Here is a 144179-nt window from a genome sequence, read left to right as displayed (position 1 = left end):
CAGTCCTCCAGCACTTTTTCCTTACACAGTAATTCCTGAGGATTCACCCCATTCTGGAGGATTCTTTGAGGCCACTGATGCCTCTTCTCTGGTTTTCTCTTCCCAAGAGTTGTCAGCAGCAGATACCTCATGAGAAGGTTGGTATTTCCCTCTTCAAAGAGCCAGAGCTTGGACTTGCTCAGCTTTCTTTGCCCCAGCTATCTCTGTACCTCTTGGCCATGTCTTAGGTGCAAGCAGACCTCCACCCATGCAGCCTCTCTGGTTGTACACTCAGGGTTGTACCCCTCATAGCCATCAAGGTTCAAGTCCTGGTTGGTCAGTCTTAGCAGGACTCGCCTTTTCCATAGCGATGACTGTCCCAGAAAAGCAGAACTGCAGCATTGCACATGACAACCATGACATATGAACGCAGCAGGCTGACATCTGAACAACAGCAGCAACGACAAATGTGATAACCTTTCATTTCCCGTCCCATCAGATACAACATAGCAGAATAATCTCATCAGTTGAGGGACAGGAGTTACAGACTTCCCTCTGATATATTATCTCTAGGTCTCTTGCCTCATTTGTTGCAAGTCAATATTTTGCCCACTCGTTGTGGGAGCCTTGCAGAACATGGGCATTTAATTCTGCAACCACTTCCATTGGCATTTCTTTAATAAACTCTCATAATTTATAGACTRTGTTTTACATCATCTCCTCATGCCCCCGGAGTTTGTTCTAGCCAGCTATGAAGAAATGAGATATTGAGTTGTTACTCTTCTTGATTAAGTCAATRAAATCCATTTGTCTTGCTAAGTGAGTGGCTCCGTTTGGCATGTCGCACAATCCCCAGGTCTACAGTTTTGGGGGTGAAAAACAATATCCAAGATGATGATTAATTACCTGAAAATCAGAACTGACCAACCAGTTCTTCAAACCAGCCATGCTTCCCAGTGCCTCTGCCTGTGCTGTATGAAGATGCTGCAGTCAACACGACAGTTACAGCTGCAATTTCAAGGTGATGATCCATAATTATTAGACGATGATTGCTCTGAATGCTAAGGAACATTTTCTTATTTTTAGATGAAGTAAACTTCTTTTTATCAGTGAAAAAATAAAGCATTCACCGTGAAAACTATACAAGGACAGGAAAGTAGTTGGATGAAGCAGCATTTCTGTTTTAACATCTTTCCTAAGGAGCAGCTTGCYTACTGCTCCTTCATCTGAAATGGTTGTGTTCCTCTGCCGCAAAGCAGAGTGGTTTTTCTGTTGTGTTTTCAAGCACTGAGTTTTGGGCAGAGCTTGGTTTGGAAGTGACGGAGCTCTTCAAGCCGTGCTTGARGTGCTTGGGGATCCCACACTGCAGCTACACCTGGCTCCCAGCTCTTCCCACAAGAATTGGATCCAAGCCACAGGGAACGCAAGCTAGGCAAATGATAAAATCCTCTTGTGCAGTCATACTTACTGGCCTGAGTCTTGGTGTCCTGAAAAACAGCTTTAATTTCAGTTAGAAAAGACTTGCAGAAGTAGAAACTCTTCTAAGCTTGGTGGCAGCAACCARCCAGCCACAAAGATGTATTTTTCTGGTATGAACTGCTCTTTGTTCCAMTCATAGTTCAGATCAGAGCTTGTGCAAGTTGGTGGTTTTATCTAATTAGCTGGATAAACCTCGTGGTTCTGTCCGTGAGCTAGTGTAGTGCAAAGGATCCTGTGCAGGATCATGGGACTACGTTACTGCTGTTGAAGGACCACCCAAAGATCTAAGCATTTCTTAACGTTCCCTAATTCTGCTCTTCACAAGGATAAAAAGGCTATTATTAGACCTTAGTAGGAGGTCCCTTTGGTTCACGTGGGAAGTCACCCTTGCCATTGCTTTGCAGCCCTCAAAAACAGAATTCTGGTGACGAGGTGCAAGCAGGGAATGCGACCAGACAGACTCCTCAACACAGGGAAAGTTTCTGAAGACAGAAGCACTGCACCACTTCATTTAACTTGGGAGCATCTCATCTGGTGTAATCTCCTCAACCCCACRGAATCCCAGAATGGTTGRGGTTGGAAGGGACCTCTAGGGATCATCTAGTCCAACCYCSTRCTCCAGCAGGGACACCTAGGGACACCATCCCATCTGGAGGACACTTGTCACAGAGCTGTAATGTTTGCACTGGCAGCATTTGCAGTTGCTGACACACGGAACAGTTCAGCCCCAGGAGCTTCATTCTAATCTCCAAAAACAGAGCCCCCAAGGACCTTCTTGCTTTCACCTTGCGATGCTGAGCGAAGCACCCTTTGGAGTCCACCTCCCTCCCCACCAGAGTGCTGAAATTCATCTGTAAATTGATAAAAAAAACTCAGTCTTTTTGCTCCTGTGAGAGATTTCCCATCAGATTACATTTTTAGAGCTGTGTTGGACTAGCCGCTAGGCCTGCCTGCTTGCCGCATGAACGCTGGAGTATTTAGCAGGTGTTGGATGGAGCAGCAACGGCCGTTAAATTGAGATAATCTTGTGCTTTCCTTGCCTGGGGAAGCTGCMAAAGCCCGAGATGGGGGCAGCGCTGCGGTTAATGCAGCCCACGGTGCCATCCGTATCGTGGCAGGGTCTGGCAGCGTCTACGGGCCGTAGGAGAGAGCGTAAAGCAAATAAAGTAAATTAGGAATGAGGGAAGAAGAGAAATTGGCCCCATTTTACACATGGGAAAGGAAGATATTGGGTTGGACYRTGTAGAGCTCCGGCCAGCTCGGGTCTTGMRCTAGCAAAGAGCCAARCAGCTGCYCATCTTTAATGGYGTTTCCATTAYTTTAGGAGGGAAATGGGAGCTGAACYCAAATTTTCCAGGCCATCCTTCTGCCCCCACCRGCCTCCTTTGCTACYGTGTGGGCAGCCCGTTTGGAGGCAGCCATCAGACCTCTTGGGAGCAAACRGTGCTGATTTCTGAAGGGAGCAARTTGCATTTAGSTCATTATGTATCCTTATTGCTATGGCCTTTTGCTTCCAATTCTGCTTTTATYCATSCTGAAACYGGTGCAATAAGCAGARGTGCAAACAGCTGGACTGCTAAACACGTTTGGGGRATGCTGGAGCGTGAGGGAAAGGGGGGAAATCTGGSGRCTGTCATCACGATGCTCACGTTTCTATAAAGCGATYGATGGAGATTTCTGCAGCGCATCACGATGCAAAATGCCGCCYAATAATCCCGCTCCCAAATTKTCCCAAATTGAGGCATTTGTAAGCCCAGGCAGCTTTGTTTAAATAATGACTTCGCCACGTCGCCTGTCTCATTGATTGGGTTATTTCTGTGTGTCATAGCAAGAAAAATGAATTTGTGTCAGCCCGAATTGYAGGTTTACATATRTTATTTAAGAGCTGCTCTTAACCTCTCCCTCTGTCAATCACTRTCTACTTGGAGCCAAGTCTTTTTTCCTTTATTTTTTTCCAAGTCCAAGTTTACTTTTTTTTTTTTTTYCCTCAAGCAGCAACTTTAAACCAGGTGCTATTTTTGAAGCAATATTAATACTAATWAATAATTAAGGCTGGTAGGAGTGTGTGCAGTYRTGTGCAGCACACCAATAGACCTGGMGCTGTGCACAGAGTTGGAAATAAGGGCTGGGAGAAGCAATTCATTCATTTTTCCACACACACATACGCACAAAAAAAGATAAAATTCAGATTGTGCACAGAGGCATCCAACACGTGAGAGCTGGCTGGGAGCTGGGTGCTTGGGCGAGAGGGACCCACTCCCTCTGCATTCATCTTTTACCTGGTTTAAAATACTCCTTCCAAATGAATTTCCACAGCTAAGGGATCTGGGTGGACCTGCGCTGTTGTTCCTGCACGATTCTCCTTGCAGGTTGGTAGGATGTCCTGGAGGCAGCTCACCGGCTAGTGCAGAGATCTTGCTTTTATGCAATTTCTATCAATACTACAAATCACCAAAAATATCACCAAAGCAAAAAATTGACCATACTGCTTTTATATGCACAAGGTGTAGAGTCAAGATGAGTCTTRACTAGTGAAGATAATCTCTACTGTTACTCAAAAGGGTGAAATTAAGGGATTAGATTTAATTGTATCTGGTAGTTTCAAAGCTCTCAGGAGCTACTGGGGAGAGAGAAAATTCTCAGGGGGCAGTTCAGGAGAATGGGAGAGTTGAGCCTGTCTGTGCTAAGCAAGCCGTGGGATGATTCTCCACTCAGTTGCAAATCCAGCTCATAAAAGTATCAGCTAAACTACCAAAACTAATTCTAGCTTCACTGAATTTCCAATTTTGGAATTCTCAAATTCCAAAACACCACAAGACAGAGTTGAGGTGAAGATTGTCTTCTCCTGCCTGCAACATCAATGTTCCTTGGACCAGCTGGGCTAAAAGGTGGGATGCGTTTTTGAAAGCCACTTGCAAAGGTAACGTAAAAGAATCCTTTAATGTGAGAGCATCCCTGAGCTAGGGGATATCTGTGGCTGGCATGAGTGAACACCTATCTCTCAGCTGTGTTTTTGTTAGAAAAGCTGCATGCAGGATGAGTGAAACGAGCTACAAAGCCAGAGGTGATGCAGCATGAGGACTTTACCACTTCCATAATGGAAATCTTCTCTGAGGCTCTCAGCTGAGCAGAATTAGACTGTTTTGGATAGAGAATACCCTAGAAAAAGGGAAATTTATAAGAATACCTGTGGCAAATCGCTGCCTCTGAGCCACTACTGAACACTTGCCTCTGTCTAGCATTTGGASATACTCCAGTAGYAGATTCTAATTGCAAACATCATAAAAATTCACTTCTTTTGAAAAAAAAGCACATTACGCTTTGCAYAAGAGCAAGGCTCTGCAGGGTGAACCTCCTATCCAAATTCTTTGCTCTTTGCTTTAGTCTTCGTCTAGTTTTGCATTTACATTTGCTTCACTAATGCAAATGAAAATCTTGCATTGGGACATTTTTTGGAGGGCAAAAAGTTTTAAGTTGACTTTCTACTTTGCTTGTCTAGTTTGACCCAAAAAAAAAAAAAAAAAAAAAGGTTGTAATTGAGTTACATTTAAATCTAGCTTTGTTCTGTAACCAAACAGAAAAGGTCAATATTTTGTGAAACAAAGGGAAAAAAAATCTTCATGGAAGAATTTCTCTCTCTCAAAAATGTATTTTAATGGGAAGCCATCCTAGTTAGAGCTGTGACCTGGGAAGACTTGGGGCAACTGGGATTCATCTCCTTTTTCCATCTGTTTTTGTGGTGTAGGACACTTGGGCAAGGACAAATGGTGTTTCTTACAACCTCATTAAATATAGACATATAGATAGGTATATAGATATATAGATAAAAGCAGAGGAGCAGTAAAAGAAGGCTGAGGAATCACATTTTATAACATGGCATTTAAATGACAGCACTAGTGGGAATCTTGCACCCCAGGTAATGCCCCTTTTTTTGTGCCTAGGTCCCCAGGATACAACAGCAATGTTGGGAACGGTTTTTTGCTCCCCTTTTCCCCCRGAACAGTTTGGGGCTCAGTGTCCTAAGCTGAGACCCTGGGAAGAGAGGTTGAAATCTGGTTTCATCTGATCTTRGGAAGTGCCAAAGTTAACAGCTTTCGAAAATAAAACTCAGAAAGGGCTATTATGCAACCTCCATAATTGACATTCTGTCACAGCTCRCGTTTTATTTCTTTTGTTGAAATTCAATATATGGATTTTGATCCGAACCATTTACCAAGCGCTGGTGACTCGCTCCCTTTGGCTGATCGAAGACGAGYGTGYGGGGAGCRATGRGAAGAAGGGCAGTATTTTTATTTATCCACGTTYGTATTATGTGAACCRAAYCGWGTCCTAGGATGACTCCCATCAACTGCTCAGGTAGTGCTTGAAACCCTTCCCRGACTCCAGCCACCCTTATGGGTCACGTACAGTTTTCCAAGGAAASACGAGGCTGAAATGACTTTCATCTTCTGGGGTCATTATTGCATTAGGTGAGAMGAGGGCATTTGATAGATTGAATCTTCCAGGAGGTTTAAATAAGAAGTGGCACATTTTAAATGAGATCTTTGGATGGACTGTACTTGATAATAATTTATTGTCCTTCCTGCGTGTGTGCGAGTTTGAAACAATTGATATTCTCTGTGCACGGCCCTGGCTTCAGCACAAGGGTGCAGACATTTGTCTTGGGCTCCTTCTGACTGCAGGGGATGGAAAGATAAGATATTGTACATTATTTCTTTTTTTGGCTCATACCTCAAAACTGATTATCCAGAYCCAGTTTAGAAACTTTCTTTGACGCCCACTGGAAACTCTCTTGAATTGGCTTGAAGTCATCCCTGTGTGGTAGGAGCCATACTCACGTCTCAGTTAGTTGACATCACTGACATATTTCCTTGGTCTGTATCAACCTTCGTTGCCATCTTTGAACTCCGATCCCTCAGCCAGCTGTACGCTTTGTCCTGTGGAAATTTAGTCATCGAATGTTCCTCATCCGTGTCTGACCCTGACACGCATCTCCGTGCCCTGAATTGTTGACATCAGGTGTCCTTAGGCTGTTGTCAAAAATAAAGATATTTGAGAACCTATGGATAGAAACTTAATATATTTGGAAATAGTAATGATTTGCTCATAGTCGCATTGTATGTTACTGCATTCAAAGTGAATTCCAGAGAATCATTGTTTTGCTTGTAACTGCACTTAGAAATCACTTTAGACTCAAGATCTATCTTGAGTATCTTCTGTTTTCTTTGACCTGCTGTCAGAGGTGTCTTTGAATAACGCAAAGCCAAGTCCCATCTTGGTTCAAAAGCCACAGCAGTTATGGTGGTGGCCCAGGGCATAAAGCAAGAGTTTTATCAAAAGAATGAGTGGGATAGATTGTTCAAGTTGGAAACATGGTGAAAACAGCATAGTTGGCTAACTGGTTGGGTTAGGGCTTGGGATTAAGGGTTTGGGGTGTTTTTGTTGTGATGGTGGTTGGTTGAAGAGCTTTTGAGGATTCTGCAGCAAGATATTACCAACCTTGCGCCTATCAAAGAGCTTTCAAAGCAGACATTGCTAGGTAAGAAAAGGCAAGGGGTCACTTTCTCTGTCTGAAGATCATTGAAGACAGTAGGTTGCCTACAGTGAGCTTGGGATGAGGCCCAGGCAACTCAGAATTAGTTGTAATCCCATGATAATGAACAACCCCAAACATCTCGTCCCTGTTGCTGCCTCTTTGATGAGTCCACTGCTCCCACGCACAGTCCGAGTGTGCTGCGGACTGGCAAACACACAGATGTGCACATTGCCCTCCAGCCTTTGTATTTTCTTCCTTCTTCCTCTTTTCTTGTCTTTTTCTATTCCCAAACATTCAGCAGGATATTGGATTGTCTAATTGCATTCTGTTTTTCACGGACCGCTGTTTGGATTGCAGCAGCACACGGTTCTGTGAGCTCTGTCAATACTGGTATAGTCACAGGAGGCGATCAATAAGAAAAATTAAAAAGGAGTCGTGGTAATTAGGCTAAAGCTGCTGCTTATGAGTTTTCGATAATTACTTCAGCTTCCTCCTTTTCTAGCATCTCAAGAAAATGGGGTCTGATTGAAGGAGTGGATCTTGCTTGACTGAGGACATGTCAAAATTCTGCGGAGCCAAGTGGGAAGTACAATTAGTGCTTTTTGTTTTTGCACATAAAGGGGGCTTTTCAAGGAGGCAGGGAAAGAATAGCCTTGATTGTAGATGGTGCCAGCCAGCAGCTGTGCCATTCTCTCTTACCTGGTTGGCCTCATTGGCAGCTCTGCAACGTTCACTCCCCTGGCAGTGTCCCAAGGGCTCGTGGTGCTCAACAGAGAGGTGAAAGCGTGGAGGAACATGTTGCTCAGTTCCCCTTGACTTGGTTAAGTGCATTTCTTAGAATACTTACGATCCTACGATCATGATCTGAAGTCCATGAAAGATTTAGTAAGTCCTGTTATTTGAGTAGGCTTGAATCCATCGTGGTGGAGGAAGACCTCAGGTCTTAGTCGCTCCGTCAACAGAGGACTTTGAAGAGTGCGGAGGGCATGTAGGGGGCCACATCCCACAGCCAACATGCCCTAGGGAAGGGAAAAATGTGGAGAGCAACCTGTCAAAACCAGCTCCTGCCTTGCTCGGAGAGCCAGCACCAACCTGGGAAGAAAGGAGGACCTCACAGCTTGAAGACCACGACATATCTTAACTTGTCAGGTCTTCCCTACTGCAACTATATTTAAACCTGGTGATGCCTTGTGGTAAAAATGGCACAAATTGAACAAACAGATTGTTTTTGCACCAAGGGAAAGGCCTTGTCACAAGAGAAGTACATCTCAGAGCATCCCATGGATGTGTCCCAAGGAAGATCTGCTTGAGCTTCAGCAAAGTGCAAGAGTGGCCTTTGCATCCGCACTGGTTTGTGCTAAAAGTAGSCAAATAAGGAGCATCTGGGCAAAGTGTGAGAACTGGGRTCCTCCCGRCTGCCGGGCCATCTCTGCAACCACTAAGTAGAGGCTCTTGTTTTCGCTGCTGCACTTCAGTGTGTGAGAAGCGCTTCATCGTCCTTCCCTGGTGAGCGTGGGTACGGTTTCCTGCCTTAAACACCCACATTTGTGGTCACACAGATAAGAGGGGGAAAAAAGTGTCAYTATTTTGGACTGCCTTTGCTCTTTAACAGAAATTGTCTGGTTGCTCCAGGTTCAAATCACGGATCGTGTTCATGAATCTCATTTTCAGAGCAGGTTGTGCTCCAAGAACATCACCACACTGAGGAGAATGGAGCAGGATGGTGTTTTTTTGTAATAGTTGAATTTATCACACTTTCTTTTACCCCTGTTCCCAAAAGTTCTGTTTTTTTTTTTTTTTTTTTTTTTTTTACATGGGAAGTGTTGGAATTAATTTGGAAGTGCTAGTGAGGAATCCTGGTAGACACAGCTGCAAAAGCACTAGGACCTGCAAAAGCCCCCAACGAGCTGTCAGCGCTTGGCTCTCACTGGAAATTGCCCAGATTTTCCTCCCCCCCATCCAAATGCACAGAAGCTTTTTGTCATTTCTCGGGATTCGAGGCAGCTTTTAAAATCTGAGCTTGCCGCGTTCGGGCGCTCTGCTCTCGCTGTGCTGCCATATGGTGGTGACCCAGGCTTTCCTGCTTGCTGTCACTCGTGCGACGCAGAAGAGTCGTGGGGAAGGAGACGAAATCACTGCATTACAATAACTGCATTTCCAAATAGCAGCCCGCTCTCACCCCCCGTGCACTCCCCAAGGCAGAGACCACGAACAGGCTGAACGCTGTAGAGGTGGGATTCAAAAGTCACTCATTTGGAAGATTTTCACCTAACTCCATCCCTCAGTTCCTTGTTTTCTTTTTTTTTCTGGGAGTTATAATAATCAGCCAAAGCCTCTGAGCACGTAGGTGCTTTGCAAAAGTTGACAAATAGATGGATTTTGTGACTGCACCTGCACTAGACAAAAATACTGGGTCAATATTTTGGCCATTGATCTTAGGATCCTAAAAGTTTCTCCCCCTTCCTTTTGAGATCTTCTCATCTTTATTTGCAACAAACCATAAGATGTAAGATTAAAGATCATTCTCTTCTGTAAAAATGTACTTATTGCTGGGCACTTTTGCATGGTTTTTTTTCTGGCTTCTCCAGCATTCCTGCAAGCTGTGATTAACTTTATGACTTCAGCCTTGATGAACTTAATGCGCTCGGGTGGATCTTGGTGAGGGAGAGAAGGGACATTTGTTAGGTCTTGCCGTAGTGCTAGTTACAAGTTAGACCATGGTCCAAAACTGTGCTCTTCCCGTGCAACCAGTGACCAAGAGCTCACCAAAATTGAATCATTACAAAGGGCAGGATGACACTTCGGTCCATTTTGAATTGTCTTTTCTTCATTTTCATTGATATAGCCAATGCACAAAGATGGGAGCAGAAATAAAAAGRTTGTCCAAGCGGGAAGAGCATGATTTGACCCAGGCAAAGGCAAACTGGGGCTTGCTTGGTTTAAAATCATTTGCGAGAAGGAGCCAATTTGAAGATAATCTTTCCACCTATATCAAACTCAAAAAAAAAAAAGATAAAATTTCTTCCTGCTCAGTCAGATAAACAGAGAGCTTTTGCACTGACCATAAAACTTGGTTCTCTGCAAATCTCCGCTGTGCATAATCACATTACCCTGTAGCCATGAACCACAGRGAAGATAAAAGCTCTTGGTTAATGCAGATTAGTTACAGATGTYTCTCAAAAAGGTAAGTTTTAATCCAATAGTTCAGGGGAAAATAGTGTGGTCTGAGTGAGCAGGAGGTCAGGTTAGATGTTTCTCTTGYCTCTTAGAGCSTCAATCTGCAAATTAGGTAAAGGGATGGGCATTTCTGAATGAAACTYAGTTCTGTTGTTGGTGATGGCCAGATATGGGGTGATATCCATGTCCTCTRGCGATATCCTGGATGATATCCCAGCAAGACTAACCCAAGATTCCCAGCATTGAGGGACCCCGGCTGTTTTAAGATGRTAAAACAGGCCAACAGTYATTTTCAACAGCGAGTCTAAGACTTCATTGGGTTGAGTTACCTTGCCTTTGATGGAAGTACCATATTTTAGAAGCTTGTAAGACCACAGCTGTTAGTGGTGACAATTTGCAGGAATCCGCAGTTAATGTTAGGTGTTTTTTAGACTTAATAGAAGCTGAAAAATAGCAAAATGACACAAGTTTTTCTCAGTAAGACTAAAGATGAATCAGAACTGCTTACTTTGTATGCACCAGTTCAGATTTTGCAGGCAATTAAATTCTACCTCGAATTTTACTAAGGTCCTAGAAGTCATTACGTCACTCTCATTTCTCAAAGAAATACCCACTTTCATTTTGTCCTTGAAGTCTTTGAGGTTCCCCAACATTTCCTTGCTTTTYRRACTTGAAACCTAGAATAYRCTCRTGCCACATCCTGCTGGKCAGATTTCAGTAGAAGTGCTCAGTRYAGACATCAGCAAMAAGGTAGTGTATTTTGGGTAGTTATCTACACTGTATATCATGCCTGTGTGGGAGACATCCAAGTGGTGGACATCTCATCCATACAACTAGAGGAACCCAAAGAKCTGTTSATCTCACCAAATGCRRGTGTCTGCTCTTGAGTGAACTCAATTTCTCTTTYGRGTCTATTGACTTTAGYACTTAGGCCATKAGAGGAGTCTGGGTRCTTCATGGGAGACTAAGGTGCCTGAAATAGAACCATGGAGTGCAGCTTGAGGAGCTACAGATAGACTTCTGTATGGGGTGAGCAGATGTGACACAAGACATACAGAAGAGCTACATCCCTCCAGAGTGTGATCTGGAGGCCGGACAGAGATACTTTAGAGCATCTCAAGCAGCTCTGGTCATCCAAGTCCTAGTCCAAGTCCTGAGTAAGCTGAGCTTCTGGCTCTTATGTAGAAACCTACAGTGTCTGTATCTGAAGCTACATTTACTTCTGGTGACAACTTGGTATTTCTGAGCTAAATTCTCAGATACAGAGTTGGAAACAGTTACAGAAGGAGAAAAAAAAACAAGAGATCCTGCTCGTGTGCGTCATTGAAGATCTTCAAGGTTGAACGCAGTAATTCCCTTTGCTTTTGTGACTAAGACTACATCTGGCTTAGCAAGGAATCCATCTCAATTTATATAGATTAGTAGATTAAAGCAGTTGGTGCTAAGAACCCTGCTGCTATTCTGTGTGTGGTTTGAGAGCTTCATTCTGGACTCTGTGTAGTCTGGTCTAGTCCATCAAACCTTCCTACCTCTCGTGCTTTGCAGATATYTGAAGGACCAAGCAGCGATYCAKTCCCTGRYGTTCTCATTAGCTGCACGGATATGYTTTGTGCARATCTTATAATTTARTTTCTTCTAAAAGAGATCTGGCACGTGCACCCCCAAGTAGATCAGCGAGCAGGACCAGTGCCCAAGAAAGGGGGACGCYGGGGGATTCACTTCAAAACCACATAATGCTAATGTAGACCCTGTGTCTGCCTTTCAACATGTGCCTCCTTTTGGAGTGGCTATTGGATGCAAAGCAGGCTTCAAAGCCCACCTCAAGATGCTGCAGTTTCCCTTTGAATTTAGTGGACATASTGAACGGCAGCTTTGTTGTGCTCTTTGCATTAGGCGGGACGGAGACGAGYGCTTTTAAGCTCCTCTCYYGYGACTCCCCTTTGATGTGCAAAGAGGTTCCTGCAAGCCTCGTTCCCTTGTCATATTTACCTGTTCAGACTGGGAAGGCAACTGAACTGCAGCCATGCGTTGGCAGGAACATGCTTTGCAAATTGCCCACAGTGAAGGCTTTTCCTGACATCACACATCACAAAATTTGGGATTTAGGAATGTGCTTCCTGAGGGTGAGCTCCTCCTCCCCGCTGCACAGTCATCCAGGGATGCACACCCTTTCTGCATGGAGGCAAACGAGGAATGATGCTACCGGAAGAGCAGAAAGACAGACATCCTTAGCACTGGGTCTTTAAGCTTCATAGAAAATGTTGAGCAGATGCCATCTCACACATTTCTTTCCTGTTGAGGATCCAGCAATTGCTTCAGAAATAAATGTGCAAAAATAGGTGACATCAGAAAGGTCATAGGTATGTGTGCTAGCATGTCATTGCTTCCTGGTGGGATCTTTTCCCTGTTGAGACCCTCCCAACTATCTAGGGCAGATGTTGGGGGCAGTTATCCTGCCTCAAAATAGCAGGAGAAATATGTGCTGGCCGGGATCCTGCTGTGAAGAAAAGGCCTATCTGAGTTCCTTCACTTGCATTTTCCCACATGTGAACGTCCTCTTGTATCTTTGCCATGTGATATGACACCTTCCACCCAACACTGTTCAGTGGACCCTTCAGAGACCTTCACTTTGCTTGCAAATTAAAGTATGAGAATGTTTTGAAGGTTAATTCGTTCTCCTGCTTTACCAAGCCTCTCCACTGCTGCTCCCATGAAGTATTYTCCTGCTTTTCTCCTTTGCCAACCAAGTGACGTTTATTAGCATTTGCATGGTTGTTGCTTGTAATTTCATTGCTGTTCCTGACGCCTGCACGTTATAATTAAATCATTTCAGATTGTAGTTGCAGKGCGAAACAGYTGCAGCAAATAACAGTGGGAAACATATGYTGGAAATATGCAGCTCCAATTAGCTAAGTATGTGGGATGCAGAGAGGGCGAAGACTCATRGAAACAGGAGGCCTGGAGCAGGTTGCAGCTTCCCTKCCTCTGCTCTCTCCTGGATGGTTAGTTGTGGTCCCCATCAGTTGCAYGAGGAAGGGACCAGCCTGACTCCTCGTGTTACATGTGACATAGCAGCTGCCTCTGGTCTTTTTGGTCCAGGCTGTTAATTCTTCCATCYTCCTGCACAGAAATGCTGGAAATGGGATACAGCCGTTCCCGATCTCTCAGCCAAAGCAACTCTGCGCATCAGTGATGGACACTGGAATTTCCTTGCTCTTGCCATTTCTGTGAAGAGARGGATGGAAGAGGAAGGGTAGTGCATTGCTGCAGGTGCCTGACACGTAGGCTGGTTGCTACCACTTCCATGTCTCAAGAGTGCTCCACTCTATGTTGAGCACTGTATAGGGGACCATGGGCAAGTAGACTTTTGTCAGCTAGAAACAGTGGGAAACTGAGAAGGAAAGCTGGAAAAAGTCATGCCTAGAGCTGCAGGATTGGGTTTAGTTGACCTCAGTGGCCAAGCACATTTCTTAGTCCAGTCGTTTTAGAATGATCCTGAATTATCTTGGATTAACCATGACTGTGACTCAGCTATATGCCTAGTTTCTTCCCTCTCGCCCATGCTGACCTAGATACATAGACTGCATTTGAAAATCTGCTTTTAAGTTAGAAAAAGTTGTACCTGTGACTGTGGAATTGAAACAAACTGAGTTCAATAGCCAAGTGCTGCTCYTAGTTCCTTCCTAAATGTGGCATAGACAAGGTGCTGGCAGAGGCAGGATGGGGTTTCCATGGCCTTGGTGTTTCCTGCCCATTGCATGGCTTTGGGGATGGCAACTTCACTTGCCTTTCATGTCATTTGGGGGCCATTTCAGGGCTGTGTGTTGGAAATGGGTCACCCCAATTTTGGATTTGTTGCTCTCTTGGAAAGGGCATAAACAGGAYTTGCCCTCTGGCACAGTGCAATACTTGCCACTTTCTGATTGTGGATCTTGTATAGCTGCAATATTAGTAGTGAARTAGCCCCCAAATTAGAGTATTTGGGGTTTATCCACCACACTACTATTGCATTTGGTTCATAATGTCTCTTTGCATGCTTCCATGGAAAACTGTTCAAACTGAGGGTTAAAATGCATTGCTGTGGGTTTATGCTATGGTCCTGACTCCAAAACCCCTTTCGGGGGCTTTGATGAAAGGAGAAGAAAGAAGGGAATGGTTTTAGAAAAGCAAGAGGAGGAGAAAAGTCCTGATGTGTGTTAGCTGATCACAGGATGGCTCTGAGCCACACWGGGTGCAGTTGTGAAAAAGGCAAATGCCACCTAGGAAACACTTTCATTAGAAAATKAATGAAGTATTAATTAGACATGTTAACACTGTTACACCAGGCGCATTGGAAACCCTCCCTGCAATAACTGTGACCAGCTCTGATTACCCGTCTTCAAGAAAGGTGCCAAGAGAAGCTCTTAGCAGGAACAGAAGGTGTCTTGGAGAGGAGCAAACTGGAAGAGGGTGGTTTGTTCCTTGTAGCAAAGGCTGGCAATKAGATCCTTGCTGCCCTTAAGCACGTGCCACGAAAGCAGGGAGCAAGGTGGGAGCCCACTGATCGGAGGGGATATATCTATGCTAGTGGGCAGGCAGTGGCTTTCACCTTCTCAGAGATGCACACTGCTGAATGAAGTAGCATGCGTGCTTTTGTGGTGTGCAGGAAGAGCCTCCCTGAGAAGCCTGCGCACTGCTTCAAGGCTAAACATCCCTCTCCCTTGTGCACCCTCGCAATGGAGTGAGGCAAGAGGCASTGCCTTGGCAAGAAGCAGCAAGCATCTGTTCCTGAAAGCAGAGCAAAGAGGAAGGAGTGCACATGTGTGTTGTACAGTGGGCACAAAGGGGAGCCTGTGTGGCAGCAAAAGAGAAGCGTGTGCAGTGGCTTTCCCTTGATGAAGGAGGCAAGCTGTGCCTTTAGCAGAGCGCAAAAGGAGAGAAAGGGAGGAACGTATGCTCTTGGTAAGCAGCTTGCGTGAGCACACTCCACAGGGCAGAAAGGGCTTCAAAGCAATGTCCTGCCTAGTGGAAAGAGAGCATGTAGCTGAGGAGTGCATTGTGAGGAAGCAGCCAATGGCTATGTAGTAAGCACAGCAGAAAGAGTCAATGTGCGTGTAGTGCAGTGTGCTGAAGGAAGGAGTAGAAGGATGCGCAGAGAGCAAGTGAGCACAAGCAGGCCTGAAGGAAGGCCTTGAATGTGCAGAGGGAGGTGGGCGACTTGGTCCTGGCAGCAGCTGAATGAGAGAAGGCACAAGTGCGTGAATGCTGCCCTGTGGCGAAGGCGCCAATGTGTGTGGCTTGTGGTGGTGAGAAGGAGCGAATGTTTGTGGATTGAAGAGAGCACAAGGAGTGAAAGCCACTGCTCAGCACACTGTTGAGGGAGGTCAAACGTGTCATCTTCTGCACTGCATTCTCACTCTACATGCAGTAGCTGCCTATTGGGGAAAGTGCAATCATGTCTCTGTCGTGCACTCTTAAGGCAGCAAGCAGGTGGAGCATGCCGTGAGAAGATGCACTACAGACTCTTTCTTGACATGCAGGTTTCAAGTGCTGTTTGGTGAAGGTGTRGAAAGAAGGCTTGAACATCCATTTGGTATGCACAGGAGAATGGGAGAACTCCGTGCCCTGAGCAGAAGGGAGATCTTAGTTCCTTCTCGCAGCAGCGCTCTCTTTGAACTTTGCCCCTCACACAAGCCATTGCCTACAGCCTCTTGCAGGGATTTGGCAAGTGGCTGCTCTTTTGCGGCTGTGCAGCACCTTGAGGAAGGAAGGAGCTTGTGCGGTGTTTCTCGCGGAGAAGGAGAGAAGGCTTGTGTTGTCAGGAGCGGACAAAGAGCAAAAGGACTCCCTTGGCACACTGCTGAATGAAGTTGCATGCGTGCTTTTGTGGTGTGCAGGAAGAGCCTCCCTGAGAAGCCTGCGCACTGCTTCAAGGCTAAACGTCCCTCTCCCTTGTGCACCCTCGCAATGGAGTGAGGCAAGAGGCACTGCCTTGGCAAGAAGCAGCAAGCATCTGTTCCTGAAAGCAGAGCAAAGAGGAAGGAGTGCACATGTGTGTTGTGCAGTGGGCACAAAGGGGAGCCTGTGTGTCAGCAAAAGAGAAGCGTGTGCAGTGGCTTTCCCTTGATGAAGGAGGCAAGTTGTGCCATTAGCATAGTGCGAAAGTAGAGAAGGGTCGCAACGTATTCTCTTCGTAAGCAGCACACAAGCTTATTTTTCTGCCTCGTGCACAACACACTTGTACTGCTCGGGTTTTTTTTTCCTTTCTGGAATCGGACTTTTGGTGTTTTTCCTCAAAGCACTGCCTCTAGGATCACTCCATTTATAGCGTGCACAAGGCAGATGTTGTTTTATCTTTGGAGCAGTGTGCTGGCTGCTGATGTACTCTCCTTCTGCAGAGTAAAACTGTGCATGCTACCTCTGTCCATGGTTTTCTAAGGGAGTCCTGTTGCTCTTCTCCCTGTGCTCACACAAGAGATATTTTCTCGTTCTGCACAAGAGAATCCACAGACTCTCACTCCTTTTCCAATATGTTGAATGCTCGTATTGAGCAGGCGCTTGTCAAATGCTTGGAGTAGGCTGTAGTTGCCGATCACCTCTCTCGACCTGCTGGAGATGCTTTTCTTAAGGCACCCCAGGATCTCATTGGCTTTCTTGGCCACAAGGGCACACTGTTGTCTCATGGTCATTTTGTCATCCACCATGACACCCAGGTTCCTCTCTGCAGGGCTGCTCTCCAGCAGGTCAGCCCCTAATCTGTACTGGTGTCTGGGGTTATTTCTCCCCACGTGCAGGACCCTGCACTTACCCTTGTTGAACTTCGTGAGATTTCTCACTGTCCGCTTGTCCAGTCTGTCCAGGTCCCTCTGGATGGCAGCACAGCCCTCAGGGCTATCAGCTACTCCTTCCAGTTTGGTATCACCAGCAAACTTGCTGAGGGAGCACTCCAGCCCTTCATCCGGGTCATTAATGAATAAGTTGAACAGGACCAGACTGAGGACTGACCCCTGGGGGACACCGCTAACTATAGGTCTCCAACTAGACTCCGCACCACTGACTACCACTCTCTGCACCCTGCCACTGAGCCAATTCCTAATCCACCTCCCCGTCCACTCATCTATCCCACACCTTTGGAGCTTGCCCAGGAGGATGCTGTAAGGGACAGTGTCAAAAGACTTGCTCAAGTGCACATAGATGACATCCACCACTCTGCCCTTATCTATCCAGCTAGTCACTCCTTCAAAGAAGGTGATCAGGTTAGTCAAGCACAAGTTCCCCGTGGTGAATCCATGCTGCCTACTCCTGAACACCTTCTTCTCCTCCACGTGTCTGGAGACAGCAGCAAGGATGAGCTGTTCCATCACTTTTCCAGGGATGGAGGTGAGGCTCACCGGCCTGTAGTTGCCCGGGTCCTCCTTCTTGCCTTTTTTGAAGACTCCACAACCTCTCTGGGCAGCCTATTCCAGGGCTCTGTCACCCTCACTGTTAAGAAATGTTTCCTTAAGTTCCTCTGGAACTTTTGGTGCCTCAGTTTGTGGTCGTTTCCTCTAGTCCTATCACTGTCCACCACTGAAAAGAGGCCGTCCCTCTTGCCTTTTTGAAGTGCCTTTTGAAGTGCCTCCTTCTTGCCTTTTTTGAAGACCGGCGCGACGTTTGCTTTCTTCCAGTCCTCCGGCACCTCCCTCGTTCTCCAGGACCTTCTGAAGATGATGGCGAGCAGCTTGGCTATGACATCCACCAGTTCCCACAACACTCTGGGATGCATCGCATCAGGGCCCATAGATTTGTGGGTGTCGGGTTTCCTTAAATGCTCTCTGACCCACTCTTCCTCTACCCAGGGCAAGCCTTCCTCTCTCCAGCTCTCTTGCGTCCCTAGGGCCTGGGATTCTAGAGGGCTGTCCCTGACAAACACTGAAGCAAAGGTAGCATTCAGCAGTTCTGCTTTCTCCGTGTTTTTTGTAACGAGGGTACCCACCCCGTTCGCTAGCGGACCCACGTTTTCCCTGACCTTCCTTTTGTTGTTAATATATTTGAAGAAGTTCTTCCTGTTACTCTTAACATCCCTTGCCAGATTTAATTCCAAGTGTGCCTTGGCTTTCCTCGTAGCATCCCTGCATTCCCTGACAGGGTTCCTTTATTCCTCTCAAGGGACCTGTCCTTTCTTACACATTCTGTATACTATTTTCTTCTGTTGGAGTTTTGCCACGAGCTCCATACTCATCCACGCAGGTCTCCTGTCCCCTCTGCCTGACTTCTTATGCACAGAGATGCGCTCTTGCTGGGCATGGAGGAAATGCCACTTGAAAACTAACCAGCTCTCCTGGGCCTGTCTTCCTTCTAGAGCCCTCTCCCATGAGATCTTTCCAAGCAGGTCTCTGAAGAGGCTAAAGTTGGCCCTCCTGAAGTCCAGGGTGGCAAGGCTGCTTTCTGCCCTGCCTCCTCCTTGTTGGATCCTGAACTCCACCAACTCATGATCACTGCAGCCAAGGCTGCCCCCACCTTCCCATCTTCAACCAAGGCCCTCTCTGTTTGTTAATACAAGATCCAATAGCCCACCTCTCCTCGTGGGCTTCTCAAGAACCTGTGTCAAAAAGTTGTCATCGACGCACTGTAGAAAGTTCCCAGGACTGTTTGTGCCCTGCTGTGCTGTCTTTCCAGTTGATGTTGGGGTAGTTGAAGTCCCCCATGAGAACCAGGGCCTGTGATCGTGAGGCAACCTCCAGCTGCCTGTAGAAGGCCTCATCAACCTCCTGCTCCTGGTCAGGTGGCCTGTAGAAGACACCCACCACAGTGTCTCCCACGTTGGCCTGCCCTTTAACCCTTACCCACAAGCTCTCTACCCACTCGTCATCCACTCCCAGGCTGAGCTCCATGCATTCCAGTTGCTCTCTCACATACAGAGCAACTCCACCACCTTGCCTTCCCAACCTCTCCTTCCTAAAGAGCACATAGTCCTCCATGACAGCACTCCAGTTGTTTGAACTATCCCACCATGTTTCTGTGATTCCTATGAGATTGTGGTGCTGGGACCGCACACAGATCTCCAGCTCATCTTGCTTATTCTCCATGCTTCACGCATTGGTGTATAGGCATTTCTGAGAGGTAATTGAGCCTGAACTTTTCCCAGGAGGCGTGAAAGAAGACCCTCTATAATCATGTCCAAGCCATACTTCCCCATCACCGTATGCCTGTTGGATGCCCGAAGAGAAAGGATGTAAAAGATTGAAGAGAAAGGATGCAAAAGTGTGAATAGATGAGTAAAATAGTGTTTTTAATCTTCTGGAGCTTTGTCTAAAAGTCTAGATGAACAAATAATTTGCATTTGTCTCTATAGCTGTGGATAGTGAATATGTAGTTGCCACATATTCATTGCTAGAGAAAAAATTGGGAAACCAATATTTTCTCTAGCAATGCCTCACTTTAAATTACACTAAAGTGTTAGTAGTGAATGATTTTCCATTATTGGGAAGTGTAGGAATAGTCCTAGTCTGAAATATAAGGGAATATTAATGCCGCCATTGAATTACAGTAAAATTAAACTAGGAGAAGATATGGCAGATGGTGAATAGGGAAAGACATGTAAATGCACCTACAGAAATTATTAGATGGATGATGTCACTTTGTTTACTGCCAATCACAAGCAAACAAATATTTAGCTTGGGAACAGTTCTCTAAAAATGTTCAAAATATGTTCAATGCTTCACGCATTGGTGTATAAGCACTCCAAGGAGGTAATCAAGCCTGAACTTTTCCCAGAAAATGAATAATCCTAAAATTCAAAGGAAAACTCCTTTTGGGGCGGTGAAATCCCCTATATCTGGGGATTACTTGCAGGTTGATTTTTAATTGTCATGGGTATAAGTATTTAATGGTAATGGTTGATACATTTTCAGGATGACATAAGGCCTTCCCACTTTGCACCAATATGGTAAAAGAGGTAGCAAAAGTGTTTTTAAAAGAAATTATAGCAAGATTTGGGGTACCAGAAGCGTTCTCTTCTGATTAAGGACCTCATTTTATTACAAGAATCTTACACATTAAATGGAAGATGATTAGTCCCTATGAATTACTTTATAGGAAAACCTACCAGTACCTGAATTCCCAGAAGAAATGTATGTAAAATGTATTGCAGATTTGCAATTGTACTTAGTTTCTTTAGGAAACTGGCAACTCTTCAGTGGCACACAGTCTTGACAGGACAAAACTTTGGTACATCTTTATCAAATAGGAGATTTTGTCTATGTAAAAGCTTGGAATTCAGAACCACTGAACAAAAAGCGGAAAGGACCTTTCCAAGAACTCTTGACGGCCCATATCAAAGTAAAAGTAGAGGATATTGAGCCATGGGTTCATTACAGAAGGATAAACAGTGCACCTTAATATTATTGCCAGCCTACTGGAGTGCTGTAAGTGTCCCTGCAGGGGCAGGGGTTTGGACTAGATGACCTCTAGAGGTCTCTTCCGACCTCAGCCATTCTCTGATTCTGGGACCCCTTGTGTATTAACTACAAACTAGAGACTTAGGAAAGCTGTGAGATGTCAAAAGAGGAACTGACACATTGTTTGGCTTACTAACACTAACAGTATCATCGGGAGTGTGAGATAGACAGACCTGGGTTAAAGGGATTTTTGAATTTAAATCCAATGGCACAGCAGTAGCATGGAAGGATATGAGCAACAGAAATCGTATTAGTATAATTATATTAAGCAGGGGTTTTAAGGGAGTAGAAATGGTTTTGAGATATGGTACCCAGAGGGATCAGGGCTGGAATACTGTTGCGGTGAAGGGTAGGGAATCCTGCCTTTAATTCAGATGAAGGGGTGGACAGTAAGCATCCCTACCATTTGGGAATACATTTTAGAGGGATAAAAGGAGTATGGTGTATAACCTAGCATTGATCTCCAAAAGAATATTATATCTCTATTAGGGTGAGGCAGCCGAAAATTGAGGCTACTTGTATTAAATATGTTTATTGGACTCAGTATGATATAGGAGATCCCTAACATTATGCTCACCACACATTCTGCTGTTTTGGATATAAGGAATGCCACCCTCCAATACTACAGAGAAATCCTTGAAGGGCTTCCTCTTCCTTATGCAAAGAAGAGGACGGGAAACAATAGATTGGAAGCATAATACTGTGATGAGCATAGATCATCAAGTGTTACTTACTGCTTGTCTCCCCACTCCCCATACCATGCTGAGCCTCAGATCCTCTGCCTTGTGGCATAATACCTGTGAGCCTGATAGATCTTTTAAAAATGGGTAATATGACAGGGGCAATACAAAGAACAAATGCAACCTATTACCTGGTAAAAGAGAACAAATGCAGGCAGAAACGAAGTGATATGTTGCAGAATACAACACTAGGAAGGAAAGGAGATAATAGAACCATTTATGGGCATCAGCAGAACTCCTCCTGCCCCAAAGTTTCAAACCTGCTGGATATTCCTTTCTTTGAGTGGGTAGCTGAATATGCAGGTGAACAGGAAGTAGTGGAGCTTCTAACTTAGCGCGTCACTTATAACCATGCTACTCATAGTGCTCATAGTGCTTCACAAATGCCAAAGCAACTATTTTTCTTTTCTTTTTTCTTTTTTTCCTTAGGCAAGGTCACAGAACTTGGGCAAAGAGGCTACAAGGCAATTGGAGGCAAATTGTCCCAGTTAATTGGTGATTCAGAAAGGGAGATAGCCATAAATAGAATTATACCAAACCAGAATGCAACTGCACTCAAGAAATCACATGCAACACCATTCAATCCAAGCGCGAAAATGAGAGCTTACTTAAACGAGATTTTTTTTTCTGTTAAGTAGGCTTTTAAGTTACAAAACAAAATTAAGCTAAGAAACAAAATTCAAGGGTGGGATAAATATAGCATTTTGATGCTTGGTATAGCATGTAAGTCCTCAGAGAGGGTAATGAACCATAGGACAATCATATACCAATGAAGTATACTAGGAACCTTGGCACTACAAATACTATTCCAGTTTGGAAAAAGACAAATAATAAACGCCAATACTGGAGAAGAATTAAGAGAGTCCTTGAGAACAAAGATGATTAACAGGGGACACAATACTTCCATTAAGATAGGATGAAGTCTACAAAGCCTTATAATGCCTGGGATTATGGCTTTGGAAAAAAAGCCTTTTACTTTGGGAGACTTTGGATCTTGTTGAGGCAGGGCAGTCTCCTTTGCTAACCTTTGTAAATAACCAACTCACTAAAGAACTGATACACTTGCAAAACACTTGATAATGGGCCAAACTCACCTGAGGGTATTGGAAGGACCACCTTGCAAGGATCATAGAATCATAGAATGAATCATAGAATGCCGAAGGTTGGAAGGGACCTCAGAGGTCATTGAGTCCAACCCCCCTGCTCACGCAGGGTCACCTAGAGCACGTGGCACAGGGCGGCATCCAAGCGGGTTTGGAAGATCTCCAAAGAAGGAGACTCCACAACCTCTCTGGGCAACCTGTTCCAGTGCTTTGTCACCCTCACAGTGAAAAAATGCTTCCTTAAGTTCCTGTGGAACTTCCGATGCTTCAGTTTGAAGCCATTTCCTCTAGTCCTATCACTGTCCACCACTGAAAAGAGGCCGCCCCCCTCCTCCTCACTGCCTCCCTTGAGGTATTTATACACGCTGATCAGGTCCCCCCTCAGCCTCCTCTTCTCCAGGCTGAACAGRCCCAGCTCTCTCAGCCTTTGCTCATAGGGCARATGTTCCAGGCCCCTGATCATCCTCGTAGCCCTGCGCTGGACTCTCTCCAGCAGCTGCACATCCCTCTTGTACTGGGGAGCCCAGAACCAGACGCAGTACTCCAGATGTGGCCTCACCAGGGCTGAGTAGAGGGGGATGATCACTTCCCTCGACCTGCTGAAGACGCTTTTCTTAATGCATCCCAGGATCCCGTTGGCCTTCTTGGCCACCAGGGCACACTGCTGYCTCATGGTCAACTTGTCGTCCACCATGACACCCAGRTCCCTCTCTGCGGGRCTGCTCTCCAGCAGGTYGACCCCTAATCTGTACTGGTGTCCAGGGTTATTCCTCCCCAAGTGCAGGACCCTGCACTTGCCCCTGTTGAACCTCATGAGGTTTCTCGCCGCCCAGTCCTCCAGTCTGTCCAGGTCCCTCTGGATGGCAGCACAGGCCTCAGGGCTATCAGCTATGACTAAGGATGACTATAGCATGGTCATGTACTCCTTTCCAGTCCCTTACAGTCACTATTCATACGGGTATTGTGAGAGAATTGCTTGAGAAAGGGGAAATTAGAGAGCAACAGTCTAGCAGTGATTAGAGCATTACAGAGGCTTGCTTAAGGTCAAAGATAGTTACCACTTCCAGGATGGTTGGAAGCTACCAGCAAGTAGATTCTAGGAGGTATGGAATCTACTTTTCTAGGATTCCCTCAGTAACACGCAATCTGTCTTCCTAGCACACGCTAGTAAGAGTAAACGAAGACTGCGGTGGAATGGAGACACCATGGCCAAGCTTTGTTGGATTCCTTCCGGAAGTGGTAATCTGATGGTGTCATGCAGCTGAGTGAATGGAGAGTGGAGCAGAGTGAAGACGCAGTGGCCAAACTCTGTTGTACTCCCTGCAGAGGTGGCAAACTTGTAACATGCAGCTGTTAAGCCAGACAGTATGATAAGATATCTGGTGATGGGCCAACAATGGCGACAGATCAGTCCCTCCTGATGGACTTTGCTCAAATGTTTCCTCATTCTAATCTCATTATAATATCAATACACATCCCCATTCCTCAAAATTACCTGCTTCCAAAGAACATCCACTCCTCACTGATTATGCTCTGTAGATTTTTGATTAACTCAAGAAACTTTTTAAATCAATCAATAACAAAAGTAAATATGACTAGAAAATATATAAAAAGTGAACTAAGGAGGGAAATAGGAAGAGAGAAGGAGGAAGAAGGAAGAAGGAAGAAGAAAGAGGGAAGAAGGAAGAAGAGAAATGGAAGACTCTATCATAACTTCTAGATCAGTCGACTGGCTGAATCTTCCTTCCCTCAGGTGAGGACGTTGCCTGAGGAGACTCCTTGAGGTTGAGAGTCCTCTCTCATCTTCTAGGGTGAGTGATGATTGCACATTTGTACACTAGGCACTAGCTGAAATCCCCATGCTGTAGTAGAGAATTTCCTATACTGACATTCTAAATCTGCTTTGTAAATGTTGCATTATAATAAACCATGGTATTCATGAACTTGACTACTTGTTTTGAAGACAGTCATCGGACCTACAGGTGACAGATCGTTCATGAACCTGATACTGCCAGAGTTAGGCCTATACCTGATCATACTATTTGTGAACGCAATTCACTGTTTTGAAGGTCATCAGAGCTACAGTTGACAGACTTTTTATGAATCTGATACTGCCAGAGTCAAGCTTGTAGTTACATTATTTGGTATCCCTATTAAGAGATGAGTCCAGATTCCCCAGTCCCTCTAACCTTTGAGGATCAGCTGGAACGCAAGGGGATTTATCTCTTTGATGATGCCCCAAATTTGCTCACTCCAATCAAACCACAACAGGTCTAAAGGACAGAGTCTAGCAGTGATGAGTTGAGCAGGGATTGGGAATGACACCTGACCAACTCCTCTGGCTAGACCATGAGTATCCTTCCACTACTCTTAACCTAGGATGCTGGGCTAAGGTAACTCCTTACAAGGTTCAGAGTCCTCTGTACATTCAGGTTGTGGAAACCAAAGCATTTTCATTCTCAAAGTATTTTCTTTGCAAATTTAGGAGGTCCTTGTGTGTACAGAATGAGATAACGCTATAGCATGTTAATTGGATTTATTTTACCTTTTTTTGTTTTTCCAGAACAAGCAAGTTGCACTAATTCCTAGTTGCTAATCAGTAAGTCCATCCCTATAACAATTGTGCCAGTGGATGTTTTTATCACGAAGATTTTGCGCTAGTGAATAAAAATCAACTAACTAAAGCACAATGATTGTTGCCCCTCTGATTATTTTACTATATCCTTTAATGAACTAGCATACTTGGCAATGGTGGAGGAAGTCAGAGGTTCTTGCTAAGCTGACCTGAGGCCGACCAAATTGGAACACAAGACAGATCACTGACGTGTATCCATAGGTCATCAGCACACTACAACAGCAACAATAACGACAACACAGGAATAGATAAAATGGGCTAGAGAAACCGGTCACAAGAGTTCTCTGCAAGACTATCAGAGGAAGAAAAAGAGGAGCAGAACTGTCAAAAGAAATGTTAACACAGTGGTCTGAGAAACAGGAGCAGGGTTTGTACAAGCTCCCTTGGTGCTTTGGTTTTGATTACTCTTCTCATAATACTGCTGTCTTAGCTATTACTAGCCAGTGGAAGAAGTTGCTTTCACACAGGCAACCTATGGCACCAAGTCCCAAACTGCAGCAGGCACATACATAGACTCAGGAGACATGCATGCCAATGCAACATACTGGGCTGCTAAATATTGCATGAGTTGGACTGGAACTCACTTCACAGTTTTCTCAAAGTTTGCTTTGTAAATGGACAAAATATAAGGATAAAAAAAGAACACATTAACATAAAACATCAACTGGCAATATATGATCATACTTTCAAAAACGAAACAAAATAAACACGTCATTGAAATACACTAAATATTGTTTTCCTTTAGCCAATTTTCACAGGTGTTGATGGCTGCCTAATTAGTTTGTACATTTGACTCAAGATTTATTCAAAATAAAGCCCACTTCCAACCACCTTTCCTGTTCATATTGTTAAAAATGCCTATAAGATCCACTCAGATTACTTTGCTCTGTGTGACCTGTTCTTTTCACAGCATCTCTCTCCTACCAGCTTCTCCCCCTTCTTCTTGTTTATCTGTTTGTTTCCTAACATTAAGCCCTGGGTCATCACATAGAGACACTGAAGGGAAAATGTTTCCCTTCTTCCTCCTCAAGGACTCTGGATTAATATTTCACAGAATCACAGAATGGTTAAGATTGGAAGGGACCTCTAGAGATCAACCCCCTGCTTGAGCAGGGACACCAAGAGCATGTGGCACAGGGTGGCATCCAGGCAGGGTTTGAAGACCTCCAGAGATGGAGACTCCAAAGCCTCCCTGGGCAGCCTGTTCCAGTGCTCCATCACCCTCACAGTGAAGAAGTTCTAAAGATATTTACATCATATTTGCTAATTAGCCCATTCTTGAAAGAACTTTATGATGATTTCTGTTTACGGTATTCTGGAAAAGTATTGGTTCATCACATACCAAAAAAAAATCTTTCCTGAACAAATTATTTCTGCAAGTAGTATGGGCATAAATAAAGATTAAATTAAGAAAGGATGCCTCAATGCTTCCCTGTACCAATATATCCTGCTCTCTTTCTCGGTATCCTGCCATAAGATAAAAAGTCATTAATGACAGCACAGCAAGCAGTGCTGCAGTAGGCCTGCAGTCATTGGGTTTGCAGAACACTGATGATAGCAAAGAAGCTCTGAGCGATGATCAGAAACAAGTTACTAGAGATCTCGGTTTGGACAGAAAATGGAGTAGCTGTCAAAGTGCTAAGAACTTGGGTTAATAATGGCAAGAAATAGCTTATTTGCAGAGTATACAGTTAAAGAAAAGTACATCAGCCAAATGGCTGCTTCCCAGATGATAAGTAAACCCAGCTCTACTGTGGATTTGTCAGTCCTGAAAGCTACTGTGCATCAGAGAATGTCTTGTGCATTCTCAGAGAAGCTGTACATAAATTCTGGGTTTCTGTGGGGCAGATGCCCAAAGGCAAAGGATGATAAGGCAGGGAACAGACAGTCAGAGTGGGGAAGGACAGCGAAAGCAGGAGTTGCCAGACTATACCTGGACCTTGAGGCAAGGAGCTAAAAAAAGTGGAAAGAAAGCTAGACAAAGTGAGACTGGGAAACATGGTAGAATTACTGAAGGGGGAAAGGTTTGCTTCACCATCAACAGGGGAAGAAAGAGAGATTAGGTGGGTAATAGAATCAGAGGAATGTGGTGATAAAAGATATAGAAGTGTGCTTTAAAAGGCGATCTGGAGGGGTTCATGGGAAGAACAGATTATCTTTAACCTTTGCTTCCAAGACACCCTAGCAGATTGCAACATTTCTCAGGTATTTCAAGAGGTCTTTCTGGGACATATCACAAAGACTTTAAGCCCCCTTTTCCCTCATACTACCCTCTCCCCTCTTGACCCTGAGCTATTTTCAAGTAAATGGAGAAGGAGTTCTGTCCTGGGAGCTCTCACTAACTTCCTACACAGAATTTTTGGAGACAGCCTAAGTCAGTCCATCTCCCTCTCCCAAATCTCCTAATAGCTTTTAATTTCAGTGTTGTGTTTAAAGGAAAAAAATGAGACACAAGTAACCTTATTTAATCTAATTCCAATACTCTTCGCACAGGAGTTCAAATTACAATTCTTTAAACTGCTTTCACACATCAAACCCATACTCCGGTGAAAAGAAGCATGAACTTTTAACTACTGCCTGAACAAAGCCAGCATTGGCTGCAGTGACAACAGTCAGTAGTGCTGGCTTTGTTCAGATGTGTGCTTGACTTGACTTTCTTCTTGCAGCTTGCAAGCCCCCTGCTGCCTCCTTCAGATTTCTGTCAGCTATAAATATGCTCTTTAATCTTTCCTGAATCCTTCCTACATTTTTTTGAAGGAGAGATGAAATTGGATTTTTTTTCCAGCACATTTTAAGGAAACAAGTTTTATGTGATCGGTCTGACAGGCCTGTTAACTTTTGAACCTCTCTGTCATGCTTAAGACAAGGGTATTTCAAATAGAGTTAATTTCCTACAAGCTGGATGGAGAGCATTGGTAAATAAGTCACATCTCACATTTAGAATACAACACAGCCATTCTTCCCTGCCTTCACCTTTGGGTCCAAGTGGGTGACATGAGAGTATGGCACTGAGATATTATGTAAAGATATTATGTAGAGATATTGTGGTTGTGGCAGGGGCAAAATCAGGACCACAATCCATAGAAAAGCAGTCTGAATTTGTTCTAATGCACACAAATCAGCTACAGATCATATGACTGAAGTATGCGTGAGAACCGAGTATGTGTGTCTGTAGCAGAGTTGTGAGCATGTAGTAACAGTGAGGTTACTTTGAGACATCATCTGAGCACCAGTACCATGTTCTTAACTGCAGCACCCTGCCATAGCTTCTTGCCTCCTCCAACACCCAAAAAGGGAGATGGCATCACAGAGCACCACAAACAAAATCCTAATCTCACTGTGAAGCAGGAGGAGTTGAAAAATCACTTGCATGAGTTTTGCTCTCAGTGTGAGGCCTGACAAAGCTTTATATATATATATTCATGCATGCCTAGACTTATATATATCAATTTATTTTCCCTCATGCAGTATACACTGAGCAAAGCAAGATTAACTACTGGTAGGTACTCTAGGTGACCCTGTGTGTGCAGAGGGGTTGGACTAGATGACCTCTGGACGTCCCTTCCAAGCTTAAGCACTCTATGATTCTATGACATAGACATCAAAGTAATGGAAGGAAAGGTTTTTTTTTTTTTTTTCCCCATTCCCCTAGATTGATATAGGCTTCCATGCTTGTGCAAAGCAGGCTGACTTGTTCACCACATTTGTTAATGGGCATAAAAGCTTAAGGCGAGGTGCATGCATCTGCATTCAGCATAGCTCCTGCTCCTTCATTTGCCCAAGTTGTCCCCAAACTCCTGTGCTCACATTCAACCAACTCTTTTCCACTACCATTCTTAATGCGTTGCACCCACTACTGTTTATCTGGATGGCTAGAAAGCAGCACAGAAAAGGGTGATGCTCTTTTCCTCACTCAATTGCCATTCAGACACTCTGCTGAACTGAAAAAGAGAAGGAAGATTAGCATGGAGGCTTTTCCTCAGGAATCACAGTAAGAATTTAGACTGCCCTGGATCACCTCTCTGCTCTATGATGGCTCTTCCTTTGCATTCCTATCTCAGCAGCATACCCAGGTCAAGAAGTCTACAGAAAGGAATACAGAGGAGGTAAAGAGGGACTCTGTTAGAGATCAGCATCTTTTTCTTTTAAACATTAGCCTTCATTGGAACAGCACCTGAGCTGGCATGCTTGCTAGACATTCCTACAGGAGAGGCACTAGTCCTTTTCTTCTTTAGTACTCAGTTGCACCCAGAAATTCTCCAGAAGACAGGCCTAGTCTGCAGTGTTTGCAACTAATGGCCATTAGTGGTGAAATAACTGCAGTCCACAGTGTCAGAAATGTGAGGAAACACAAGGTTTGGCAGCTGCTCAACCCATCTCTACCTCACACAGTGGGGAAGTGAAGAAAAAAAAATCCTGTATCTCAGCTTGCTCATGCTAGAAAGAGTAATAAATTCTCTTCAGAACACTGTGGTTGTCTTCTGTGTTGCACAAAGTCCCCTCCAATAAGTACCTAAACACTTAAAGGGACACAGAAAGAAGAAACATCAGGCTTGTGAATCTTGCTATGGTGAAGGACTAAACACCAGAGAGTTGTTAGGATGGGGGTGAATACATGCATATCAGAACAGCAGAATCAAATATCATGAGGTTTTAATTGAACAGAACTTAATTCTTTGAAGAACATAGGTGACCCAGGACTCCTCAGTCCTGTACCTAATCAGATATGCATCTGTCACAGTGGTGGGGCACAGTAGTTCTGCATTCAGCCTTGTCCAAGTGAGCTCCAATAATGAGGCTAGGACTAGGATACACGGAATTTTGCACAGCTTGCTCTGCATCTGTCCACCCAGATGAAAAATGGGCTAAGAAAGCCTGAGAAAGAAAACTTCCTATTAGAAGTAAGAAAAATCTGAAATTCTTTGCTTAACAAACACTAGGTATAGTGCTGAATATGCATCACACAAAGGGCACCTGCTCCAAACTGCAATATGCCATCCAGTTTCCTGATAACATCAGTTTATTACATGAGAACAACTTCCCTAAATGACTGTTCTGGCACACAGCTATGATTCCCAAACAGCACAGATGGGGCTATGGTAGCTGGATATTTCCCAACAAGCCTGCAGTTTGTTGTTTTTTTCCCTAAGATCTGCAGCAAAAGGTAGTGTTCGTGTTATGCGATGTGACACCTGAGGAAAAACAGCTGGATGACATGCCCAGAACAGCAAAGATTTCACAGCTTTGTCACACTCCCCTGAGCTCTGCTCAGCAAGGCTAGCCTGGGCAGCCTGTTCCATTTCACTCAAAGGCTCTAAACAAATTATACCTGCAGAAATGCATTCACAAACTTCTGAAAAACAAGCTGGTTTGTCTTCAGTCAAATGCTGGTGCAGCAATAGAACATTTGTATTTTATTCCACAGAAACTGAAAAGCAGTGTGTATGTATGGAACAGCTGATATCCAAATATCAAACTACTTATATTGGCTCCCAGGAGGAGCATTTCAGTCTGCATGCCCAAAATTTCCCTTATTACATAAGACTCCTTTTATCTTGTATCCTCAAAGAAAAAAGTTGCAGATAACATTTCAGATTTAAGCAAAAGCAAGCACTCACACACGCTGGGATTCAGCTAGCCGCAGGCATTTGAAAAAGAATTGCACTTTGAAAATTTCAGCCTTAACTTTTTTTTTCAATACGCTCGATGGAGTTCCGCATTTTTCTCTCCCTTTTGGGAAGAGTATAACACTAAAAGCATCTTTAAATTAGACGTTTGTTAACATGCTCACAGTTGCTTATCCTTCTCTGTGATGTCACCATACTGGTTCTTCAGGTTGTGGGAAGAGCCCTTCTCATCTACCTTCCACAGCTAAAAGGGGAAAAGGTACCTCAGCAACAATCTCTGCCATGCCAGATCTAGAAGTTTATATCACTGTTTCTTACCAGAAATCTTAATACTCACCTAGATAGCATGAATTAAGAGTTGACAGTCTGCCTTCTTAATAGAATCGGCAATTCTGCACTGCTAAAGCTTTTAAAGGTAAATATTCTCATTTGAGATATTTTCTTAATTTTTAAAAAGTGTTTATGACCTTTTTGTACCTTCCTAAAGCCCAATATGAAAAAAGGTCACAAGTGCATGACTTGTGAAATGTGAAGAAATTGGAACAAGTTGGTATAAACTGAAAACAGAAACAAGATCTGTTTCTGGACTTCATCCCTCTGTGTCTTACCTTCAGTTTTACCCACAGTGCTCTTGTTGGAGGTTTTATTTTTTAATTTATTATAACCACATAATATTGCAAATGCAAAACAAAACCCAAATAAGGTAACAGACATGCACAGAGCTTCCTTCATGTAACTATAGAAGAGCTGATGATTATGATAGAGGAAACAGAGCTTTCCCATTTCCAAAAATAAGATCAGAACAATCAAAGAATCACAGAATGTTAAAGGTTGGAAGGGACTTCTAGAGATCATCTAGTCCAACCTTCCTGCTCCAGCAGGGACATCCAGAGCACATGGCACAGGGCGGCATCCAGGAGGGTTCTGAAGACCTCCAGAGAAGGAGACTCCACAACCTCCCTCGGCAGCCTGTTCCAGGGCTCTGTCAGGCTCACAGGAAAGAAGTTCCTCCTCACATGGAGATGGAACTGCCTGTGTTTCAACTTGTACCCATTTCCCCTTGTCCTGTCACTGGCCACCACGGAGAAGAGCTTGTTCCCTTCCTCCCTACATTCCCCCTTCATGTACTTATACATGTTAATCAGATCCCCTCTCAGCCTTCTCTTCTCCAAGCTAAACTCACTCAGTCTCTCTTCATACGAGAGATGTTCCAGTCCCTTAATCATAACTCTATTTGCAGTGGATTTTTTAGTTCAGAGTTTTCTAATCAGAAAATTTATAGGAAACTTTGCCATATTTTCTCAAGGAAATATTTTCAAACAGAAATCAATTGCCACTGATATAGCTGTTAAAAGACAACAAGGAAAAGCACAGGCTGAAACTTTTCTGCTTGCTCCTTATTTTCACACTCACTGTGGTCTGTGGCCAGAGTAGAAGGGCATTTCTACTAACACTTAAGAGAGGAAAGAAAAAAAAATAAAAAAGGCAGAAACATAAAAGGCAAAACAGAGTATTATATACACAGACAAAATATAGACTAATTTAAAACAGTTGAACTCATCATGTAGCTGTTTATTTTATGAAAGAAACTATAGCACACAACAAATAGATTCTGATGTCAACTTCAGATAATCACTTTATCATATAAGAAAAAAAATAAGAAATCAATACTCAAGTCTCGATGCAATCCCTGATACATTAACTATACTGTCAACACAGCGCTCTTAGGATTTGTGGAAAGCTGTAAACACAGAAGGAACAAGTTATTTCTGACACATCTTCTCATCCAGCAGGAATAGACCAATTTTCTATACTCCAGGCTGCTTTTGAATGTTTGTACATACCCTCATCTCATTTTTTCTTGTTCTTTTAAATCTCATATCTTGCACCAATATACACTCCAGATACCTGTTTTGCACATCGATATCATATAGATACTTATCCCATTTGTATTTCTAAAGTAGTCTCGCTTTATCATGTTGTGAAAGGAGTGTAAGGAGATAATATCACAGCAATGCATCCAATTCAGAAACCCATTTCCAGGACTTCTATTGTCACAAATACATTAACTGTTACAGATCTTTTTATAAAGACTTTTTGCACTGACACAAGCACTTCAGAGTTACATGGTACATGCGTAGAAAGAATTACAGTTATCTAATTGTGGTTCATGAGAACATTTCTAAAATAAAACGGGACTTGAGTGCAGCTTCCTTTACATAATATGCATTGATAATGCAAACCAACCTTCTTCTTTTTGCTGCTTTACCTGCTAGAGAAAGGAAACAAGCTGAAACTCATACATTGTAAACCTCCAGACTTGCTAATTAGTGCTGGCTTATGTATGATTACCCAGTTCCCTGATATGTAGTAACTGTCTGCCATAGGCAGCATGAAGGCAGGAATGCTATCTAATTTAAATACCTAACTTATGCAATATCTACCTTAAGTATTCTGTATTTCCCCAATAGAGACATTCACTTCTCTATCAAGCTAGAGAGATTTGGACATTAAAAAGGGCAGCATTTCCTACAATAAAAGTATTTTAATGTAGTCTGTCCTCTTAGACAATCAGGTATCTAAAAATCTAGAGTAGTGGTTTTATGTTTGGACTCTTTTTATCCTGCAATAGCTGCCACGTGTAATGGTTTGGTAAGCAACAGTTTGCTGACCTCTTACATGTATCTCTACTAGTGCATCATCATATTTACTTGAAATTCTGGGACCCATCAGTGAAAGACTGCCAGAGGTTCCCAGTTATAACAGAGGGGGCTGCCACAGTAGAAAAGTCATTACAGGATTATTCACTTATAAATTATAGCTGTTCCAGGCACTCAGGTCTGCCCTAATGAATACATAATACATAATAATTATGTATTAATACATAACAAATACGGAATACGTAACGGTATGAAGTGATTACTATTAGCTCAGTGTATTTAGGGCAGGACAGAGCTCACTCTCTTTCTTTATCTCTCTAGCTTTCTATTTATGTAACACAGTAACCAAGTCTTCTGATGGAAAATTTTTCAGTCTTACCTTTGGCCTTTGACTGCCAGGACTTAATTTCACACTTTCTGAAGTGGCACTTAGGGGTGAACAAGGTTTGCCAGAGGAACCTGCAGATCTGTAAACATTCAAAATCAGATTGAAAAGAAATGAAAACTGGGATTGACACTTAGGTACACATCTCAGACTCTTATCTGGTACCTTTCATCAGTGGTTTCCAACAACTCATATGGTCTGTGCTAGGTGAAATTGCAGGTGTTTTAAAAACAAATAATGAAAGCCATGAAGAACCTAACAGACTTATGTTTCATCTCTTCAGATTGGACTGTGATGAAGCCAGGGAAAGCTGGTGAAGCCAGGGAAAGACAGGGCAGTCTTCCCACTACGCTAAAATTCTTTGTTATCTCTGCTACGTATGCACCCAAACTGCTACAAAAATAAGCCAATAAAAAAAAAAAAAAGCAGTAAATCATCTACCTTCTTATACTGGTCACACTGGCAGGGGAAGGAGTATTTTCTTTGGAACTGTCCATAGCAAATGCTCCTGGAGTAGACACTTCAATTGTCTTCCTTGCATTTTCTAAATGACAAATAACAGCTTGATTCTGATGAGAACACATTTCAGTATGTTCATTTAAATTACCCATTTTTGGGAGCAGGGAGTGGGGACATCCTCTCACTTCTTACAATTACACAGAATATAAAGAGACATAAAATAATTAGTTGAAGGTCCATTCAACCCCAAAATCACTCTCTGAAAGTGATCAATAGTGAAAGCAGATACTCAGAGGACCTATGAGTAACATGTACAAATACAGAATGATTTGTCTGTAGATAAATCCTCTGCCTTTTGCCCACAGAAGCTTGTATTTACTTTTGATGTCGTCTTTACGTTACAATGGCAGTGGAAGTCCTGAAAGTGTTAGGACCCCACTGCAGAAGTCACTGCATATACATGTGCACACAAGCATGATCTCTCTTCCCCTTTGTTTACCAAGCCCTTCCCTTTACACCTTCTCTGTAGTTTAGGAAGGAGGAAAGGGTGGGTGGCCTAGATAGAGCATGTGTATACATGCTCTTGCACAATTTTAACTGCTATTGCAGTAACTGTGAAAAGATTAAGCAGCCTTCACATGCTAAAGACTATTTTTGCTTATTGTTACATTTAGAAATTAATCCATGGATTTTGAAACAGTAAGAATACTTTCTTCACTAATTTGTCTCTTCAGGTGTTTTTAAATTTGTTATTTATTTTTGCTAGCACTGGAAATAACTCAGCAAACTAATCTAATGAAAGAGCATCAGAAGACAAAATACTCTGAAATGTGATTAAGAATTGGAAAACTATTTTTTTCTGTGATTTTGAGGCCTGATATAAATGCTTCATCTTTTCTTAAAAGATTCTGCAGTAGAGAGGCTTGCTTAAAATGTTCTAAGCATTCAATAACATATAAAATTGGAATCGGGAATACTGGGCATTAGACACACTGAGGAAATCTCTTGCTATCTGTTAGCAACAAAACCTAGCTCTGTTCTTAAGTGAAAGTGCAACAGTTCTGCAGAACTGTTTCTGCAGAAAGGCAGAGCAAAGAACAAATTTACCACACAGCATGACATCTGCAACAATCTAACTAAGAAACTAACTTTAGGAGAAGTTTAGGTGATCTATTTTTATCTCTCTGAAGTCTGCAGTCTCTAAAATCAAAAGACTGCATAGTCATTAAGAGCAAGTGCACCGAGACAATTGCTGATCCAGTCAGTTATAGAGCACTCCTGAAAGGGAAAAAGCATTAAGTCTCTTTTCTCCTAAAGCTAGGTACTTACCAGTATAATTTAAGGATGGAGGTGGAATAGGAGATACCAGTGGAGAGACCATATAGGCAGCACCTAATTTTTGCTGGTCTATTAGCTGCAATAGTTTATCTCGTGCTTCTGCACTCTGACGATTCAGTTCTGCTATTCGTTCCTCCAAGCTCTTTGGTATTATAAGCTGAGTCTACATATAGATAATTACTTCATATTAAAAGCTTATAATCTGCTCCTTCAAAAAGCATGCAACATATTAACATATTTCAAGTACTTTTATACACCTAACTTTTCACACTGAAAAGCACATTTCTTATGAACCTCTTGTGGAAAAAAAAAAAAAAACCTCAGATTTTTTTTCTTTCACTGTCATATTATTTAGGCCCTTAATTGACTAAATACCATATGAAATAGGCCTTAAAACAACTGAAAAAGAGAGTCTTAAAACATCACTAAGTTTCAAGAAAAAAATCTAAAAACAAAAAGAGGATAAGCAGAAAGGGGAATCTACCCTTTCTTTCCTAGTAAGCTCTCACCTGTTCCTTTGAAGTATCTAGACTAGAGTTTATATTTTGTATTGGACCTGGCTGATGTAGGCCATCACCTCTTTCTTCAGAGAAGCCTCTGAATTTGCTCAGCTGAGTTTTAATAAAAGAATTCTGCTGTGTTAGCTCAGCTATCTGTCCCAGCAGGTCACTGCACTGAGAGAATTCTCTAATTGCATTGTTTTTTCCAGAATCACCTAGGGAAGGCAGACTGACTTTTTCTTGCGAACTCTCCAAGTCTTTTTCTGCAGGAGAAATTGGTTGCCTTTGAGAGAAGAGATATTTTTCCTCACTTGTGCTCTGCGTTACCAGAGAGGAGGGTGAGGTCCTTTCCCTGCATGGTTCTCTCTCAGTATTTTCAGTTGACGGAGAGATGATCTTGAAGACTAAAAACAAGAAATAAAGGGACAGTAAGGAAAGGAACATATGAACCTTGTCAAGAAACTAACAGTGACTTCATTCTGTCAGGGTAGCAATTTACAAGAGAAAATAATCAAGAAGAAACTTTGATTGCAACATCTAACCCGAATGGAGCTCATTAGGGAGTAAACTCCCCTTACACAAGAGACTGCTACAAGTACTCACCATTCCAAAGAGTTAATAATTCCCACTGCAAATTACTTTAGTATTCGCATGATTTCATTAAAATTGGAGGGAGAAAAGAATTTCTTAGCTGATAGAAGAACAGAAACACTCAGACTCTTTGTCCTCCATTTTCTCCATTACACCACCAGCAGATGAAAAACTGAGAAAATGTGCTCTAGATCATAGACAGAGAGCTACAGCAAGCCACACAAAATGATAATCAAAACCAGTATAAAATAAGATTGCCAGTATGGAATGTCACTGAGAGGGCTACAGAAAGCAGACAGACAACTTGGAGGAATTACAAAAGAAAGTCTAAAGGGAATTAGCAATTGGCACAGAAAGAAAAGAAATGCTTATCTGGGTGCAGATGGAGGAGATTACAGCTATAGGGCCAAAGTACCTAGACACCCAAATTAAACATTTTCATAGAAGATAGAACTCTAAAGATAATGTGGGCCAATAAGATTCAAATGGTAACATAACACACAGACTTCAAAATCTACTATAGCCAGAGTGAGAGAAAGAGCAAGAGAAATAGCAACCAGCAGCTTACCATTCTGGAAAGGAGACGATTTCTGACTGCTCTTCTGCTGGGGTGGTGACAACAGTACAGCTGGCTGAAAGATGTGAGTTGGCAAACTTCCACCTGCTTCTACACTACCTGAGGCACTTGGCTTCTGGGGAAATTTAAGAGGCACGTCCTCATGTGGGAATTTCAGTATGTTTTCCCTGTTGCCTGCATCAGTCCTGGGCTCATAATAGCTCAAAGTGCTTTTCTCTAAAGAAAGAGACAAAGTAGAGACTGAATTTAAAACACACACAAACAATGAAGGAGCAGTATAGGGAAACAAACTCATTAAGGGTCACCCTTTCATTCAGAAGCCTGACAAGACAGTCTAGATGTATGTTTCCTACACACTCCTCACTTTCTTCTAATCCTCAAGTACAGAAATCTTTCTCTGGAGCACAGCATGTACCTTCACTGAGCTGCGCAAAAAGAGCTATCACAAGTAGCCTCACAGCCTCAGGATGCATTGATACCTAAATCATACTGCATTTGGTGATATTCTCTTGAGAAAAGCAGACCTAGGTACTTGTCCTAATGTCCCCAGGCTTGATGGAAAAAATGATGGGCTGAAAAGGAATTTGAAATTCTTTAGAGCATACCAGTGCTCTCACTATTTCTTCATTCAAGTCAAACTTCTCTTTCAGAGACTACAACTAGTTTCTGTCTGTGTTATTAGCTGTTTTGCACGTACCTAAGAGGTACAAATGAAACTAATGAATCAAATCTATAGCTAACAATGTATCCCAGTATTTTCAATATATTATCAGCCAGCTCTATCTGTACTGTCTCTGGATTCTCCATTAATAGCTTTGTTTAGAACACTTGTTTCCAAAAGAGAAGTTATTGGAGAATTAAGTTGGACATATCTGATCCAAAAATAACATGGACAAAAAAATTCTTCAAAGGCAAAGAGCCAAAAGACGCTATTCGATCATATTGCTTGTAGTCCATATTACCGAGATTGAATTAAGAATCTGCCGCCATCTATTTATTGACCCTGACAAAAGATATTTCACCTTATCACCCTCGTGGATGACAAGATGACCATGAGGCAAGCAGTGTGCTCTGGTGACCAAGAAAGCCAATGGGATCCTGGGGTGCATTAAGAAGAGCGTCTTCAGCAGGTTGAGAGAGGTTATCGTCCCCATATACTCAGCCCTGGTGAGGCCACATCTGGAGTACTGTGTCCCGTTCTGGGCTCCCCAGTACAAGAGGGATGTGGAGCCGCTGGAGAGAGTCCAGCGCAGGGCTACCAGGATGATCAGGGGTCTGGAACATCCGCCCTATGAGCAAAGGCTGAGGGAGCTGGGTCTGTTCAGCCTGGAGGAGAGAAGGCTGAGGGGGAACCTGATCAGTGTGTATAAATACCTCAAGGGAGGGAGCAAGGAGGATGGGGCTGGCCTCTTTTCAGTGGTGGACAGCGATAGGACTAGAGGAAATGGCCACAAGCTGAGGCACCAAAAGTTCCAGAGGAACTTAAGGAAACACTTTGTGACTGTGAGGGTGACAGAGCCCTGGAACAGGTTGCCCAGAGAGGTTGTGGAGTCTCCTTCTTTGGAGATCTTTAAAACCTGCTTGGACACAGCCCTGTGCCATATGCTTTAGGTGACCCTTTGTGAGCAGGTGGGTTGGACTAGATGACCTCTGAGGTCCCTTGCAACCTTAAGCTTTCTGTGATTTTATAGAAGAGTGTTTCCAAGGTAATATCCTTGCGTGTTATCTGTCATTATGATATTGTCCTTACCTCTTCAGCAACTGTCCTCTCTCCAGTCAAGTTCTACAATATAGTTAACTTACATATGATTTCTCCAGCAAAACCACCAAGCAGACATCAAGTTATCACACCCAGACAGAAGTCTTAAGGGTACATGAACTCTCATTTCAAAGGAGGTAGGAGAAGAAGACCTATTTTTGCAACTTTAGGAAGCAGTCTTTTCCCAAGAAGGCACACCAATAAATAAAGAGATTTTGGAACAGACCTGCAAAACTGTTGAACAAGAGAGTTTTATTTGTTTGCCTTTTTAAAACAAACACACAAACAAACAAAACCCCTTTTAAAGATATTTTTACCTCCCGAAAAAGGGATATGGTACATGAGTTCTCAGGTAGAGAACCACAGAAACAATTAGGAAGAAAGTTTTAGAACACCATGTCCACACAAACAACATTTAACTAAGAAACAGAAATAGCTCCAAATAATCAGAGGATTCACTAGGAATTAGTGATCTTGGGAGCAAAGGAGATGCATTTAAACAGCTCACGAGTGGAAAAGGATTAGGAACAAGCTCAATGGTAAAAGAAGCTTAAAAGCAGTTAGATGTTAAGTTACTCGTAGATGTTACTGGCTTAACTTTGCCAGTGTCTGTTATGTATCACCTCTGGTAAAACCAAACATGTCAAGAAAGAGACTCTGTCCATGCAATTTCTATTGCTAACTCTCAGCAGCCTTCAAAGGCTCATAGGATTCTGTTGGATTTTTTAGGACTCTCAAACTAAACTTGACTTTGTAAGACGTCTTAATGGGAAAGAATAAGAAAGAAATGTCCCATGTGTGATGAGAGGCTAATTTTAACATTATGTATTACTTAGAGAGCTCAGTCCCAAGATTTAGCTATATAGATAATTTTGAAGTCCAGAACCGGACAGAAGGATGTCACTGCAGAAGGAATACAGCTTTTATTTACATTTTTAGAAATCAATAGAAAATATTGTATTACTTAATATAAATATATTTAATGAGTTTCAAAATGTTTATGCTCAGAGCAGTACCATGGCACATGAATTCCCAGAAGTTCCCACATAAAGAGTGCTTATTCAAGCAGACCACTAAACATTGAGTTTTCCCACACAAGGATAAACTCCTATCTCTGTCCTCCCACATGCATGTACATACACACCTTGGCTGTTTGCTGGACCTTTGCTTGCAATTCCAAAATGATTAGGACTTTGTCCTCTTTCAGATTCTGTTAAAGCAAAGCCTTTAAATGATTGTACGAGAGACGTTAGCTGTTCATTTGTTGATATCATGTATTGCTGAAGCTTCTTCTAAGAGAGGAGAAAGAAACGACACTCAGAAATGCCTATTCAAGAAACATGAATTAGAAGATTATATACAACTAGCACTTAAAAGAAATTCTGCTCACTTAGCTTCACTTCCTGAATTTGTGAAATTTCAGTAAGTTGTTAAATATCAGTACTGTGAATTTATTTTTATTCTCTTCTCTGCCTCAACTATATGCTCCTCCTTTACCTAACTCATTGACCCCCTTTCCTCTCCAAAATTGCTTTAATGCTTCATTCCCAACTGTAAACATCATACAAATCTACCTCCACTGTAAACTGAGAAAATGAAAATGTATCTATTACCGTTAATAAAATTGTCATTATACTCTAGTTTGGCAGCAACAGAACATGTAAGATCTATGTCCTGTGAGCAGAACATCTTATCTGACTTCGCCTTAAGCCTGTTTTTCATACAAAGCTGAAGAACTGCAAAGAAGCCCATTTAATCCACAGCAGTCCAAAAGTTGTTCAAAGGCAACACAACAAAAGGTGCAAAGTCAGCTAGTAAATAATTGTAAGACAGAACTAGCACAAAACTATCTTGCACCTTACCATGGCAAGATAATTGGTACAACTAAGAAGCGTGGAAACATTTGGTTGGTTTCAGAAAACTGGACACAAGAGAGAAAATTAGGGGAAAGGAAGACTTTCTGCTGGTCGAGGAGGTTTAGGTTAGAGACTGTTTAGGCAAACTGGACACCCATAAACCAATGGGCCTGGATGAGATGCACCCAAGAGTGCTGAGGGAACTGGAGGAGATTAATGCTCAGCCACTCTCCACCATCTTTGAGTGGTCATGGAGAGCGGGGGATGTTGTTTACCTTGACTCCATATAAGGATTGATTTCTTTTCTATGAGGGTGACAGAGTCCTGGAACAGGTTGCCCAGAGAGGCTGTGGAGTCTCCTTCTCCGGAAATCTTCCAGACCCCGTGTGCCATTTGCTCTCAGTGTCCCTGCCTGAGCAGGGAGTTTGAACTAGATCATCTCTAGAGGCCCCTTCCAATCTCAACCATTCAGTGATACTTCAGGCCTCAGTAAGGGTAGAGCATTAGCCTCTGTCAGGAAGAACAGCTGCTACAAACTTGAGGGGATACACTCCGAGCTGTGGCCTCAGTATGGTTCATTCAATAGGGTAAGTTGACCTTCATGTGGCATGACTTAGAGGAATGGAATCCTCAGCAAATGGACTACTGGTATATTTGGGATAAGAGGGCATTTAAAGCCTTGAAGGATATTCAGAGATTCAAATGAAGCAAGACATGCTTACATAGGAAATGCTGAAAGACTGAAGTAACAGCTTTGGCTCTCCTTCAGCACCTGAATCTGCTTCTACTTCCATATCCATCCCTTCCTCCAGCAAATCAGTCCATTGCTTTGCAAGCTCTTATGACTGGAGTTTTAGCATCTAACCCAGCTATGGAGTCTTCAGCTGCACCAGGCCAGCAGCTTCCCCTCCACTGATGTTACATGCCTAAATTCAGCAGCTGTGGGTTCCAGGAATAGTTCAATGTGTACAGCAAACATCCTGGTGAGGGAAGCCCTGGAGAAGGCAGCTAGATTATTTTCTACAATAGTATAGGGACATAATCTTTGTTGAGATGATGTTAAAATACTGTTACAACAGCTATTTCAGCCAAGGAATAGAGAATGTATATTGGAAAAGGATAGGGGATTAAGAGCTCAAGATGGAAACCAACAACTTTGGCCACAAGTAGATCTGAATTGGGATTATAATGCAAATGACTGGGCTGCCAAAATCTAATTTAGCAAAAAGAGTTGGAGGGCAAACAGGCACTAACTAGGAAAGAACTGAGGAAGTAAGGCAACTGAACAACACCAGAATGATTTTTGGAATTGTTGAGGGAAGCCTTATTACGTCATGGAAGGATGAGTACAGAAAATTTTAATGAAAGACTGCCAAGTAAACCTATTTGCGCACCAAGAGGCACTGCAGACACAAGAGTATTTCAGAAAACATGCTCCAAGATGACAGGGAGGGAATTTACAAGAGATACTACTGTTAGCAACTTACATATGAGTCTGAAGAAAATCACAGAATCACACAGAATGTTAAAGGTTGGAAGGGACCTCTAGAGATCATCTAGTCCAACCTTCCTGCTCAAGCAGGCACACCTACAGCATGTGGCACAGGGTGGCATCCAGGCGGGTTTTGAAGACCTCCAGAGAAGGAGACTCCACAACCCCCCTGGGCAGCCTGTTCCACTGCTCTGTCACCCTAACAGTAAAGAAGTTCCTCCTCACCTGGAGACGGAACTTCTTGTGCTTCAGCTTGTGGCCATTACCCCTCGTCCTATCGCTGGCCACCAGTGAAAACAGCCTGTCCCCTTCCTCCCTGCATTCTCCCTTCCTGAACTTATACATATTAATCATATCCCCTCTGAGCCTTCTCTTCTCCAGTGTAAACAGGCCCAGCTCACATACAAAATACACAAAATACACATACAAAATATCACAAAATACAAGCACAAGGTATTAAAGGACATTCTAAAATGCTGAAGACTACTGTCGCTTTATTTTATTTATGGAAAATAGTACCTGGCAGTTATAATATCTATTTGCTATAATGGAAAACAGCTCTACTTATCTTTTAGAAAGAGAGGTATCAGGAAAACAGTGTGTGAGAATTGTATTCAGCAGTGCAGGCTTTATACTGGAACTGCCAAAAATAATTGGCCAGATGATGATAGTGGTGGGTGCACCATTAATGAGCTAAAAGATATTCATGAAAAGGTTTGGGCAAAGTCCAGAAATGAAGCAGCACTGCTGAATTCAGCAGTACCTATGATTTTTTTTTGTGAAAAGGTGCAAGTGGCCTGCCACAAAACAGTGCCCTCTTTCCCAGGAGGCTGACCAGGGAATTGATTGCTGATTTCATTAAGAATAGATTATAGTATGATGTACTTCCCCGTGTAACACCCTTGTATTGCCTGTCAGGAGATCAAAATTGGACCCAAGGAGGAAAACACTACACCATTTTGTATAAGATTTGTGAGCAATAATAAAATAATGCATCTACCACATCCTGTGGTCCCTGATCTGATCCAAGTCCTAATGCAAATTCCCTCAGATGCAAGCTGCTTTACTGCTTTGGATTTAACAGCAGCTTTCTTTCGTATATCAGCACAGAAAGGCTTTCTTTTGTATACCAGCACTCACTCCATTTTGCCTTCAGTTGGAAAGGACAGCTGTATATATGGAGCAGTCTACCACAGGTATTTGCTGATTCCCTCTGACCATGGAGTTTCAAGATTATTAAAAAGGAATTTACAAATTATAGCACTGTCAAAACCACTAAACTAAAACAATAGGTAGATGACTTATTGACTGTGAGTAACGAAATGAGTGAGTACATTACTCACAGTCAATAAGATAACTTCCCAGTTATCAAAATAACATAAGATACCAAAATAACACAAATAACTGCCCAGTGCTGGCATGCAATAACTTAATATTATTTAGTACAGCTGGATCCAGTATTTCAAGGAATGATGGGGCGTGCTACAGTTGTACCAGCAATGGCTCTAACCACTGAGAAGGTGAATATTGCTTTTGACACTACTTACCTGTAATAATGCCTCATACAGTGAAAATGGTCATGACTCAGCGGTATCATTTGCTGTTTACCCACCAAAATGTACAGTGGTATGAGCTAGTTTTGCTCACTCAGACAAATGTGCTTTTAGAAAAGTGTGATGAGCTAAACCCAGATACCTTGTTACCAAAAATACTACAACCCAAAGAAAGAATATTTCTCGATTGTTTGGAAACCATAGATTTGAGGCCAAAATTTGTTCTGCCTACTGTGAAAGGAGAGTCTCTGCACAATTTTTAATGTTCTGTCATGAACTGTCATACAATGAAAAGGGTCAAAGGACTGCAGGGTATGCAATAACTTACATAGTACTGCAAGCTATATCCCTTCCAGGGAATTTTGGAGCTCAGGCAGCAAAACTGATAGCTTTAACCCAAGCATGTATTATAGCCATGAAAAAAAAAAAAAAAAGTTAATATGTTTACAGTCTCAAAACATGATTTTAGAATAGCATTTACAACAGGAATAATTTGGAGAGAGGGAGTTTTTTGACAGCAGCAGGACATCAAATAGTCCACTGAGATCAGAATTTAGAGTTAATAAAGGCTTTGGAAAAACCTTTGCAGTTAGCAATCCCGTAGCAAAAGGTTCACCAAGAGATCACTTGCAAAGTAACTATGTGTCGATGCCACAGTGAAAGCAACTGCTCTACAACCACTGCTCACCAAGAAGAAATGGTAATGATTGAGGCTTTAGAGAAATTGGAAACAGGACACCAAGCAACAACTAAGAAAGAGATGGAAGGAAGAGCATCCTAAGAGATGCTCTTAGGATTCTAAGAGCAGAATTTAAGTACATATATATATTTATAATTTATATATATAATTTATATATATATATAACATATATATACAATTTTTGCAGGGAAATCTGTTGCTCCCTAAGATCATGTTGATATCATTTGCACATCCACAAATGGACACAAGAGGAGATGTCTTATTTACAGAACAAATCTCTCAGTCACGGATAGCACTAGTTTGACTCAAGTCATCTCACAAAAAATTATAGGGTGTTTGGTAGGTGTAGAATACAACACTATTGAAAGACAGAAACTAAAATAAAAGGACAATACAAATGGGCTTGGATGTGTTTTCAAAATATGCAAATGCATTTCAAAGATATGCTCCTGAAAAAAGGTCAGGAAAATCTGCTAGTCCTAGCTGACTATTTTATGGGGTAAAAGCATTCCCAGTCAGCAAGGCTACAGCGTCAATAGTAATAAAAGTCGTGTCAAAAGATACCATACCACACATTGGGTTATGGTAGTAATAGATTCTGATAAGGGAACTCATTTGACCAGATTCCAGGGACAGGCCCCTTGGGAGAAATACAGAAATATTATTGGGGAATGCAGGGATGCAACAAGGAAAGCTAAGGCATGCTTGGAACAAAATCTGGCGAGAGATGTTAAAAATAACAAGAGCTTCTTCAAATATATCAATGGCAAAAGCAAGATCAGGGAAAACTTGGTCCACTGGTGAATAGGGTGGGTGCCCTGGTTATGAAAGATATGGAAAAAGCAGAGTTACAGAACACCTACTTTGCTTCAGTGTTTACCAAGGTCAGGCCTTTGGAATCCCAGACCCTACGGACAAGAGAAAAAGCCTGGAGAGAGGAAGACCTGTACTGGGTAAAGGAAGATTCATCGGAGATCACTTAGGGAAACTTGATACCCATAAATCCATGGGCCCTGATGGGATGCACCCAAGAGTGATGTGTGAGCTTGCGGATGTTATTGTTAAGCTGTTCTCCATCATCTTGGAAAAGTCCTGGAGAACAGAGGAGATGCCTGAGGACTGAAAGAAAGTCAATGTCACGTCAGTCTTCAAAAAGGGCAAGAAGGAGGACTCAGGCAAATACAGGCCAGTCAGTCTCTCCTCCATCCCTGGAAAAGTGATGGAACAGCTTGTCCTGGCTGTTGTCTCCAAGCGCATGAAGGCATGGAGGACAGGAAGGTGCTCAGGAGTAGTCAGCATGGATTCACCAAGGGGAAATCATGCGTGACGAACCTGATAGCCTTCTAGGATGGAATGATTGGCTAAGTAGATGAGGGGGAAAGCAGTGCATGTCATCTATCTGGATTACAGAAAGGCTTTTGACATCGTCCCCCACAGCAACCTCCCGAGCAAGCTCCAGAAGTGTGGGATAGATGAGTGGGTGGTGGGGTAGATTGAGAACTGGCTGCATGGCAAAGCTCGGAGAGTGTTGATCAGTGGTGCAGAGTACAGTTGGAGGCCTGTAGGTGTCCCCTAGGGGTCAGTCCTTTGTCCAGTCCTGTTCAATGTATCGTGAATGATCTGGATGAAGGGACGGAGTGTCTGCTCAGCAAGTTTGCTGATGATATCAAGCTGGGAGGAGTAGCTGATGCCCCATAGGACTGCGCTGTCATCCAGAGGGACCTGGACACATTGGACAACTGGGCAGAGAAAAATCTTATAAAGTTCAACAAGGGCAAGGTCCTGCACCTGGGGAGGAATAACCCCAGACACCAGTACAGGCTGGGGACTGGCCTTCTGGAGAGCAGCTCTGTAAAGAAGGACCTGGGTGTCATGGTGGATGAGAAGTTGACCATGAGGCAGCAAGGTACCCTCGTGGCCAAGAAGGCCAGTGGGATCCTGGGATGCATTAAGAAGACCATCTCCAGCAGGTCGAGAGAGGTGATCATCCTCAGCCCTAGTGAGGCCACATCTGGAGTACTGTGTCCAGTTCTGGGCTCCCCACTACAAGAGAGATGTAGAGCTACTGAAGAGAGTCCAGCATAGGGCTATGAGGATGATCGGGGACCTGGAACACCTGTATAAGGAAAGGCTGAGAGAACTGAGTCTGTTCAGCGTGAAGAAGAGAAGGCTGAGAAGGAATAAATGACTCAAGGGAGGGAGTGAGGAGGATGGGGCTGGCCTCTCTTCAGTGGTGGCCACTGATAGGACTAGAGGAAATGGCCACAAACTGAAGCACCTAAAGTTTCACGGGTACTTGAGGAAACATTTCTTTGACAGTGAAGGTGACAGAGCCCTGGAACAGGTTGCCAAGAGATTTTATGGAGTCTCCTCCTCTGGAGATCTTCAAAATCCACTTGGATGCAATCCTGTGCCACATGCTCTAGGTGACCCTACATGTGCAGAGGAGTTGGGCTAGATGATCTCTAGAGGTCCCTTCCAACCTTAAGGATTCTTTGATTCTATGACCACTGAAACACTAAAAGGAATACATGAAGCATTAGGAATTGAAATAAGACTTCAAAGTCTTCATGGAAGACTACAAAATAAGTTCCAGCAGTAGACAAAAGGAAGGAAGGAAGGTTCAGTAAATCTCAGTACCTGTATAGTAATGTTTTCTTCCCTCACTAGAAGGATTTCTGCAGTCAAAGCATCAATCAATTCTCTATGTTCATTCAACATCTCCTCATGTTGCTGCCTTATCAGGTCTTTCTCATGCAGTTGCATTTCACTCTAAAAAAAAAGTGAGAAAAAGTTTTAAATCTACTTTAATCAATAAAGTCTCATATTTGAAAACAGTAACAGCGTCACATCACATTATACTGAAACAGCTCTTTCCACCATGACTAGAAGGACTGAAGGAATGAAGTTCCCTAAACTCACTAATGAAGACAAGTTTGACCAAATAAAGAAGATTTTTTTCTAATGCTTTTCATCATAGAGGAAAATAAATAAATAAATAGATGGCTTGAGGTTTTTTAAGAGGAGCCAAAAAGTCTATTTTTTGAAGCAAGCGACCTTATAGTGAAGAACCTCTTACCCTCAAAAAAATAACAACAAACTCCAATTTCAACATAGGCTGTTCTAGTAGACAAGCCTTCTCCTGCACAAGGAGGAACCCACAAGACATTTTTTGCTCAGAGACAGGAAAAAGTACATGACTGTCTCTTTTTGAACCACTGTAGTTAACAGGGAGTGGAGGTTACAGAGAGACAGGCAAACCAGGATAAATAAATGGAGCTCTTCCCCAAATGGCTGCCTGCATATACTTCAAGGAATTCCTGATTCTATCTCCAAAACACAAGAGAGCCTGAAATGCAGTTAGATTGTTCTTTTCTGGTGCAGAGACAAAGAAAAAGTGCAGAACCTGTCACAAAGACATGCAGTTATTATCCTCTAAGCATACCAGAAAACAGCCAGCTGTTTTTTGGTTCTTTTCCATTTATTTTTGCATTCCACGTGGTTTAAATTAAGTCTTAATTAATGAATCCCACCAGTCTCCAACTGTATATATATGCTCTATATATCTCCACTTCAGATTATAAAGGCAATTCCACATTAAGCAAGAATAATGGGGAACTAACAAATACCTTCTTCTAACAAAACTGGGGATGTGGGCCTCTGATGACAACAGTATCCCCTTTGAGATGAGAGGCATTCAGTACTCATCACCCATCCCTTGTCAGATATGAGATCTTATTTATTGTTAGAGATATCTTACTGAAACATGTATACACTGTATGCATGTACACTGTACAAATACAACCTCTCCAACTGATAGCTCAGAATAGAGGTTAAGCAATGCTATTCAATGAAATTAATTTGTAGTTAGCAGTGCAAAAGCTGGATGTCAGATGATCAGCTGTGACTATCAGCATATAAATCTTGAAATTTCTGAAAGACTTCCCCCCCTCCCCTCTTCCTTCCTTTAAGTCATGAAACAAGGAAAGAGAATGCTTGGCTTCACTGACATCATCTGATGAAGTTTATTGTTTCAGATATGAAAGCTCAGATTTTCTAATGCAAGATAAGTTTCTAGGCCCTTGCAAGTTGAGTTTTGCAGAAGGCAACAGCTGGCAAACACCTTTCAAAAGAGAAGCAATGTATAATACAAACTTTACAATATACATACTGAGTGCATCAAAAATGAGGTCTGAGACCACAGAGAAAAGATCCAGAAAAATCTTACACTCAGACTAGAAGTAGGAAAATCTTAAAGCATAACAGCAGAAGACATTCTGAGTCACAGCATTCAATAAACAAATGATGTTATAACATCATGTTAGAGTTACCAAATCCAGCTGTTGGTCCTGGCACTCTGCTGGCTGCTCCTAGTTGTGGGGACTAAAAATGCAGTATGACAACTTCTGTTGTAGTTTACAGCTCTGAGTGTTAAAGGAAGCCAGAATCAATGTCATGCTACTTCAATAAACAAATACATGTTACAGCAGCTCAGGAGCCACTAAATATCTGTTAAGCCATCCCACTACAATAGAGAAGAGCAGAACAGGTAGCTAGTAGTGGCTACTGCTTCAGTTATCTTTGCCACTGAGCAGGAGTTATCACCTCCACTTTTCAGGTAAGTGAGGGAATATTTACAAAACGAAGAAAAAGCCCACTTGCAAAGGAAAGACAAGGAAGAAAAGCAGTTTGCAAACAAAGCCGAAGTTAATAATATGCTGCAAATCAGAACATATTTAAGCAAAGAATTTTAAGACTATTTTAATTAGTAAGTTCTGCTGTTAGCTCCAGGAGACATTCATTGCAGAGAACTCCCTCCTTTTCATTACAGATACCTATTTCTAGCAGAAGAAAAGTTTTAATTGTTATAACCATTCTACAGGGGCAATTCAAAGTCTTCTCACCTCTTTAAGGTAGCACATTAAACGACAGAGAGCATTCACCAATGACAAGGTAAATCCGGCAAGGCCTTCACTTTTCCGTGTTTTCTGAACCTCACGGCCTGTACATCGCTCATATTCCTCCAGCTCATGCTCTACTTTGTCTATCATGCAATTGAGAACATCCAGGCTAGATTTATTGTCCCTTGGAAGGTCAAGGGGAAATGAATTTGCATGAGAATCACCCATCCTCTGTCTGGAAGAGTTCTGTGTAGCTTGCTTCCTTTTCACTAAGGAAGGGAGAAAAGTGCTTGAAATTTCAACTCATACAGAAAGCTTGTAATGTCAATGAAATTGCATTAAATCTTTGTTGAAGCAAGTCCAAGAAGAGATGCTCTCTGGCCCTGAACTATAATAGGCCATCAAAAATATATCCCCAGTCACTTAAGTTATCTTCAGATCATCAAAGGAAAACAAATTAAAAAAAAAAAGAAAGAAAGAAAGAACAAAACCACTTATTCTGCCATCATACTACTGCCTCCTAAGAATCATGGTTTCCTTCTTTTAACTTAAGATACCTGCTATACTTTCACTCTTCTCAGTTAAAAGCACAGAAACAGTTTGCTGATGAACTATCAGTGAAAAATGATTAGCTGAGATGATTTCAGATGAGTCCTCTGTACCAATCTCTCTTTGTCATGGGTTTGTTTTGGATGTCAATCCCCATTTGTAAACATATGCTCACTAAGTAAATTGAAAATCACCATAAATCTGGACAACATAGCAAAGGCAAGATTACTTAAGAGCATGAAAGCACCACAGAGAAGAGATCAGTATGGCTAGCAACAAAATGGGCAGCATTAAATATCTATATATATGATTCCCTACATCTCATGGACTTTGTTTTGTCAATGAAAATGCAGACCATGCTTAAATACATTGTCCAAGGGGCCTATGGAAAGTCCACCCATGGAGGTGTTCAAAACTCATTTGGACAAGACCCTGGACAACCTAACCAAACTTTGGAGTTTGATCTGCTGCTAGCAGAAGTTTGACCAGAGGACTTCAAAACATCCCTTTCAACCTATGTTTTCCCATACATAAAGACCTTTGTCAAAGACAAGTATGCTATTTTTAAAAGTACTACACCTTTTGCTGCAATTTGCTTTTGTTTCCTTGAGTCTGGGTTCAGCACTTGTTTCACCGTGTACATAGGGTTCATAGTCTCTTCTCCCTCTTTGTTCAGAAGCCTTGAATGAATTCTCTTGACTTCACTGCTAGCATTGAGGGCTGATTTAAAATCAAATCAAAACAAAACAAACAAACAAACAAAAAAAACCCTTAAAATACTTCAGGAAGGGCCCCAACAGGAAAACGTTTTAAAGTAATTTTATGGAAAGAGTGTCCTTTTTTGGTCTAGAAATTCATCTGAGCTAGATTAACACATCTCCATCCATCACCCACACTAATAAGATCTTGTTAGCAGCTTAATGTCCCTTGAGAAACTGCACTTGGGCAAATCCAACCTGAATGTTCCAACAAAGGAGAAGTTGTAGTTGGAGTCGAAGGTATATTTGCTTCTTGTGATAATGTGTTTTTTCCTTCTTCCTTTTCAGACCATAACTGAGAATTCCCTGAAGAGTTTTCTTCTCTCAATAACTGGAGTAGTCTACTTTCAAAACAAGAGTGACAATGAATTGTAACATGATAATACTATGGCTGTAGGTAGTATTTACTATGTAAACAGAGATTTTTAAAGTAGCTGTAATTGTTTACATGAGTTCCCCATTCACACAGATCTCAAGAGTCTCACAAAGGCTTTCCCTGGAATTCTGGTCAAGAATATACCTATAATTCATTAACGGAAAAAAAAGTTACTAACTGCTCCCACACAATATCCTTTTAACTCTATCTCAAACATTAAGATAGAAATCTGAATTAATATATTTGTACTGACCTGTCAGAGTTGATGCTGAATTTGAAATCAAAAGAGTCATGCTGTTCATCATCTGATTGACAGATGGATGATGTTTCCTCTTCTACCTCATTAACAGCCTTTTGTAGGAATCAACAAATAAAACAATAAGGATTTCAGAACTTTCAAACTGTCTTTAGAAAGAAATATCAATTTGTTTAATTTTCATGAAAGTGTTTCAAGGAAATAAGCACGTCATTTCCCACCTCCAAAACAAAGCTAAAAATGCACATCTATGTGGGAAAGTTTTGAAGAAATACATGGTATCTGAGAAATATCAATACTGACAATTGTGTCAGAAAAGAAGAGAACAAATCAAAGTTCAAAACACAGTTGGATTTAAAGAATAAAGAAAAATATAGTTTTAAGGTTTGTTCCACAATAAATACAGAAGAAGAACAGCAAGAAGATGGAAACGGGAATCTAAATTACAGCATTTCTGAAGTTTCAGTCACTTTATTTTAAAAACAAACAAACAAAACTCCTTAGAATTAAATCTGCATAATTGTATTTTCATTCTATGTATTAAAAAGCAATCACATACAAGCAATCACCATGTCCTGCATATCACATACCAAACTCAGAGTAATCATAATTGGAATTAGGGCTTCTACAACTTCCAATATCAGCAGAGAGACTTCACCAAATCGCCTTCAACCAGGATTTTCAGAGGCATAACTCTCATGCCTATGGGATTTTCATAGGCATGACTATTTCACAGGCATATAAAGGAAAGCAAGTCTCACAGAAGCTTGTCAGAAACCTACCCAGTAGGATTTTATTTTAAGCGTCTAAGCCTATTTCACCACACATGCATCCAGTGATAGATACACTCTATATACACTCTGTATATAATAAACTCTGTATATAGAGTTCATAGCCTACGAAAAAAACCCTTCATATCAAAAAACACAAACACAAGAAAGCATAACAGAGCAATACTGCAACTCAAACTGCGCATATTTGTTCAAGATAATAGAAAATAGGATTAGATATTCATGAGAATACCACAGTTTTGCTAGAAAAGGCATTTGCATTGCACAGTCCCCTCAGTCTTCACCACAGTGAGCTACTTTTCAGAACTTTCATATGCGTCATCTAAGCCAAAGTAAGCATTCCTGTAATGATTCATGTCACAGAACACTGAAGCAAATTAAATAATGACATTAAAATTTTACTTTGGAAGTAAATCTAAAAATTGTAAAATAATGTGAAGCATTAAAAGTTGAACTCAAAGGACTGTCAAGACTGCAGTCAGCTAGGATACATTTACACAAGCATGATCAGAAATAAATCACAGCCAGATGGCTGTGCAACCACATATGCTGACAAAATGAAACCTCCCGGGCATATTGCCACAGCTGGCAATTAGTTAAGTGGCCCAAGAGCATTTTCTTCAGTCTGCAATTCGTTTGTTCTCTTTTTGAAAATTCCACTATTTAAAAGAGACAGTATGCCAGTATGAGACATAACAAATTGGTGCTTCTCATAGTCAGCTTAAGACATTCAAAAATCAAGATTCCCAGACTTGCCAAAAAAAAAAATCACTTCCATTTAATGCAACTGTTTTCTGTATATGATCAATGTGGCATACAATACACAGAAGGAAGTGCTTGGAAATCCTTCCTTTGAATACATCACTTTGAATATTGTGTTGAAATATTGTTTTGAAATTGAATTGAATATTGTGTTGAAAACACCACCACCCACATACCATAGGACATGTATGGAACTAAGCACACGTTACCTGGGAATCCATGACAGATTCACTAAGGACAGAAAGCTGAGTGGGAGGATCATGTTTTTGTACAATGCGTCCTTTAGAAGAGTCTAGGCCACAGTTAGGAGCCATCGTTACATTAGGGAAACCTGGAGGAATCAGATAAAAATAGGAAAGTACGATACAGGGAGGACTCGGTCTCTATCAGGACTTCATACCAAAAACACAAGTGTGCACATTCTGCACAGAAAGGGTCAGAGGGATGTATGCTACTTTTGAGTAACTGCCAAAGACCAGCCACAGTTATTTTAATAGATTCAGCCACATACTGGGCTTCTTTCTTTCTCCCACGCTTAAATAAGAATGGCACGGAAAAAAAGTAAATAAGAGGAAATAGTCATTATAAGCAAAGGAAAAAGGCAGCCTACAGAGAAAATAATCTAAATTTAAAGTCTTATACACAAACCACCATCCAGCAGCATATGGACTCAAAGGACAGGAGAAGAAAACTAGAAGCCTTGTTTATGACTTACTGATAGATCTTAAAAGACATCCAAGAAAAAGCGTTCAATCACACAGCAGTGAATCAGATCTACCAGAGTGGATCAAACCAGTGCTCTGTATAGGTTAGTAACTCAATTGCAACTGCAATTATTAAAAAAGGTTAAAGGTACTACCATTTACAAATGAGATAATTTACCTGTTCGTCTGCGAGGAACATCCCCAAATAAGTCTTTTACCACAGCCATAACCTGATCAGATCGTTCCAGCACATCTTGCAACTGATATTGATCAGAGAGAATCTGAAAGAAGAGCATATAAGGAAGTATTTCAGACTATGCTCGCTAGTTTTTTCTTTGTGTTTTGGGTACTGTTCCTCTAAGCAGTTAGTAGGAGAATAGCCAAAAATTCAACGCTTGCTAACTTTGTACTGCACGATTAGATCTTTATTGAAGATATATAAAAAGAACAAGCTTCATTTTGAGTGACTACAATCATCCACCTTGTTTTTCTGAAAAATAAGATGAATAAATAGTTATTACAACTAGCACACCCATGAGCCTTGACTCTTTCTTACTACAACCAATCCTCTCCTCTCACTCTCTTTTTCTGCCCCTACCCCAACACAAAGAAGTGGCTGGTTGCTTTACAATATGCTCATCAAAATAAAGACATAAACTTGGTGACTGGAAAATCAGTGCACAGCTTCAAATCATTTGATCTCAATGCTTTTTTGAGACATAGACTCATTTATCTCTGACAGACACCTAAAATCCATTATCCATTTCTATTAAATTCAAAACAGTTAAGGTAGAATTTTCAACAGGCAGGTCTGCATAAAAGAAGTCTGCCTAAAATAAAAGCAGTAAAACTTCATGAAAGCTTCAAAAGACAAAAATACAGAGGTTTACATCTGGCAACACAAGATGCCTTAAAGAGCTTCCACTTCTTTCTCCCTAAATAGAGGTCACTCTCTCGCAGAGAAGTCCACCACTGGAACTATGACAGGTCAGCTTAGGGAGGCAGGCTTTTGAGGTTAAAGGAAAAGGCAAGCAGTGTTTCTACTATGAGCTAATGGAAGCTGTCTGGAGAAATGGCTCCCATGGGCAGAGCACAACTCAAAACTCCTTTCACTTGTACTTTCAAATGGCAATACACAAAATTGTATACACGGCTTGTGAAGAAGGTTCTAAACACCTGTGAGATCAAAAATGTATACGACCTCCAGTTCATCATTGTATCCAGTGAGACTGCACCTACTTTAGGGACTGACAGAGAAAAGATCCATATTTTCCTTCAGTGTCCACTGATAAGTCTGCAGCTTTAGATTCACTCCCATTCAAAAAATTCCGACAATGGCATTTCACGTTTTCATCTCATTCTGCTGTCTTCTCAGCCTTGCAATATACCTCACTTTTCCTCACAACTGATTTAGCAAAGCAGCTCCATTTAGCATTTAGCAAAGCATTTAGCAAAGCATCTAAAAAGCATCTAAAGCAGCAAATCCATCTCCCTTAATCTATCCATTTAGCAAAGCAGCATCCATTTGGCAAAAATATTTAAAACCCTTAAATCTATCTCCCTTAATCACCTCATGTAACCCAGTCTCCCAAAATAAGACTGTTCAAAGTTTTGATTTTTAAACACAATCTTACATAACCTCACACAATATTTACAATATCTAGGTTCTTTGTTTATTGGTTTCATAGCAAAATGACATAGAATTTTAATCATTCCAGACCTGCTGAAGGAAAAAAGTCACCTGCTCCAAAATATGACCTTTTGCCTAAGCCTATTAAAACTAAAACAACGTGTAATCAGTCAAAAAAAAAAGAATCCCAATTAATTTGTCTTCATCTTTTCTACTAGATCTCTTTCGGCATCAGCGGTTTCCTATGATTATCCTTCCTGATGAACATATTTTGAACATTTTTAGAGAACTGTTCCCAAGCTAAATATTTGTTTGCTTGTGATTGGCAGTAAACAAAGTGACATCATCCATCTAATAATTTCTGTAGGTGCATTTACATGTCTTTCCCTATTCACCATCTACCATATCTTCTCCTAGTTTAATTTTACTGTAATTCAATGGCGGCATTAATATTCCCTTATATTTCAGACTAGGACTATTCCTACACTTCCCAATAATGGAAAATCATTCACTACTAACACTTTAGTGTAATTTAAAGTGAGGCATTGCTAGAGAAAATATTGGTTTCCCAATTTTTTCTCTAGCAATGAATATGTGGCAACTACATATTCACTATCCACAGCTATAGAGACAAATGCAAATTATTTGTTCATCTAGACTTTTAGACAAAGCTCCAGAAGATTAAAAACACTATTTTACTCATCTATTCACACTTTTGCATCCTTTCTCTTCAATCTTTTACATCCTTTCTCTTCGGGCATCCAACAGGCATACGGTGATGGGGAAGTATGGCTTGGACATGATTATAGAGGGTCTTCTTTCACGCCTCCTGGGAAAAGTTCAGGCTCAATTACCTCTCAGAAATGCCTATACACCAATGCGTGAAGCATGGAGAATAAGCAAGATGAGCTGGAGATCTGTGTGCGGTCCCAGCACCACAATCTCATAGGAATCACAGAAACATGGTGGGATAGTTCAAACAACTGGAGTGCTGTCATGGAGGACTATGTGCTCTTTAGGAAGGAGAGGTTGGGAAGGCGAGGTGGTGGAGTTGCTCTGTATGTGAGAGAGCAACTGGAATGCATGGAGCTCAGCCTGGGAGTGGATGACGAGTGGGTAGAGAGCTTGTGGGTAAGGGTTAAAGGGCAGGCCAACGTGGGAGACACTGTGGTGGGTGTCTTCTACAGGCCACCTGACCAGGAGCAGGAGGTTGATGAGGCCTTCTACAGGCAGCTGGAGGTTGCCTCACGATCACAGGCCCTGGTTCTCATGGGGGACTTCAACTACCCCAACATCAACTGGAAAGACAGCACAGCAGGGCACAAACAGTCCTGGGAACTTTCTACAGTGCGTCGATGACAACTTTTTGACACAGGTTCTTGAGAAGCCCACGAGGAGAGGTGGGCTATTGGATCTTGTATTAACAAACAGAGAGGGCCTTGGTTGAAGATGGGAAGGTGGGGGCAGCCTTGGCTGCAGTGATCATGAGTTGGTGGAGTTCAGGATCCAACAAGGAGGAGGCAGGGCAGAAAGCAGCCTTGCCACCCTGGACTTCAGGAGGGCCAACTTTAGCCTCTTCAGAGACCTGCTTGGAAAGATCTCATGGGAGAGGGCTCTAGAAGGAAGACAGGCCCAGGAGAGCTGGTTAGTTTTCAAGTGGCATTTCCTCCATGCCCAGCAAGAGCGCATCTCTGTGCATAAGAAGTCAGGCAGAGGGGACAGGAGACCTGCGTGGATGAGTATGGAGCTCGTGGCAAAACTCCAACAGAAGAAAATAGTATACAGAATGTGTAAGAAAGGACAGGTCCCTTGGGAGGAATAAAGGAACCCTGTCAGGGAATGCAGGGATGCTACGAGGAAAGCCAAGGCACACTTGGAATTAAATCTGGCAAGGGATGTTAAGAGTAACAGGAAGAACTTCTTCAAATATATTAACAACAAAAGGAAGGTCAGGGAAAACGTGGGTCCGCTAGCGAACGGGGTGGGTACCCTCGTTACAAAAAACACGGAGAAAGCAGAGCTGCTGAATGCCACCTTTGCTTCGGTGTTTGTCAGGGACAGCCCTCTAGAATCCCAGGCCCTAGGGACGCAAGAGAGCTGGAGAGAGGAAGGCAATCTATGGGCCCTGATGCGATGCACCCCAGAGTGTTGTGGGAACTGGTGGATGTCATAGCCAAGCTGCTCGCCATCATCTTCAGAAGGTCCTGGAGAACGAGGGAGGTGCCGGAGGACTGGAAGAAAGCAAACGTCACGCCGGTCTTCAAAAAAGGCAAGAAGGAGGCACTTCAAAAAGGCAAGAGGGACGGCCTCTTTTCAGTGGTGGACAGAGATAGGACTAGAGGAAACGACCACAAACTGAGGCACCAAAAGTTCCAGAGGAACTTAAGGAAACATTTCTTAACAGTGAGGGTGACAGAGCACTGGAACAGGCTGCCCAGAGAGGTTCTTTGGAGATCTTTAAAATCTGCTTGGACACAGCCCTGTGCCATATGCTTTAGGTGACCCTTTGTGAGCAGGTGGGTTGGACTAGATGACCTCTGAGGTCCCTTGCAACCTTAAGCATTCTGTGATTCTATGATTCTACTTCACTATAAGAGGAAAAAAAAACTATTAACAGTATCTCCTTAGTTTTCTTTCTGATGCTTCTGCAGCTGAGTACGAGTCAAGAGACTTAAGAAAGCTGAGTTCTCAGAGCAGTAGACATTACTGACAAAATATTACTAACTTGAGACAGACAAGCAGAAAATCTAGAGTGGATGAACTGTACTGGGAGAGTCAGAGGAAAGAGTCAACCTAGCTATTCTGAATGAGTCGACCTACCAACTAAAAGGATTTTAGATGAGGATAGGGAAAAAAATATGACTCTTCTCCATTCATCTTTTCCTCAGCACACAGGGAAAGACCAGTGTTTCTAGTAGCAAAACCCAAGTGTGTTTCATTTGGTCTGATATTATCTCTTTTTGTTTTCCTATTTAGAAGTACACATTCTCTCATTCAAAAATAAGGTTCAATAGAAATAGAGTATGCTGATTAAAAGTTCTCTCTCAAATATGAGGTAGAAAGACTCAAGAGGAATTAGAAAAATATGCATTAAAATCAGCATTAGAAAAGGCAAGAAATACAAAAGACTTTCCTAACCATGGGTTTCACATCTGAATTACAAAGTCATCTAATCCAACCATTTCTTAGAGCTCCTGATCTAATCTACCTGTGTGATATGTAACTGGCTTCTGAACTGAAGTATTATTGAACCTCCAAGTATGTTGCTATTAGATTAGGGAATTTTGTATAACGGCAGAATGATTACGTTGATTATGTTTATTATGTGATGTCCTAGTATAGTCCCAAGTATAATTTGAAGCAGTCATAAACTCTTAGATAAGCTCTTAGCTCTAAGTCTTAGTCTTAGCTCTTAGATAAGCTTGAGTTTGCTGATATAATGAAAAATTCAAAAGCATATAAAATAATATTAACAATTCCAGTAAGAGTACTTCAAACCAGCTAGAGAAGCAGCCACTTGACTCACAGATGACAAGCTTGTCTGCTGACTACTGTAACTCCTCAACATTTGCGTTGTAATTCTTTTTTCTAAGCAGGTTCTTCTTGCTCATTCCTTACCTCACCCTTTTTGCCCCTATGGCTCTACCATTTCTCTCTTTAAATGCAGCAATGGCAGATAAACCTTTCCCTCCACATTTCCACCACACAATGAACTATATATAAGTAGGGAGAGAAGATTGGGAGACAACAATAACAGCACAAATAGCGCTCATCTTTTCACAGTTCATGGTTGAACAAGAACTGTTTTGCATAGTTAAGACACAAAAAAACAACAACAAATCTTAAGAGTTCTATAATTGCTGATTTCATGCAGCCTATTCCAGTCATTGCCTTATTGAAACAACATGAAGCATGCAGAAAAGGGAGCATGTCTGCATATCTGGAATCCAATTAGTCAATAGGAAGAGCAAAATTTGTCCTATGTGCAAGAGCAGATTTCACTACTGCAAATTAACTAGAACAGTAGGAAAGACAGGAAAATACAGCTGTGTGTGTTTTGGTAGACTACCTAGGCTGAAAGTGCACATTTTGCTCTCACCTCACGCATCAGAGTTAATTTCCTTTTCTCCAAGGAACCGTGAGCCATTTGTTTTTGCTTCCCCCATTTTCTTTTTGGTGCTTTCTCTTGTAGTTCCAGATGCACTAGCGTTCTATTTTTCGACTTGTGTAGTTCATGACGACGCAGCTACAGAAATATTGAAGAACACAGTTCAAAATCAAAGGGCAATCTAAACCAGAAGCAGCAGGGCAATACTAACAAATACTTTTTCCTGATTTTATCACTCATTCACTGAACACCATTTTTTATAATTTCATGGTAATACCAATGACCACCTCAGGAACATCCATAAGTGTCAAATGCCACTAGTATCAACCAAACCAAATTAATACAGAAATTTTAGTTGCTCCAAAGGTAATAAAAACAAAGTTTGCTTTCCTTTACTCTGTATAAAGGAGTCAGCAAGAGTCTTCTCTTCCGTAAAGGGAGGAAAATCAAACACTCCCACTTATGAGATATGTAAAAAGACAAAATGCATTTTCCTAATTTAACACCAGTGTCAATCATCAGTGATGATTCCTCCAACAATGCAATAGATATGCGTAGTTTAAAGAATAATAAATTAAATATGCGGTGCTTGTTAAAGGCTATCAAGCCAGTCACTTATGGAATCAAGTCCTTCTCCCCCATAACTTCCATCTGTCCTGACTAGCCTCTCAAATACACAAATTTATATCAACAACAGTTCATCCTGTCTATTCTATCTTGGTAAAGAAAGCCAGCAAAACTTAGAGTGGCATACTTTTATGCTTATGCTCTGCTTTGTAAAGAATAAATCTTTTAGTATTAAAAAAGCTAATGTAAATTGTTTAACGAAAAAATGAATACCCTTAGAATTAGAGAAATTCTCAGAATAAAACATGTTTTTCAGTCCTTTCAGCAGAGATGAGACCTAGTTTTAGACTAATCCCCTGGGGTTTCATTTATTTTTATAATGGTAAATACTGAAACAAAAGCATAGCACTTCTTGATGGAGGCAGAAACTTAAAAACTCTGGTTGCCAGAGGGACAGATGTAGATGTGAAACACGAAAATTAAAGTCCTAACACTAAAAGCTCAATATTTTCAGAAGCTCAAGGGAGAGAGAAAAGTATTGTCAGAAAAGTATTGCCATAAACAGAATAAACTCTTATGCTAGGTAACCATATATATCACCTAGAGAAGAAGTAAGAATAAATTTTTAACCTACTAGTTCCTCAGGAGTTGCTCGATGAACTGTTAAATCATGGACTGTACTCTGCAGAGGAGAAGACACAAGCAAGGAGAGAGAAGGACTGGATTTAAGTTTCATTTAAAAAACAACAACAACAAAAAAAAACCCTTAAAATTATACAACAGTATATTTTTTTACAACCATAAAACTTTTAAACATTTGCTGGGAAAACAAACAACGAAGAAAAATGTTACTCCTATCAAGACCACGTAGTCTAAAGTATTAGCAGGTTCCAGATCAGAAGGCATAGCCTTAAACAATTCAGAGAAATGAAAAGAGTCATAAGCCCCACAGTTGTTTACAAAAATAATCAGCCATGACTGCAACAAAGGTAATACTAAGCCTTCCATCTGTAGGCAAGTGTACTGTATAAGGGCTCTGAAAAACACTGGCCTATATAATAATGTCAGTCACACCCATGCAACGTAGACAAAATTCCCTGTCATGGTATCCTCTTCCTCCACATTCGTACCAAATGACAAATTGGTTGTCTCTTTTTTGCAGCTTTCTACATCTGCATGTTTTCATGCTAGGGCTCTTAAAAACTGTCGGTATCCTAAATAAATAAATAAAGTACTGCCTTTTCCTTCTGTTCTTTTCACTCAGGCCTAAGTTGGAGAAAATTGCAAAAACATCTTTAATGGCCCTGGTAAAAGAGTGACACAACTACATACCGCAAAGCTTCATAGACACCAATTCATCCTGCTGGTTCAAGATTGGTGAAAAAGGTCAGAAAGGCAGAAGAATCAACAAAAAGAAACTAAATTCCAGAACTCTGTATTAACTTTATAACATATTAAATATTCTTAACAGAAGGGCAGTGCCTCCCTAGGAAAGGCACCAGGAGAGGTGGTTGATCTGCCTGAAAGATTTTCAAATTTCAGCTGGAGAAAGGGTTGGTTTGGCCGATCTAGTATTGGTAACAATCTCACTCGACCCACAACATAGGTGATCTCTAAAGGCTTCCACCAACCAACACTTCCTGGAGCACGGAAAATCTCCAAGTCTTTATCTGGTGCAGAGACAGCATAAACTGCACGCCACCCAGGAGGCACAATCCATGCCACAGTCAGGTCACGCAGGCCTTGCTGCCCAAAACAGGCCTGCCAGAAAAGGCCACGGAGCAACAATCCCCAAAGGCAGGTACAGCTTTGCAGAAAGTTTTTCCAAAAACTCAACTCGAGCCAACCTGCAAGGTTTCTGGCTGCCAGCAAGCGAGATAAGGGCAGCAACCGCTTTACTGGACTGCAGGACTTCAGGCACCCACCATCCCCAGGATCCGCGAGAGCTGAATAAGGAAAAGGAGGGAGAGGAGAAGGAAGGAGGAGGACGCGGCGGTGGTCCAGTTCAGTACCCGGGAAAGGGAAGCACTTACGTCCCAATCCCGCTTGGCCGACGCCGGCTTCCTTGGCCCCTTCCGGGCAGTGGCCCAGGACCCGCGGGTTCGCGGCCCGCGCAGCAAGGACATGGGTGGAAGAGGAGGAGGCGGAAACAACTGCACTCCGCCGCAGGGACGCGAACAGATCTCTCTCTTTCTCTTTCTTTCTCTTTCTCTCTCTCTCTCTCTCTCTCACTCACTCACACACACACACACACACACACATACACATACACGAAACCTTGTTGCCGTGGGGACGTGAACGATTTTTTCTCCCCGCTCGGTAGGGGAGGGAGGGGATAACGGCTCGCCCCACCTCGCGCCCAACCCCCCCCGCGCGCGGCCTGGAGTGCCGCCCTCCTCCAGGGCGGGAGGACTCCGGGCGCAGCGCCTCCCTCGCCCTAACCCTCCCGCGCTGCTTCTCCAACTGCGGCAGGGAGGCAGCAGCGAGCTGTGCGAGGGGGTGTCTTCTGTCATTGCTGGCGAGGTCTGACCGCCTGGCCTTAATTTTTCTGCTAGTTAATATTAATTTCGTTAATATACTTGGTTGATGAAAGCTGTCTTTCCGTGTATCTGCCAAAAAACCTGGGAAACGTCCCTCATTGGAAATATATTTTATATCTCATTAAGGATGATGATAAGAAGAATGTCGTGCAAGCTAGTGAGATCAAGAGCGGCCTTCAGTTGTGTTTCAACTAACACAGATTACATGAGCAGTGTCACTAAGGTGAGCAACTCCTTGTTCTCCAGGAATACTGAACTTCCACAGGAAAAACTTTCTACTTCTTACTCAAAACAAACAAACAAACAAACAAACAAAAACTTCCTTACATCAAGAATTTCTAGTTTTTAGGATCCCCATCATTCTAATCTTACTTAAGTTTGGCTTACTAACGTCACTGTAAAAATCCCCTTGTGAAGATTTCCATGCTTGATCATGCTAATGATGATGAGGGGATGAATGATAATGATTGATAAGCTGAGGTGAGAAATTGCTTTGTATGAGAGAAGAAAAGAGTTATGACGGGAGAGAAAAAGTAACATTTTATGTCATTTTTCATACTGTGTTTACAGGAGATTCTGCAAATGTTTCATTAGTTCTGCAGAATTCAGCTGAACATCAACAGCATCTATTAACTCCCAGTGCAGCATACCTAAGATAAGCTTATACCATATATTAGCATGTATGAATATTATATATTCATACAAACAGTTGTGATTTAAAATCATAAGGTTTTCCAACCTGTTTGGAAATTTCCAATTTGGTAGTTTTTTTTTAATAGCAGTGTAATTTTCTATTCTATGCTATGAAGAAAAAAAAACAACAACATACTTTTGTGAACCTTTAGCACAATATTTTTTCTCCTTTGCACACAGATATTCATAGCCCTGGGCTTGACTTACACTGGTAAAATAAGCTGTGTTAGAAAATATATTAGCTAATTCTTTAACTACTGATAAAAGTGTGATAGTCTAGGTAGACACGTTTAAAGTCTCATGCATACTAACCACTCTGCATGACCTAGAGCCCATGTGCTGCCACCAGTTTAAACTGCTGCAGTTAGTTGTGGAAGCTACTGAACATTTTGTCCAATTCAGAACATCCAGTGCTGTTTAGACTAATTCCACAAGCATGGCCAGATGTAAGTAGCCTGAGAGCATCCCCTCTCACGGAGGTCTGGAATCCCATGCTCAGAGACAAGCACATAATCACACAGCAGAAATAATTTAAAGGTGAGGCCCTAAAGTTCAGTCCTGTCCTGAGCAATAGCCTCAGCATGCCTGTGCCTAGCCACAGGCCCCCTTGATTCAGATTCAGACCATAACCCACAAACTGACTTCTTGGCCTGTCCTCTGACGTGCCTCTTTGCTAGAGACACACCTGGTGATCACTGGGCTGTGTCTGACCTCAGTTGCCGTTGCCAGATCTGATTCTGACTCACTAACTCGCATACATGACTTGACCTCAGACCTATCTCACCACTACCAACTTGTCTGGCTACTTGGAGTCTTGGTTGACTCTTGCCAAACAGGTTCCTATTCTGCCAGTTGATATCCCTTAGGGAGCAACAAGCATTTGCTGTTCCCTGACATCAGGGTACTGTGACATATATAAGAACACCTAAATATTTCCAGTAGCCCAGACCTATAGTCTATCTAGACTGTCACTTTGTGCAGTACAGTAACTGCTTTAGAAACCAGTTCTTTCTTCCAGGCTTTAATATGCTGCCATCCAGAACAAGATTCAAGCAGAGAATCTTGAGAATGGAAAACATAGTACTTGTCTTTATCAAAGGGGTCAAGTGAAGAGTTAAGCAGCAGCCAATTTCTGTTATCTGGAAAGATAATGAAACAAGCTGTTCAACATCAGCATTCAAGCAACCAAATAACAAACAAAAAGTGATGAGAAACAGGCAGTCTATATTTGTCCAGAAGAAATCACATCAAAGTAACCTAATTTATTTCTTTAATAGGATAACTGAATTGGTAGGTGCTGAAAGCAACAGATGAAACATATCTTGACTGCTGATGTTGTCTTGAATACCATTCAAGACAAAGGCAATTTTGGACCAGGTAGAATTAACAGGAGAGAGGCGCATGGTTGAAAAGTAATGCTCAAAATGTAGTTGTGCATAATTTCTCATAAATAGGAAGGCATATCAAATTAAGAGATCTGATCTATCTTCTAAGATTAATTACTTTCATTAGTGACATGGATGATGAAATAGATCTTTGTCTTTAAACACTTGAAGTCTTTAAATGCTTGAAAATAACACTGAGTGGAACAGCACTCCAAACACTTTGCAGGCAAGTATGGAAATAAAATTATAACATTGCTCTGGAAATAATAAAATGAATTTCAAGAAAGGCAAGCACAAAGTATTATATTTTGAAAACACAACTTGAAATCTCAAATTCAAAATGAGGAAAAATTGTGTAGTCTTTGGTAGGACAGCAAAACATATGTCAAACATATATATACTGAAGGATTTCTTAATTCTGCCTTGGAAAGGGTGCTAATGGACTACACACTGACACCACATTAATCACCTGATCGGAAATACATACAGCACAAAATGACACAGAAATTATTAGGGGGTACCAACACTAGCTCAGTATGCAGAACACTAGTCTTGTGCCATCTGTCATTGCTTTGAGGGACCTGGCATAGCCCAGGCATGCTTTTGCTTTGCCTCCTCTCCTTCTGTTTCAAGTCTCCTTCAAGCCTCTACTCTTGAATAGATGTGAGAAGCCAAGTGCACTCCCTGGTCTCCTTCCTGTAGCTGGTGTCACTCTTGTAAGCGCTAGAGGGCTTATGGCCATGGACCTCTGTAGCCGTGATCTGCGGGTCTGAAGAAGGGTGCAGGTGAGTACACACCTGCATATATCAGGAGTTTGGGGCACTACAGGTTGTCAGAGGATATTCACAAGCTTCCAGTGCCAACATTCCTTGAAATGTCTCACTAGAGGTCACTCTGTGTATGGGTCAAGAGAGTCATAAATGTTTCATGGGGGTAAAGAAGACTCAGGTCTTCTTTTCTGTCGGACCCAGCATGGCACTCCAGGCTGACACAACCATCGTGTTGGATAGTCTCTCTTGCAGGACACCTCACATGGGGGTTTTGCACTTGCTGCCTCCTCTTGGGACTCTGCCTCTGACAAGGCAGTGTGACCTGAGCAGCAGTTTGCTTCAAGGCATTGAAGGCAGGAACAGCTGATAGTTGTTTTGTCTGTTCTCAGCAGAGATCACACAAAGGTCCATACATCAAAATGATGGCAGAATGTAAGCTGAAATCTTTCTGCTAAGCTTTATGACAGCTTTTTCTCTATGCAAGAAGAGCCACCTGAGGAAATGTCTCTCCATTTTGAGAAAAAGATTCCCATTTGCGAAACTTCTGTGGGCAGACTCAACACAGTGGAAGAATGCAGGCAGGCCACATGAAATCACAGCTTCTACAGCCTTACCTGTGGCTTGAATAATAAAAATAAATAAATAAATAAATAAATAAAAATCAAGTTGCCTTCTAGAGATACTCTATCTTCTCTAACCTAAAAATGCCTCCATTTACCCAAGGATTTGACACACTTCCCAGACCTGTTTTTTCACAAGAGTACACATAAGGGGAAAGCATATAAGGGGAAACCCCTGACCCTTCCACAGCCCAGGAGTATCATGCTCATCTTGCTAAAAGATTATCACCACATTTTTTGCATCAGTACTATGGAAGACTTAAATGACACAGTGTATGAATTAAGTAAATTCGATTTTGCTCCAGCCTTTCACATTTCACACCTTGGGGAAAAAAATACAAATAAAAAAAATAAAGCCACTTTTGAACTGAACTAAAAGATTCAACCATTCAACCCAAAGTTACAAAGTTGCAAAAAAAAAGCTACAAATAAATGTTCAGGATGGCCTTGTGCCAGATGCATCATGCATAGTGTCATGACGCCCTGGCATGCCGGTAGCAACAGACGGTACTGGTCAGGCAAGTGCTGGGACCTGCAGTCGCGGTCGACTACGAGGTGCCACATGAACGAATATGCAGGTGCCAAGTGCTACCACAACTCCAGCCTCGCAGCGTGAACACGCCACCTTTCCCAAGGGGGAAAAGGGGCCCACCAAGGGAAACAGCTCTCAACCGCCCCGCCGAGTTGGCGGAGGGAACCGTCCGCCTGGGGCCGCCCGCTCGGACCCCGCGCAGCAGGGAGAGGCTCGAAGGGGAAGGGGTGGAGGAGCGCTGCCTCCAGCCGAGGAGCTTATTTAAAATGCAAATAGAGCGGCTCAGCTCCCGCCCTGTCGGAGTATAGGCGGCCCCGGCGGTGCCACATTAAGTGCCAGGAGCTCAGCTCGGCGATAGCGCCATGCTCGGGGCTGCAGGGTTCAGCGGCGCGGCCCTTCTCTGCGCCTTGTTCTGCGCGGCAGCTGCCGCCGCTGCCGGCCCCGAGAGCAGACCCTCTCCCGCCGCCTTCGGCCGCCTCTACCGCGGCGCCGTGAACATCAGCGCAGAGCGCGTCTACTCCTTCGCCTACCGCAGCCGGCCCGGGCAGGTAGGAGCGCAGCGATGCCAGGCCTCATTCCGCCGGGTCAGTGTGACCAGCGTGGGATAGAAGGGGCTGTGAGGAGGGTTGGGCTCCTGCGGGCTCCTGTGGGGTTCCCGCTTCCGAGCTTCCCTGCGCCCCCCGTAAGGGCTACCGGGGACGGGAGAAGGGATGGGGAGAAGAAGGCGATCTGCCTCTCCTGGCGGCCAAAGGTGTTTCACGTCCCCGGGGGAAGCAGGGGAAGCTGTGCAGAAGAGAAGTATTTTTTTTACCCCCTAAAAGAAAAGGGAGGGGGATAAGGCTCTCTCCCCTCCCGCCGCTTCGCTGCCTCCTCCCTCCCCCTCCGGACACACTTGGCCGCTTCGCGCGGCAAGTGGGGTCAATCAGTGTGCTCTCCCTCGGAGTCTCGGAGGGCGCTTGCTATGCGAGAGGGCAACTCGCCCTCTCCGTGCTTACCTTCCCCTCTCCCCCACCCCCTTCTCCTTTAATGCCCTATTTATCTCGAGTAGATGAGTGGTACCTTGGAAACTTGGGGCCTGTTATTTGGTTTGGGCATTAATTATTCGGCAGGATGCTTTGATATGCCAAACTACGGCCTCATGAGCACTCTCCCTTCTTGCCCGTCTCTGCACAGGGCAAGAGAAAATGGGAAGCATCTCTTTTCCATGTTTTTTTTTTTTTTTTYTTTTTTTTTTACGTTTTAATATGGAGGGATTTGGTAGAGAGCACAATTAAAGAAGTAAAGGGGGTGTGGGCTTTTTAAAATAATCCCTTGCTTTACATTGAAGAAAAAAAAAAAAAAAAAAAAAAGTTTTCTTTTTCTTAGTTGTGTTACTAGGCAATAAATCAGGCCTGGTATTTATTGGAGCAGGAGTGGTGGTCTGGAGATGTGAGGCAAACAGATAAACCCAGCGTTGCTTTCCTGCTGGGTATCACCTCTGAGTATAGGAAGGCAAGTGCAGTTTTATGGCACAAGCTCCATTCCAGAAACTCATGGTGAAGTAAGTCAGGTTTCTTCAGGTGCTCTGGAGTGGATCAGGTAGTGTTTTGGGCACGTTAGCTGAGACAACATGAACAGTGACTGGAGGTAAAAAGAATCTATTTGACTGGATTTAACTGAGTTTTGCTAGATCTTTCTCAGAAAAAGTAAGTTTGCTTCTCTCTCTCTTATTCCTTCACTCCTGCCTCACCTCACTTTATTTCTCTGAAAGGGGGAATGCTTTGTGGGGTTTACATTTCCATTCTGCCTAGTGGCTGTCCTCAGTGACTAGCCTCTTCCTGTGGCTGTGAAAAGCCCATATGCCCACACTATTTCTACATTTAAGCAGGAACTGTAGTGTTCGCCTCCATGCTCCTCTGTGCTGTAAAATAAAAATTTCATGGTTGTATTGAGCTTGTATTGGTCAAGCCTTCCTGAATGAAGAGATGGAGTGCCCCCTCAGCAAGTTTGATGATGATACAAAACTGGTAGGAGTAGCTGATACCCCAAAGGGCTGTGCTGTCATCCAGAGGGACTTGGACACATTGGACAACTAGTCAGTGTGAAACCTTATGAAATTCAATAAGGGTAAGTGCAAGATCCTGCACCTGGGGAGGAGTAACCCCAGACACCAGTACAGGCTGGGGACTGGCCTTCTGGGGAGCAGCTCTGTAAAGAAGGACCTGGGCGTCGTGGTGGATGACAAGATGACCATGTAACAGCAGGGTGCTCTCGTGGCCAAGAAGGCCAACGGAATGCTGGAGTGCATTAAGAAGAGTGTCTCCATCAGGTCGAGAGAGGTGATCATCTACCTCTCCTCAGCCCTAGTGAAGCCACATCTGGAGTACTGTGTCCAGTTCTGGGCTCCCCACTACAAGAGGGATGTGGAGCTGCTGAAGAGAGTCCAGTACAGGGCTATGAGGATGATCAGGGGCCTGGAACATCTGCCTTATGAGGAAAGGCTGAGAGAGCTGAGCCTGTTCAGCATGAAGAAGAGAAGGCTGAGAGGGAATCATATCAGTGTATATAAATACCTCAAGGGAGGGAGTGAGGAGGATGGGGCTGGCCTCTCTTCAGTGGTGGCCACTGATAGGACTAGAGGACTAGATAGGACTAGAGGAAATTAACACAAACTGAAGCACCTAAAGTTCCACAGGTACTTGAGGAAACATTTCTTAACAGTGAAGGTGACAGAGCCCTGGAACAGGTTGCCAAGAGATTTTGTGGAGTCTCCTCCTCTGGAGATCTTCAAAATCCACTTGGATGCAATCCTGTGCCACATGCTCTAGGTGACCCTACATGTGCAGAGGAGTTGGACTAGATGATCTCTAGAGGTCCCTTCCAACCTTAAGGATTCTATGATTCTATGACTCTAGTACACCTAAGAGAGAAAACTTCATATTTCTTTTCAAAGCAGAACTCTAAGCATTGCCATGAACATGCTTAAAGATGGCCATGCTGCCAGATCTTTTTCTATGAAAGCTAATTTGAGAGAGCAAATCACTTGCTGGACAGAAAGGAGAAATACTTTAAGAACTGTTTGAGTGAGGGACATCCCAATTGCATCTTAAGGATAGCTCAGTGGGAGGCTCTATAGCTGCTAGTCTGGAGATGAAGCAGCAGAAACCTCCAAGAAGGTGTCTGGCATAATTTGATGCATATATGTGCAATCCTCATCCCAGCAGTGGCTCTGCAAACGCGATAGGGCTTTTCTTGCCAGCCTGGTCAGAGCTAGAGGCAGGTCTGTGCTCATGTGCTGCATGTCCTGGGAAGGGGGATTGTTGCTCAAAATTTGGAAACTGGATCTTGCAGATCATAACTTGAACCAGGGACCATGTCTTGCGAGCAGACTTCTCTTGTACAACAGTAGTTGGGCCTTCTGTGAATGCCTGCAAAAAATTGGTATGCTGGTCCTACCCTCTCGCGTCTGTCTTCAGTTAAGTTACTAAATTACTAATTAAATTATTAGTGAGCAAGGAGCCAGCCACCAGCCAGCTCCCCACCACTTGTGAGGTCCTCCACTCTCCTGGCTCTTTCAGATGCAGCCAGAAGCCTCTTGTATTTTGAGGCAAAAAATACACAGGCAATTAACCTTAGCTATGGGAAATTTAATTGAATAAAAAGAGCATTTTTCCCCTGGAAGGTCTGCACTTTGTGAATGTAATTGCTCTCTCTCTGAAGCAAAGCCAGGTTTGGAGTGACCTGACTCTAAAAGGAAGAGGGTTGTAGTGTTATTCCCCTTCTTGCTACCTGCTCTCTGTTCTCCCTATCCTGGGGGCAGGCCTGCAAGCAAGGGACAATTTGGAGCCAAAGACATGGTGGCTGGTTTGTGACCTACCTGTCCTGTGTAGACGCTGCCAGTGTCTGTCTAAAAATGCAGCTGGATGGAGCAATGGTTGAGTGACGGACCAGGGAAGGAGTGAAACAGTTCTGCTTGGTGCTTCAGAGACCTACCATTTATTCTAGGAAGAGCTGTGCTTTCCTGACCTAAGAGTATGTTCTTTATTCACATCTCCTTATTACATGGGTAATATACCCATGTAATATACAAAAGGGGAAAAGCAAGTCAGGCAGATGTGAAGAAGCTGAAGTGTTCCCAGTGCAGAAAGTGCAGCTTCTGGTTCTGAAGCAGTGCTGATCTGAGACAGGTAGTCACTTCCCTTCTGTGCACTTTCTTTTCTGTGTGTAGAAAATGAAAATAAGGGTATATATCTGCTGATCAGGTCTCCCAGGTGAAACTCCAATGCATATATACATTAATAGACCTCTTCTCAGGTGGGAGAAAAAAAATCCCTAGGTGCTTTGCAATTGTAAAAGCAAGGCTCTGCAGAAAGAGGAGGCTCCTCAACTGCAAAGGGATTCTAATATTGGCCTATGGACCAAGGGATGCACTAGAAGCCCCTTCCTCAGTCCTGCATGATAGAAAGTCTTAATTCATTATTGAGTCTTTTAAAAAGGTTTTTCTAGCTTCCTTTTTGTTCTCCTAGTTGCACTTTGAAATTTCCCCTTCTGTACAGCTGTTTGTTTAATGTTTAACTTTTAGTGCAGGGGGAAGAAAACAAAACCAGCTGTTACTCCTGTCACTGTTCATCCATATGCTAACAATAAAGCCAAGTTGGAGCTTTTTAGGGAGCTGGCTAACAATTAGTTTTGCAAAAAGCACGATCTTATTTTAGGATTGTTTAAACTGGGGGCCAGCTGGATCCCAGTGGGGATCCAAAATTGGGAAAAGGTAAATATGACACATGATGAAGATGTGGAATTTGAGACACTCAAGCACATGTCCCTGCTTGGGGACAAAAAGGTGTGGAAGGGCAGTGGACATGCTGGAGCTGCCTATGTAGCAGTATGCTTGCCCAGAAGGCTGATCTAAAGTTGCAAAGTATTTTTGCGGAATTTACTTTAACTAGGTAAGACTTTACGAAACAAGTGGGGAAAAAAAAAAATAGTTCTGCAATTGCAATAATACAAGGGCTTCTAGAAAGAAAGAAAGAGTTGGGAGGAAACAATAAAGCAATACAAGTTGAGCTACTCTCTCCACCACTGTCAGATCTGTCAGGCACTAATGGTTATTTTTTTTTTCTGAAAATCCCAATTGGCACATGTTGTGCTTGTGGGTATTTCCTGTACTAGGTCCTAGCAGATGCAAGACAGTATTTTGAAGAAGACTGGAGACAACAGAAGTTCTTCCTGGTCAGAGTTCATGTCAGCTGAATATGTGAATTGAAAGTTGTCTGGACTGTATTTAGAAACCAAAGCATCTGTGAGATGAACAACTGTCTGAAAGTTCCTAACTTTCCTAGGAAACGCTGTTGCAGTCTAAACAATGCTCTTGGATGTGCTGTTTTGCATGTTAGTTATAATGAGTCCAAAAGCTAAGCAATGGCCTGTACCTATTTTGGGAGACTGAGTGGGTGATGTTTTCCTCCTACTGCCTTCCCAGGACTAGGAACAGAGCCTCAGTCTCTGTTGCCATATGGCCCAGCCTTGCAGTGATTGACAGTGGCTTCTCCATGTGGCTTCTCCATGTTGCAGTCATACCGCGTGAGGATGCAGAGCTCTGGAGTGTCCCTATTTCCTGTGTGGAAACTACGTGAGGGACGATGAGTAAAAGCTGTCTGGGTTGCAGCCACTAGCCTTGCCAATCATTTCTTCTTTCGTGATTGCAGATGAAAAATATTGGTTGACCAAATATTGAAAGATATTGGGACACTAGTGAGAATTGCAGAAGAATTACAGTGATTTGCAACACTGATGAAAAGGATGAAACTCATTCATTTAGATGCCTCAAAATGCATGTCTCCATGCAGGAGACTACATGCCCAGAGCTTGAGACATTTGGATCTCTCTAATCCCTCAATAAATGGAGTCTTTTGTAATCTAGTTGTGGAGAGCAGTTGTGCTTACTTTGCTCTAGACACAAATTCACCCATACTTTCCTTTTGGACTGTGTGATGAGCTACTTTCTCAGATGAAAACTATTTGTCATAGCAGAAAACTCCTTTCTGTGCTACACAGGACAACTTGTTTTAATAAATTTCAGTGATCAAATCTGTATTTATTGTTTTCTGCTGTTTTATATGTAAATGCAGGTTCCACTGGAGCAGCACCTATGTCTTATAGGAACTCCAGGAGCTCCCCTTTTACCTGCAGCTACTGAACTGTTTTTAAGCTGGATGTGGATGTGTCTGTTATGTAGATGAGACCCTCCTCTAAGAGAAGTCTGTTGCCTTCCTGGGGTGCAGGTTAGGGATGTCAGCAGGAAACTTCCCAGGCTGATTCAACCCATGACTATTATTCATTGATGGTCCTACATGTGGGAGGAGAAGAAGCAGCAACCTGAAGCTTGAGGGTAATCAAAAGGGACTTTAGGGAATTGAGGCAGGCGATCAGGAACTCAGACAAACAGGTCATTTTCTCTTCCATTCTTCCTAGTACTCATAGCAATATAGACAGAAACAGGAGGATACAGTCCATCAACACATGGCTCTGTGTTGATGGACTGTGTCGATGTTGTCATCGACACAACTTTGATTTCTTTGGTAAAAGGAAGCCTTACTTGGCACCAGGCGTGATAGCATCTAATGGGATCCATCTTTCTCTAAGAGGGAAGAGAGTCCTGGGTTGTGACCTAGCCGGGCTCATCAAAAGGTCTTTAAACCAGATTCAGGGGGGCCTTCCTTCAAATCATCTGTGGTATCATCGGGGAAGCAGATGATATGGTAGCCAGCGATGTGTCATGGCACTCACAGCAGTCTGATGCTATAGTGTGTGAAGGGCGCCCTAAGCCTGGAGAGGCTAAATGGAAATTTATGAGAACTTCTGAAGGCCAACATAGTCAAGCTGCAGCTGCTTCAGCTAGAATGAGAGGCATATTGGGAGCCCAACTCAAACGCTTTTATGTAAATGCACACAGCATGAGGAATAAACAAGGGGAATTGGAGATGCGTGTGTGGTTGCAGGACCATGAGCTCATTGTAGTTATTGAGACATGGTAGGACAGCTCTCATGACTGGAATGTGGTCATTGAGAGTTTTAAGCTTTTCAGGAAGGACAGGCCAGGAAGGTGAGGTGGTGGAGTTGCTCTTTACATGAGAGAACAACTGGAATGGATGGAGTTCTGCATAGGGGAGGACAAAGCTTGAGTCGAGAGCCTGTGGATGAGGATTAAAGGGCAGGCTAACAGGAGTGACACTGTTGTAGGAATTTACTACAGGCCTCCTGATGAGGAAGTGGATGAGGCCTTCAACAGGCAGCTGCAAGCAGCCTCACTATCACAGGCCCTGATCCTTATGACGGAATTCAACCATCCTGATGTCAGCTGGAATAATCACACACCTAGGAACAGACAGTCCAGGAGGTTCCTGCAGAACATTGCAGAAAATTTCCTGATACAAGTGGCTGATGAGCCAACAAGCGGAGGGGCACTGCTAGATCTAACAATAAACAAACAGAGATGGTTAGTGGGAAATGTGAGTGTTGGTGGCAGTCTTGGCTTCAGTGACCACGAGGCACTGGAATTCACGATTCTGCATGGATGAAGCTGGTCAAGAAGTAGGATTGGAACCCTGGCCTTTAGGAGAGCTAACTCTGACCTCTTCAAGTTGTTCATTACAGGAATCCCCTGGACCAGGGTCCTAAAAAAAAAGAGGTTCCAGGAAAGCTGGCTGATTTTTAAACACTACTTTCTCCAAGCTCAGGATTGGTGCATTCCTACAAGAAGGAATGTACCTACAAGAACATGAATGAACATGAATGAACCAACAAGAAGGAATGTAGCCTACAGGAATTGAGCAAGGAGGGCAGGAGACCTGTGTGGTCCGGCAAGGAGCTCTTGGGTAAGCTTTATGAGAAAAAGAGAATATACATAATGTGGAAGAGGGGTCAGGTCACATGGCACATTGACAAGGAATGCAGGCATGCAGCAAGGAAGGCGAAGACCCATTTGGAATTAGAGTGAGTGAGAGATATGATGGACAACAGGAAGGGCTTCTACAAATACATCAGTAGCAAGAGGAAGACTAATGAACATGGCTGCTGAATGGGGAGGGTGCCATGGAGACGGCAGGTGCAGAGAAGGTAGAGTTACTAAATAAATTTTTTGCTTCTGTCTTCACTGCTAAAGCAAGTCACCATGAACTACAGAGCCTGGACACAAGAGAGAAAACTGGGAGAGAAGAAGACTTTCTGCTGGTCGAGGAGGTTTGGGTTAGAGATTATTCAGGCAAAGTGGACACCCGTAAATCAATGGACCTGGATGAGATGCACCCAAGAGGGCTGAGGGAACTGGAGGTGGTTATTGCTCAGCCGCTATCCACCATCTTCAAGAAGTCATGGACAGTGGGGGAAGTGCTGGAGGACTAGAAGAAACCAGCTTTACTGCAGCCTTCAGAAAGGGCAAGAAAGAGGAGTCGGGCAACTACAGACCGGTCAGCCTCACCTCTGTCCCTGGAAAGGTGATCCTGCTCATTCTAGAGAGCATCTCTAGGCATGTCAAGGAAAAGGAGGTATTCAGGAGTAGACAGCATGGATTTGTCAAGGGGAAATCACATTTGACAAACCTGATAGCCTTCTGTGATGGGACAACGGGGTGGATGGACGATGGGAGAGTTGTGGATGTTGTTTACCTTGACTTCAGCAAAGCATTTGACACCATCTCCCATAACATCCTCATAGGAAAGCTCTAGAAGTATGGACTGGATGGGTGGACAGTGAGGTGGACTGAGAACTGGCTGGGTGGCAGAGCTCCGACGGTGGTGATAAATGATGCTGAGTCTAGTTGGAGGTCTGTGGCCAGTGTGTCCCCCAGGTATCATTACTGGGCTCAGTGCTGTTCAAGTTCTTCATTAGTGACTTTGATGAGGGCACAGAGTGCACCCTGAGCAAGTTTGTGGATGAGACCAAGCTGGGTGGAGAGGCCAACACTTCCAAGGGCTGTGCTGCCATTCAGAGGGACCTGGACAGGCTGGAGAGTTGGGCAGAGAGGAATCTTGTGAGGTTGAACAAAGACAAGTGCAGGGCCCTGCACCTGGGGAGGAATAACCCCAGGCATCAGTACAGATTAGAGATTGACCTGCTCGAAAACAGCTCTGTCAAGGTGGGTTTGGGTAACCATGAGCCAGCAGTGTGTCCTCATGGCCAAGAAGGCCAATGAATTCCTGGCTGCATCAGGAGGAGTGTTTCCAGCAGGTTGAGGGAGGTGATCCATCCCCTCTCCTCAGCTATGGTGAGGCTGCACTTGGAGTAATGGAAGCAGTTCTGGACTCCCCAGTACAAGAGGAATGTGGAGGTTCTAGAGAGGGTCCAGTGTAGAGGAATTCGATGAGGAAAGACTAAGCGAGCAGGGCCTGCTTAGCCTGGAGAAGAGAAGACTGAGAGGGTATCTGATTAATATGTATAAGTACCTGAGGGGAGAATGTAAAGAAGATGGAGCCAAACTCTTCTTGATGGTGGCCAGTGACAGGACAAGGGGCAACGTGTATAAATCAATACATAGAAAATTCCATCTCCATATGAGGATTGATTTCTTTCCTATGAGGGTGACAGAGTCCTGGAACAGGCTGCCCAGAGAGGTTGTGGAATCTCCTTCTCCGGAAATCTTCCAGACCCGCCTGGAGGCAACCCTGTGCCATTTGCTCTCAGTGTCCCTGCCTGAGCAGGGAGTTTGAACTAGATCATCTCTAGAGGCCCCTTCCAATCTCAACCATTCAGTGATACTTCAGGCCTCAGTAAGGGTAGAGCATTAGCCTCTGTCAGGAAGAACAGCTGCTACAAACTTGAGGGGATACACTCCGAGCTGTGGCCTCAGTATGGTTCATTCAATAGGGTAAGTTGACCTTCATGTGGCATGACTTAGAGGAACGGAATCCTCAGCAAATGGACTACTGGTATATTTGGGATAAGAGGGCATTTAAAGCCTTGAAGGATATTCAGAGATTCAAATGAAGCAAGACATGCTTACATAGGAAATGTTGAAAGATTGAAGTAACAGCTTTGGCTCTCCTTCAGCACCTGGGCAGAGAGGAATCTCGTGAGGTTCAACAAGGACAAGTGCAGGGTCCTACACTTGGGAAGGAATAACCCCCAGTTACAGATTGGTACAGATTACCAACCACTGGAAAGCAACAGCTCTGCAGAGAGGGACATGGGGGTTAACAAGTTAACCTCCCTGAGAGTTAACAAGTTAACCATGAGCCAGCAGTGTGCCCTCATGGCCAAGAAGGCCAATGGGATCCTGGCTGCATCAGGAGGAGTGTTGCCTGCTGGTCAAGGGAGGTGATCCTGCCCCTCTAATCCATTCTGGTGAAGCCGCACCTGGAGTATTGGGAGCAGTTCTGGACTCTTCAATACAAGAGGGATGTGGAACTTCTAGAGCAGGAGGGTTGGACTAGATCTCTATATGTCTCATCAAACTTCAACCATTCTGTGATTCTGTGTATAGGAATGTTCTAGGTTGGAGCAGAACTACTTCAAAGTGTTCCCTGGAACACTTTGTGACTTCTCTGATGTGGCTTCACTGTAATGTTAGTCTTGGTGGTCTGGGTTTCATCCCACAGATGCACTGTGTGTGCAGTAAAACTTTTTTCAGTCGAACCTGGTCTGTCTGACAGAGTGGGGAAAATAGCTTAGCATGTCTGTAATGCTGAAGGGAAACCCACTAAGACGCAGGTAAAAATCAGGTATATTAGGAAGACCACAAATATAGAGGTATGAAGGATGTCTCCAAAGTTCTGCGGATGTACTATAGAATATCTAGGGACTGAAACTGCTTTCTAGTTCACCACAGGACACTGGAAAGGCCTCACCATTGCTGGAGTCTAATGTCTTGTGATGGACTCTAATGCTTTGTGAGACAGAAATGTAGACAGAGTATGAAATTCAGAGAAGTTAAAGAAAGTAAGTATATGGTGTTTGAAGTTTAGAGAAGTTTGTTATTGTTGTTTTTCTCCCCATTCTTTGCCTTGTCTGGAGTCATGCCAAAGCTTTTCTTTATGAAGACAAACACAAGGAAATGGAGACATGATGTGGGAATCTGTTGGCCTTTACTTTCTGCAGCAGAAAATGGTTCAAATTCTTTGCCTCTAACAGAAAGGGTTTAGATTAGGTTGAAGAAGATTTTGGGGGTTTGATCAGATGATCTCCTGAGTCTTGCAAACCTAATTCTTTTCTGTGTTTTTCTGAGATTTCGTGCTGTTGTTTCCTCCAAGCAAAAGGTGAAGGTATCTTAAAGGAAATGGTCTGCTTGCAGGCTTCAGGCAAAACTGAGGATCAGCCCTTATTTTTTGCAATGTGGTCTTTCATCTTCAGATGGTGACATGTCTATTTTCTTTCTGCTATCTGAGTGGGCAAGGTCAGAGTTTTGTGGTTGAACTAAAATAGATTGTGTGTATAAGGATATCTTTCCAAGTCTTAAAAATCAAAATGACTTTTTTCTTTTTAATCTGTCCTGCCATTGAAAAGTAAATCTCGTCAGAGTTTGTCATATGTTGTTTCCTGTCTTCTAGCCCCCTTGACTTCTAGATTAAAAAAATAAAGAAACTCTGAACAAGAGTATCTTTACCAAATTGCCTTTCCTGAGTTTGAGTTATTTTCAAGAACATGCAGCAATCTATAATACAAACATTTACAGTGTAAGTAAAGACTGAAATGTCCTCACATAACTTGTGCAGAAGCTGTTGGTTAGGAACGTATGTCTCTATGCGCTTAGTCTGCTATTTCAGGGCATGTACAGGGAATGAAGGTGTGATCTGTAAAAAGTTATATTGCAAGGGTGTGCCATCTGCTTAGTTTGAGGAGACAGTTTAGCATATTTGCATAAGCAAACGTTATTTCCTGCAGTGTATATTTACATAAACACAGAGGATTTCATAAATATTCCTCCTTGCCTTCCCTATGCTGCTGCCTTTTTGGAAAGCATAGAAATGGGAAACTTCAGTTTATTTTTAAAAGAAAATGCACGGTTAAAAAAAAGAAAAAAGGACATGTAGTACACAGAATTCCATCCATATCTGTATTGATGAGGTGAAAAACCTCTGAGTTACTGTAGTGAGCTGGAGGTGAGAGGCAGTTTAAACTCTTGATTTCAGGGATTATCCTAGTCCAGGGCCCCAGGTGCTGTGGACTTGGAAGACAGTGTCCTGGAAGTAGGCAGTCTCCTACCTAGCTGTTCAAAAAGGATTTTTTTTTCTTTTATTAAGCTTCCTGAGCTCTGCGAAGGCGGTCAGAAGCCGATGTCCATTTGATCCATCATGGCAGCTCTTAGTTTCTCTTTCTGACCATTATGCAGGCTCCCCGATGACCTTGGTTTGAGGTCATTTAAAAAACAAGAAAAGGAAAAGAAGAAAGAAGATAAATATTAGCATGTCTTTTACTTGCCTTTCTTCTATTTATGCTCCACAGACACTCTTGCAAACAAGTGAACGTCTGGGAATGTCTATGTCAGACCATAAGTCCGTATTGAGCATATTTGCACAAAGTAGAACTTTTAAATGAAAACATTCTTTCTGGAACAGTTGCATTAATACATCCATTGACATATCCAGAGCCCGCCCCTGAGTTTATACTGCTTTGGCTACTAAATACTGCTAGTAATATGCTGGTGAGAAACTATGGGCCAATGTCATTTGGTAGATTGCTTTGAACAGCAATTAGAAGTTATTGACATTAGGGTGCAGAGACAGGGAAAGGCTTAAAGAGAGTGCTCCTTTGAACTGTGCTCTACTACTTTTTTTGTTGGTCAGGAGTGGAACTTGCAGCTCATAAGAGGGCAGGAAGGAGCTCCTATAACTCCTGTTGCTTTGGTGTCTCAGAATTATTTTCCTTCAGTATTTCAACATCCTTTGTTGCTTGGCAGTGAAAGAATGGCAGAGGTCAGCACTTGTAGGGACATGGTCTATTTAACACTCGAACTGTTGTAGCTCATCTATCTGAATCCTACGTTACTTAATTTCAGGATCTGTGTAAAAATGAAACTCTTCTCTCTAGTGCATCAGCAAGCTGCAACAACTTGGTCGCTTCTGTAGATGCAGACTTGCATTGTAACTAACAGCTTGTGTGCTTGCTTGCCGGATATGTTCCTTGCCCACTGGTTTGGCCTGGTGCCCCAACAGGCCCACAGGCAAACACTGTTGCAATGTGGACTGATAATCCCTGAAGGCCCTGAGGCTACACGTGGGTGTGGTGGAGAATGTGGCTAAGCCCCAGAGCATTTCCAGTGTTTTATTTAGCACAGGATGGTGCTCTCTTTATCAATCCAAGGACTCTTTCATATCAAGAGCCCAGTTTATTTTGTTTAATGTTTGCAGCCATGATGGTGCTGCTGCTCAGCTGTGAGTTTGGGACTGGATCTCCACCTGTTCCCATCTTGAGAAAGGAATTTGATTGCTTTTCTTTCAGCTTCCTCTATCTCTGGGGAGGTGAAAGAGCTGAACTGCAAATATTTATCTTTCCTGTTCTAACACTGTTTTTTTTTTTTTTTTTTTTTNTTTTTTTTTTTTTTTTTTTTTTGGTAGTGCTTTGTCTTTATTCAGCAGTCTAACTGTTCTGTCTACTTTGAAATGCAGGACAAAAAGCTCAAGTTCAATGACCTAAAAACCCAAACTCACTGATTTAGCCAGTGAGTGCAAAGATGCACATGACCTGAACTTGGCAATGAGAAGAAATGTGTGGAGCAGAAGTCTCTAAACCTGTCTCTGCTTCAGCTCCACAGAAGAAAAGGCAAATGGGTGGTTATTGCTGATAAATATCATGCAAGATTTGACTGTCAAAGAGAATATTTGGTACATGAAAAGATCGAGTCTGGATCCAGTTCCAGCAGTCTGGATCCAGTTCCAGCAGTAACCTGCCTTCAGATTTCTGCAGGAGGCAAGGATTTCTGCTTGGAGGACACTGATGAAACGGAGACCGTGGTCCTATTTGTGTGCAAAGGAGGGGAAGAGAAACAGGACTAGTTTTCTGCAGGATTGGAAACAGTCTGGTGAAAACAAATCTCTCAGCAGTGTTGTCATTGTAGGAGAGAGTGCAATGAGATGGACTCTCTTATTGCCCAGACAAAGCTTCCTCCTCATCTCTTTATTGCTAAGTGAGGAAGGGTTGGTATTGAGGAAGTTCAAAGGGTTTTTACTCTTGTATAAGCGATTTTTAAATTAAAAATTTTTGCTTTTTAGCTGAAATTCCTCTTGTCTTTACATGCAGCGCTAGTAGATTTTTATGTCAATGCTGGAAAGGGGTGTGTGAGATCAATGGTGGCTTTGTGTGGCAGGGAGAGGTTCTTTTGTCAGAACTGCTTGTTCTTAAAATTTTGGAGGGGAATGGAGAGAGTAGGTGATTTCAACTAGATAAAACGTCTTTCCCCCTTTAACCGCCCCCCTTCTGCCTTTTGCCCTCTGCTCTGGAAGTTGCTGGAGTTGATATCATGAAGGGAAAACAATTCTTGACTTTCAAAGGGAAAGATGGGACTGTTAACATAACCTCAGTAATGAATTCATTAAATCTGTTACATTGCATGGTCAATCACAGAATCACAGAATCACAGAACGGTTAAGATTGGAAGGGGCCTCTAGAGATCCTCTAGTCCAACCCCGCTCTGCTCTAGTCAGAACACCTGGAACAAATGGCACAAGGTCACGTTCAGGCGAGGGTGAGGAAAAGGGTGTGATTCTGGATTAGAGTTGCTGCGACCATGAGCTTCTACAAATGTCCTCTGGATGTGGATAACCAGTTCACTGATAAGCCCTGCTTATCCTGTGGATATTTTCAGCACCTACATCAGACTAGTGAAGAAAATAGTCTCCCAGCTAGGCTTGGAGCAGTCTCCTTTTCTGTCTTTTACTGACACCTGTCTGTACTCTTGTTTCCACAGGTAGATGCGGTGCGGGTGTCTGTGAACAGCAGTTCTGAGAACCTCCAGTATCCTGTCTTGTTTGTAGTTCGACAACAGAAGGGGGTGCTGTCATGGCAGGTTCCACTAATTTTTCGAGGCCTGTAAGTATTGGAGTTTTTACCTCATGATACAGTGGTTTTTGAGCTGTGTCCAGCATTAGCTTTTCTCTGATACTAAGTCTTGTGACTTGTGCAGATTACAGGGCTTGATTGTAAAGCATACTTGATGAGTCTCAGCTGAACATAGGAGGACCTGGATTTGGTAGATAGCATCTTACTTGTCAGCCTGCTCTCATGTCTTTTTTTTTCTTAATTATATATACAATGTACAAGAAGGCTTGTCCGTGGTGGATCTAACTGTGTCACTAGGCAGTAAGTGTACCAAATGGCATGGTGTGTGGCATGGTGTATGTAAGTAGTTCTTGTTATTTAGTTTTAACCAGCTCTCAGAAGAGATATTTAGATCTTTTTTTCATCTTGGGAAAATGATGCTGCTGTGCATCAAACATGGATTTCACCAAATCAATGTTTCACCAAACATGGATCTAGGCGTGCTGCAAGTACTGAGACTTTGCAGACATCTTAAAATATGAAAAATTTGGTTTGAAGCTTTGCCTTGTGATTGAAATTCTAGAGCTGGGTAGCAGATGCTTTGTGGGGTCTTGTGTGTTGCAGGTGATGGCTAAAAAGTAGCTGCTGTTCTGGACTGTTATTGTCCTCTCTGACAGCAGCAAGTCAGAGAGCACTAGAGTCATTTGCACTAGATCTTGCAGATGGCATGGTCAATGTGTAAGGAAGCAAAATGTTGAAGACTACCAGACCCATGTGCAGATTTCAAGAAGCAACAGGAGAGTGGAGAGTGAGCTAGGAATAAAAGATGGAATGATTGTAGCTTCTCATGTGCAGGTGGGGTAAAAATCTGGTCTTTCCTTGACCTACAACCTTTTTAACCACTGTTTGTTTTCTGTCCATCTTCTTCTTCCCGCCTGCCCCCATCTGTTATAGCTATCAGAGGACCTACAACTACCAAGAAGTCAGTCGGACTCTCTGCCCTTCTGAGCCAACACCTGAGGCAGGACACTCCGACCAGATTATATTTGTGGATGTTGCTTCCATGGCACCGTTTGATATTGCATATGAACTACTAGTCACTAGGCTCAACAACTTCCAACTTGAGTAAGCTGGCAATGGGTGAATGCAAATTTAATTGCTTTGTATATTTGTTATAGAGGATTTAGGCCCATCTAGCTTTTTTTTTTCCCCCTCTCTGATAATGCCCTGAGATTATTTAGTTTTTCTGATGCTTAACCTGAAGGCACCATGTGTATATCCCCAAACTGAAAGTTTTAGGGAGACTTCATTCTGAAATTTCTTTTCCAGGACGGACAAAGCTTTTAGCTTCACTGCCAGCCCTTCCCAGCCCCAGGTAAGGAGTGCTGCATGCAGTTGCTTGTGGTTGCTCGTATATCTTGTCATATCCAAATAGTTCCTGTTAGAGTTATCAAAAGCCTTAGAACTTTTTCTCTCTTGAAGTGCAAGAAAATGTCCTTATTCTTTCATTTCTTTGGATGTAGTGAGTAGGTAGCCATGCCTCTGTCCCCGTTTGGGCCTCTTGTGAAGCAATTAAACACTTCATTAAGAAGAAGAAACAGAAAAAAAAAAAAAAAGTGTGACCAGAGCAAATATATGTTATTTGCAGTGCAGGAAACTCCAGAAATGTATGGAAATCCAAAAAGCATTGGACTACTGCACTTCATGGGAAATTAAATAGTGTGCACCAAATGTTTTATTCCAGCTAGCACTGACTCAGTTGCTCTAGCTGATATGCCAAAATGCAGTCCTTCACTGCAAAAAAACAGCTCTAAAATTACGTCAGAACTCACAATGCTATTTGTAGATCATGGAAGCAAGTCAAGATGCTAGCAGATAAATGAAGTGTCTAGGTCAGTAGGATCTAGTTTAGCAGGGTGCACGCACATACAATACATCTTGCCCAGAGCTTTGTAGGTACTACAAGTCCTCTCTTCATTGAAAATGCCATTGGTACTAGCTGAAGTGGTACAGGAGACCACAGAAGTGGAAAAATATGTAATTTAATCAGGCTGTCAGGCTGTTTTTGTTAAAATCACCATTAATTACACCACTTACTTCTAGGCTCCTTTATATTAACAGGTATTCTGCTATCAAATATCTTATGGTGATTTACATACAATATTTTATATGATAAAAGCATGTGGAGTAATGGTGGTTGTTTGCAGGTGGTTCTTTATAAATCCTCATTAATTAGGATCTTTTTAATTTCAGTGTAGAATGCTGGAATTCAGTGCAGAATGCTGGAATATGGCCTGGAATTAATTTTGATTTCAGTCTGTCATAATTTGTATGGTGAGGTGGGTGACTTAATCATAGGCTAGATATATACAGTGCAAAATTAGTGTATCTTAATTGATATAATGCTGTATTTTTTTGTAAACCAAATAAACTTCTAAGCAGTTTGGAGAGGAAAATAAAACAAACAAATAAAACACTTAAAAATCTAAATAATTTTTGGAATAATGCTAAGACCAAAGAAAGGACAAATGTAACAACTGAAGGAATTGTCACTAAGAATCCAGCTCCTGCCTAAGCATGGGAAAAGAAATTAAATATGCTCATAAAGGTCAGGATGTTATCTTGATGTGTTTGTACCACTTAGTGGCTGTGCTTTAGAGAACTGTAGGTCTCCATAGCCTTTGTGTTAATTCTGTACCACTGTGTAAGCTTGAGGAAAACCATAGAAGGGCCGTCATGGGTGATGTCCTTAAAGACCTAAAGCTTTTCAAGGGTAGCATACCTTGATGACCAGGGAGCTCAGACCGCTGGAGCCAGTGTGTGGCTGGGATAAAAAAGTGTTCTACTGAAGAAACCAATTTTGTGAGTTTTCAGATTGAGGACTGAGATTATTAAAATGATTGAGGTCAAGGCCAGTGTTTCCTTAAAATAAAGGGACCCCTAGTTGGAAGGGGATGGTGGAAATAGCTGCTTTTTAGCAGAAAAGGCCAAACTTGGGAAAACCCTGGGTGATTTTTGGCTTATCTCCAACCTTCTAATGTGGGGATCTAATTCATGGAGAGGGGACGAGAGCAGGGAAATTAGAAATGCCTGACCCTTACTGTTCACGGACACATATGTGGCCTAAAGAGAGGTTACCAGCTGGGAATATTTCTTTGGGAGTAGGAGCCAAGACAGGCTACGGATTTTTGTGTTCTGCAGGGAGCAGGAGCTCTGAGGGGGCTGAGGAGACCATAAGGGAGAGTGGGCTGGGTTGGAGCAGCCCTTGCAGCAAGCTGCCTGGAGATGCAGGCACAGGAAGCCTGTCCACTTCAACAGCTGGCTTCCATTTCAAACCCAGTACAGTAAGCTTCCAGCAGAAAATATGCAAATATTCCCTCTGTGGTCCTCTGCCTGAATTTGAAAAACCATTGCTGGGGCAGGGAAGAGTGTTTCCTGATCCCACCAACTTCCCTCTGGGCTGCCCCCTAAGAGAAGAGAAGTGGGAATATCATAGACATTATTGTCTTCCAAAATCTTTCAGAGAAATAGCTGAACTATTTTCAAAGCTGAAAGAAGGCAAACTTTTTCCCCCAAATCCTGCAAAAGTAGAAAATATTTATATAATGATGTAACTCTGTAAAGAGTTTGGACTTTTGACCTAATGTTTTTTCACAGTTGCTCTTTGAGCAAACCCACCTGCAGTAAAATCCAACAAGCCCTTTATGTTACATATAGTTAGTAGTGTGGAAACACTTGGCAGTTCTTCATTGCAACTTAAATTGGAGTATATCATAAAATGAGTTTAACTTGATGAGGTGGAAAAAAGCTTAAGAGGAGCAGAAGTTAGGGTGCTACTTGCATGTCATCTGTGTGGGGATGAGGCTTGTCTTTACCTTTTTCATTGGCTCTTTTGTAGTGTAAGGTCTTAATATTTGAAATCTGAGTCTTTTAGAGCCCTCCAATTCCGACCTCAAAGTCTAGATTAGATATGGGGCTGTGCCAGGGAAGACTCTGAAGCCAATGGCAGGAAGGATTCTTGACTGCAACTCTCAGGATCCTGCTCTGTTTCTAGTATTTCCTATACAGGTTCCCTCAAGATGTGGATTCGGTCATCGTCAAAGTGGTGTCTGACGTAGTCTACCCCTGCTCAGTTGTCTCCATCCAGGATATTGTGGTAAGTCTAAGGGACGGAGTGCAAGGACCTGGCTCCTTACTGGGGCTCTACCCTCCTGCAAAAGCTCAGCAGATCTGGCAAAATCCCAGCAGAGAGAGAACCTCAGAAGGCCTTCACCCTACCAGAGAAGCAAGGAAGGGAGGACTTGAAGAAGGAATGAAAGTCCTATGGGAAAAAGGCAAAGACTAATGCTGAGTTCAAGCAGGCCACCCAGACTTTTGTGTTTTGTTTTGTTTTGTGCTTTTTTTGTAAATAAGTGAGAAAGCTGTTCCTGCCCATTCTATTAGTAGGGGACTTATGATCACGTCCACTTCTTCATGTTTGACACCCAACTGTCTTGTGACATGGGGCTCTCTCTCTCCTGGGAGGACAGACTGGAAGCTGCAACTGAAAGAAGAGATGTGACTGTTTCATTCATTCTCACTCCAGCTCAAGGCAAAAAGGAGAAGTTCTGAATTCTAAGCATGAAGCTTTCCTCCTTTCTATTTCAGTTTTCTCCTTCTGCCTTTCACAGTTGCTGGTGGAAAGTTCCTTTATTGGAAAGGGGGAATGGCTGCTGCCTGTGAGAATCATTGACTGTAGCTCACATCTGGCAAAGAGTGCCACTTTCCTCATTTTCCATGTCACTGAATAAGAGACCTGTAGTATGGGGACAGCAAGATGGGGACAGAGGTGGAAGATGCTGTGGCTGCTGCCTGTGGAGTTCTTGCTGTGACCTTTAAGGGAAATGAGTAACATCAAATGAGAGCATTTCATGGGTTCTGTCTTTTTTTCATTCACCTGTGCAGAAAAAGGACTTCCCAGGTGAGCAGTTCTTTGTTGTGTTTGTCATCAAGCCAGAGGACTATGCCTGTGGGGGTTCTGTGCCTTCTTCTATCCATGGTAAGTTGGGTTAGGAGTCAGGCTTGGCTCTTGCATGTGTGTGATAGAACCAGGAATACATGGTGGCCTACCTGTGGGATGACATTACATAGTTATACAACTTTATGTCATCTGGGTAGACCCAAGAAGGCCAAAATACATATTTTATGTTATGTCTGGTAGGTTAACAAATCTATCCATTATAGTCCTTTGTCATTGTCTCCTGCCCATAACCTCTCCACCTTTTATCTTGAGATTAAAGAAAGCTCCATGCTTGAGGGAGGGTAAAACTTGTTAGCGTAATTTTACAAGAGACTGATGCCTTTCCAAGCCAGAAAGCTTGTGTCTTCCTCCTGGGTAGTGGCCAGGGAAAGGGCTCCACTACTGCTGTGATAGCTGAAAATGGAGTAGGGATGTAGCTGTTCCCATAGCACACCAGAGCTCACTTCAAATTAGGGATATGCTCAAAGCCAATGACTTCCTCCCTGTAGAAGAAATGAGATTGCAACAGATTTTCTGGGCTCCCACCCACCACTAATTTCTGTCACCTTTGGGTGTATTTATCTTGTCCTATCACAGTCTGCAGAGTGTATTAAGTAGCACTGAAAAATAACAAAAAGATAGTGTGGTATATATAAGAGGGATGGGAAGGAGAGTTTAGGTCAAGAGAAGAGGACAAAGATAGTGCCCTAATATTTGCAAGGGGAGAAACTGCCCTTCTGGGGATTGGATGAAAAGGTTATACTTTGCATTCAGATATATAAACTTGAACAATATATGGAAGGCTTAATCAGAATGCTTCTAGCTAAAAAAAAAAAAAAAGAATTTTGCAAGTGCAGAGAACTGAAGACAGGACCAGAGATGACTAATGTTTGTCTTTTTTACATTTTCTGTATGCTTTGCATCTGACAGGAAACCGTACCTGGAACCTCCAACGAACAAAGAACCTTCAAGTCACAGTTGTGCCCTCCATTAAAAGTTAGTGTCTCCTTGCTGAGCAATGTGGCATTTGGGGGGAACTTGGCACTTAGGCGCAGGAGGGCATGGCTGAGGAGTCAACCCCATGAAAGGACGGTGAAGAAACTAGTGAAGCCCTGGTGTCTTCTAGGAAGTCCTGTATGGGATGGTATCATTGGCACACTAGCGAGTCTTAGAGGCAAAGAGATGGTGGGAGACCTTGCAACATGTTCTGATAACTCTTGGTGAATAATGTAGACGGGACTGGTAGGTTGCTTGGGGCAAGAGGTTGGCGCTGGTTAGTACTGCGAAGAGTGGGATGGGAGTGGTCCCACTGGGAGTGGTCCCACAGGGAGGGAGCAGGCCCATTGAGAGCCTGCCCATTCCCTGTGAACTGATAGCTGCCTTTTCTCTAGAGTCTATTTATGTGCAAGCCATGTTCTTCAGCTTCCTGAGCTTCCTCTCCTTTTACCTGGGCTCAGTGGTTGTTGCTTTCGTTCACTATATCAGGTGAGTCAAGAGTTTTTACAAAAAGAACTATCCAACTTTTTTTGTTTTATTCCTCTGAGCCTCCCTCATCCTTTAATCGTTTAAGTCTCCCTCTGCAGTACATCCAGGGAGGTGGCTACAAACATTTGAATCAAGTAGGGCAACCAAGCAGGAGACTTTGGTGCAGGGTCAGCCAGTAAACTTATTATTATTTTGTCCCTGTAGGGATCATGGTGCTGAGAAACCAAGGCTTTTCTCTCTCTTTTTTTTTGGTGTCTCCAGTCCCTGGGTTTTCCAATACAGGGACACAGGGTTGCAGCTGGGAGTTGTAATATGGCCAGTCTGAAATATAGAATGGCAGGGCTTTGGGGAACCAAGGAGTTCCGGAGCGCAAGACCAAGTACTAGGTGGAATAGGGCCTTGGAGTCCCAAGGTGATCCTGGGCCCAACTACCATGACAGGTTGCCCACAGAGAAAGAAAGCAGCTCTTCTACCTGCCCCAGGGTCCCCTCTAGGACATTGGTTATAGCCTAAGCCTTCTTGAAAGAGAGCAGGACTGGAGAAGCAGAGGAAGGCCAGCAGCCCAGTGGGAAGGTGAGAGTTGTCTTCTTGCGACAGGTAACTGCTAACAAGCAATGAACCTTAGTGGAGAAGGAAGACAGTGCCTGTAAGGTGGTAGGGAAAGGAGGGGCTTGGGGGAAATAGTCCTTGCAGAATGTATAGGCAGTGTCTCTGGTTAAAGTATATCCTTTGTGTGAAAGTACAGAGGCTCAGTAAGTAGGACTTTCCCATTACAGTCCTCCCTGGCTTACAGGGCAGAGGTTGGCATCAGCTGGATAGGTTCTCATCTAGACTCATGGAGAACTTTCATCAAATAGCAGATGAGTTTTGCAGATAAGGATTTTTTTTCTCCTTACCTTTCCCACCAACAATGAAGGTATAGACACCTTGGGTATCACAGTGACACAGGGCTCCAGCCCTACTGTCCCTTCCATGGATTCTTATGTTTGCAGTTCCCAGAATGGGAGAGACAGGTTTGGGAACAAAGTTTTAGAGTCTTTCATAGCACACTGAACAGTGTTGGGCAGGTCATGTCACTGGTTGTCCTGTCTCTGATGGTTGATTGAGGAAAAAAAAGACTTCGCTTCTGCTTGGAAATTAAAGAGGTTGCTTTAGAAATTAGGGAGGTAGAGGAGAAGCAGTCATGTCTGAGACATGCAAAGTTGCAACAGATTTTTTTAGGACTTGCACTGTGTAGACCTGTTGGTGTTCTAGGTGCCTCTGTCAAAACTGGCAAATGGTAGGGTTTGTTGGGTATCTCATGAGTGCTGTCTGTTCCTTTTTAGGGTTCGGCAAAAGGCTTCAACTGGCAAATACAGTCCTGATGATGGTAAGTCTTTATTATTATTATTATTATTAGTAGTAGTAGTAGTAGTAGTAGTAGTATTTTTATTTTTATTATATGACAGCTTTAAGTGAATGGTATGGCTCCCAGGCTGAGCAATGGAGATGCAAGTCAAGTACCTTCTATCCCTTCAACCCTTCATCCTTTCTTGTATGTGTACCACATGGTCTCTGACACTGGTGGAAGATGCTAGGACTTCCTCTCTGCCCTCATGAGAGAGGCTACATGGAGCAGACTCCCACAAACTTGGTCTTAACTCCCTCTCCAAAGAGTTGGCTTTCTGTGGGGATGGAGGAAAGCCAGGCCTTGACAAGAACGATTACAAACTGATGTTCCTGCTGCTGGATTTGTTCCCTTCTGAACAAGGAACTTCAATTTTCTGACAGCTTTTTTATTCTTTATGATTTCCCCTGCTTAGTTTAAGCATGGAGTTGCTTTTACTTTTTCTTTTGTTTGTTTCCTTTATTGTTTCTTTAAATTAAATTTTGATTGGTCTTTAATGGTGAGTTTCAGACAACAAAGCAAATGAATGACTAATACAATAAAGTAGTGCTACTTGTCTTATTTACTTTGGTATTGGATTCCATTTACTTTATGCTGCGCACACATTTCAGTGTTACAAAACATAAATGCATTTAAAAAGCTCTCAGGAAAGATGGACATTTTGGCATGTGGAGGGGTAGGGAGTACCTGAGATTTCTGCTTTCTGAGGATGTGTGGGAGGCTGGCTGTTTATTTAGTGCCTGAAAACTAGTTTAAAGCATTGGTTTGAGAATAAGAAGCATCATCATTTGTATTTCTCTTCTGGGGGTAGAAAGTTATGTTTTGGCAGCAAGAAGAGGTTAGAGGAACATTTTTTTTTTTTTTTTTTTGTTGCTTTTTGTTGTTGTAGGTTTATTTGTTTTTGTCCCAGCTTCTTCAGTTTCCCTTGTTGGCTGCTTCTCAATAGATAAGAGTACTAACATAACTGAACTCAGCTTAAAGTATCTGCAGTATAACTTGGCAGTAACTGAGTTAATACTTCTGTCAAATGACTGAGGATCTTTGGCCTCTCAGAGTGGCTTTTTAAAGCAGATTGAGAGGCACGTGCTATGTCTAAATATACATATACATATAACTACACATTTGTGTGTTATGTCTCATGTGTGTTTGAAATGGTTTTCTTCACAATCAAGCAAGCAGGAATTTATAAATTGTGTTTAAAATACTCTGAGTTGGTGGAGATCTGGCTGCAAAACCACAGCAGGACTCTGGGTGCTGGAGTCAGCAGTGAAAATGGAAATGACCTTTACACTGTGGAGGTTGGAGAGATGAAAGAATTGAATTAGGGGCCTGGAGGAGCCCAAGTTGATGCCAAAGGGTCACTGTAAACCCAAGAGGCATGGTCTCAGCAGGGTGATGGAGCTGCCCTGGGATGAGAAGCCTAGGGTCAGCCACTCCTGGTGGTATCCTGGAGGATGCAAGTTCTGCTGGTGACTGAGAAGCTGTTTTCCAGGCTGCCCTCGCAATAGGTGGAAATTAAATCCTGGTAATTGAGGTCTTCAGAGACCTCAGGAGGTCACCTGCAGGAGGTGCTGAGCTGAGCCCAGAGCAGGTGACTGGAAAGCTGCATTCCTGGGGAGGGAAGGTCACAAGAGAGCATCCCAAAGAAAGGATAGAGAAATTGGATACCTTCACCTGCTGTGTTTTTCCTCCCAAATATGTGGGCCTCTCCCTCTTCATTGCCCAACATTGCCTGGCTATCTGTCACAGCCCCATCTCTTCCTCTGTGAAGAAACCATGTCCTACCCATGTGCTCTTGAGAGTGTTTCTGATGTTGAAAAAGAAAGTGTTAACTATGTTTTTTCCTGTCCTGCCGATCACCCGCTGCATGTTGGTTTTCTCAATACTTTCTCCCCACCCACTGGAATTTCTCTTCCTTGAAAGTGACTCTGGCTCTCCTCTTTCCTTTTACTCCACTATTCTTTCCCTTGCTCTGAAAAAAAAATAAAAATTAAAAAAAAAATAAAAAAGCAGACAACAGAGATGCTTGTAAAACTCTCTCTCTGTGATCTCCAACATTGCTTTGAGTCCTGTGTGCCCCATTGCTCCTGTCACCTATATTATTTCCTATATATATTTCAGAATATTTCAGAATATTTCAGAATATTTAAGGTTGGAAGGGACCTCTACAGATCATCTAGTCCAACCTTCCTGCTCAAGCAGGCACACCTASAGCAYGTGGCACAGGGTGGCATCCAGGCGGGTTTTGAAGACCTCCAGAGAAGGAGACTCCACAACCTCCCTGGGCAGCCTGTTCCACTGCTCTGTCACCCTAACAGTAAAGAAGTTCCTCCTCACCTGGAGACGGAACTTCCTGTGTTCCAGCTTGTGTCCATTACCCCTCGTCCTATCGCTGGCCACCAGTGAGAACAGCCTGTCCCCTTCCTCCCTGCATTCTCCCTTCCTGAACTTATACATATTAATCATATCCCCTCTGAGCCGYCTCTTCTCCAGAGAAAACAGAAAAAATTTCCTTCCTCATTCTTTCTTCCTTCCCTGGGGGACATCTTGACACCTCCCATTCCACATCATAATTATTCAAAGGAGAGAAAAACTGTGGAAGAACCACACCTAGGTCACCATGTAGCCCAGCATTTGCTTTGGTGACTCACCCACATGCTGGGAAATGTAACCAAAATCAGTGACTGAGTTGGAGACTGCAGTGACTATTAGAGCCAGTGCAGAACACTTCATCTCGCTGGCATGTTTCCTTTGTGGCTACTGCTTGATTTGGAGAGAAAGATGATGTGGACATCTTTGCCCACATCCACCATCCTCACAGATGTATAGATGAGGGCAGAGTGGTGAATGTCGTCTATCTGAACTTTAGCAAAGCTTTTGACACCGTCCCTCACAACATCCTCCTGAGCAAGCTTCGGAAGTGTGAGATAGATGAGCAGACAGATGGATTAGAAACTTGTTGCATGGCAAAGCTCAGAGGGTGGTGATCAGTGGTGCAGAGTCCAGTTGGAGGCCTGTGGTAAGCGGTGTCCCCAAGGGGTCAGTCCTCAGTTCGGTCCTGTTAAACTTATTCCTAAATGACCTGGATGAAGGGATGGAATGCTCCCTCAGCAAGTTTGCTGATGATACAAAACTGGGAGGCGTAGCTGATAGCCCTGAGGGCTGTACTGCTGTCCAGAGAGACTGGGACAGACCGGACAACTGGGCAGTGAGAAATCTCATGAAGTTCAATAAGGGAAAGTGCAGGGTCCTGCACTTGGGAAGGAATAACTCCAGACACCAGCACAGGCTGGGAACTGACCTTCTGGAGAGCAGCACCTCCAAGAGGGACCTGGACATCATGGTGGACAACAAATCGACCATGAGGCAGCAGGGTGCCCTCGTGGCCAAAGCCAACCGGATCCTGGGGTGCATTAAGAAGAACATCTCCAGGAGGTTGAGGGAGGTGATTGTCCCCCTGTACACAGCCCTGGTGAGGCCACATCTGGAGTACTGTGTCCAATTCTGGGCTCCCCAGTACAAGAGAGTTGTGGAGCTGCTGAAGAGAGTCCAGCACAGGGCTTTGAGGATGATCAGGGGCCTGGAACACCTGCCCTATAAGGAAAGGCTGAGCGAGCTGGGCCTGTTCGGCATGAAGAAGAGAAGGCTAGGGGGGGACCTGATCAGTGTCTATAAATGCCTCAAGGGAGAGAGTGAGGAGGATGGGGCTGGCCTCTTTTCAGTGGTGGCCACTGATAGGACTAGAAGAAATGGCCACAAATGGATGTACCTAAAGTTCCACAGGTACGTGAGGAAAAAATTCTTGACAGTGAGGGTGACAGAGCACTAGAACAGGCTGCCCAGAGAGGTTGTGGAGTCTCCTTCTTTGGAGATCTTTAAAACCTGCTTGGATGCAATCCTGTGCCACATGCACTAGGCAACCCTGCGTGTGCAGAAGGGTTGGACTAGATGACCTCTGGAGGTCCCTTCCAACCTCAAGCATTGTATTAGTCTATGATTCTATGTCATTTGAGTGTGCGTGCCTCAGTGTCATGAACACGAGGAAACATTTCTCTTGCACTCTTCCTGGTTATCATGATTTCCAAACAACTTTAAAGCAGCAGGGGTAAAAATCTACCATGAGAGAGGGAACATTGCATGGCAGATGATGAGCAGATGGTGCATCAGAATTGAACCTTGTACCTACCAGATAGCTTGTTCCTGCAGCAGTCTGCAACAAGAGCGCTGCTAGTGCTGTTTCAGGGCTAAAGAAGTTTCTTGCAGAGGAGAGCCTTGCCTTGGCTGATGATCAATGCTGTTTTGTCTACTTCAAATGCTCCTATGATATTCTTTCAGTTTTCTTTGCCTTACCACTCTGGGAGGGCAGAGGACACCAGATCCAAGGCCACAGCCAAACAAGCACAATGAATGTGTCAGAGGATAGAGCAAACAGGACTTAGTGTCAAATATCCTTGCTGTGTGGGACTGCCCACATTGTCAGCATTGTCAGGAAGATCTGCCTATGCTCATTGCTTTGGGATGGGTGGGGCATTGGCCAGCCAGAAGAACTTGGAAAGATGTGGGGGATTGTCAGGCTACAGTAATGATGAGTATGTTTATGTACTGACTGGCTAGTTGGACCTCTGTCAGGCTAGATATATTTCATCTTCCCTCTGCCTCTCTGCCATATACTAGCTGCACAATATCGTGACAAGGGTGAAGCTTTAAGAGCAGCATTTCCTCTCTTGCCATTTGCCATCACTAGAAGACAGGATGTTGTCCCAGTGTGTCTTGCTCTCTGCCTTTCAGGGAATAGCATGCTTGACAACCTGTCTGTGACTTTTCCAGGGATAACTTGAGGGAGGTAGTGACAGGTGACTAGATCCTCACTTGGAGGGAGAGGGAGGAAAAGAATTAGAAAATTCATACGAGTGCTGCAAATATGAGATTTGTCCTAGAGTTTGCTATGCCTTGCAGTCCTGCAAGCATATGCAGGGGGATTGGACTAGAAGATCTCTAGAGGTCCTTTCCAAACTTAACTATTTGTGATTAGTACATCCTGAGTGTGCAGGGGACTTCCAGCCTTATAAGGAGCTACTTTAGCCCAGTCTTCCAGGTTAAGGGGAGTGGAGGGAGAATCAAGGTCCAGCCAGGGAAGTCGGTCAGGTGTCATTCTCGATCCCAGCTCAACTCATCAGTGCTAGACTCTGTCTTCTGTACTCTTAGGGAAGGAGTATGTGACTGTGCTATAATTATCCTTATAAGGAGATCCTTCCAGAATCTTCAGGTGAGTTCCAAAAGATTATCTGCTCTTTATACCGTTAGTGAGATGGATTTCAATCCCTTATTGGATGTTTTGCAAATGTATCAGTTCTTTAGCCAGTTGGGTACTGTTTGCAATTTTTAGCAAAACAAAACTGCTGTACCTTCACAAGGCTTCCAACTTCCCTATCTTGTTTTTAGGGATAGTACCCAAGGTTTCTCTATCACTTTTCTGGCACATTGACAGAGTTTGTTCAATTTGGCAGTTTCAGTTGTTAACTCTTTGCTTGCCCATCAGGAAACATTTGCTTTGCAGTATACTCTAGTGGGAGGTAGAGTGCCTCCTTGGTCTTTTCTCACTGACTTAAGGCTAACTAGCTCTTATGGGTCTATTTCCATTGCAGGATCTGGGATAATGACCTCTTCACATCCTATTACAGCCAGTACTTCTGAGGGAAGCAGCTATGGTGCTATTGGTACAGTATCTTCCATACCTAGGGGCAGGGAAGTGGGGACTGTATCTGGGACAAGATTACGCTCAGATTTAGTGCTTTAAGACCCGAAGGGACTGAAGATACAAGCTAGTCTAACAACAGGACAAAAAGAAACTGTAGCTTAGGAGATTCGAGCAGTATAGTAGGAAATAATTTTGCACCAAAAAAGCAGCACAACTCTGGAACATACTCTAGTCTCAGCTAGACAAAGCCACAGTCCTGCTTCTAGCAAGGGGTTGAACTACATTGCCAAATATCCTCCCAAGCTAGCCTCCAAGAGTCTGCCATTAGCTCATTAAGCCTCTGTAGTCTTCCAAAGAAGGAAATGCTCTGGACTGTGTGCCACAAGGCACGAGAGAGATGGAAGTTCTTTCTCTGGAGGCTTCATTAGGTGAGCAATAATTGTCAAAAGATAAACTATGCCCTGGGCAGCAGAGGAAACAAAGCTCTCTAGAATGCTGCTATATTGAGATTATGGAAAATTCCTTCCTTTGCCAAAGTATTTCTTGATCTCTTTGCAAGTGTTGCTCCTGTCGAAGGGCAGGTCCTGATCAGCTCAATGCTGAGGGACTTCTTGGACAAAGCTCTTGGATTTGGCAGAATTGGGACTCAGGTGCAGGTGATGTGGTGCTAGTCAGAGTTGCTCAGATGAGGGCAGTAGCTCTGTAATTTTTAGTCCTTGCTTAGGTTACGTTTGCTCTCCTTGCTGTAAAGATACCCTGACATCTCAGATGCTGCCCTGTTGTAGAACTGTGAAGTTGCAGTACCTCCAAACACCTGGTAGAGAAATTCAGAACTGAGGCTTTATGGCCTCCGAGAAAATTCAGGAGGAATTTGATCTTGGAACAGAGTTGAGGGCTGCAAGCTTTTTTCAAGAGTATGCTTTAAAAGCATTTGGAAGATTAAACTTAAGTGTTCTGCTCAAATAATCTGAGCAGTAGGCTTGCAGGGAATTCATCAAATTCCTGCTGTGTGAATTCCTACCTATACTGGACGTTAGTACAGGCAATCCCAATAACCTGCAGGTGAGCAGTACTATACATTTGGGGAGGCAAAGCAGATCTTCTGCCTCTGAAAGTCCAGCTTCTTTCTTCCAGTCTGTTACATGTTTTCAGAAAAGCTTACACACAAAGATTATACAAAAACTGCCTGACAACGTGTGTCTGACTCCCACACTGTTGTTTCAGTAGGACTTTCTGGCTTGTTTTGGACTTCCAGATTTCAGAGTCCAGGCTAATAAAGAGTAGAAAAAGTTACAGAGATAAAAAGCAGAGGAAACGCTGGGACAAAGAGAATGCTGGGGTAAGGGGCAGAATGGATAAGGAAAGAATTGTGACTTATTTCTAGCATTCAGAGATTTTGGGAAGTGCTGTGATCATGGGACAATTTGTTTCCCTGAAATGGCCTTCCCCGCTTTTCATAGCAGAGAAGGGTTATTTCCTTGATGCTGTCCATAGAGAGATTTAGTCTTTGACCAATTCCTTCTCTCCACTCTACTCCAGATGAGTCAAGCTCCAATGGTGGAGAGCAGTTGTCTTCCCTCGAGCGAGGGCCGCAAGATGATTCTGACACTGACAGCTCTGTTGAGGAAGAGAGCGACTTCGACACCATGCCAGAAATTGACAGTGATAAGAATGTCATCCGCACTAAGGTAAGTTGCCATTGCAGCCACGGTTGTGATGCTGGGCAATGGACAAAGCTGGACCAGTACCAGCACTATTTACTTACCAGGTTTTTTAAGTTTCCATTCCTTCTTTGAAGGATTTCCTGTAACAAAAATAAATGTATTTTGAGTGTTATTCCACAGTCTAGAAAGTCTTTGTCATGGTGCTCTACTAAAATGAGTGATTTAATTTTTCTCTCTTTCACATACTACTAATGCTTTAGGTGTTCCTCTATTTGTCAGACTTGTCCAGGAAGGACCGAAGGATTGTCAGCAAAAAATACAAAATTTATTTCTGGTAAGGCGATGATAACTTGAATAACGCTACAGTTCAGTGCTAAGTTTTTGGTTGTGGACTCTTCATTTGTGTCCACATGCTCTTATTTTCAAAAATGCTTGAGGCTTGAGCATTTAGGCTTGATTTTTCAAAAACGCTTTAGGCTTGAGGATTTTTTTGAGCCATCCTGTTATGCACTCTGCCCCTGGCTCTGTTCCAACCACTAGCTGCAGGTCTCACATACTTCAAGTGAGGGTATTTGTGGACCAGTTCAAACAGATCGAATGAAACGAGATGAAAACTCACTTGTGTTAACAGCTCTAAAGTACAATAATGACCATTGTACTGGAACACACTGAGGAAGGTGGAATTGTCATTTAAACACATATGCGTGTGATCCACGTGCTAGCTTTTTTGTGCCCTTTAGCACTTGCTTTTTGTTGGAGAGTATTAGCATGTTTGCTCTTCTGCTCCAGAATATTGCAACTGAGCTGGCATAAAGCTCTGACTGGAAGGTTTGTTGGGAGAGAAGGATCTGTGCTCTTAGGCATGGGGTTGTATGTGCGAGCTCCGCAAGCACAATGGGGCTCTGTGTTGGGCGTGTGGTGGTTATGCTGTTGTGTGTAATTGCTGCTGTTGTCTCCTCCCTGCAGGAACATCATCACTATAGCAGTGTTTTATGCCCTGCCAGTAGTCCAGCTCGTCATCACCTACCAGACGGTGCGTCAGCCTCTGCGTGGCTGTCCCCTGAGTCAGCCTGGTCTTCTTGCCTTTAAGCCTGCTCTGCATCTGTGTGGTGCAAGAACAGTTGCAGTAAAATGGGGTCATACTTGAATCCCTCTTAATGTCTAAGGAGCAATTTACTTCAGCTGCTCTCTGCACCAGGTGCTGAGCGCTGCTGCTGGCCTTGACATGCAGAGCTTGCAGTTTTTCTGCTATTTTTATCTGGAAAGTGGGAAGTTCAACTGTCTTCCTACCTCTCTGATGTCTCATTTGGGCCTGTTTCACCTTAGAGGCAGGAGGAATAAATTATTTCTAAGCTTTACTCATCTACCAGATCTGTTGTGAACTGAGTGACTTTTTTTCCTCCTCTCCTTCCCTACCTCTGCTTGCACCCTTACCATCCTGCTGCTATTCAGAGATGCATTAGCAGCAGAGATGCATTAGCATCTAGTTTTTGCCTCTTGTTCTTTTAGTGGAGGTGGAGGAATCTCCCTATTAGGGGAGGGGTGAGGATACAGTATGTTTCCTCTGAAAACTTCTTTCAAGTTTGTGGCCCCTATCACCCTCTTGCCCTCATAAAAGCTTCATTTGTAAATGCTGCTACTTCTCTGGTGCTTGAGTTACGCTGTATCCTAGTCCTTAAAATGCCTCTTGAGGCACAGGGTGCTTGACTCAGTGACTTTCTCCTAAAATGTTGGCACCCAGTCCATTAAATTGGACAAGGAGAGAAAAAAAAGACCAGCGGGGATTTGGAACAACCAAAGACTTGGCTGATAACATCCAGTCCTGTGCAAAGCACCTCTGGGCTGCTACAGCAGGTTTTGCTGCTTTTCTGTACCATAGTCTCCGAGCTATAGCGGGTTGTGCAAAGCCATTTGCAGAGTGTAGTGTTATAGAGCTGCAACTCATGAATGCCATATATACACAGTACGGCATTTACATCTGGCTTGCATGCTAGTGCATAAAGCAGACCTTTCAAAATGGAGAGGAAGTGCTAACACTGGGGCTCTGGCCTCCTTTCTTCCCAGGTAGTGAATGTGACAGGCAATCAGGACATCTGCTACTACAACTTCTTGTGTGCTCACCCCCTTGGAGTGTTGAGGTGTGTGACCATTGATATGGTTTTGTGTATCCTGCCTGTTTGTGCTGTACCTGAGTGAAGATTTTGTCTTTGCCAGGCTTAGAGCATCCATGCTGATAAGACCACAGAGATTTAGGGCTCATAGCAGAGTCTCCCTCACTTTTCCCCTTAGCTCAGCTACGGCTTTCTGTTGCAGTGAAACAGAAACACTGGTACCAGTGTTCCTGGTACCCAGGAACATTGGTACTTGAATTTCCTTAGCAAATCTACTGGAAAGCAAGGAAGGGCTCTGGAGCTCTTCTAAACACTTCCGTAGGCATCAAAGACGTAGCAGCTCTGCAAAGAAGTTTAGCTCAGTCAGTTTTAGCTCAGAAGTTTAGCTCAGTGCAGCATTTCTCTGATCTAACATGGAAATGGGAGAATGTAAAAGGGAGAACGCAAAGAAGATGGGGTCAAACTGTTCTCAGTGATAGCCAGGGAGAGGACAAGAGGTAATGGGTGCAAACTGAAACACAGCAAGTTTCATCATGAGGAAGAACTTCTTAGCTGTTAGGGTGACAGAGCACCAGAACAGAGAGGCTGTGGAGTCTCCTTCTTTGGAAATCTTCAAAACAAGCCTGGATATGACCCTGTGCCCTGTGCTCTAGTGAGCAGGGAGGTTGGACTAGATGATCCCTAGAGATCCCTTCCAACCTCAACCATTCTGTGATTCTATGAAATGCAGAGAGCCTAAAGTTTGGAATCTTACAAGGAAAGTGTTTAAATCCACTGAGACAGGTGAAGTATCCAACCTAAAGTTATCATGCAGGATGTAAAACTAACTACAAGTGTTTGAACAACTGATAAAGTGCAGAGTAAGCGAGGGAAAAAGATCAGACACACAGTCTGTGACCTAGGGTTCTCCCTTCAGGTGCTCTGCTGTCCCTATCTTAAACTTTCTTGTTTCCTGCAGTGCCTTCAACAACATCCTCAGCAATGTGGGCCACGTGTTGCTGGGCTTTCTCTTCCTCCTGATTGTGTTGCGCAGAGACATCCTCCACCGTCGGGCCATGGAGATGAAAGATATCTATATTCTGGTAAGGAGCACTGATGCATGGGACCTAGTGGAGGATGGGAAGGATAAGGGGGATTTAGAAGCTAAATAGAGTGAGCTACACAGTGGCTTTCCATTTGCTTTCCTTGATGGAGGACTGAGTCTTTCTTTTGTCTCAAGATATGTCAGTACCAGGACACAGAGATCTCCAAGCCAGAAGTTTCATGCAGTTAACTTGGATTTGTTTCCTGTGGATTCTGCTGGCTGTGTAGCATACTGTGTTGGTATTGGTAGAGAGAGGACAGATGCAGGGGTGGGTAGTGGGGAAGACGCAAAGGGAGAATGAAAATTCGCTTGTGATTGGCATAGTGAGGGATATTGTATTGTGCAGCTTTACTCTCTTCCAGGATTATGGAATCCCAAAGCATTTTGGTCTCTTTTATGCTATGGGCATTGCTCTGATGATGGAAGGGGTGCTCAGTGCCTGTTATCATGTCTGCCCAAATTACTCCAATTTCCAGTTTGGTAAGCTGAGTTACCTGTCTGCTTTTGAGTTGGTGGTGGAATTTGCTGTGCTCTGCCTCCTGCTGAGTATTTCCCATTCTTCTGCCTGCACAAAACTTCCCTAGAGTTTGCCTAATTCAAGGTGTAGTCAGGAGGTGTATGACTCTGGAAATAAGGGACTACTGCTCTTCAACCTCCCTTCCAGGGTCCTGGGGACTTCAGTAGTGTGCTACTGGCAGGAGCTTCCCTCATTTTTTCTGCTTAGAGATTGAAGATGGAAAATGCACAGTCAGGATGTCTGAGTGCTGCAGCCCAGATTTCTTTGTACTCCACTGCAGTGGAAATGCTTTCTTTGGGGACCTCTCTGCTTCCCTGCCTGTTCCTGTGCTGCTTTGTGTTGCTGAGCATTTGTCTTATGGGTCCTATTCTTTATTGTCCCAGAGCATGTTAGATTGACGGCTTGACGGCAAAGCAAAGATGCTATCCAAAGTCACATAGCACTAAGGCTTCATGTCTGCTAGTTTTGAGTTTGTCCCTGCTTCCATGATTCTTCTTTATAGGCAATTTGGAACTGCTTGAGTCTGTTGGCAGAAGTCTGGAGTCTTTACTGACTCTCTTATTCTCCTTCCACAGACACCTCCTTCATGTACATGATTGCAGGACTGTGCATGCTCAAGCTGTATCAGACCCGCCACCCAGACATCAACGCCAGTGCCTATTCAGCCTATGCCTCATTTGCTGTGGTCATCTGTCTGGCAGTCCTTGGAGTGGTACATCTTCCTCTTATCTACTTCTCTCTCTGGGAAGGAGATGGCACTGCTTTCCAGCATGGCTCAAAGCTGAGCTGAATAAGACTGTGTGAAGTAGATGATAGCATTTGAATTCCCAATGAGCTTTTTTTTTTTTTTTTTCCCCTGGGCTCACAGATAAGAGCAGAGCAGTTTGCTCTAGGCTTGCTCTTTTTCAAGCCTTGTCTACCCTGTTCTACTCCTCCCGAGATGGGGAGGTTCATGCACCAAGATGTGCTTGTACAGACATGTTGCTGGCTTCTCATGGGGAGGTCCACCTTGGAGTTGAGGGGTGAACTGGCTTGAGCTTTGAAGAAAAGTGTCCCTTGCCAAACCGCTCATGTCTTTTCTCCTCCTTTGGGAAACTGTGTTACTGGGCACAGCTTCTGCAATTGGCTTTGCTGTCTTTGGAGAGATGCAGGGCTAGTATTATTGTCCAGGGACTTCCAGGCAAGTTTCAGAAATATCTAGTTGTAGAAGGGCAGTGGTGCAGAGGGAGCCAGCAGCTAGAATAGCAAGAGGATGACCGTTGTGTGCCAGCAGTTGCCAGTGGGTCAGACTGGTGTGAGGCTTTGCCCTTTTGCTCCTAGCAGCACAGGCCCTGAGCTGGCTTGCCTGAACTGCCAATCTATAGTTGACCTTTGAGGTCTCTGCTCTCTTCTCTGAATGTTTGGAGTTTCATTCAGCAGTAACTAGACAAAATCTATTGAATTCTTGCATTGAACTAAAAGCTGTGTCCCAGTAGGTTTTTAGCCCAACACTACCCAATGTAATGCAAGTTATCAATCAGTTCTGTAAAGGTCTTAGGGTAGGCGAAGGGATCTGTGAGATAATGCATGCTGATTTTCCTTGTGACTTCACAGAATCACTTGATAGCAGTAGACACTAAGATGCAACATAATGAGGTTTTATTACAGGAGACTATATTATCTTGTCAGGAGCTTTGAGGAGTAGAGCAAGCTTATAAGCTGCATATCTCCCTAGTTCCACTCACACAGAAGCAGCTTTTCTGCCTTTGTGTAAGTTGTTTGATCATAGGGAAGGAAACATTTAGGAGAAAACAGTGTGTGCTCACAGCAGGCACTGAGTTCCTGGGCACTTCAGCATATGACAGAAACATTAAGGTTTTCATATAGCATTAACCTGGATTTGTAGACAACTTCCAGTTCTTAAATAAACTAGAAGTGTATGACAGGAGCAACTGCCTGCACAGCAGCTTTGCTGTTTTCAGAATAAAACTAACCATTTGCTCAGTTGCTGTGTAGCGTGACTGGCTCTTCAGAGTTTACCACACATGGACCATGTCTGACAGGTTCTATAGCTGAATTAAGTGAAAGATCTTCTGAAACAATGGTGTGTTCTCACCTTGTACCTCTGAAGAATCCACATGTCTTAAAAATCATTGGATGTAGGCATTACTAGGAGTAATTTTAGTCTGATGTGATGCACTAGTTAAAGTAATGACTGGTTCCCTCACTGCCTGTTTGTCGAATCCAGCTCAAGGTCTGCAAGTTGCTGCCCAGGCGCAGAGAGAAATTGCTTGGGCTTGGGAGTCCCTGCATTTCTGTTCTCTGAGCCAGCTGCACTCCTCTGAATTTTCAGTCCTCTCTGAAGAGTTGAAAAAATGGTCTCTTCTCCAAAAGTACTGAGCTGTTATTGCTTTTCTGGACTTCATCTGGATTTATAGTTTTGTTTTCAAATTGAGAATTTGGGGGTTTATTTCTATGGTCAGTGATGATTTCTAACACCACATGGAGGTTGAGGAGAGAGTGGGAAAGGGACTGAGCCACTGTTAGCAGGGCTCAATTTGCTCTTAATATATTTTTGTTTTCAGGTATTTGGAAAAAATGACATGTGGTTTTGGGACATTTTCTCAATGATCCATGTTCTGGCCTCTCTGGCTCTCAGCACTCATATCTACTACATGGGCCGCTTCAAGATTGGTAAGTGCTGCAACTGAACTGTGTTGCTCTGTGGTGTCCATGCATCTTCTCTTCTCACTAACACAAGTGACTGCTGGAGTACTTGGTGCCTCTGTGAGCCTAGTCCTTTGGCCTGTGCTTGTCCTGGGTTAGTCTATCCTGTCCCTCATCTGAGGCTCTTTCTGCCTCCCAAAGCCCTCATGCTGCTCCTCTGCAGACATGTAGGAGTCAGCAGGACTAGGCTGCCCCATGGAGCTAGAAGAGCTGGGCTCCTTCTTAGGAGCTTGTCATATAGCTACAGCTCTTCCTTGTGCTATGCTCACAGGAGCAAGCTAAATAAACACCATCACGAGGTAAGGGAGTGGTGTGCTGGAAAACCTGGCTCTTGTGTTCTGCTTACAAACTTGTTTCTCTTTCTTCTTCTGCTTCTCTCTGCCTCAGATGACCTTGATTCAGGTAACCGGCAGCAGCTCCTATTCTTCCCTGGGGAGGTGACTGAGAAGCAACATAGCAGTTAGGGCTGCATGAATGTGTGGGGAGGCACCCTCAGGGGCTGACTCTCCAGGAGTGAAGTCAGTTTGCCAGAGTGCAGCTTGTCCTTCTTCCTTGACAGGAAGAAGATGGTCTAGTGTCATATCAGAGCTCTCCTGCACTAGAGACTTTTTAGCTCCATGTTTAGGTCCATGTTAGATGTCTGTGCGTGTGGGTGGGGTGCATGCATATTCATATCTGCTCATTCTCCCTGCCACTAATGACTCCTCTGTAATGACTTTTACGGGCAGGAATATCTTGAATGCATGCTGCTTCTACAGGCCCTTCTGATGACTCTGAGGGACAGATGTCTGCTGTGGTCCCCTTTTAAAGCAGCTTGTTCCACAAAAGGAATTTTTCTCCCTTGCTGCACATGCAGAGAAACACTAAGCTTTTCATATAGCATTAGTCCTCCAGAGAAGTGGCTGCAAGGGCCAGCCTGCTTGTACATACAGCCAGCCTATTTGAATCCTGGGCTGTGTCAGTTTCAAGAGATGATGTCTTTTTAACATGTCACCCCAGACAAACATCATCTGTATCTCAATCATGGTGGCTGCCCTACAGCTCAGTACAAACTGCTTTCCTAGAGCCAGCAATGAACCTGCACACTGCCCTGTTCATCTGCAGACTGGGTCCTCTGCCAGCTAGCAGGTGCCCACTCTTCCCCATTCAGCCATTTGCAGCTCACTCTGGCTGCACTGTCTTTTTAACCTCTTTTCTCTGGCAGACTTGGGGATATTTCGTCGGGCAGTGATGGTGCTGTACACGGACTGTATCCAGCAGTGCAGTCGACCAATGTACATGGTAAGATTTCCTCTTATCTTGGGATCTCCCTCACCACTCACTCACTTATGAGGTACAGAGGAAAAGGTTGTCCCTTTTTGCAAAAGTGATGCTTCACAACTTTTCGTCCCTAAAATATATGGGTAGATGCAGATCTCTAGTGGAGCTGTTTACCCTGACCAGGCCTCCTCTGTTCTAAGGTTCAGTGAATAAAAGATCAGCGCAAAGGTACTGCAGATGCGATAGGATTTGCCTTTGCCCTTGCTCCCTGGGAGGTGTCATTTCAAAGAGATTGGCATAAGACTTTGGGCAGTAACTGTCCCTTATGGCTCTGGGGCTAAAGCAGTGGCTATTGATATTCCTACAGCACCCCAGGGCAAACAAGGAAGAAACAGCAGCTGTTACCTTATATCCCACTGACTCCTTTTTATTTGGTACAGAGGACAGATTATAGCTTGAAGCCAAGTGAGCTTTGTATCTGTGAGCATCCATCTCAATAATCTTCTTAATTCCTTCACCTCTGAATAAGTGCCAGACTGAATTTTGCAAGCAAACTAGGATCAATCAAGCATGAAGTAAGGCTAGTTATCCTGAAAGAGCTGTCATGAAAGCTGCTATAAGCACAAATGTATTTTCCCCGTGGACATATCCCTTCTGCCTGCCACAGTTACAGTGCTTCCTTAGATAATGGAGAGTTTGGTGGAAAAACGGACTCCTTGTTTTCTGGATATATCCAGAATGCTATCCAAACCTTCCACTGCCCTTTTTCACAAGCAAGTCTTTCCTCTGTGGTAACAGTCCTATAAAATAGGAGAGGAAAATCTATCTTGGAAACTAGCAGAAACTTAGCCAAGAATTCACAGTCTGAGGCTGATTCTCAAGTGCTGTGTGTCTTTAGATGCTTACTCTCCTTCTTGCAATTCTGTATTCAAATTAGAGAGGGCCAGGGCAACATCCATCATATGCACCATTATATGTATCATCATATATCCATCATATGTATTTGCAGGAGCCAGACCCCAAGCCATCAGACACTGGTATTGAATTTTCAAGGCAAAGACCTGTTTTATTCCCTCCTGGTTTCATATAATTATCAGTGTTTCCTCCACAGGACAGGATGGTGCTGCTTATTGTTGGAAACCTGGTCAACTGGTCCTTGTGAGTGCGGGGTATATGTGTCCTGTGTGCTTGTGCATGTGCAAGCTAGCATTGTACCGGACACAGAACTGTCATCTAGGTGGCCTAGGGTGATGGGGAAATGTAGTGGAATCTGCCACAACCCTTCTGTGCTTGTGCCAAATCGTGCTTGCAGGGTAGAAATGGATTCAATGGGCAGAGTTGGTAGGTAGATCCAGGTGACAGTGCTGTCTTGTGGTTTTGGAATGAGCTAGCTCATTTAGAACCAGCTGGTCACCTCAGGGTAGTTGTACTGCACACATATTTCCCACTGTACCGGGAGGTCTTCAGCACAGCTCTGGGCCAGCAGACTTGGCAGAGATACTAGCCAGATGGTCATGTGTCTGGCTCAACCCTAACAGTGTGGCTGGAAGGCCTTTGGCCTAAGTCCTTGTTTTTCACTAAAGCTGGTTCTCAGGAACATGCTTTCCTCTAAACATCCAGATCTGCAGTCAAGTACCACAGAGGCACAAGCATTTGGCCATGAATGGAAGCAACCCAGAGCTCCTCTTCTTTCCTCTGTGGTCTCATGTTGCTTGTGAGGCACTAAGCACAGTTGAGTCTGCTCTGCTTTGCTTCCTGGCAGAGAGAGCAAAGGCACAGAGCATGTTTTCTCCAGGAAATTGGGAGTCCATGGCAGTTTTGCAGCACCCAGTGATCTGGGAAAGGCAGTGAGCAGTGATGGGTTTAGGTACCTACCCTGAAAGTCTCTGAAAGAGTTCATCTCTATTCCACTCTCTCCCCACTCAGTGCTATCTTTGGACTAGTGTATCGGCCCAGAGACTTCGCCTCCTACATACTGGGAATCTTCATCTGTAACTTGCTGCTGTATCTGGCTTTTTACATCATCATGAAGGTAAAGGTGCCTATCTCCACAGCTACCCAAAAAGAAAGGGATGGGCCTTGCTGTTCGTGGATGTACTCTGGGCTCCTGTAGTGCTGTGGAGCGGGCTATGGGGGACTCCAGGGTGGGACAAGGTACAAGTGTTGGGCTGGAGGCTGCTGTCCAAGGGGCCATGCTGGTTCCCATGGAACTTCACAAGTGCCACTTGAACAGCATTGGTTTCAGGTTGTGGTGACTCATGAGAATAACTGCTCCAGAAAGCAGTTATTGTCAGGATGTTTAATAGCAGTGTTTGGCTCAAAGAAATTGTTAATTCCCCTTTGACTCTGTGAGACCAGCTCCTCAGCCCCTGCTTTGAGACAGTTCTTGCTTTCCAAATCCCAGTTCAGGAAGGCCAAGCCAGGGACATCCATGCTGGCCCTACAGAGAGCCAGGCTTAGGGGGTCGAGCTACCTTCCCTGGACTCCCTGCTTCACTTTCCACTTGGGAATGCTGCTGGAGGTCCCATTGCTTGTGCTCAGAGCAGAGATGACACATCTATGTTCAACTTTCATGTTCTACACTTGGAAAAACATTTGATATAGGAGCTGGCTGGCTGGCTGGTTTGAAACAGGCCATGCAAAATGCTGAGGCTTGCCCAGTGTGCAAGGAGGAGGCGTTGGTTGAACAGCAGTGTTTGCTCTCAGTGTTATACAGGGGATCTGCCTGCCCTTGCAGCACCTTGTGGGTGCAGGCAGCTTCCAGGCAATGTGCATGGGCCTGGGCCCACTGCAAAACTGCATCCTTCTTCTCCACAGCTTCGCAGCTCAGAAAAGCTCCTGCCTATCCCACTGTTCTGCATCATGGCTACAGCAGTGATGTGGGTGGCTGCCCTCTACTTCTTCTTCCAGAACCTCAGCAGCTGGGAGGTAATTTATCTTTCATTGTCAGCACCTGCCTGTGTTGCCATCTTTGCTTCCCTACCTTGTTACCTTGTTGTTCCTCTTCAAAAACAAAACAAAACAAAACTCGTTTAGAAAAGAGTCTTAGGCCACTTATAGTGAACTAAAAGTCTTCAACTCCTTCAGCAAACTGGGAGGAAACCACGGGAAGCTGTGAGAAGCCAAAAAATTACTCTACTCATGCAGCTCTGGAGAAATGATTTGATCAGGTGATCCTGTGGTGGCTAGTCCCCAGCACGTGCTGGGGCAGAGGGAGAAGAGATGGCGATCTAAAAGGTGAAACTGGGCAAATCCTGATAAGTTGCAGGTGACAGGCCCCTCCATAGGGAGGGAAGCTCCTTGTGGATGCACCTGTGATCTGAAAGGCTCTTAAATCTATACTGGTACCTTCTGATAAGAGATGGCTTTTGTTTTTGGAAGCAAGGGGCTTGCTGCTGGGGTGACCAGGGGAGACTGAGTAGTCTGTGCTGTGCAGCATCCCTCATGCAAAGACCAGAGGGTTTTCTCTGGCTTATGATCCTTAGTCAATTTGCAGGTTCAAAGTAGTGTACAGAGTTACTGCTTTATCTTCACCTCTTGTTCTGCTATCAGTCATCCTGGCTCCCTAGGTAGAGTTAAGATGAAGCATTATCCTGATGTGGCCCTGTGTGAGAGGATATTGGGGTAAGTGCTCTCTCTCCCTCTCCCAGGAGACTCCAGCAGAGTCTCGGGAAAAGAACAGGCCGTGCATCCTTCTGGGCTTCTTTGATGACCATGACGTCTGGCACTTCCTCTCTGCAGCTGCCTTGTTCTTCTCCTTTCTGGTAAGTTCTGTTTCAAGCCCCCCTCACTTTGTTGTATAGCATCACCCTTTCTTCCTTCTTGTCCTCCCTTGCCCCATTGTTGGCCCCAATAGCCTACAAAAGTGCACAAGCTCTTTTCCAAGATTGCCTTTGTGGTGATTCCAGGGAGCAGGGATTGGACTTTCTGCTTTGACCTATTCTTCCTTAGGCCTCCAGACCACCAGCAAGGGCTGTTCCCTACCTTACAGTTTCTTCCTCCTCAGGTCCTGCTAACCCTGGATGATGACTTGGACACAGTGCGCAGGGACAAGATTCCAGTTTTCTGAATTCCAAGGGGAGGCAAAGGGTGTCCTGAACTGCTCCCCCAGCCAAAGGCACCAGGCCACCAAAGCCCATTGGAAACAAACCTGCTTCCATGCCCAGCGGCCCTGAGGGAAAGAGGAGTTGGATCCTATGACAAGCATGAAGGGATGCTGCAATAACTGAGGCAGGACCAGAAGGGAGGATTGGTATTTGCACCTTACCCATGGCATCTGCTGGAGCAGACACCACCTGACAACCTGGGCTAGTGAAAGCCCTCTGGCTTCTGAATCTTCAGTGAGAGCCACTGAAGAGGGAGGTAACTGGAAGTTTTATCATTAACTCTGGTGAGTGCACTCGAGACACAATGCACACCCTTCCCTTGTCCCTTCCCTTGTCTGCAGCTGGTGCCTCCAGGGGCCGCTGCCTTCAGCGGGTCCCGTCAGCAAGCTGGGGGAGCATATTGTTCCCATCCCGTGGCCGTTCCAGGACACAAAACAACTGCTGGGTGAGCAAAAGACTCCAAGCTGAAATGGTAGTGGGCTGTTGTTTTCATCTTGCTGTAGAATCTTATCCTGTGTCTGGAAGGGAACCATGATACCAATAGAAATTCGTCTAAGGGATGGCAGTGTTTGAGACAGATGGTGGACTGAAGTTTCCCATGAATGCTCTACAAGAGGCAGAATCTCCTGTCTTGGTTACTGTGGCCTCTTATCCTTTTACACATAGAACAACCTCACTTACCTCTGGCAGCTCGCCACATGAGTGCTTATCAGCACAGTGGTTTCTTGTATAGCAGCAGAAGTGCTTCTCTGAGCAGTGTGAGCCACCATGGCTCACTGGCAAACAAGTCACAGCCTTGTTTGTAGTGTAGTGTCTTGGCCCCTGTTGCATGGTCCAGGGAGCTTTGCTAAAAGGGCAAGGTGGAATGAAGAATCCATCCAGCAACCTCAATTTCTTTCCAGCTCCTATGTGCTAGTTTTGAGCAAACTTGGCAAGAATGTTCCTGTTCTGGGTTGGGGCTGAGATTTTATGGGGGTTGGGGTTGACTTTTTTATCTAAATGTCTGACTTTTCCCCTCTTCAACTTTTCTGCAGTTGAAATAGTTTTTTATTGATTTCTGCATTCCTCCTGAATTTTCAGATATTTAAAAACAAGAATAAGATGTGAAATATTGCAGACATTGCACCTAAAATATCACCTGCTTTGTTAATTTTCAATTAAAAATATTCTTTGAGGCCTGCGGTCCTTACTTTTGTCATTATCTGATTATTTGTTCTTTGGTGCATGTGCATGCATTCAGTGCAAAGGCTTTGATCCAGTCATGTTATGTAAGCAGAAGTCTGTGGTCATTTTCTATTCTGAAAATTCTGTATTGTCTAGGAAAGTTTTGCACTAACAAAGGTGGAAAAAAATCATTTTATTTCCTTCCCCCTCAGTTGGAATTTGTCAAAGTGGTCAATAAAGTGAATGTTCCCAATCTCTGCTCTGCAGGCTGATCCAACTTCTTGCTTAATGTATTCGCAGCAAGGAGAGCACTCTAGGCAAGGTTGTGCCCAGAGGCGTAATACAGCTGCTGCTGTCATTAGGTTTCACCAAGACCTTTGCATACACTTTCTTGAATGTATATATTAATGACCTGCTTGTTCTCCTAACTAAACTGACTTTACAAGACTAATTGGAGCAAAGAGCCAAAGTTATTGCTATTGAAGTAACTAACCATTAGGAACAACGTTGAGAGGATGCCCCAGGAAGGTTGTTGGCTGGTTATCGTCCCACGAGAAGCTGCATTGATATGGAGCTGCACCCCTTGCAGGAGATGCCACTACATGCACAAGGTGGTGACGGCCTGGTGGGTGTTTTATTTGTGGCTTTGCCATGCAGCTTGAGTTGTGAATTTGCAATGGTCCTGGAAATGAGAGCATGTTTCTCAAGCTCATTGCTAAGAGGGAGCTTCTCTTTCTTGAAGTTGCCAGCATGGACTTCAGGGAAGGAGACAAAACTCTCACTTTTGTCTGACCTGAGCCAGCAGAGAAGTATCAGGCTGAGAATAATCTTTTTTTTTCCTCTCTTCAGCTACCCAGCAGCCTTGACATACATTCTCTTTGTATCTAAAATGATATAATCCAAGACCTGCTTTCAATCTTTCCTTTTGGGAGGGAAGGACTGCAGAGGACTCCAAGAACAGGAGGTGCAAAAAAAGCCCCACATCCTTGCTGCTGACTGCATCTCTCATAACCCAGTTATAAACCTGTTGTGCAGATGGAGCCAGTTAAATTTCTGTTCCTGAAAGTGAGCGAATGTTTGACCTGACAGCTTCTTTTGTACCACCTGCTCTTTCCCCCTCCCTGCAAACACAGAGGCTGCTGTAGGAATCCACATTCTTCATTTCCAGGTCTCTAACAGGTTAGTGAAACCCAAATCTGTGATAATCTTGGTATTATAGGTCAAGAGGTATGTGGGAGGAGTGATTTGTGCAGCCTGTAGACTCTGAAGGCCCCTCAGAGAGCAATGGTTTGGGTAGTAAACCAAAGTTTAAGTTGGGTAGTAGTTCAGGGCCAGGGTTCGGGGTATCACAGGAGAAGTAGCTGTTTTCCTTGGAAAACAGGGAAGACTTCCTGCTGGAGCTCTCATCACAGGCCTTGCACTAACAAGTCTCTCATTCTAACAAGTGCCTGGAGAAGCTTAGGCCTAACCCCACCTGAGACTTTGGAGTGGGTACAATGTTTTGGCCATGGACGAGCTTGCAGTGCCAAGGGAAGAATATTAAATCCTGGGCACTAGGGGCCCATGGCAGGTGAGAACATGGCCTATCACTACCAGTACCTTGAGCACCAGCTTCTGGAAAATGCCATGCAGAGAGGAGCCACTTCAAGGCAAAGCTTGTCCCATTGCTACGGGACCTGCAGGGAAATGCATTGCTCTTGTCCAAATTGGAACCTTGTTTGAGGTGAGAGATTATATTGGAGTGAGAAAGATGCTTGAGGTGGTGCTAATGCCCTGCTAGAGGCCCAAGGATTAGAGTGTCTGTCATATAGACTTCACTAGGCTTCAGCTTAGCTGCCCAGTTTCTGAGCTGCCCATACATGAGTCAGACCATGCGGTTAGCCCTGTGTAACAGGGGGTAATATTTTATACAAATTGAGTAAGTCTGGCCAGAGACTCCTGTACTATTTCTTATAAGAACAAACAAATGTTTCCTCTCTGAGGCCTCTTGAGTTAGAGGTGGGGAGAGGAGGGACAGTAGCTTAAAAAAACACAAAGCGCACAAACTCTATCTTGATCTTGCAAACTTAGCAGGTTGCACAACTGGTAAATGGGTGTTTTGGGGGTGTTTGGGTGCCTCTGTCTGGCAGGGTGACCTGGCCTAGTGCTGGGGCAGCTCTGTACTGTCAGCTGTCCTGTTCTAGCTTGGTTCTGCAAGTCCTCAGCACACAAATGCAAGGGAAGCATGGAGTCTTGCAGTACATCTTTTGTTCTTTTTTTTTTTTTTCTCTTTCATGTTCACTGAGGAAGTCAGCATTAGACTGAGGTGTGGGGAGGCAACTAGAGCAGCAATTGGGATGAATGCATGTGTTAGAGTATGAGGCTTATGAGGCTGCCACTCAAGGGCCCCCTTTGCTCATAAGGGGCAGGTAGCCTGATCCCTCTTCCCCTGCCACATGTTCATCCTTCTTGCTGCATTCTCCTCTAACAACTCCTAACAGGGAAGAATATGGTTCAGTTTTGCTTTGGATTTTCTGCTTTGCTTTTTCTTTTGATTTTTTTCTGCTTTTGATTTTTTTCTGCTTTCTGCTTGGATTTTTTTCTGCTTTTTTCTTTTGGTTTTTCTGCTTCTGCTTTTCAGTTTGCTTTGGATTTTCTGTCCCCTGCCATTCCATTCATTGAGTTTGTTTCATGGTGGGGCTGAGGGTAACAACAGAAGAAAGGCCAGGGTCCCTGCTGGAAGTAGTGGTAGCCAAACTATCATCCAGTGTATGTTGGAAACCGGGTCTATGCAGCAATACCAGCCCTGAGCTTTCAGTGGGTGGTTGCTAAACACTCCTGTTCATATGTGAAGGCATGAGACAAGCTGGTCTGTATGTGTCAGCAGAGCTATGATAATGATGATGATGTGCTGTCATCTATATCTGTGGTCTGCACTTCCTGCAGCACAGTGCTAAACCTGCTCTGTCTTCTGAATATGTCCCTGAGTAAAAGGCAGTGCAGAGCTGTGGTCAGGCTAAAGGTGCATGGCCAGAAAGCTGGTGCTGAGCAGCTGCTGCTTTCCACCCAGAAGCAACATGACCTTGATGCTTTGCTTTACTGTGCTCTTCTTTTCTCCAAGCTCCTGGGCACCAGACCATAGGTCTGCTGACCATCATTCAAGAAAGTGGGGATGGACAGATAATATTTATTCCTTAGATCTATCTAAAATTGTTTTTTTTCTTTTTGGGGAAAGGGAAGCTACCAGATTCACATTGTTGATGTGACACAGCTATGACCAAAGCCTCTGGGATGGTAAAAACCCAACCAATGCAAAACAGCCAAGCTGTTGAGAAGCATGTGACATTTCAGTGAGACATAAAGGCAGAGCCTTAGCCATTTAAAATAGTTTTGTGCCCATTGAAACAATGGTACAGACACAGAGAGGACTGTGTCCAATAAAAAGAGGAGCAGGGTACTCCTCAGACTATACAGAACATTAACAGGGTTTAGGTCAGATTAAGGTAGATTGGTTTTTCTGTCTTGGGGTGGGTGCAGTCAGCTTGAGCCAATTTCACTCGTATTTTTGTACGTGGTTGCCATCATCTATATGTGTGTGTGTGTATATATATAGATAGATAGATGTAAGTCATGTACCACAGACAGCAGGTATCTACAGGGAGAGTAAAAACCTACACCCCTCTGCACTCTGCACAAGCTAGCACTGGAGCTGGGCTGTTGGTCTTTGACAATGTTTGGTGCTATGAAGGGTAGTTGAACAGTGCCACCTTCTAGGTCTCAGGTAGAGATGGTAAGGGGCTTAGGCTGGGATTGCAAGGTTGCTGAGATTGCAAGCTTGGCTTAAGGTTGCCATTGCTGCTCAAAGAAAGTAAACTGTGTGCCAGCTCTTCTTGTTGCTCTAATGAACCACACATGTGGCACAAAATACAAGTTAGTCTGACTCAGTAAAGTTATTTAAAAACAAATGACCTAAAATTCTCCTCCATGTAAGACAGTCCTGTGCTCACAAAGCTTTTAAGGTTTCTGACGAAACCTTCCTTAGATCCTCCAGAAAGAATTGGGTTTGTAGCATTTCTAATGCTCCCTCAGCAACTTGTGTGTTGCCCAAGAATCCCAAATCCTTTTATTTAACTCTTGCAGTGTTCCTATGGTATCAATTCATTCCAAATAGCATCCCACAGGTACAGAACTGGAATCCAGGCAATGCGGTGGGGCATCATGCACACCCCAGCCCACAAAGCAGTGAACAGCAGGTACTTTCAAAAGCTGTTTCTTAGTATGGTGGTTATTGTCACCTCTACAGGAGCAACGTCTGCCATGCATGATTCAGATGCATAATATTTCTTCTGGATCATGTGGTTTCATATACCCAAATGAAGTGACATGTAACCCTGGAATATACTAAGTGTAGTTCTGAGGAAAACTGTAATTTTCAAGTGTCCCGTCTCAAACCCAAAACTTCTTAACATAGCTTGAAAAAGAATGAGCTGTGTGTGGCTTTCCAGAAGAAAAAGTAAACCACAGAAATGTTCAAAGAGCATTTTTCTTTTTTTTTAATAAAATACTATAATGTTCATATCTATGCAAATAATTATTACAACCATTAAACAAAGTGTTACATTTAACAATAGAAATCTCAGAACTCTAAATAAGATTATGGTCTGGAGAATTTACACCTGAATGTAGTACATGTTTAAAAAGCTGTCAAAATACTCAGAACAAGATCTTATTTACATTTACAAGGTGATTTCCTGATCATTATATATTTCTACTGCAGATTTCCTTTTTTCATTACAAAATAGTATGGACTTTTCCCTGGGGCTGTATCCAAATATACAACTGTATAAAGCAGGAGTACAGCAGAAAATTCTGAACCAAATATAAATAATTTACACCACTGACAGCAACGGACATTTTTGATTAATTTCCTGTGGCAAAATCTGTATTTCTCCCAGAGAGCACACAGGTACTTGGATACAACACACTATCTTGCTTCACATCTGTGACTGCTGAAACAGCATATTTAAGTGTCATCATATTATAAACTTGCAACTTACATGTAAAAATGGCTCTGTTACTATTTTTTTAAAATACGAAATTAGCCACAACATAAAAGCCAGCACTTTGAAAACAGAGCAAGCTCTATATGCTGTTTTAGTAGTTCCTAGGCTAATTTGCTCTTGATGTCGCCAGTGGCAATCTGAAGGCTTGGAGTTACTCCAAGTATGCAAAAGTACCTTCCATGAGTGTGAAACATTATCACTTGCCTGGCCTTGTAACCGCTAGCAGCACTGGATTAACAGCAACAGGTGGACGGAGTGTTAGAAAACTTAAATTTAGGTAAAGATAGAGTAGAGCTCCATCTATCACTATAGTAAATAATATACACAGATTTGAACAATTTGGTATAAATAGTTTTAATTCTTCTCCATTTTCTCCTGTCAAAGGGAGCTCTTTATTAAGGTGATAAATGTTAAAATTATTTTTGGAACAGAGGAAGCAATAACAGCTATTAACAAACACATTAGACTATGCTTAATCATCCAGAAACATATTATGGGACAAGTCTGTGACAAGTCCTGTAGCCAGGGCTGTATAAGTGCCTCTCTGGAAGGTGAAAGCAGAAGAGGGCCTTGGAACGCATAAAATGACTCTACACTGGAAATGATCTCTGCAGTTGGCCCGCCAAACAATTTGTTTTCTGCAACAGAATTACAGTCATCATCAACAGCAGCACAACTTTAAAGTGCAGCAGGGAATCTGTGCAAAACTTGAGAGGCTCTATGCTAGCACAGCACATTTTTCTCAGATATGTCCTTTCTCCCCTTGATGTTAGGGAATAGGAGCTAGAAAACACTGCAATATGGCTCAGACACAGGCTCAAATCTCTTCATTCTAAGTTTCCATTAAGTATTTACCGGGCTCCTCTCTCTCTCCCAAAAGAAACTCACATACATGTTGATACTTCTGTATTTTACTGCCTGCGTTCAGCTTATACTGATTTTGCTCTTATTTTCCTAGGTTTATTAACAGATTAATCAAGAATTACACTAAAATTCATAAATTTTAGTTCTATACCCATTTGCTGCTCTTTGCTGAAGTCATTTCTGACACTAATCAAAGCCTTGCGTGCACAGTGCTTCTCAATTGAGGCAGTCCTGCTCTAAGGAAGTTCCAAACATTTCATTTCTACTACTGATTTCGCCAGTAAACTGCACTGGGTATATCCTTTTCTTTCTCCAAAACAAAACACTTATTGTTGGTATTTTGTAAAAGAAAAAAAAGTATTCGAAAACGTACTGTGGAACAACAAAAAGGGAAAAAAATCCATTCCACAAAATCTTTCCTCAAATACACCTTTAAAAACAAATGAACTTGCCAGGTAATGCTTAGGTGAAAAGCATACCAAGTTGTTAGTGTGAAGAAGTATGATGAAGAAAATGTATTTGCTTGTAGCAGTCTTATTATAATAAACAACAGAATTATTTGACCTGAAAAATTTACAGAAACTTCCTTTTCAATTAGTTCCTTTTTCCCCCCTAAATCACACACTTGAGGTAAGGTGAATCTTGCTTGGGTCTTCTCATCACCCTAAGACTCCTGATGCCTAACACAACAGTTTCATTGCTGGTTAAAAAAAAAAAAAAAAAAATTAAAAATTTAAAAAAGCAAGATATAGCTGTTCTCATTTGATCCCAAAGCTATGACAAGCACTCCTTACACCAAGAACTGAGTTCTCAGAAGTGACCAGCAGCCATAGCAGCTGAAATAGCAACCTGCTGATGGCACAGAGTCAAGACATTCAGTGATGGCCATGTCAAGAGACAGATAACAAGTTTACAGTCAAGAAAAAAACAGAGTAATTTTGCCATTAAATACTTGCCATTAAATGCCATTAAATAATTTTGTTATTTAAATACTAGCAAGAAAACCCCTTAACACCTATTTTTCCATCTTTTGACATGAAATAGCCTGGTCATCAGTTGCTCCTCTTAAGGACATACATGCACGAAAACGTGATATACTGAACACTCAAACCAGGGTACCTAGTTTCAGCACTTAAAGATCAGCTAAAAAAAATAATTGACCAAGAAAATGCACACATGAGTCATTTTTTCTTTAATCAGACTCATGCTAGTATGTGGTTGAACTTAAACAGAAATTGCCATGATCAAGAAAGGTAAAGAAACAGTATTTCTTCTTCCTGGGTTTGTTAGTTTTTATGAAAAGTCTTGAAAGGAGCAGGAAGTGGAAACGTAATTACATGGGAATTTCCATGCTGTGGAACAGCAATGGAATATACAATCCTCTAGATCAGACTACAGTTTACACAGTAATTACTTTTCAGGCATACACTGCAGAAGATGCAGTTCTTGTAAAATTATATCAACTTTCTATTACGCCCATATTGTAATAACCTGCCATATAAGTATTGTTATTACTTTTGATCATTTCTTTACACAGAAAAGGAGCATATGAATGCTACTAACAAACCAAGTTACTGCCTGTTGCCATCCATCAGTTCAGAAAATAATGGACAACATAAAATATGAATAATAAAAAAATTCACAGTCAATGTATTCTGTTGTGAATATTCAGGATCCTATTTGATCCTGATTACAGGTTAATATAACCACTGAAATCAACACAAAAGAATAAATATATCACAAAAGCTCACAAACTCACTCCACTTTTCAAAGATACTGTGTGGAGTTATCACACCACTGGAAACTGATGTGGTAGTATGTGAATGCCTAGAATGATGAGCAGGATTTACATTTTTTATATAATGTCTTATAAACCAAGCTTTTTTCTTTTATTTTTTTTCTTGAAACTCAAATATATTTTTTCCAGAAAGAACAATGCCATTAAAAATATATATATTTTTTGCATTCCTCCAAGAGATGAAAGTACTACTCATACACACTGAGCTGTACAACTGCTGATTACAGCTGCCTCTTGTCCTTACTGTCCAGAACCTCGGAAGTTTAAGTAAATCATTCTACCAGTCCAGGGAGCCCATCTGGGATCCACAGTATAAGAGAAATCAGTTGGATCAAAGAGTCTGACTAGATGAAAATCACAACCTGCATTTTGCTCACGGTTGAGGATTAGTAGCAGTTTCTAACCTTACTATTTTGCACAGGCCAATTGCTGCAAGGTTGGCACTAAGTACACTCTGATAGACCTTTTTACAACCAAACACAGAAAAGCAAGCTTGTTTTGAAGCGTAATAAATAGTCCACCCATTATTTTAAATAAATACGGAAAATTGAAGCACCACTTAGATTTAGTGTCCTAAGATACTCCCCATCTGACTCAGAAAGCAATTCCTACTTTGAGATGGAACCATTTTACTCAGCTTTGCAGGAAAGTATCATACCCCAGGCAAGATTAGGAATGTAGACATCCTCTGGATGGACTACAGTTGTACCCTGGTAATTACTTACACTAAAGTCTCTTTATTTTCCTGGAATAGTGTAACAAAAACAACAACTACAACAAAAAGGCTTGGCTAGTCAAGCTATGAAAAACTTCCAGGTTTCCAGGTTTGCCTTGACCATTGAAGAGACAACAGAGCAATCCCTGCCACTCCTTCTCTGCCGTATCAGCTGGGCCAAGGAAGACTGCATACAAGCAACCCTGAAGTTGCTACGTTACTTGAAGAAGAAAATCTGGAATGGTATTTCCAAACATAAAAACAATAAAGCTATATTTCTGCCTTGTTTCAAGAAAAAAAAATCACATGGCAGAAGCCATTAAATAAATAAAAATTACCTAGTTCTTCACATTCCTTTAAAAGAAATGAGGCCAAAATCTGTGAAAGTCCTAGAGACTTTAAACTAGTCCACACACATTCACTCTGTCTCTTGCACACATACAAACACGTTTCCCCTCCCTTGTCATGCTCAAATCATGTGTTTTTGAATTGAAAATGCTTCATTCTGCACACATTCACGCTCCTCCACCACCCTATGGGCTTAGACAAAAGGTGCTACTGAAGTGCAAGATACTGATATTATATTAGACCCTGGTGCTCTAAGCAACTTGAAGTGGTAGTTGTGCCCATTAGAAACCCCATTAACTTCTGTAAGGTGCCATGAGTCCAGTACTCCTCTCCTATGACATCTGGTGCAACAGAGGCTTTTCTTTAATTGAAACTAGAAAGTGGGTTTCTGAGCATGAGTCAAAGAAAAGAGAGGGGGCGGAAAGAACCTAAGAAGGTGCTAACAAGGTACAAAAAATACCCTGAGGTAATTTGCAGCATACAAACAAAGAAATGGCAACAAATACAATTGCTGGTTCTCTGCTGACTGCATCAGGAGTGCTAAATTCCAGGATAACACTGACAACCTTTAGCAGTAACTGATGCCATTGGTAAAATACATCCAAACAAAATCTTAGAAATGAAAAGCCATGTTTTGAAGAAAAGAGAATTTTCTAAGTGAGTATTTTTAGCTGCTGACCATGATGACACAGTAGGGTTTTTTTCCAGGTAAAGTCAGCTTTAAGTCAAGTCTATGTGACAAGCTTCAAACAGACAAAAAGCTGAAAACAAATGTCTTTATCAATTAACACTGGAGTAATACAGACTTGAATTATGTGGAGGCTCCTCAAGATATTTTACAAAGGAAAAGATACAGCCCAAGCCTCTTCAAGTTCATCTTAGCTTCAGGTGAATTCATCAGGACTAAAACGAAAACTTTAGCATTTGTTTCCTGTCTCCTATATCGATGTTTTCACGTCTGTCCTTATGTCCAATATTATTAAGGGTGGCAATTACCCTGGAACAATCAGAAATCAAACCTGAATGTTGTAAAATCAACAATCAATGTTTGCACAGCTCTAAACGTTGCATTCTTACCATTTACTAGTAAGTAAGCATTGCTATAGGCACTGGTGCTTTAGAGTTAGTAAGGTGGATGGAGATACAGTGTGTGTATATAAATACAGAAGTACCCATATACATACATTTAGGCAAATAAACAGTGATGCTATGAATGGTCTCTTCAGGGACGCCAGTAAGATCCACTTTTTTTTTCTTGAATATATAAAAAATTCATCAGACTAAAAGTCAATATATTAGTTTTCATACAGCTGAACTGCAATCATGACCTAGAATATGGCTTATATTGTGGGCAGGTCGGTTTGAAGACTGCTTGGAAGAATCAGAAACAGATGTGTTGGCAATTGAAAGCAAAGGCGACATTGCCGAACCATCTGGAGGAAGAGCTGTGGCTATCTCTGGAAACAGAGATGTCAAGTTAAAATTGGATAAGTGTGATGTATTGGTCATGTGCATTGGTGGCATGTCTGGAAGCAATGGAAAACTTGGCTGAGCAAAACCAACAGGCCTGGGAGGAGACAAGATGGATCCAAAGCGATTGTTTAAACTTCCACTACTTGGCTTCTCCGTGCTTGGATTAGGAAACATTTGATTGGGAAAATAAGGGATAGAAATGTCATTAGAAAGAGTAGGATGTGCAGGGGAATAAGGGGGATAGAAGGATGGCAGTGTATTTTGAGGATCTACTGGGATGAGAGCTGGTGTTCGAGTGGCATTAGGCTGAGTAACTGGTGGAATGAAAGACGTATTAGCATTTATTGGGGGATTCATGCCACCCTCTGGAATAAAAGGGAATCCAAAATTCTGAGAGAGAGCATGTTGGTCAGGGGGGGTATTATCATTAGACACTTGTGGACCATCAGACATAAAACGGACAATACTTCCTCTTTTTTCTATTGCAGACTGCTGGCGCCCAAGTATCATACTGCTGCTGGTAGGCAGGGGAAGATGGGGAAGACTAGGATCAAAGACATTTCCATGTCTTTGATTTCCAGATCGATTCCTTTCAGGCTGACGGATTTTAGAGCCTCCATTATCTTGCAGAGGATGTCTCGATCTCTGAGTAACTGATGAATTTGGCTGACGAACAGAAGGTTGCCCTTGTTCAGCATTTCCATGAGAAACTGCAGGGTGGGGGTGAGCTGGACGTACCACTCCATGAATGTTGCTAGAAACAGGTGTATTCATGTGACTCTTTGTTCCATGACTGTCTGTCATTCTCATGGGATTGGACTTCTGCACAGAAATGTTTGGACTGGTATTTCGACCCTGAATTTCTCCTGAGGAAGAAGAACTTGAGAAAGGAATATTTAAAGAATTGTTCCTTGTGTTAATTGTACTAATAGATATGTCACAGCTTTCCCTGTTCTGACCATCGCTGTCTCTTCGGATGTGGACACTTTCTCGTGCTGTGGGGCAGTTATATTCAATTGTGGAGGAGGCACCGCACTGAGTATTCCTCTGATGTTCTGGGATTGATCTTTGGCTTCCACTTACTTGATCTCCAAGGTGAGGGGCAAGTAAACTCTGCATAAAACTCTGTTGGCATGTATTTTCATTTTCTCTTGGTGGAAGAGAATTTCCTGTTGGAATACTCTGAATGGGTGGATAGGGTAACCTCTTCTGTCTTTCTATGGGAGGCCCAGGATTTTGATTGATTCGAAATGCTTGTGATTGCATGCCCCTGAGGGATGACACAGAATTACCAATTTCACTGCTTCTTGAGGCCTGTACATCAAAATTGCCTGTTGGCTGTTGACTAGGTCCAGCTGACTTAAACGTCTGACAATCAGAAAGCCGTTGCACATCTGAGCCAACTGTATGATCAACAGATACACGGCCCTGTATGTTATGAATGGCCATTCCTTTATTTCTAGAAACGTCAAGGTAACTTCTCATTTCAAGTTGGTCAGGAACTCTAGTGCCTTGAAGAGATAATCCTATTCTCTGTTCTGAATTAGATGTCGTCTTCCCAATGAGTGCCTCAGCAGAGTAACTAGAAACTCGATTTCTTTCCTGCCTGTGTGGGGTGCATGTCATATCTGATGGTCTGGTTACGATACTTGCCTGGGACACCATTTGTTGCTCTAAACCCCTTGAGGTCATGAGTCTCTGTATCTGATTATGCCCTGATACATGTTCAGAAGCTGAACCTTGCTGTCTGTTGCTGACATCTTGTTGCTGTTGATGCATAATATCCTGATTTATGTGGTTCTGAGGGTGGTTATGATGGTTTCTGCTTGTTGCAGGATTTTCACAGTTCTTTTCAGGCTGTGAAGCTCCAAAGTGCTGCTGCATCTGCTGCTGTATTTGCTGGTGGTGTGGATGAGGCTGGCCACCTTTTTGACGTGTTTGATCACTTCCATGATGTTTTTGCTGTAAAGAAAGTTGTGTCGCTTGACTTCCCTGGACAAGATTTCGTTTCTTTTGCATTTGTACCTCCTGCTGTATTGTTCGCTGTTGGTGGACACTGTGGGGTTGAGAGTGCACTGAGTTTTCCCCATGAGTGACATGATGCTGCAGCTGATACAAGTGGTGCCTCTCTCTTAATTGTCCCGCCTGCTGTTGCTTTAAGTATGGATGATTACTATGAAGATGAGATATGCCTTGAGCAGGAATGTGTTGAATAGGCTGCAAGTGCTGCCCTGTCTGGCCTTGCTGCTCTGAAATTGAAGGTTGAGAACTACACTGAACTTCAGTTTGTCTCAAAGCTGATGATACAAAGTTGCTGTTTGATGGGAATAATCTATTAAGGCCATCAGTATGCCCTTGATTGCTCACTGATGGCACTGAATTGGATGAATTAGGAGGAATCTGGCTGACTATCATCTGTGTTTGATCAGCAATACCCTCAGGTGTTCGGTTCATCAATGTCATCCCTTCAAGCCTTATAGGCATTGTCTGGCACTGCTTTTGTCTTTTTGCTGAAGAGAGCAGAAGGTCATCCTGAACAGCCCGCTTGGCAGAGTCTTTGCGACCTTCATGACTTTGCTGCTTTAAGTGTGATTCCTGCAGCTGGGGAGTGTGTATGGTGTTTGCCCTAATAGCATTCAGTTGCTCCTGAGCATACTCATTCATCATAGCTGGTCCTGGAGATTGATTTATGTATGAACTGGATGGAATAGAGAGACACACAGTGGCAGAAACACTTGCTGTCTCTGAAGGCTGAGATAAATTTGAGCAACACACAAGGGGATGGACAACGTGACTCTGGTGTATTAGATTATTTACACTTAAACTTGTTATGCTGGGTGATCGGGATGCTGAAATCTGCAAAGAAGTGTTTGATGTTGTCACAGCTCCTACAGAACAGCTTGTTTTTTCAACTTGCCTATCAACACTTGTTTGTACTATATCCTGAGCACTGAATTTGTTTGGTGTGGTTTCTAGCTGTCCTGTATTGCTTTCTTTCACTGCTTGCAGCTTATAGGGCGCTTTCCCCAAGGGTGCAACATCAGTTGCTTTAGAGATAGCATCCCTTATGTTAACTTGTATTGCTCCTCCGCCTTTCTCAAGGTTTTCCTGGTCAAAAATTGCTCTTGCTGCAAGAGCTACAATGTCAGTTTGTTCTGAAAAAGTGTAGCTATTACAAGTATTTGTTGATGTGCTGGTAGCAACATCTCTAGTGGTATCTGGCAGCATAGATGCAACAGAGAACCCTCTACTGCTCCCAGAGCTAGTTGACATTGGGGAGTCTGCCTGTCTGCTAGCAATAAGGGAAGCACTGACTACTTCCTGATCAGAAATGCAAGTATGATGTTGGGAAAGAGTATCGCTTTCTGTGTTCATTAGCAAGAGTTCCTGCTTCTGAGGATTAACATTTGAATCTGCTGACTTCAAGTTTTCCGTGGGAAAATTAGAATGACCCTCCTGGACTGAAAATGAAGAGTTTTTTTCCCCAGTTGTTCTTTCTTTTGTGATATCAGACAGCATTTTGGTAAAACCTTGTCCCTCTAGCAAGTCTGCATCTTGCAATACAATTGAAGAATCCTGATCAATGCTGCAGGACTCTGAAATTGTCCCTGCCTCACAATTATGATCTGCTGTGTTGCTTTGTGCTACTGATGTCCCAGCATCAGTAGAATCCGTCACATGTGCTTCAGTAAGAGAGGATGTTAAGGTGCTGGAGGTTTCACAGGGTTTGGAAGACTCTGGCAAAAGAGAGTCACGTGATGGATTGTTTGGAGATCTCCGTGCTTCCTGGAGAGCAGCATCTTTGGCAGTTGGGGAGATGAGCACTAACTGTTCCGACATTTCCAGCTCAAGCGGTGAGGAACTGGGTATCTCTGCTGAGCTAAGCCCTGGTTCAGAGCAGGACTTTGCTGTCTGTTCAGAGTTCACAGTCTCTTTGGAATGAAAGTCAGAAATGCTTGCACAACTTGATGCTACCACACTGCTTGCCTGTAATGTAGGTAAAGTTTGGGATACTGCTGGTGGGTTTTCAAGCAAGCCCTCACCATTTGAATGCTTGACCACAGTTTCTACAGTAGCACAATCAACCTTTCCTGCATCTTTGCAAGGAACTACTGGACAAGACGCTTTACTGCTGACTGCTATGTGTTTTTTTGTACTTGCCTTTTTGTTTGTTCTTTTTGATTTTGCAGCAGATGGCAAAGAAGCAGCAACCTTTTGGGGGGAAGTATTTATTGGATTAGATGCACTAGTTAATATAGAACCTTCTGAAGGTACTGAGTTTGCCATGCAAGTTGGTAATGACACACAGTTAACTGTGGCTAACTGGCTATTGACAGTTGTTGGATTGGTAGGGTGGCTGAGGGAGAGATGTAAACAGCTTTGTCCAGCCATTTGTGAAATACTTTGATTGAGGTTAGCTAAAGCACCAAATGTATTGAGCGCAACATTGGTATTTGGGTCTTCACTGGTGGTAGGTTGAATAATTTGCATAGGGGCTTGATTTGAAGCTCCAGATGAAGACATCACAGGCTGCAATGCAAACAGCTGCCCGTTTAATGAGATAGTCTGAGGATGCTGTTGATTTGACATCGTAACTGAAAATGTTTGTGTAGAGTTAGGAGACGGCAGAGATGAGGGCCTTGGTAATATGTGGACAAGGTGCTTCCCTCCAAAAGTCTGTGGAAGAGGGGCATTTTGTACAGAACTGCTAGAGTTTGTGATTGGAGTAGATCCACTTGTGGAAATTCTTACAGCAGGCTGTGCAGAGAGGAGAGGAAGAGGATTCTGATTAGCAGCTTGTATAATTACAATCTGCTGACTAACATTTTGGCTAGGAACTTCTGCTCTCACAATTGGAGTGCATGGAGTGGTGGTTGGAGGCTGGAGAATTATGACATTCTGGTTAGCTGCTGCTCCTGTAACAGCTGACCCAACAGGATGAGCCATCTGAATCACCTGCATAGCTGAATTCAATGGAAGGATATTTCCTGCAGCCTGAGTTTTAACTTGGGTCTGACTGATTAATGGCTGCATAGGTAAGGATGGGCAGGAGGGCAAGGTAACAACAATTTGTTCAGCTGCTTGCCCATCTCCAGACAGAGAAGTACTCAGACTGATGCTTGTAGGCAAAGGCCTGCTGTGAGCAGAAGATACGGTACCAGTACTATTAAGTGGTTCATTTAATAGTGCTGTCATTATACTAGATGATGTTTGGCTTAATGGCTGAACAGTATTTCCTGCCAGCTGCAAAGTTGTCCACGTGGTCTGGGTGTTTCCAGCTAAAGGCATCCGTGTAAGGCTATTTGTGTTTTTCAAGTCTGAAGTGCCAAGACCAGAAGAACCTGAAAAAGACCAGCAATTCTCTAGATGACTGGCAGGCAGAGTGCTTATTGCCCTTACAGTCTTAATTCCTTCTACTGCAGAAGTTGCAGCACTGCTTACTAAGTCTGTATTGTTGAGGACAGCTGCAGAACGCAAATCACCTGCTGTAGATAACCTCACCGATGGCATACAACTTGCATCAGTGGTTGAAATTACACCACTTATTGGCAGTTCATTTCTAGAATTGTGTGTTTTTAAGCAGGCCTCATTCACCTGTTGAACTCTACAGGCTTCAGTGGAGGCACTCGGAGGAATGCTAACAGCCTGTGAGACTGTTTCTTTTGTTGATTTAGTGCCTTCCTGATCATTTTTACTTGGGGGGAAATTCTGAACATTCTGTGGTGTATTACTTGAAGAACACTGTAGTTGTTGCTCTGTTCCAGAGCAAGCAGTGTTTTGTGAGCTGGCAGGAGTAGTAGTGAGCACTCCTCGTTCGTTCTCTGCTGTGGAAAGCTCAAGAAGGTTCCCTGCTAGAACTGGCTGAGTAGACGACAGTGGAGAAACTGTAGTTTGAGACCATAGCTTGTTTTCTGCAGGATAAATACTAGAAATTGTCATAGGAGTCACTAGGCTGCAAGTTCTTTGGACTGGAACAACATTGGCTGTTTGCTTTTGTAAGTTATGACCAACATTAAATGTTATTCCTTGGACAGATGCTCCCTGGTTATTTCCATTGGGCTGACTCCCACTTGAATAGACAATGATGTTCTTCTGAACCTGATCACTGGGAATAACAACCGAGACCTTTGCATTTTTGATATTCCCTTTCCAGTGGATTGTAGGATCATCATACAGACAAATATCATTTGCTTTCAGCAGTTCAATGTATCTCCCATTTTCCTTCTGGAGGTCATCCAGCTGTTTCCGTAGCTTTTTTATCTCTTCAGCTAGAAAATAGTGAGAGCATTCCATTACATCAGTACCAGTGCAAATATCAGGTAACATTATCATATAATTTGGGGAGTAAGTGCTATGCAAAATTGAGATAAATTTTTTTTGGAGTTTTTTTTTGTTTGGTTGGTTTTGTTTTTTAAATGACCAAAGGAAGGACAACCACATAAATTTATCATTTTCCTTTCCTTGACCCTTTGAAAGCACTAAAACTTTTTATTTAACTGGTAATCTTTCTAGGACACTTAATTTTCATTACATACAAAAATTATGTGCAAATTAAATTAAATACAAAAACACTTATGTAAAGCCCCAAGAGCTAGCAATGTACTTGGAGAGAGCTAGCTCATTAACCAAAAAAAAATCACCTAGCTTTTTCAAAGCATGGACAAAATAAAAATGAACTGTTTAGAATTTCATTCTGTAGGGAGAAGGAAAATTTATAAATGACAGTTATCTGAGTTCATTTCTGTCATTCCTCCATTGTTTCATTCATATACATCTGTTCAGTAAGATCTGATAATGATGTATTATGATTTTTTTTAAAATATGCTATTATCACATGAAAGTATATGACAAGAGAAACAGCTTATGTATGAAAGAATACCCTGCAGTGAAAAACACCTAACAAATTGATCAGAAGTTATTGTGATCATTACAGCTTTTGACAGCAGGTACTCAGGCAGTCAAGCAGAGTAAGTTACCATGGTCTATAAATGATGTTTCATTACATGCAAGTACTTTAATCACTGTATATAACATGATTGCTTCAGCACCTCATCATTATGAGCAAGAATATCCACCTGGGCATTTTCTTTAGTTTCTTATTTTCAGGTTATCCCATACAGCTATATTTTCTCTCTATGTGTATAATGCCCTGGGATTTCTCAGGTTTGTTAACCCAGAGACAATATGAGTCCTTGGCTTTTTTATTAGTCAATACCTACACACACTTATTGGAAGCAAATGACAGAAACTGTAGAACCTCCAGTTGTAGCATTTACTTACCCTGCTCGCTGTTCCCTCCATTTAACAGAAGTTCATCATTTTGTCTTTTCATTTCTGTTATATACTTAAAGGCCTGATCCAGGATCATGTTCTTGCTCTTTAAAAGCAAGCATATAAAAAATTAGGGGGAAGATCTGTCACTCAGAGACCTGATGAGACTGTGCTAATCTGAACAATTCTATAAATGTTGCTTTCTAAATAAACCACAAGTTTCGTAAGTGATGCTGATGTTAAATGTCTATGAAATATTGTGTTCAGTGCAGAAGTTACCGTTTTTTCATACTAAAAATGAGAGGCTAAGCCATGGAATCCAAACAGCAAGCATCCCTGACTGCTCAGCAGCCTAATATTCTTGTCCACTAATAAACACCTGTGACAATTAAATCTATACATCACATCCTTACTGGACATGGTCAGTTCTAGCTGACCCTGCCTGAGCAGGGGGATTGGACCAAATGATCTCCAGAGGCCCCTTCCAATCCCAACTATTCTGTGATTCTGATCAAATGAAATTTCCAGGACATTGCTTTGCAAATGTTTTAACTGAAAAGAAACCAATATGGAACAGTTATCCAGACAGATGTATGAATGATTTTTAAACTAATCTACTGGATAATTTCAGAAGAGAAAATATGTTGTAAGCCCCACCTTTGTAAACTCTTTGTAATGCTGTATTTGCTAAGCTTGTTTCCTCATCTCTTTCTTGCTCTCTAGGAACTGCTAGTGACAGACCAATCTCTGCTGTAGATTATTCTGTCTCAAAAAAGCCAGCTTCAAGGCATCAGCCTTAACCGCTTGTCTTGTATCATCTTTCACAAGCACACTATCTCGCTTGCTCCTATCACCATTATTATTACAACGGTGAATTGCTTTCTTCGCATTATACACAGGACTCTACAAAAATAAGCACGTGTGCTTTTGTATTTACATCTTGGGACATAAAGTGATCATCTGAAAAGGGCAAAGAAGCGTTTAGGACAATTATGTGAAAAATGATTTTACTTGACTTGTAGGTTTCACCTCTCAAGCATCATGCAGACTATATTCGACAGCATCCACAGAAAAAAAAATGGCAAACAGGAGCTGGGGAATCTAACTGGCAACACATTCATATGACCCAGCCTATTTCTGTGCAGCCTAGAAAGGTTTTATCTTCTGTTGTTACTAATATACAGGCACTCTTAACATGGACTTTGGGAGGCTGAGAATCAAACACACAGACATCAAAAAGATGATTAGGTTATTAAAGGCAAGCTCTATCATATATGATATATCAGACCTAGAGTACTGCACATATGAACCAAGTAGAAAAACAGTTACACATCCAACTCGTCCTCTTTCATTCTTCAGCAGTGATACGGAGCACCTTCAGCTTAATATGTGTGCAACTACAGTCACGTGGCTCTGCACCAGTAAGCAATTCTACTGTAAATAATTTTTGTAATTTTTGAACAGTATTTTTGAACATTGAAAATTTTACCAGTTTGCATAAGGCAAGTAACAAAGCAAGCAGAATCACAGAATCATTATGGGTGGAAAAGACCTTCAAGATCATTGAGTCAAGATCACTGAGCCCTTCAACACCATGCCGCTAATCTATGTCCCTAAGTGCCTCATCTACACATTTCTTGAACACTACCAGGGGTGGTGACTCCACCATTTCACTGGTCAGCCTGCTCTAATGTTTCACCACTCTTTCTGTGTAAAAAATTTTTCCTAATATCTCAGCTTTGTGCTCCAGCCTTCACCAGCTTTGCTGCCCTTCTTTGGGCAATTACACTTCTGTGGAAAACACATGCAAGTATTTTACATTAAGTTTCTATATATATTTGAAAGGATACTTACCTGCTTAAGCGCTGGAGAACATGGAATGAGTTCTCCAATTCTATTTATTCCAGCATTTATCTTCTTCTTTCGATGTCTCTCCACTAAGCAAAAATTAACATGTACTGTGTGTCATCTGGCTAGTCAAGTCAACACAATAGCTCACAACAGCAGCATAATTAGCACCCATCTAAGTGCTCCTAAGTACATTATTTATGAGCTATCAAAACCCTTAGTAATTTGAGAGAGGAAAAAAAATCCTGTTATCAAAATAATACTCAATGGAATTAACATCTGCTTAAAAAAGAGGGGTGTTCAGGACCCCTTTGTGAAAAAGTAGAATTTATTACAACTGAAAATTCAGAAAATTTTACAATGATTTCCAGCTGCGGTTTATGAAACTCTCTTGAAAAGCCAAGTAAAGACTATATTTATTTTACACATACAGAAAGTAAATGGAATAAGATTATGTAAAGAATGAGTTACAGATTTAGGAATGAAATCTGTCTCTCTCAACTCCTAAAGCTAAGGAGCATTAATTAAGTTGAGCTAAGGTGCTAAGTTAGCACCAAAAGAGAAAAGTTTAGATTCTGTAAGTTTTCAATCTCCATTTTAAATTCAAAGATTCGAATCAACATATCATGCATTGCTATGACTATTGCCTTGTTTTTCGTGTTGGGTAGGCCTGCTTGGGTAAACAATGCTCTACATCTACCATGTTCCTTCATGAAGGGTGCATAGATTTAACTTACACAGTTTCTTTTTCAGTAGTCTGTTATTTCAGTTTACATATTTCAGACTACTAAAGTATTCTGGAATTTCAGGACAGGCTAAAGGTGTTCACATAAATAGAAAAACACTATTCAAACACAGCAGAAAGTCTCTCTTTTGGGAAAAAGAATAAAAAAGCTTAAAATATTATAAAGACAAGACCCAGGAGATGAACACTTTGGAAAAGTTATCAGCAAAAGGAAAAGAGGAACTAAAAATCAGAGCAAGTGTGGCAATCTTCAAAGCAGATTTGATTGGATTATCTCCTAATATTTCTCAATCAAGACATTGGCCACGCCCTTGGCGTAGTTTAACAAACCTTGTATTCCACAGCCTTCAAATGGCAATTACTGAGTGTTTTTCTAGTCAGTCCGTAGCACAGTTAGCACAGCTTAATGATGGAAAAACTGGATTTGAGTACTTGAGATAAACTACAACAAAACATATCAGACTCTTCACACGTCTGCCTTACTGGTGCTACTCATCAAAGGTCAATAAAGCTATAAGGAAAAAGAAAAGTCTGCATATTGCAGAGAAGCAAGTCCTACAACATAGAGGGCATCTTCAAACAGAATCTGTGGGAGGACAGCGTCCATGTGGGTGCCTAAAGGGACGAGCCACAAATTATTCCACATCGGGAAGGCTCAAATTCTTGAATCAGATACAGAGACTGATCTCTCCTTTGCTATGTATTAACCCCTTTATTAAAAGAAGAAATAATAAAAAAAAAAATAATTAAAAAAACAAAATGAAATTATTTGTGTGTGAATGCTTGGGAATTTATCTACCTTTTAAATTGAACAGAACCAAAATTGTTCATTTCTAAATTTACTAGTAACAATAAGACAGGAGATATGGTCACACTTTTATACTTGGACTTCACACTTTCTTACTGTGAACTTCTTCTGTGGAAACCATCAAACTAGAGTGCAATTAGAAAGCTCTTCTATACAGATGTTCTGTACAAGACCACAGAAGGATGCCGAGCGTTTTTTTTTTCTCTTTTACCGTAACAAAGGGAAACTTCTACATGCAAAGTATGTTCTAAATAGCTCAAAACCTATTCTTGTTTCCATCCCAAACAACAAAACATAATGTTCCTACCTGCATTATGTGTCTCTCTGTTTTTCTTTCTATGAAACATAAAAGGAAAATAGCTATGTGAAAAAGAAGGAAAAAAATGCACACAGATTTTTTTTTTATTATTATATACTCTTTTACAGTTAAAAATACAGATCTTATATTCTGCTCTGGGAATAAGAACATAGAAGTAAGACTCACGAGAACTGGTATTAGACACTAGTATTAAACAGTTTCTAAAAAATAAAAAGAACAATTAAAAAAATAATTTTCAAACTTAAATCAATTCCAGCATAATAATGCACAGCCTAATATTCTATTTGAGTATTACTCAGTGTAGAAATGGATTGTTCTTAGGTTTTTGCTTAGCTGTATTATTAATAATATACAATGTTCAGTAAGGCCTTTAATACCAACAGAATACAAATGAGTACAGAAAATACAAACAACAACAACAATAAAGCATATCCTTTTAGAGTAGCAGAACAGTTAATCCTTTCTTTGAAATGTCACTTTTACATTCCCTGGGTGACTGAAACAGTTGACAAGATTGCCTGTATGAAGACTGATTCTTCCACATATGTTAACCAAAGATCATACCTGCTGCATTAAACATGCTTCCTTTGCTTGATAAATTATAATTACCATTCCTCTGCAGTTTTTCTTTACTGCCTCTAAATTTGGTCTAAATATGCCTTGAATCTACCAGAGTAGACTCTATTTTCACACATTCATCTGTGTTTTATGGACCAATGGCAAACTAGGTCATAAACATTCTGTGATGCCTCCAGGTGCTTTGCTGGAAGATCCCATACGCTACTTAGACAAATCAAGTGTACTGCACACTCATAATACGTCAAATATTCTTGGGAAGTATAGTAAAGCAAAGCAAAGCAAAAAGAAAATAAAACCCAAATCTAACCAACCAAACAAAATGATATCTACAAGAAGTCTCCCCAGTAACAGAGGCTGTGCTCTAACCCAAACTAAGATATAGTCTCACAGAGATCTGAGCAGTCTGTGTAATAAACCAAGAATCATATTTGCTAGATTGCCAAGATAGCATGTCACAGACTGACAAATAGGTCCACACAGAGAGGTGAAGAGGCAGAGATGGTTTTGCAGCCATAATTTCCACACTTCGAAATCAACTCAGGTCAGCTCTCAGAATTTCCATTTAATAGCCCTTCTTGCCAAACCTTTACCTACAAACTTTACTAAGGTACTATATCACAGGCTTCAGAATTACAAAACAGGCTGGTTGACACACTTCAATTCTTTTGATGTAGAAACTCACCGGTGTTGCTTCTTAGTGGGGGTCTCATTTTCTGTCATCTCTGGCATGGTTTCAGAGAAGAGAGCCTGAAGAAAGTTGACAAAGGAATTAATAACTTCTGCAGTCTTCTCAATTTTTAGCACATGTCATTTGTTGTATCATTTAGCTTTTGTCTATAAGCATAGGGCCATAATGCAATGTACCTAGACACCCTGATATAGGACAACTGGTCATGCGACCACTAAAAAAATCGAAGTACATTACCTATAACGGTGTTATATGAATCCCTGCTATATATGATGAACTGGTTTCCATAACCTCAGTTACTTGGGAAAAAAAAAATATATATATAATATATAAATAAAAACACAAATCCAACTACTAAAAAAGACACATACAATTATTTTTTAAATAGAAAGAGGTGCAGCTGAACACTTGACCAGCCATTAGGTCTTCCTTGTTGGATATTTATTTAGTTCCTAGCTTTAAATAAGTGTGAATACTAAGCAAAACATGAACTACAATGTGGACAATTTATTTAGGACAAATTTACAGTGCTGTTAAGGTAGCAAATTATACAACTTGTTTGCTATTGAATTGGTATACAGCTTAAAATGGCTAAAGATGACATCTCATATTCTCAATATATAAAGACAAAATGGAGTTAAAATGGAGTTAAAGATAAAAAGGAATTAAAAAATCTACAAAATAAAAATCATATGCAAGGGTCTAGTAAATTGTAACTAACTTTTCCTTAGCTTGAACGCATATGCTTTAGACAAACAAAAATATTATGAAATTAAGAATCAGAAGATAAGAACAAGTCAATGATGGCTGAAGAAGTATCTACTAAAGGAAAGAACTTTGGAGATCAAGTAATATGAAATAGATTTCTTTTTTGTATGGCTGAGATTCATATTTAATTCATGCTTCTGCTCATTCTCCTACCCACCATATATATATATATATATATATGTATAGCTTCCCTGCAAAATGGCAGGCTAGCCATCTACAGAGCTCCCAGGGCATTGCAGCATGCATTTCAGAAAGGCTGTGTGTGTGTGTGAGGCGGGGGTGCGCACACACAAAGCTACCAGATGTCTTTGCTGCTGTTCCAGAACAAAGCCAAGATGTTGCTCCCCAGCATTTACAATATAAAAAGTTAATTAAATGCAGTGCTCTCATTCAGAAAAGATTGATCAAGAAAGAACACTTGAGTACTGCTGATGTTTACTACTCTATCCCTTAATTAAGCACTGTATCTATTCCGACAGATACAGAAGCAATGCTGGCAAACTTGGAAGTAAAAACAAATAGGCAATATCCTGCTTGGGGAACTCAGTACACAAAATTTTTAGGAACATAATTCAGCTCCTCCATCTGACACAACAGCTTTCAGGTCATCACGAACTTGCACAGAATCATCTCCAAGCCAAGTTACCAGGCTGCACTATGTGCTATATACAGCTATCTGAAACATAATCAACAAGCATTTCCCTAGCTCATCAACATGAGTGCATCACTCCGTAAGTTATGAGGGAAAAAAAATGCTAGCCTTAATCTTATTGTGAGAAAAAGCATTAGTGCTACTTCAGTAATGTGACTCACTGTTAAAAATTACCTTGCAACATTCCACCTTAAAATCAGATTTTTCTCCTTAAAATAGCATCCATTTAGCTTAATTTCCTAATAAGTTCCTTTCTGCTTATATGGAGTAAGACTAGCCCAGTTAGTATTGCCAGTCCTTCAAGTTGGCAAAGATTCAGAACTCTGAAAGAAAGAGAAGCCAGTTTCACACACAGATGTCTAATTGCATGGATGAGGATGGTCAGTAGCACTTTTTCATAAGGATTCTAGATGTCCTCCTTGTCTCAGATGTGGGAGTATTGAATGTTAAAGAGATTAGCTGGAACAGTTTAGGAAATTGTAATTCTAATAAAAAACTAATAAAAACAAATGTATAAGTCTGCTTAGTATAAACAAAATAGACCGCAGACATCTTTTGCAGCACTAGCACTTGAAGATAAGCTCATATAACTTGAGAGACTGAGGTTAGCCCAACTCAGTTCAGAGAGGTTTTGTAGGTTGTGTCACAAGCAGCAGAGCAGAATCTTTTGTCATTAAGGCTATCAGGAAAGATGCAGGAAAGCATAGCACCTTTGCAACAGGTAAGGGTACTCTCGTGTACATCCATCATTCAGACTTGCCAGCAGTTAAACCAGCTATTCATTTAAGCTAGAATATAGGGTGTGACTTATACATATATCAAGGTAAAAAAATGAGCAAAACTCCAAATCCCAGCAAAAGATGCAGGTGCCCTAACTCCACTTGCATCTTCCTACATCATATTCACATCTTCTCTGTACTCCACATCAGCACAGCCTCTTTCCGCATACAAGGACTCCTTATACTCCTATATGCCAGCTCCCTCTTCCGACCAGAGCGGGTGCTCTCTGCACTCAAAGGGAGGGAGAGGGAGGAAGAGGGAGGGAGATGGAGGGAGATGCGGAGGGGAAAAGAACAAGCTTGCGCACATTATCTAATTAACAAGTTTATTTCAAGTTCCAAATTTGGAGAAAGACAGTGATTTTCATTTTCCTCCTTGTTTTTATTTGGTAAGGACAAAAAAATGCCTTTACATTTTATTTGATATATCTCAAAACAGACTAGGGAGGGAATATGTAAAAAGTTGCTGAAAATATGGTCTCTGGAAAATAAAAACATGCTGCCTAGATAGAGGATGATGAGTAATGTTTATGCCGTCTTCATTTCTTGCTAGCAGCTGCTGAATCACTAAAGTTTTGATGATGGATTTTTCTTTTCTTATTCCACTTTTTTTTTTACATAGTTTTTACACAGTCAACTCTTTATTTAAAGGAAGCATCATCCACAGAAATGATTTTGTCTTTCAGAAATGAAAAGACTTTTTCTCTGTCCTTCAAAGATTTAAATACTTTTGATTTAAATCATTTCTGTAGTTCTGAAGAAAATAAACTTTTTTTTCTAAATTTTCCACCTTGAGTCTTTTGCCAGTTATTCCTCATTTTCGCAGGTCTTACTTAAAAACTAATTTTAAGAATTTTGTTCTTCAAAAGATATGCCAGAAGATCCAGCACTTTGGCTTTTTAAGAACTTAGATTATTTTATTTGACATTAACTTTTACTCATTGATACAGGAAATGCATGGATAAGTATTTTGCAACACATTTTTCAGCAGCTCTTTAGGAAGCATTTCCAAATTTAGTATTTATTTTTAATGCAATAATTCTTCCTATGTATTTTCTCTGTCTCCCAACCCCCGCACATGAACAAAATCCACACAAACAACCAAACAAGAAAAAAAAAGCAGCAAATCACCTTCCTCAAATTCGAAAAACTCCTCCATTCTTATGGAAAAGAAATAATTTCTCCATTCTTAAGAAATAGCAATAGTTTCTTCTTAATTTGCAGCTATTCTGTCTGTAAAAACTACCGAGAGTTCATATATCTTTTTCCTCTTAAAACACTTCAGCAAGAATAAACTTTTAACTGCATTGCTACAGTCTTACAGTCTAATAGCCACAAGTTACAGCTAAGATCAATTCCAAGCCATAAAGTAATTTTTACCTTTACTACTTAAACATTTATTTTTTGTTCTTCTTTTTTTTTCTTTTCTGCAAGATAATGTCCCGTTCACTCACTTGAATGACTATTGGAGCTCTTTCCAAGTCTTCCTTATACATTTTAAAATGAAAATAGTTTCAACGGGAGACTTAAAGCTTTAAGCACAGTATTTTATCCCCAGGGACCTTCTCTACCTACTGCCTTTTCTTTATCCTCTCTTAAAACACATCTATTCTAACTTTTTGTTCACCTAATAAAATAATCATAAAAAAGTAAATTAGAAACCAATCCCGCTGTGATTAGCACCTAGGCAACCTATTTGACCACCACAAAGTTAAGACCGCTGTGTAGGAAACGGCAAGGAGCCAGGGACTAGCAGAGCACAGAGTAGCAGACAGTGTGTGCTAGCAGCAGACCCAGTCACATGCTGACCAAATTCCCACGAGGGCCAGACAGGCATGTCCCATTTTGTCAATAACTCTTGGCTGCTTCCTGGGCAACAATTACTCAAGGTTAGCACCGCTGAGATAAGGAAATAAGTCTGGCAGATTTAAGTGGCCCTCACAAACAATGAGGTGATGCCTATGCATCCTGCCTGTGTGTATGACCCTTAACTCCAGCAGCCACCCATTTGGAACCCCTCCTTACGGCTTCCATGTCCTCCTGATCAGCCTTAGTGCAAATCCTTCACTAAACCTATTCTGTTTGACTCCTTATGGACCTTCAGTGTGTCTGTCCACTAGCATCCAATTCTCTACCGCTTTCCTTGTGGTCACAGCACCCCTGGGTACCACCAGCTTCCTAGGCCATGAGGGCACATTGCTGACTCATGATCAATTTGTTGACCTCCAGGATTCCCAGATTCTTCTCTAGAGGGCTGCTTTCCAGCAGGTGAGCCCTCAGCCGATACTGGTGCACGAGATTAATCCTCCTTAGATACAGGACCATGCTCTTGTCTTTGTTGAATGTCATGAGGTTCCTCTCTGCCCAACTCTCTAGCTTATCCACGTCTCTCTGAATGGCAGCACTGTGAAATATCTCCGAGGGATATCAGTCACTCCTACCAGTTTTATATCATCAGCAAACTTGCTGAGGGTGCACTCTGACCTTCATCCAAGTCGCTGATGAATAAATTGAGCAGTATCAGTACACCAGGCCTCATACTAGGCTACACACTAGGCCTCCAATCAGATTTTGTGCCACTGATCACAATCCTCTGAGCTCTGCTATTCAGTTTTCAGATCATCTCCCTGTCTGCTCATCTAGACCATACTTTATTAGCTTGCCAATGAGAATATTATGAAAGTCTCAAAAAGAATTTGATTAGCTAATACATTAAAACTGAAATGCTATTTCATAATAGCTTTTATTCTTCATTTTAAAATAAAGACCTATAATTATATAAGTAGTATACAAGCTAGAATTAGAAAGACCACAGATATCACCCTAAGAAATGTTTTCAGCTATTTCGTATCAAAATACAGGGGCTGCTAAAAATACTGGCACTGTTTTCTTCAAGAATTCAGAAAGAAATGATCAGGAAAATTGTCATTATCCTAATGCTCTTTATCCCTTTCATAAAGTTCAAAAATATCTACATACCAATTTCATAAAGAAACTGGAAAAGTATGAGGAAGGGCACTAATTTGCAAGACAGTACTTATATCCTGGTGTAAGTGACTCACAGTACACTTCAAAAAAGAAAATTATTTTCAAAATTGAAGACATATCTAACAACACTCTCCTTCACAAATGAAAATAACTCTGATGGGAAAGTAGGTACAACAATGGAGTGCTGGCAACTTCCTTATATAGCAGGTCTTCATTTTCTGTGTGGGTTAGGTTTCCTGCATTAGTGCCTATACCGTGGTTGAAAGCGAGTGCATTCCTACTTCAGTGCAATAGTACCAAATGGTGAGCCTGCTGGCAGTACATTGCCTGAAGAACAAAGAATTCCCTTTTGCTGAAAAATATACATCATCATGGACTCTGATTAAAAATAATCATCTTGGTAGGAACTAACTGGGAAACTTTTCATATGAAAGCTGGATTTTAAGCAGCCAAGATTGATTGAATTCAAGTTAAGTTTCAGAACCAGCCAGTCTATTTCTGTTTTCTGATGTGACCCCATCTTTGAGTCACATCTCAATTCAAATATCAGTACTTTGTCATAGGGTCTGATGATCAATCTAAACTCAAAATATTATTTATACTGTCAAAATAGTATTCTTTGTTCCATTTTCTTGGCTTTAACTTGAGCTCTCTCTTGTTTTACAACTGCAAATGGTCTGTGTACAAAGCTGCATAAAATCTTGAGATATGAAATTATTCTGGTATTCAACAGTATTCAACAGACAAGGATATCTGTCAAAACAATTTGCAACTCTCTAGAAGACCTTAACAGATACTGTACAATATCCTAAAACTGAAATGTGCAACAGCCTCCAGAAAGTTTATACTTTTTTTTTCTTTTTTTTTTTTAAATTAATCATTTGCAATGTTTTACTGAGCAAAAAAGCCTACACACTGAAGTTTTTGAAGATTTTACAGGCACAGGTTTGAGAAAGTTGGCACAAACTAAGAACTTAAAATGGCATCAAGATACAGGAAGCAGTACAGCACAGTCATTCATTGTAAAGATCCTCTATAATGCCCAGAAGATAATCTATGCTGAGAAACAGTTGCAGCTTTTGGAGTGATGGATTTCTCTTTGAATCTTAATGGGGCTAAAAGCACCAATAATCACTAGGAGGAACATGGTCAAAGTAAAAGACATTATAAAACAGTATTTCACTTTTAATGCAAAAACTCTGCTTTTAGATGCATGATTCTAACTGTCCTGTCCTTAGAAGCCATTGGAATTTTGCTTCAGCTTTCGGGATCGACACGGTACAATACAGCACCTGTATGAAAGCACTTCTAAAACACTTGTTCAAGCATCATACTGCCACATTTTGGAGGAAAAAAAAAAAAAAAAAAAAAAAGAGTAGATTATTCCAAAGATGTGCTTTCACTGTTACAGTCATAATGAACTTAAAACATCTTTGCAATCTTTTCATTCCAGGCAAGAAAGGTTCCCAGGATATTGCAAAAGGAGGAGTGCTAATTCTCTTTAAACAATCTCAATGGTTTTTTTCTTCTTTTGTGCTTCAAAGTTTTGTGCTTCCAGACTGAACAGACCCAGTGCACAAGCTCTTCAGTTCCAGGAATAAAGGACTGAAATTATTCAAATCCATCTGTGAAACATTCAGATAACATTATTGGCAGGGATAAAGCTGCAAACTATTTTAGACAGATAAAAGGGAGACAGTTAAAGACATCTGAGGATGCATGGCCAGGTAAAGTAGACAGTTTCTTAACCACATTTCAAGGAAAAAAAAATAAAGTATAAACCAAATCAGTGTACGTTAGTTATCAGCAAATGGGACCAACTGATGCAGATCCACAGAAAACCTGGATTCATCAGTTCTACTGCATTTGGAACTAGTCATTCAGCTTGGGAGAACTGACATACAGAAATATGCATTTACTTCTTCATAGCTCATTTTCACATCAGGAAAACAAGATTACCACAGAAATTTAGCACTAAAAAAGAGGAAGAATCCAAAAACAGATTTTCAAGTTGTTTCACAGATGTTTAAAATGAATGAGTGAAAGAAAGGGACAGGAGAAACACCAAGATTGATACCATGATTCTGCAAGCATTATTTCATTTGGAAAATATTCTATAGATTTAAAATGGCAAGTGACTTACCTCTACTTTTTTTTTTTTCCTCTCTTTTCTCCTTTATAGCTGTTAGAAGTCATCTCCCTATTGCCACATGAAACCAACTTAGCAGGACTACCTTTAAAGTGAAATGAAAAGTGGGAGATCTCCACTGTATTTCTCAGTAAAGGACAGATCTTCTTGAACTTTTTCCAAACTAACTTTCCACCTCTGCCCCAAATTAAATAAAAGAGCATCAATAAAAACCCAAGCACCAAAAACTAGGGGAATGAGATTGATTATAAACCCTCTCAAGAGGATTTACAGGTGACACACCCAAAATTCACCAAGCACAGCAAGATAAAACACGACCTTTATAGATACTATTGCTTTAGCTAAAAGGTATGACTTAATTCCAATCACCAGGTGTTGAGACTCAGTATCCCTTTTGGTCAAAAACTTAACATATCCCCTACAACAAACGACACCACAACCCACTCCCTGACACTTTCATTTAAACAAAGGAAAGAGCTATTGAAAATTGCAAATTCCCAACATTCACATCCACACAAGGCAAATACCCTATTACTATCCTCAACAGAAGAAATTTGAACTGGAGCCGTGAAGAACAAGAGATTGAACACGTGCACATATGTTATGTACAACAGTGGCAGAGGGTCAAAGGCAGACCTGCAGCATCTAAATAATATTGCTGACAAAGAAAACCAAAACTAGAAAGTATAGAGCACATGCATGCTAACTGACTACAGGAAAATATCTTATCACAGCATTTATATCACACCTTAAAAAAAAATCCAACTATTTCAGTTTTAATTAAAGGGAGTGCCCACAGTGAGGTGAACTCACTGGCAAGTACTAACTACAGCTTTATAAATGCTGACACGTTTTAGTCTTACACACTCTTCTGAGAATTTCTTAGATCCTGAAGTAGGTTAACGTCATGAAGCAAGACACGTAAGATTTTAAAGACAGTTACTAGCTAAAACCTGGTGTATTATAAAATAAACCCTTTTTGCTTCTGCGCTTCTAGTGATTATCTTAATCATAATCTATATCCTAAAAGGGCCAATGAGTTACATTGCAATGTTACTAGGGTAAATTAGATGGCTAGTTTAGCACAACTATTCTAAAATTTAGCATGGACTATCTTCTTTCTCCACTCCTTCCCCTTGATGCTCACCAATAGCTTACAGTTTACATAATTCACAGAACCACAAAACTTTACCAAGGAAAACATAATTTCCAGCTAATATAAGACAACTTACGTTCCACTCCTAGCTAACAACTTCACCTATGGGGCAGGGGGAGAGGAGTGGAGGGGAGGAAAGAAAAAAAGCAGGATCCATCTTGACCAACAGCTGAAGGCTTGAATTAACTGTCTTGTAAGCCAAACACCTATTACTGACTATGGATGCAGGCAGACAGCCCAAACAGCCTACATACTTCTTGCTTTAACTCTCACGTACTAGAGAAACAAAATTCACTGGAGTTAAGCTTTCTTCTTCCCATAATGTCACATTGACTTTTAGCATTGTGTCAGAAGCTTTTGAAGATCTTCTAATGGCATGACCCATCATACCAGTGATTTTCAGGACACAAGAATTAAGAAAAATGTTAACAGATCCCCTTTTTGATCATTCCTGCCTCACCAGAGATTGTTCACAAAGAGCTCAACTTCGTAGCAGAGTACCAGCATGACTGAGATATACTCTCAGATGGAACTGATCTCATTTTATAGTCTTCCTCTTGGTCAGTTAATCTGACAAATTCAGGTAATTAGAAAAGTTTTACAGTCTGCTACTTTCTTCTTATCTGGATCACAATGGCACATGGCCTGACTTATTCATATGTCATGGCTGCAAAAGTAACACATTTGTCTTAAAAAAAAAGATAAATCCCATAGCTCCTCATACTGGAAACAAATTTGGTTCGCTTACATGCAAATTTGACAACCCTGTGCTCACACCAGAACCACTTTTAAGTTCACTCAGAACCTGATAGCTTAAATTCTTAACAGAGTACACTTTGCATATATATAAAAGCTGGAATTTTATCTTAACCATTAAGTTAAGGCTAGCATAATGCTAGTTTGCCACTGTACAATACTTATTAGGGGCTTGCAATCTTGATTTGTTTTATTGCAATCTGAAACAAAGGAATTCATGCTGCTCCACTCCTTAATCTGAAATGTTTTCACTTGACTTTCCTGAATGCTCACGCACCTCACATTATGATTGTTATCTTTTAGACTAGGAAAATGTGTTCCCAAGAGATTCAAATTTCAAATCCCAAGCGATTTGAAAAAGGAGCCACATACACAACAGAAATATTGTTTAGAATACTAGCATAGAAAGTAAGTTACAAAATCACTGAAAATATTAAATGTGAACAGTCTTTAAAGCTGGAGAAGGGAATAATAGCTATTGGAAATTATCAGAAACAAAAGTAGTCTGATGCTACACATACAGGTATATATGCATACTCTACCTATCCATCTTCATTGAAACCACATAACTAAAATTATTCCAATACATACATGAAAAAGCAAAATTAAAGTCATGTTAATTACTTCACCCTTACCCTCTTTTTCACCTTATTATCCTTCCTCTTCCCTATAACCTTTCCTAGGCAAACAGGCTGTTTTCAAGCCACATGCACGCATTGGTAGCCCTCAGTACACCTGTGCTGTCACAACGACGGAACAACAAGATTAAGTCCAGGCATCCTGCCCTCACTATGAGGAAGAGCAAAAACGTGCATCTCTTACATTTCTCAGTTGTTGATTTCATAAAACAAAGACTTTCAGTCTCCTTAAGACCTCCATCACTACCAAATTTGATTTAAATTGGCCAGAGAACTAGAACTACTGAGTGGCAGAGCATGATTGTAAGCCACATTTCCTTAGGAAACTGTTCTGAAAACAGATCCAACAGGAAGAGTGACTTAGCTTCCAGAAATCACACAAAATAGCAATAAAAAAAGGGGACTTCCGCACAATATACTGAGGCCAAGAAGTTTCCAGCTCAAGCACTCGCACCAGAGTACCAAAAGTGCACAGGTGATGCACAGCACACTCTCTACTCACCAAGGCATTGCAGTTGGGAAACGGTGCCAACTCTTCACCATCTCCATTACGCGGCTCTCCAAACCGCGCTTAAGGGCTCCCTGACTCCACTCGTTTCACCAGGCACGAACGCCCCCAGGCACAGCCACCTCGGCGCCCCGAGGCCGCGGCCACACGCCACGGGCGGAGGAGTGGCGGGGAGGGAGGGCTCCAGAGGAGCGGTCCAGCCGCGGCGCGACGAAGACGCGACTCTCCCGAAGCGACAGACTCGGGCAGGGGCCGGCGAGCAGCCGCCCCGCCGGCGCGGGCGGACAAAGGCCCCCGGCGCGGCGCGGCGCGGCGCGGCGCGGCTCTGCCGGCCGGCGCCCGGGGACGCCTCTCCCCGCGCCGCAGCCGGAAGCGGAATGGCCTCGGGCGCGGGATCCGCGCGGGGCTCGGCCCGTCGCCGTGGCGACGGCAGCGCGCGCCCGTTGGCGCTAACCTCGCCACGGCAACGGTCCGCGCCGGGGGGAGGGGCAGTCTCGGACGGCGCCCCCTCCGCCCCGGTGCTGGTGCGCTCGCGGTGCGGCCCTCCCGCGGCTGCTCCCGCTCCCCCCAGCCACACCGCGGCGGCACTCACGGCAGGGCACGGCGGGCTCAGCAACGGCAGCCCCACAGCAGGGACCATCCTCCGGGCAGACACTCCGTGTCACCGCTCCGCTGCTCACTCTACTCTGAGCCTCGCGCGCGCAGCGTACCCTGCTGCTCACGCACACGGCCCGGAGCGGCCAATCCGAAGACAGGGGCTAATACCTCTAGGCCAATCAAAACATCTGCAGTCGGTGCAGCGGATACACGCCGGGACAGGGCGGAGCGAATCAGCGATGGGCCAATCGCCACTACAAACATTTGCAGTGAGCTCCAATCACAGGCCGGCAGAGTCGAGACTGGCATGCGCGCCGTCAACAAGTTCAGGTGGCCGAAACAGGAACCGCCGGGAACCGACATCTCGCGAGGCCAATGAGTGCGCAGCGAGGGGGAGGGGCCAAAGAGGCGGAAATTATTGACGGGGAAGCAGCCGCGGCCCTCCGAAGGGGTAGCGGCGCGGAGGAGGCTGCCCGCGCCCGGCCCCGCCCCTGAGCAGGCCCCGCCTGGCCCCGCCCCGCCCCTGAGCAGGCGCCGCCTCTCGCCCCGTGGCCGCGGAGCGCCCCTTTGCCGAGGACTCGGTGCAGGCTGCGTTGCGTTTCTATGTTTTTCAATAAAATAACAACCCGCTACCCGCCCCGGCCAAATCCGGCAAAGCAAGCTCTGCCCTTGGGCACTTAAATGCTCTGGAATGCTGGAGTTTGCCACCTCAAAGCAGCCAGCACAGCATCCAGGCTTTGAAAGACAGTAGCCAGGCTCTAGCGACAGCCAAAAACCCACTGGCAAAGCCCTACGTCAAAGGGGAAATTGCTAAACAGGGAAATGATTTATTCTCAGGGGATATAGACTAGCAGTACAATAATTAAAATAAAAAAAGAATACTCTTGCACTCATATTCAGAAAAGCATCATATTGAGTAGATGGAATTGAGAGTTGCTGCCTGTGACAGGTGAAAAGGAAGACGTTAACAGGTGTTAAACTGTTTAACAGCAGATTAAATTGAGCATTGATAAATAGTGATGTACACAGCTGGGAAAAAAAAAAAAAAAAAAA

At 42.6% G+C, this 144179-nt stretch overlaps 3 protein-coding genes across 6 annotated transcripts; 1 reads left to right on the top strand and 2 right to left on the bottom strand.

The window, feature by feature from the left end:
* Positions 1-32353: 32353 nt before the first annotated feature.
* Positions 32354-62118, bottom strand: SPICE1 (spindle and centriole associated protein 1). Of its 4 annotated transcripts, none has more exons than XM_026054343.1 (17): positions 62000-62118; positions 60601-60648; positions 59391-59537; positions 53840-53942; positions 53167-53288; positions 51402-51499; positions 50971-51116; positions 50594-50734; positions 49469-49734; positions 47205-47336; positions 40108-40255; positions 37196-37420; positions 36046-36440; positions 35528-35699; positions 34181-34283; positions 33734-33821; positions 32354-32963 (listed from the first exon to the last, which is right to left on the bottom strand). In XM_026054343.1, exons 1-17 carry the CDS (start codon positions 62090-62092, stop codon positions 32910-32912), a joined length of 2481 nt encoding a protein of 826 aa, XP_025910128.1. In that variant the 5' UTR covers positions 62093-62118; the 3' UTR covers positions 32354-32909. The 4 variants fall into 4 exon arrangements, with proteins under 4 accessions (XP_025910128.1, XP_025910130.1, XP_025910129.1 ...); XM_026054345.1 differs by having other exon boundaries at positions 32354-32966; positions 36271-36440; XM_026054344.1 differs by having other exon boundaries at positions 50971-51113.
* A 4698-nt stretch (positions 62119-66816) lies between these two features.
* On the top strand, positions 66817-109538 carry SIDT1 (SID1 transmembrane family member 1). The gene is made up of 25 exons (XM_026054325.1): positions 66817-67054; positions 81385-81506; positions 82410-82580; positions 82785-82830; positions 85510-85611; positions 86400-86493; positions 87385-87450; positions 87846-87939; positions 89265-89308; positions 94972-95043; positions 96564-96712; positions 96949-97022; positions 97655-97721; positions 98753-98826; positions 99758-99881; positions 100246-100363; positions 100976-101112; positions 102965-103073; positions 103494-103508; positions 104311-104387; positions 105478-105524; positions 106293-106398; positions 107184-107294; positions 108017-108130; positions 108373-109538. Exons 1-25 carry the CDS (start codon positions 66869-66871, stop codon positions 108433-108435), a joined length of 2382 nt encoding a protein of 793 aa, XP_025910110.1. The 5' UTR covers positions 66817-66868; the 3' UTR covers positions 108436-109538.
* A 9403-nt stretch (positions 109539-118941) lies between these two features.
* On the bottom strand, positions 118942-143169 carry USF3 (upstream transcription factor family member 3). The gene is made up of 6 exons (XM_026054287.1): positions 142588-143169; positions 132130-132194; positions 130857-130885; positions 129003-129085; positions 127158-127254; positions 118942-126145 (listed from the first exon to the last, which is right to left on the bottom strand). The coding sequence occupies exons 1-6, from the start codon at positions 143167-143169 to the stop codon at positions 119706-119708; spliced, it is 7296 nt and encodes a 2431-aa protein (XP_025910072.1). The 3' UTR covers positions 118942-119705.
* Between the last annotated feature and the right edge of the window lie 1010 nt (positions 143170-144179).

The sequence above is a fragment of the Nothoprocta perdicaria genome, unplaced genomic scaffold (genome assembly GCF_003342845.1).
Source record: "Nothoprocta perdicaria isolate Ctin4 unplaced genomic scaffold, notPer1 scaffold_120, whole genome shotgun sequence".
NCBI lineage: Eukaryota > Metazoa > Chordata > Aves > Tinamiformes > Tinamidae > Nothoprocta > Nothoprocta perdicaria.
The sequence above is the reverse complement of the archived record's forward strand: the minus strand, read 5'-3'. Positions and strand labels throughout refer to the sequence as shown.

Excerpts from the sequence above, each read along its gene's own strand:
- SPICE1 (XM_026054343.1), bottom strand. The coding sequence starts at position 62,092 with ATGTCCTTGCTGCGCGGGCCGCGAACCCGCGGGTCCTGGGCCACTGCC. Across the intron at positions 47,337-49,468 it reads TAATGTGCTACCTTAAAGAG|AGTGAAATGCAACTGCATGA; the intron begins GTGAGAAGACTT and ends CTTTTTTTTTAG. Across the intron at positions 33,822-34,180 it reads AGTGTGACCAGTATAAGAAG|ATCTGCAGGTTCCTCTGGCA; the intron begins GTAGATGATTTA and ends GAATGTTTACAG.
- SIDT1 (XM_026054325.1), top strand. The coding sequence starts at position 66,869 with ATGCTCGGGGCTGCAGGGTTCAGCGGCGCGGCCCTTCTCTGCGCCTTG. Across the intron at positions 81,507-82,409 it reads CCACTAATTTTTCGAGGCCT|CTATCAGAGGACCTACAACT; the intron begins GTAAGTATTGGA and ends CATCTGTTATAG. Across the intron at positions 96,713-96,948 it reads AGAATGTCATCCGCACTAAG|GTGTTCCTCTATTTGTCAGA; the intron begins GTAAGTTGCCAT and ends CTAATGCTTTAG.
- USF3 (XM_026054287.1), bottom strand. The coding sequence starts at position 143,169 with ATGGTCCCTGCTGTGGGGCTGCCGTTGCTGAGCCCGCCGTGCCCTGCC. Across the intron at positions 132,195-142,587 it reads TCAGGGAGCCCTTAAGCGCG|GCTCTCTTCTCTGAAACCAT; the intron begins GTTTGGAGAGCC and ends AACTTTCTTCAG. Across the intron at positions 129,086-130,856 it reads CAGAGAGACACATAATGCAG|TGGAGAGACATCGAAAGAAG; the intron begins GTAGGAACATTA and ends ATTTTTGCTTAG.